The following is a 144179-nucleotide window of genomic DNA, read 5'->3' on the forward strand; positions in this document are numbered from 1 at the left end:
AGCACATCAGTGTTTGGAGCAATTACGCTACTGTGAATGCATTCAAACCGAAGCACGCAGCATATTCCCTCTGACAAACAGAGATTTGATTTCTAAAACGCTCTTTTGTCTTTTGTCGGGGGAAAGAGGGAGTCTTCGCTAGAGAAGGTGGGCTGGAAGGCAAATCTAGGTGATGTGTACTCTCTCAGAGTGCCCCTGGCTCTATCTCGAGCAAGTAAGGTCTGAAAAGATCCCCCGCTCTGCTCAAGCATAGGAAATTAAGCCAAGCTAAAGATTCTCTCTTAAAGTGTATTCCCAGCCTTCTCTCTGTCTCTCTCTCTCTCTTTTCTCATCTCTTTCTCATCTCACTTCTCTCTTTTGTCTTTTTCATGGCAGAAGAAATTACAGATCATGCCATTAGAGAAATTCCCAGCAGCACCTTCTGTTAAGACCTGAAGGTCCTGGTGGAGTCCCACACCGTGTGATCCCCCAGGTTTGTTCAAAGGGAAAACTCCACCAGGCCTCCGGGGGATGTTTAACTGATCGCAAGGACGAATATTTAGAGAAACTTCTGGGGGGAATTCAACAAGTTCGGCAACAGCAGAGTTTAACTGTCAGGTACCATAATGTCTCAGAGTTCTTTCATAAAAACGAACAAAAGGTTTAGATTTTTTTTATTTCCTCCAACAACACAGCGTTACCACAGGGGAAACTTGCTGCATCTCACAACACCAAGCAGTGCACTTCATTTGAATTTAAAACACTGTAGCTAAGTGATTTAAATGGGAAGTTTATCAAAAATTATAGCTGCGTTGGAAATGTGATTCCCTGTTTTTCCTCTCAGTAGCAAACAGAGAGAGGGAAGGCAGGCTGAGGGTGTTTTTAAGGAGAGATGATGAATTATTAAAGATTGTCAGACATGGACGTAATGAACCATTAGTGAGTTTTTAAAATATTGGAAATAAGATTACAGAAAACAAGCTGGTTGTCATTGGTAATAATTCAAGCTGTTTAGGTGTTTTCTAGTCTGTAAATATACTGCGCAAAAAAATTGGATTTCACTGCACCTTGATGAACTAAATATTGAAGTGTTGGGTTTTTTTCCAATTTTATATATTGTGTAATTTGTTGAAAACAAAATTATGTGACAATAGTCTGTACAGGAGACAAGCAGGATCTTCAGTCGACCATTTTCGCATTGTAAAGTTTTCAGGAACTGAACAGCTGTAGAAAATACACTGCTCAAAAAAATGAAAGAATGAATTACATATTGGACATAATTGAATGAGAGATTCAATGAAAGGTAGTGTGCATGGCCCCAACATGCCTGTATGCATTCCTGACAACATCTGGGCATGCTCCTGATGAGATGGCCTAGATCAGGGCATCAGTGAGCTCCTGATACAGTCTGTGGTACTACTTGGTGGCTTTGGATGCTCTGATACATTGTGTTCCAGAGGTTCTTAGTTGGATACAGGTCTGGGAATGTGAGCGTCATTCAATGGCATCATTACCTTCATCATTCCAGACACTGCCTACACACTCTGGCCACATGAGGCTGGGCACTGTCATGCACCAGAAGGACCCTGGGGCCCACTGCACCAGCATAAGGTCCGACAATGGTACCTAGGATACCACTGTCTGGCATGTGGAGGTCTGTGCAACCCTCCAAGGATAATCCTCCACAGACCATTACTGACCCACCACCACACTGGTCATGCTGGATGATGTTGCAGACAGCATAACGTTCCCCATGGTATCTACAGATACTTTCACTTTCACTGTCACATGTGCTCAGTGTGAACCAGCTCTCAACTGTGAAGAGAACTAGGTGCCAATGTTGGACCTGCCAATTTTTGTGTTCTCTGACAAATGCCAATCGAGCTGCATGGTGCTGGGCTGTGACAGTTTGGTCAGAAACATGCACACCAGTACCCTATTGGACATCATTTTGTAGGTCTTTTGCAGTGTGCCTCCTGTTCTTCCTTGCACAAAAAGAGCAGATACCTGTCTTGCCACTGGGTTGTTGCCCTTCTACGGCCCTGTCCAGCCCCCTTTGTGTAAAGGCATGTCTCCTGGTATCTCCTACAGGCTCTTGAAACTGCTGGGAGACACACAAACCTCCTTATAATGGCAGGTATGGATGTGCCACACTGGGAGAACTGGTCTTTGCTACACGTAGTGACAAGGACCCTAACAAAACACAAAACTAGAGACAAATCAGTCAGGAAGGATAAGGAGAGAGCAATTGTTTGTGGCCACCAGATGCAAAACCATTCCCTTTTTGTGGGTTGTCTTGCTGTTGCCTCTCCAGTCCACCTGTTGTCACATTCATTTGCACCAAAGCAGGTGAAACTGATTCACATTCATTTATGCTTCCTAACTGGACAGATTGATATCCCCGAGGTTTAACTTACTTGGTGTTATACCAGGATGATTACATGTTTCCTTTTTTTTGAGAAGTGTAGTTAAAAAAAAGTAATAATTATAATTCTAAAAAGGGTAGGCAGAAATACACTGATCAGAAATGTCTGACCTTCATCTGTGTCTTTGGTTTACCTTAATGTTCTACAGTGAAGATATATGCATTAGTTGACATTAAGGATAAAGCTTAGTTGACATTGAAACAAATATTTAAACATTTTTTTTTATCTGGGTGGTGCAAAGTTATACTGGAGGGCCCTCTAATGTTCAGTCCAGGGATTTGTAGCATCGTGATGGTTGATATTTATTGTATATGCCAATTTGTTATTCATGATCTCCATTAACAATTCATTTTAAACCAGATTAGCTTTCTTCATGGATACAAATCATAAATACCTATAAAGTATCTATCAAGAAAAGCTTCAGTTGTAAAGCTCAGAGTATCCTTGAGCTTTGGGTAGAGTATATTGAGCTTGTGTCGGTTCCATATTTCAGTGAGTTTACATTTTGAATAATTCATCAACAAAATGTGAAAGTTTAAGAAGCCGTGATGTACCAACTACAGGTTATTTTGTAAAAGTAGTCGAGTCTGTGGGGTGCCCTTATGCTGTGTAATCATGGGGTGTTGTTCTGCCCTTTTCTCCCGTGGTCTCGCCTGACCTTCTGAGTGCTAGCCATGTGGATTAAAGCAGTCCATTTTGAGGCTCTTGCTGGAATCCAAACTCCATTATAGATTTTACCTCAGGAGGGGGTGCTATGAGGCCCAGGAGAGACTCTTTGCAATTTTACCTGTGGAAAAAGTTAAAAGGATGAGCTGGTCCTCCCGAGGGGTGGCATAAAGTGAACAAAGGTATCATATGTGTATGTGTTTGTACACCACGACTGGCCTGAGTGAAAATTGAGCTTTAAAAAAGCTCTGAAACCCTGAGCAACAGGGCCAACACCTCAGGGAGAAAACAGAGTTCGCAGAGTGTTGAGAACCAGATGAAGATTCCCATACTGAAGAAGGGACTGAGTGAACATGTAAAAGGACAAAAGGACAAAGAAGAAGAACTAGAGGAAAAAAGACAAAAAGACAAGGCCTCTGAAGGATAAAACTAACAGTTATTAATGGAAAAAAGTCTTCTCAGTCATCTTTTAGACCCTGTGTACTAACAAGCCAGAGACACAGACAGATCCAATCATGACACGTGTCACTTTGTGGTGACAGGCTCCTTTAATAAGTGACGAGGCCTCGATGCCTGTGGGAGCAGGAGGAGCAAGCGAGTCCTCACTCTAGGCAATAGCGGGGCCAAAGCGCCTGTCAAAGTCGAGCAACGGATGCCCTTTTTAACAACAACTTGTCCCAATTACAGCCACTCAGTGCCCAATTGGTGCCCGGCTGTCTCACAAGCTGCCAAGATATAATGACCGCATGAGGATCACGTGGCAATTAGCAGACCTTGTTGAGCTGCTTTTCATCACTGAATGTTTTCAAAATATGTCTTAATTTGAAGATGGTTGGGGATTTTCATGCAGGATTGTGTCTGTGTGTGTGTATAAATCTGAGATTCAGAGAGAGAGAGAGAGAGAGAGAGAGAGAGAGAGAGAGAGAGAGAGAGAGAGAGATGCCCTAAAGATATAATTAAAGCATAATTACTGCTCATCATCTGTGCAAGTGCTTACAAAGTGCCAACGCTGAATCTCAGCTCCTCTCCTCTGGGCAACACACACTAGTTAACAGATCTAATGAAAATGCAGGCCATCTCCACTTAATGCCCTACTAACACAGTATCCATTTTCAGAAAAACACAAATGACACAAAATCTACGTATACGATCGGATCCATTTTTGTCTTTCAGTGAATATCAGGACAATTGTTAAAATAAAAATCATATGCTACTTTTAGCTACATAATCTTTAATATGTTCTTGCCACAAATTAGCTTCTCTATTTTCCTGAACGAGACACATATTATCTATCCTTGCCTACCAAACAACAGAAGCTGAAGACTGCACCATTTCATCACCTCAGGCTTGAGTTTTAAAGTTTGTTTACTGCTGCAGCCTTTGTGATTACTGTCTCGTTGAATTCATGAGACACAAACTTGTCTTGCTACACACAGATGTGCTGCTATTGTAAGCTTCTGACAAGCATGTGTATTTGACACGGAGCTCCTGTCTCATTAGAGGAAACAGAAAGAACCACAAAGATGGCAGATATCTCAGACAGGACACTGGATAGTACAAGGCAGAAGCGGGTAAGGGGGCATCATGATGCAAAGAAAATAATGATGTGTTCTCTGTGGAGGAGGTGACTTGACTCCTCAGTATGATGACATTGCCATAACAGGCCTCTGCAAGCGACTCAGAAGCCCTTTAGACCATGAGATATGTCGGATTCAGACACCATAGGTGTGTCTATTTTTTAAAGGCTTATCCTTAGTAGCAGCAGTCTAAAAGCAATCCTACATCTAAGAGGTATCTAAAATTGAGATAGTCTGCAAGGAACATGTTGCGTTAGCTGATTATAAAAATTACAGTCCGTTAGGCATGTCTGAAGATCCCTCAGTCTTTGTTTAACATGGGCACAGAGTATCATGAATGTGAATCAGAAGGGTGCTTTATTGTGCTCATCTTAACAAACCGGTTATTGTACACGTGTGGATTGAATATTAAGTGGCTGACCTAAATATTACTAGATAAATAAAACATGTCTTTGTTCAAAGTAAGGTAGTCAGATTGTTGTAATAAACATAAAGCAATTAGAACAAACCTGCTTCCATTTATAAATGACGGACAGCTCTGTATGTCCTGGGCAGGTATTTGATTCATCGGTATGAAAATCATTAGTGTCACATGAATAAATTATCAGTCTACATTTAGGTTAGGTATCAAGCCTTTTAATTTATTATATTCATATCTATTTTATTTATAACTTATATACATGCAAATGAACAGATCTGGCTTGTGCAGTTTCATACCGATTACCTACTTTGCAAAGATACATATAAAAGAGTAATGAGTGAATGGATGAGTTGGGGAGATGAGGTAGGGTGAAGGGGGGGGCAATTTGTGTACTTTCAATACAACAGTGGACATACAACAGCTCACTGACACAAAACATTTTTAAAGGCATATTCAAAAGTTCCTCAGAAATGGCACAGCACTACAGGGACTAGAAACTAGCAAGAAAGGGTTTGAAAAAGCATGGCATAAGAATTTCAATGCATGCATTGCCCCACACACAATCCACACAAACATACATAATACTCAACAAAAACATTACTTAACAGTTACCATCTCTTTCCCAATATTATACACATTAACACCTGTAATTAATGTTTAACTGATTGATTAACACTTACTTTGAGAGGTACCATATCCAACTGAACTATTTTTGCTAATCTGACACCTTTACAGATCCTAATGTTGGATGCAGTCACATGGATTGAGTGAACACGTGTATATCAAGCATCGGAGTATGTTCGTTTTTAGTCCTCATTTTCGATCTCGGGTTCAGACAAATCTGAGCTTGTGTCGTCTTTGGCATCCACTACGAAAGGGTCTTCTCCCTGAAAATGACATAAATCAACACATTATACTATCACCACCTTATGTAGAACATGTCTTTTTATGAGCTCATGAGCATCAGTCACCTTGATGTATTTCTCATAGCGGATTTTAACAGTGTCATTATTTATTATGGCTTTAGCTGTCAGCACGCTCTCCCGTTTCAGCTGCTCTTTGTACATCTTCAGAGAACACAAAAAAAAGCCATATTTTTATTTCAACTGATTGAAAATGGATGGTTGGCACCAAATGGTATTAAACATTTGCAGCACACTCTATAGCGGATGTACCACTTTGGTTTTTAGGTGTAGAGGGGAACGGCGATGCTGCTGGACAGAAGCAAAGACAGCAGGAATGTAAATGTTGCAGGCCATACAGTGCACCACTTCCACCTTCCGCATGTAGTCATCCTCAGTCACCCCTGTACAACAAGAATAAGATTTGGAAGAGACTCCATCAGAGCACCATTCACAATAAGTCAGTCTCTCCAGGACTGTGTAGTTTTTTTAGATTGAAACTGTCAAAAATGTTCGATTTTGCTGTAATTTGTGATGCTACTTTGGTAGCTGTACTAATGATCAACACATGAATTAAAGAGGGCTTTGGCTAAACGTGTGTGTCACATGACGCATCTTGGGCCAAATCTGTGTTAAATCTGCCATAATATTGCAAAAAATGCAAGTCCTTCCAAATATAGCAGAGTTTTATTGATTTTGTTAGTTTCTGCAATTACAAAATCCTAAAAGGACCGAGAAGTAAGGTATAAAACAATGGGGATGCATCATTATAAAAATAAATAAACCACATGGTATGACATGACCATTATTGCCCAATGAGGTATTCTTCAATAAAAGCACATAATGAAGTGTTTATTTGCTATTTTGCTTTTCTTTATGCACTTAAACAGTTTAGATTTCCATTTAATGTTACGGAAATTTGTCCGTTATCCCTCGTGTTATAAAAGTTATAAACAGTGGTTCCCTCACCAGTCTATTGTCTAGTCTTGTCAAGAACGTAACAACCCCAAAATATAAATAAAAAAAAGTGTAAAGGGCAAAAACCCTTGTACTGAGGTTGACTGTTAAAGCATTGATGTGCCCTCCATTATGGATAAATAAACAAAAAAAACATTTTTTTGGTAAAAAGCATTACCATAATCAACATTTGGTATAATAAATTTTTAAATTAAATCAATCAATGTATTTGCCTTAGATATTCTAATGCATTAGAAGAAGTGCATTAATATAAACCTCCTGGCATTAATTTGTGAATTCAACTGCTCTGTTATAATTACTAGACCAGAGAAAGTGAATTAGGGAGCATCAGTCTAGAATATTATTAAGCTTATTAAAGCACAAACACCAAAATCTTATAAGGGCATTTTAAGTCCATCCATGGAATTCTTATTCCAAATCTGTTTCTTGTTTCATATTCTTAATAAATACAAGAAATTGGTCTTTTTTTGGAGGAAGGTGATGGAGGGATTTAAAGAAACTTTTTTAATTTCAAAGAAATAAAAATTAAAGGAACCCTACCTTCCATCACTTTCTGGTTCACTTTCTGTTCTGAAAGGCTGCGCAGCTTGCACAAAGCAGACACTGTCTTACGAAACTTGTGTACCATGCAGTCCTTTGGCAAAAACAACAAGAAGATCAAACGATTACATACAAATGATTACCTAAAAATAAATTACAAACACATACTGTGCAAAGGTTTTCAGCATGTCACAAAATGCTGTAAATTAAGAATGCTTTCAAATATATATATTTTAATTGTCTATTATTTATCAATTTACAAACTGCAAAGTAAGCGAACAGACGGAAATACTAAATAAAATCAAAATTTGGTGTGTCGAACTCAGAACAAGCATCAGTTTTTACACTTGCACACTTTGGTCTTACAATATCCCTGACTTTGTGCAAGTGTACAGAGTAATTATACCAAGCAGGTGCTAATGGTCATCAATTTCATATGTAGGTTGCAACACAGTCATTAAGTGAAACAGAAACAGCTGTGTAGAAGGCTTTAACTGGGTGAGGAACAGCCAAACACTGCTACTAAGGTGAGGTTGTGGAAGACAGTTTCATGTCACAGGTCATACACCATGACAAGACTGAGCACAGCAACAGGACACAAGGTAGTTATACTGCATATGCAAGGTCTCTTCTGGGCAAAGATTTCAAAGCATACTTTTAATGTTATTAGATGTACTGTTGGGCAATGTTGAGGACCACAGACGCAGTGGTCAGCAAAGGAAACTTAATGCAGCAAATCAAACGCACATCATGCTTACTTCCCTTCGACATTGGCGGATGTCCAGCAGTGCCATCAGCAAAGAACTGGCAGAGACCAGTGGGACCCGGGTGCACCCCATCTACTGCCTGGAGAAGTCTGGCCAGAAGTGGCTTTCATGGAAGAATTGCAGTCAAAAAGCCATACCTCCAATGTGGAAACAAGGCTAAGTGCCTCAAATATGCATGAAAACATAGGAACTGGGGTGCAGAAAAATGGCAGCAGGTACTCTGGACTGAGGAGACAAAAGTTAAAATATTTGGCTGTAGCAGGAGACGGTTTGTTCACTAAAGGGCTAGAGAACGATACAATGATGTGTCTGCAGGCAACAGTAAAGCCTGGTGGTGGTTCCTTGCAAGTTTAGAACTGCATTTCTGCAAATGGAGTTGGAGATTTGGTCAGGATTAATGGTGTCCTCAGTGCTGAGAAATACAGGCAGATACTTATCCATCATGCAACACCATCAGGGAGGCATCTGACATATAGCCAATGCCATTAAGAACTAAAGTAGAGAAGAACAAGGAGTCGTGAAAGTGATGGTTTGGATCCCATAGAGCCCTGATTTCAACATCAAGTCTGTCTGGGATTACATGAAGAGACAGGAAGACTTGAAGCATTCTACATCCACAAAAGATCTGTAGATAGTTCTCCAAGATGTTTTTTAACAACCAACCTGCCAAGATCCTTCAAAAACTGTGTCTAAGTGTACCTAGAAGAATTGCAGGCGGTCACACCAAATATTGATTTCATTTTCATTTCTCTTCTGTTCTATTTACTTTCCACTTTGTTAATTGATAAACTAATAACCTATTTGTTTAAAGCATTCTTACTTTACAGCATTTTTATATATATAAATAAAGGACTCTTACATGGAGAAAGCTAATGACCCGGTCATCAAACTTGGCCTGTCTTCGAATGTAGTCCAGTGTTTCGTGGTGATATGTGCTTCCAAAGTGCTTCTCAATGTCTTTGTCTTCAAACGTGCGAAATTTACAAAAGGCACATGTGAAAGCTAATCTAAAGAGAAACAAATCGTTTTTGAACAGTGAACAATGAAGTGAGATTGAGGTGATGTTAAAGCAGTAGAGTACAACAGTACAACAAAAACTAAACCCCCAAAACATAAACTAAACCTTTGGGGCTGGAGCATTTAGTGTGTTACTCAATTATAGCACAAACTTTGCTGGGTACTCAGGAGGTACTCAATAAGCTAAGATCAAATCCATGACCAAGTCTCAGTTTTTATTACCTGTGCTTGTCTCCATATTTTTCACAGTTCTTCTCTCGTCTACGTCTTCTCTTCTCTCTGACTCGAACACGCTTCTCCTCCACTGATGACAGAACACACAGTGAGGGGATAAACACTGAACTGAAACAATTTCCAAAATAAAATGTAGAGATTAAAGAGGAATACCTAAGTAGAACACCCTGATTTGCACAGGAGTTAGTGCTAACTTCATCTTACAATCATTTAATATGAATCACTTTAGCACTTCTGGATTAAGTAGTCCAATGAAATTGACCACAACCCCAGAGAACATGGAACATTACATACCAGCTTCTGTTCCTTTCACATCCTTTCCATCAGAGGAAATATGACTGTCCTTTAAAATGTATAAATAAAGTAAACAAAAATACATGTAACAAGAATAAGAAATAATAAAGGAATGTCATTATACATACCTTTGAAAAATTCAGTCCTTAGAATGGGAAAAATGAGGAAATAAATATTAATACAACACATTTGAGTCTAAAAATATCTAAAACAAGTGTCCATTTTATCAGGCAATCATGTGGCAGCAGCACAATACAGTTAGAGGACAAAAGCTCCAGTTTACATTCACCACAAGTATTAGAGTGAAGAAAGTGTGATCACTGTGGGTTGGCTTGAGTATTTCAGAAACTGTTGATCTCCTTGTATTTTCACACACAAGGCTCTAGAGTTTATACAGAATGGTGTAAGAAAAAGAAAAAAAACCATTGAACAAATAGCAGTTCTGTAGGAGGAAAAGCCTTGTTGGTTAAATTAAAGAGGTCAGTGAAAATGGTCAGTTTTGTTTGAGCTACCAGAAATGAAACAGTAACTAACAATCACTCAACACATCTGTGGTGAGCAGAAAAGCATCTGATCATACACAAAACATTGAACCTTCAGGTGGATCAAAGACTACATCAGGTTTCACTCCATGGCTGTCATCATGACTTACACAAACTGGACAGCAGAAGAAAAAATAAAAATGACCAGTTTTCAATTGACCTAGCCTCAGATTCCTGTTCTTGGCTGACAGAAGTGAAACCTGATGTGGTCTTTAATTGTAGCCCATTAAATTTAAGCCTAATAGATAACCTTTTGGTTTATACTTTCTTTAAATGACTCTTTGAATGAATGGGCACTTCAAGTATCCAGGAACTTGAATCCAGTACAACAGCAAACACGCAGACTCACCTGCCCTGATGCTCAATTCAACCCGCTGCTTCTTGGCAAACTTGCTCGGAGGAACTGGAGCCATCAGCATCCGCTTTGTACCGCGAGATGCTGGTGTAGCCATGTTAGAATAAAAGCTCTGGATGTTACTGGCACCTGTCGACCTGAAAATCTGATGAGATGTACAAAACCCTACATTTTATCTACACTTATTATCCATTCTATCAGACTGTGCAGGTATACAATTACGGAGTTCTTCCTATATCTTTGACGCCTCATTGATTCTACATTTTTCAACCTGTGAGCAAGAAATGTATGAAAAGCCACTACCTTAACGGATATATTCCTGTGCATGATTAGTCGAATGGATCTTTTTTATTAGATCACATGACAAATCTATGGTATAAAGGCATCCAGTGGCCAAAAAGGAAAAGAACGATGACCTGGAAAAACCTTGGGCAAAAGGAGACTAAAATGTGGCTAGCTTCATACTTACTCCTATACTTGATTAGATTCTTCTACTGGCTAAAACAACACTGAATCACACGTGTGGTTGATTTTGTCATCTGTTCCTGCAGCTTTACATTCTCTCTCTTCACAGCATCATACTCACCCCTCTGCTTTTCGCTCTACACATTGCAGCAGTATCTCCTCCTCTCCCACGCGAGCCAATGGGTCTAGGCTTCGTGCATGGTGTGTCAAATAAAGTGGATGAGCTTGAGATGTCACTGAAGGAGGTGTACTGACTGCTATCACTGTCTGAAAATGGGGACCTGGACCTCCTAGAGGAACCTAGATAAGGCAAACGGCAGTCTAACAGCATATCATCCATCAGACCAGTGGTCTGTGTGCCATCACAGGAACTTCCGTCATGTCCAGCATTTGGGGCTCCAAGACCAAAGAATTCATAGGAACCGTAGCTGAGGGAAGTGTGTGAAAAACAGAATGAAAAACAATATTGGCCATATTACTGCAAACCTGCAAAATAAATAATGAACTAAATAATAATCAGGATTTGACAATATGACCATCTCACCTTATCTCAGAAGAGCTGGATGGGAACAATCTGAACTGTTGCCAACCATCACACTCCTCTAATGGAAAGAGAAGACAAAGATCTTTATGATGTTCATTGATATACATATAAAGCAACCTTGCATGTGAGAAAGGCAATATATATATATATTTTTAAAAGTCAATACAAATCAATATGCATCATCCCAATTTCACAACTAATTTGCATTGTTAAAAAAAGTTGTATAAAATGTATTGCCATGGTAATATTTGCTCATAATTTTCTCTCACATAAGACCATATGCAAATGTATTATTATTATTATTATTGTTATTATTATTATTATTATTATTATTATTATTATTATTATTACTACTACTACTACTACTAATAATAATAATAATAATAATAAACGTAGAAATGTCAGTGGCTCAAACAAGAAAAATACATATAAGACCGTAATAATACCAGACACTGGATCAGTACACAATAAAGATAAGTAACTAAAATGGCAACAGTAAACTTTCTGCATGTGTGAGAAAGAAAGCGAGTGAGATAAATAAATGACAGATGGCCTTGCCTGCATCTTTGCAAGGTGTTGACAATATTGATGATGCTCCATCTGCATATCTTAAAAAACGTAAATTAAACATTTGGCTTTCACAATATAACATTTCCACAACTGTAAGATGTTTTTATTAACAAAACACAGGGGCAAAGAACCTACTTTTGAAAAAGACCATAGGACTCTTCAAATGATCTTGGAGCAATTTCAGAGATCTTTCCTCTTGAATTGCCAGACATCATTACCCTTTACCTTGGATCAAGTATCTACTGATCTAAAGAAAACAGGAATGTATTATTATTTGACTCTGTCTAGCTTCTGAACATTCACATCAAACATCTAGGCCAAGATCTTACCAGCAGGGCTTAACATGAGTTAAGGACGCTGCTTAGCTAGCCAAACAGTAAAAAATCAATCAAAAAGTCCAATAAAGCAGAGGCATTTAACTCATCAGAGGGTTAGCTCAGAGCTACATAAACAGCAATATTCAACACAATCACAACAGCTAACTGTTTCTTTCACTTGAATCCCACAATGCACTGCTGGCTTCTCCCCAAACCAACACACCTGTCTTAAATCATCAGCTGATGACTCCAATCAGAGCAGTTAGCATAGAGACACAGTGTGCTGGAAAACTATTCATACCAGTAAACCAACATAGAAGCTTTATTTCATTCAATCCACTGGCATCTAGGCCAATAAAGTGTTCTTCAGCGTGTCCTTTAGAGGAAATCCTTAAAGGTGCTATGTAGAATCCAACACCTGATTAAACTTTCAGAAAGAATTTAAAGAAATAGCACCTTTGCCTTGACCTTTTAAAATGTAAAGAACTCTTAACCATTTTTTTATTATATAAACCTGCACCAATGTGTCAGTATCTCAAAATTTAGCACCAGTATACTCACTTTAAAGGCCTGTCCTGAAAACTAACATTAGTAGTGTTTACTACAACGGATCTAAACGTTAGAACACAGTTTATGTATTTTCAGACATTACACAAGGTTATTGTCGAAAGGATACATAATGCTTGTTAATTTTAACCTGTAATAAAAGACACGTCGCTTACTTTTACTATATTTTGAGTCAGGCCGCAGCGCCGCAAATATGCAGACTGTATAAGATAATTGGAGCTGTTTGTCATGACACAATTTGTCCGCAAGAGGGCGCGCCAACCCCAAAATCAAGCCAGGTTAATCACTTTATGCACATGAAAACAGGTGTGCTGTTTATTCCTGCAGTGACATATTTCTCATCTTAACATAAATGTTCCCTTCTTATTAAACGGGTGATGATTTTATTTAATATATACTTTTTGTCAAAATAATGGAAAATTAAGTTTCTTCCCCTTTTACACGCTTTTGAAGGCTACCCAAAAGCAAGTTTTCTACAAGTTAGAGAATCTCTGCTTCAGGGGGAGACTTCAGTATAGTGCTGACTGAAAAATCTAAAATTGTGAAAATAGAGAGACGCTTCTGTCTAAAATGAAGTGACGCAAATGCTTTAAAAGCATCTTTAAAATTTTATACAGATTTTATACATTTGTCACATGTCTAGGTATAATCTGAAGATGAGAAGGATGTTTCTGGATTTGGCTTAACATCTGTATGTCTAGCATATATGTGAGTGTTTTTAAACCACTTGTTTGTTTGTTTGTTTGTTCAATTTAGAACATCCACAACTACTTAGATATGCCATTGTTCCCCTGATGAATAAAAGACAAACCGTCAACCGTGTTTTGGATAATTGTGATGGAAATATGGTGTCATGTTATGTCTATTGGATACCATTAAAGACTAATGGAACGCCTTTAGCAACTTGATCACATGTTGGTATCGACACCAACAGGAAACATTAAGACATTATTAAGTATCCAGATTCCATTAAATTTCTACAATGGTTTCTTTGGTTTGATGATAATGATTTAATGATTTACACTGACCAGGCATAACATTATGACCACCTGCCTGTCCCCTTTTTGCTGTCAAAACAGCCCTGACCCTGATCATGCACTGTGTATTCCAACACCTTTCTATCAGAACCAGCATTAACTTCTTCAGCAATTTGAGCAACAGTAGCTTGTCTGTTGGATTGGATCACATGGGCCAGCCTTGACCCTGTCTCCCTGTTCCTTCCTTGGACCACTTTTGCTAGATACTGACCACTGATCCAGTCGTCTAGCCATCACGATTTGGCCATTGTCAAACTCACTCAAATCCTTTTACTTGCCCATTTTTCCTGGTTCTAACACATCAACTTTGAGGACAAAATGTTCACTTGCTGCCTAATATATCAGACCCACTAACAGGTGCCATGATGAGGAGATCATCAGTGTTATTTACTTCACCTCTCAGTGCTCATAATGTTATGATCTGTGAATATAATGGACTGTGGCACAAAACACACTACGAAAACATTTTGGAAATCATTTAGAAATAGATTCAACGGTTAACAGCTGCTGTTAGAATCGTCATTTATAGTTGAAATCTAATTAGAGTTTCTTTCCATTTTTTTCCAGCAAGATTAATAAGTAATTATCATTCTATTTATTCTTAGTGTGGGTGGATTTTTTTCTCAGTAGGAATGATTTGCTTTGAGTACACTATAGAGTCAGAGAAGCATTATGATGGTGGGCTGAGCATCACCAAATTTGTCTTTCTTTTAAATGAATCAAAATAATAAAATATTACTAGTGGTTACACTCTTGACAAAACAATTACGATTACAAAACAATGGGAGGTGGTAGCTTAGTGGTTAAGGTGTTGGACTACTGATTGAAAGTCTGAACTAAACTCAAGTCCACCAAGCTGCCACTGCTGGGCCCTTAACCCTCAATTGCTCAGTGGAATAAAATGAGATGATATGTAAGATGCTCTGGATAGGGCATCTGCCAAATGCCAGAAATGTAAATGAAATCTGGTAGCAGTGATGCTTCACAGTTCCAGGGTTCCTTGTTAAATTCTGCGCTCATGTTCATGTTACTGTCTGTGCAGTTTCAGTGCTCACTATGTCCATGTGGATTCTCTCTGGCGTCTCCGGCTTCCTCCCACCTCCCAAAAACATGCTGGTAGCTGGATTTCAAATGTGTGTATTTGCTGTGTGCTTTGGATGAATGTCAGTAACTATTTCAGAGAGATGGTTGCCTTTTCAAACCCATATTACTTTGTAGAAAATTTTAGAATTGTAGAAGATTTATCATAACATAGTACTGGCCTATCTCTAGTAAAAATATGCAAAAATGTAGGTAAGGAAGTATGTAAATAAAGAGCTTAGGAAGTTTGGTTATGATATCATGGAGTAACATATCAAAATGATAAAACATCACAGGATGTCTGTACCTCACGAAACTGTGTGCAGTTAGTACACTGAGGAATTGCTGTGTGCCAGTGACATCAAGTCATCAAGACAATAAACCCCAAAACCTAATTTGCAATCCCTACTCACTGTCTCGGCAGACCACGCAAAATGAATTTCCTTTCCTGGTTCTTTCAGCAATCCCATTCTGCTGGAGGAAGTACCAGTAATATGAGTGCTGTAGGCAGACTCTTGTCCAGTGTGCTACGGATGTAAGACATGCCAGAATCCGTAGAATGACTGTACATAATCAACACAGACCAAACTCTTTGTGCAGACTGCTTACAAATTACTCAATAAAATATTAAATAAGACTTTTATTATGAAATGACCTCTTACATAATTAGATGCTGTGTGACCCAGGAAATGTATGGTAACTGGAACTGTGTGGATATGAGAAAAATGAGTTTATATGTAGCTTAGGTGTATTTTGGGCTCAACTATGTCAATGCAATGCTAAAAGTGATACAACAATCAGCTAATAAGCTCACTATCCACTGAAAAATTGGGTAGAGAAAAGCTAACAAATTGTTCACAGGCTTTAGTCAGTGACTGCATACCTACGTGTGCCTTTATGGAAAGGTTAACTGACACCCTGTAAAGTTATGTTTATTATCCAGTAAAACTCACTAGTAAAAGATGACATTAATCTGGCATGACTGGAAAAACATGCACCAAATTAGCATTTTCTGAAAACAGTGAGGAACAAACCACAAAAGGACGTGCTGTTATAGGAAAATAATCAGCTTCAGGGTTGTAACAGTGATATCGAGTGTCCTGATTGTGCTTTATTCCTCTTATACCACAATCATGTATTTATTGAAGAATAAACAGCTACAGAATAAATATAGCTACACATAATGATGAACGTCTGCGTTATCGCTTATGTCGGTGCAGCTATACACCAGACTTTCCTCTTTGTCTTTCTTGGTTTAAAAGACAAAGAAAAGGGAACATGTCATGTTACCAAGCAACTGGAAAGCGTGAAGTCTTCTGTCCTGAAGCTTTTCTGAGCATTTAGATTCAGATCTGAGAATGTGGTAGAGCATAAATTCAATATTACATTCAAAGATCGTAATTGTAATGAGCATTCACAGAATATTAGGGAATATAAATAACCCAGTTGTGACCTGCACAATATCCGTATACTAATTTTAACATGTGCAAAATGTTGATTTCACACAAATGACTTCCTGTTGTGTTCGATTCATCCAGTCACCTTCGGATGCTTAAGATTTGACACTAACTTGCAGCTGTATTGCACTCATAATTTTATGAATATGTGATATTATATGTTGAACATTGTCATGTATATTTGTCAAGTTCATGGGTAATTTCAACATTTAGTTCCTCAAAAGCCTGCGGTATGCAGCTGAAGTTGCATATAGTGCAGCCTAGTAACTGAAAACCGCACGTGAACTGTTTATGAAGCAAAAATTTATAAAGTACAAGCATTTGAATTCCCACTTAGAGAAACCAGTACAATGATTAGCAGTAGGTTTTAACATAAATTCTGGACTTATACATGTCTTCTGGCTAACATGTACAAGTAGAATAGTAGAAGAATAAATATAATTACATTAATTTGTATGCTGAAGTATAATGAGCAGCAAGGACCATGCATTGGTGCACTAATGGTTCCTTATAATATGTTGTCATACATAAAGCTCAGTTTTTTTTGTTTTTTCATTTTCCTGATTTTTTCCAAAAATGAATAAATACAGTCAGTACTCGCACCACAATGTGGATTGTGCTGTGTGGAAAGCTGTTAGTTAGAATTAAAAAAAAAACATGGCAGCATAAACAATAAACAATTGAAAAAATTGCAGACAGAGCGCTTTGCAACATAATTTGAAACATAAAATTATTGGCTTTGTATCAGGGAAACAAAAATATTGCAAACAGATTCGATCATTGTTCAAATTATTTCCAGTCAAATCACTAAATTTTGTTAGTACATCAGATATGTTCTACTGGTCTTCTTATTTAGTTTGTAGACAACAGAATCACTCTAATATGCTTAATTCCAATGGTTTAAAGCATTTAATTTAGGTGCAACACGTCCTGAGCCACCAGCTGACAAACTTAGTACAAGAAGAAAATATGCCCTCTTTGTATAATCCCATTCCGGTTTTTGGTCAAACGAGGACCAGCAGAGGGAGATGTAGAGACTGTCGTCCACTAAACTCCTAGATTCCATTAGCATACGTCACATTACTTTCCTGATTAATGCTGTCTTTGACCTCTAACGGCAGAGAGTCGAACAGGTGATCCTCCACAATCAGACCACTTCGGCGCAAGAGTCTGCACTGTCCAAGCTGAGCTGGAAGGCGGTCAAGACAGTTTCCCTTTAACTCTAGTTGTATCAGCTGCACCAGCTGGCCAATTTTCTCTGGCAGTGAAGAGATACAATTTTGGCCCAAACACAATGTACGTAGCTTTGTGCATTTGAACAGGTGCTTGGGCACCACTTCCACCTTGTTTCCTGTGATGGCAAAGTGCTGGAGGTTCTGCAGGAATCCTACTTCTATTGGAATCACCACAATGGAGTTGTAACTTAAGTCCAAATATCTTAGCTTAGGTAAACTAAACAAAGGTGCAGGCAAAGACTCTAGTTTGTTGTGAGAGAGATAAAGGGACTCAAGGTTCTTTACTTGCCCAATGGACAGTGGAATGGTGATGATTTTGTTGTGCCAAAGTTTGAGGCAGGTCAGCCTTTTTAGATGTTGGAAGCTGATAACCTCCTCAATAGTGCGAATATTGTTGGATTTTAAGTCTAGCTCCTGCAGATTTGTCAAACTAAAAATGGCATGTGGTATCCTTTCTAGTTCACAATTATGCAACTCAAGATCAGCAAGATTCATCATCTTTTTCAAACTATTCAATACCAAGAGCTTAGTACCATCATTGTGTACCACAAGTTTGACCAGATGTGGGGCTAAATCTGTTATGTTTGTTGGGACCTTAGTAAGGTTGCTCTTTAGGTGTAGCACTTTCAGATGCCTCAGGTCCCTGAGGGATTCCAAGCCAATCATCTTGTTATTTTCAGAGTTCAGGTTTCCTACCAAGTAGAGCTCCCTTAAGTTCTTCAACAAGTAAACCCACTGGGGTATCTCTGCAACATCTGTAAACTTGACATGAAGGCACCGTAGGTGATCACGAAGAAAACTGAATGCAGTCTGCTCAACTTTGGAAGGGCAGTGATATAAATGCAGTTCTTGAAGGTTGATCATCTGGGAAATCTTTGCTGTTATCCGTGCTTCGGGGATTAGCTCAAGCTTCAATATTTCCAGGTCAGTGAGGTCAAACACTGCATCGGGAACACCCGAGAGCATAAACAAATGGAGCTCCAACTTGTCTTGAGCGTTCCGTGTCACATGCTGCCGTAACTTCTCGAATGTCCACTCGTGATTCAAGCTGATTTCCCGTAGTTTGTTTTCACTGACCTCTGAGAGAAAGACACCAAAGCGTTTAGAGTATAACTGGTCATACTGGTCTACCATGTGCAAGAGGAATGCAAAGTCATTCTTTACATCTGGTATATCACTAAAGCTGCTCTCCTCTCTCACCTTCTCAAAAGAGTACTCCTTCAGAGGCCGCCTGAATAACCAAAAAAGCGTATGAATGCATACCAAGCCATAAACGCAAATGATGGCAATGTAGCTAATGAGCAGCTTTTTCAACATGAATGCCATATTATGAGTACAACGGAATTCGGTGTAGCCAGTTAAATGTTTAACATCTGGTTTACAATCATGCTCAAAATCAATGCATGTAACAAATGTTGCTGTGTAACACAAGATCAAAATGAACTTGACTGTCTTAATTATAGTCTGAGCAACATAGAGTTTGTAGATCAAGTCACTGTCCTCAACATGCACACGAAACTTCCTCACTTTTTCAAACAGGGCCTTGGCTTGCTCACCATCTTTTTTGTCCAATATGGTCATGCTTGGAACCTCAATAACAGGCTTTTCAGTAGAAAATTTAACACTGGTTTTTCCCAGCATTGGTGTGGATGGGCTTGGACTCCCCTCCTCACTGCTGGTGGATAAATGCTTTGGTAATGAGAGTCCTCCGGTCATCCTTTGCTTATTCTCCTCTGAGTCTTCGCATGCTGTCTCAGACAATGCTTTAGTGGTCCAAGGGGACTCGAAACATTTCCCCAAAATTGACACAAAATGCTCAATTTTTGAACTTGTCTTTGGATACTTAAACCAAAAGTTGCTGCTGACCATGAGGACAATTGTGTGAATGAGAGCAAGATAGGGAAAGTATTTTGAATACCAAGGGAGGGCAATATGGTAGCACATCTGGTTGACAAAGACATACTGCTGAAAGTCCATGTTAGTTTTCACTCCTGTTGGCTGAGGCTGCATAATAGCTGGCTGAGTGATATGCAGTTTGTGGACAACTGTGTCCGGCTGGTCTTTGCCTGTTAAAGGTGCAGCTGCTAATGTCACTCTGTTTCCTCCTGTCTCGAGGCCAGAAACTGTTTCTGGTGGCTTCTGTGTGGTGACGGACTCTTTCCATGAATTTGGAACAGGCAAGCAAACCACCTGGTCTTTGGTTAACTGCATCGTCCCAGCAAATATTGCCACCATGAGCATTACGATGCCCAAATAATCCATGAACACATCCCACCATGGTTTCAGAATGCGATAGGTTGGCTGGATGTCGTTCAGAGAGGCAACTTCCGTTAGGGTGAACATTCCTATGGGAAAGAACAGAACACCACTGATGAGCATTGCAGTGACTGTTGTCTCATAACTAACCATTCTATATACCCATAATTAAGCTAAATATAGTTTTAGGCACACTCTTCAGTGCTAAATTAAATCTAGGTTTACATAAAGTGTGTCCTGTTTGCTTATGATGTAGCTCATGCTTAAACACTGACCAAAATGCATAAGCCTGATCTATATGTACATTGTCCTGAAGTATCCGACACGATGCAGATGATGATTAAAAAAAAAAAGTGGTACTATTAATATCTTAGTTATGCCATTTCTCATAAATCCAATTTGCTTTAATTTACTACTTTCTGTCAGTTAAAATGACTAATGATGATATGATTTGTTACTAATGAAGATCTGTTTTTCATTAAAAATGCCTCCCTCTGATATCTACTGACATTTGCATAGTTTTGGGCTGATTTTACAATAGTTTTAGGTAAGGCTAAATAATTAACTCAACTGCTATGAACTGTCTGAACATAGCAACCAATTTCCAAGACTATTGGTCTATTCCACACCTAACGGTAAGAAATGCATTAAGATAAATGCATTTATAAAGTAGTCAGCATGGTGTTAAGGCTTAGCCCAGTATCAGTTTCCATAAGAGAGCTCTTCACTTTGCAAAAGCTTAACCAACTACATAACACTTCTTGACTATATCTTCCAGCTGAAACTTAAAAAAACAAAAAAAACAAAAAAAAAAACAGATATTGTTTGCTGTAGTGGTAGACTGGCCAAAAACAATGTTTTCATGTATTATCAAATTCTGAGACATGGTTTGATGCCCGAGACTCAGCTTTTCCTCCTCCAGGCATGAGAACAAATTTAGAAAACAATAAACAATTTCAAATTGGCAAACAATTATCACAAGAACATAGTAGATTAGTAAGGTCATTTGTTATAGAAGTGAAAGAAATCCTTAACTTCTGAAAGTTAGTCTGAATGGACAGAGTAGAAATGCTCAATATTTAAATAACTTATCTAGGTTCATTAGCCTCTTTTGTATCGTAAATCTAGGATCTTGCGTGCAGACTGATCTAAAGTTTTGTTGTCTTTGTTTATGAATACTTGTATTAACAGCAGGATCTGTGATGAACTCAAAAAGGAACGCAAACAGCAAAATAATTCTCGCACTATTCAAAATAGTACTGCAATCATAAACATCTTTTAACGTCATGACATCCAATATTCCACCCAGACCCAAATTTGTACCTAGTCACAGTTCTGCTTGGAACGTACAGTAAAGGTCCTCCCCCACTTTAGTCTTTCAGTTAATTCTAAGAAAAGGATACCTTTCAATTTTTAACTAAAATTTCCTTTTAACTGAAGATCTGGTGATCTAGTTTCTTTCTAGTTAATGTTTGAATGGAAGTGGAATGGTATCTGTTTGCAAGTTTAATATGTTTTGATATCCTGTTTCAGACACATGTAAACTTTTTTATTAAAAAACAAACAAACACTCAGGTCTCTAATTCCACCTATTATTCCATTTTATTAATGGTAATGCCAAATCATCCTAATTATAAGTCAACTCAATATGGACTGTCACATATTTATTGCATGCTTGGACACCACAGGTAACCAGTAGTTCCTTTTTTTAGTTGATTCTGCGGTTGATTCCGAGGTGATGACTTGTACAATTATTTCCTGGGCTACAACTCACCCAGTACAAATAGCATAAAGAATAGCTGTGTGAAACACTACGCAGTTGAGGTCCTGCATATTTTCCACTCTCAGATCTGCTAAAGTGCATGTCAAGACCTGCGTCACCTACAGCAGCACATTCTTTTCCCTCACTGCACTAACTATTCAGGACATTACTTTGTTCTTTGCTTTTCCTTTGTAAAGTCTTGTCTTCTTTTGTACAGTGCAGTAAAATGGCCTTGATGTCTAGACAGTTGGACACAGGGCAGTTAAAGATGTGAATAGGATTTGCATGTTTGAATGATATACTCAAATAAGCCTGGCCAACCTTTATAAACCAGAAGGGAATGCGACATGTGCATGCAGAATGGTGTAATCTAGTGGGTGGTAGAACCCGAGTAAACAGTCTTACAAGTGTTCATTAACTAATGCATAATTAAATGAAATTATATTGATTACTGCACAGAAAGACAAAAAAACAACAAACAGAATCACCCTCATCTAACTATCCTCACTGGTTGATGTATGATTTGTTTACAGAATGAGAGGAACATGAAGTCTCTTCATTGAGACAATCTGACATTCATGCTTAAAGAAATAGTGTATTTTTGGGGAAAAAAATCCCCTGTTCTCTGATCAAAGAAAAAAAATAACAGACTCCATGTGAAAATGACTTAATGTCTATGTCTTTAAACACTCGTCATCTCAGTTAGCAGACTACTGTTAAAAGGCAAAACTTCTGAAGTTTCTGTAATAAAATAAGATGTCCACAATTAAAAAAAAACTTGAAAGAAATTAAGCTTACAACAGCCAGACAGACAGTACGTAATAGTGACACATACTTTCTGTTGCATTGTGACAATGGAGATTTTAGAGACCCAACTTAATTATCTCACTCTTTACACATCAGACTGGCTCATTATCAGTCTCATCTGCTGGTGCTAGACTCATTTTAGGCTTAAAAATGCACAAAAAATCCAAGAAGACTTGTTAGAAATACATGTTACAGACAGAACACAGTTTAAATATTTTGCCATGCACTATTGCACTAAAAAACCTTAATGTTAAAAAATAAGGCTTACAAAATGTAACATAATAGGGACACATTGCAAAGTACTATCAAATTATGATCAGATAACTGCTTAAAATTCACTATAGTACTGTAATGTTATTCTATTATATGCTGTTATACTGATATCTAGTGCAGATACGATGATGTGTCCCAACCAAAATGATCAGGATGAGTGGATATGCTTGGGGCTGTAGATAAAGTAGCATATTTGTCACTGATTAAATCTCTCAAATGCGTATGGATTATTAAACCTAAAAAAATTGGTCTGTATTGACACCATTCAATATGTACTTTTATTTAAAGTAACTTAGAACTAAGGCAAACAATATATTAAACAGTCCAACAGGGGCTTTCTTGAAATAATGAAATCTGAACCTTCTGGGCAAACCCTCAGCTAGCACTTCCCAGGGCACTGCAACTAGCCAAGAATGTAGAAAAAATACATTCACACAGGATAGATGACTATTCTGCAGATCCTTGCTGATATTTTAAATGAAGGTTCAGTTCTCAAAATTCAGAAATAAAGATGCATGGAAGAAACAAATAATCCATTAATGTTAATGGGCTGTGGACTTGGTTTTTATCATGTAAGATGGGCTGGTATAATGTAAAACACACAACTGTTTTCATTCAAGGAGTACATTTTTAGAACACTGCCATCTAAATAAGTGTCCTCAGATGACCAGACTTTCCAAGATCAGAAACAGACCATTTTTAATGTGCATGCAAGATAAGATCTCATGACATGTTATTTCTCGCTCAGACTTGCTAGCTTCTAATAAAAATTCCTAGTTTGTACAGGAGCACTTTTGCTCTCAAAACTAGTTCCTGGCCTTGAAGTACTGTGATTTACTCTATGAACCTTCACATCACTGAGTAAAATAACCACTGAGCCAATTTATTATTAATAACCATATTAATCACTGTCTTTATATCTGGTTTGAAGGCCACGTGATGTAGTGTGTATTATTATTGTCAATGGTTATTTTTCATACTCTACCATAGTGCAAACTCTTGAACAAATCACGCTTCAATTATGAGCAAAAAGCATTTCAGATGCTGCCGATCAGAGACAACTCACAAAGATGGACACAATTTTGTCACTTAAACACTTAAAATACATGCGGCCCCATCTATAACCATGTCACATGCTACACTCTTCTCAATCAGATGCATAAATCATCAGAGTATGACATCCCTATCATGCAGCATGGCTTGATCATGCTGTCAGGATATATGCTGCTGAAAAATTAATCTAAATGGAGCAGCTGGGAAATATTATTCACTGGAGATGTAAAAATATCTACACAAAACATCCGAGTGTGCATGGATACAGTTTTTCAATACGATAAATTTCAAGGCACAATGTAATATTATAAAATTATTTAATAATCAGTGACACAGCTCTTTCTGCCATTTTCCGGCTTTTACTGAGCTCTCAAACAGTAAACGAATCTATCTGATCACCTCTAGAAAGAATACATGAATACAGAATCTCTACATCTATAGATGTTGCAACTAATAATCAGTAAATTAAACTAATCTTACCAGTTCAGGTGTGTAGCGCTTACAGAGAGAATTGAAGATCATCACTGGAAAGAAAATCTCATCATCTGTGGCAGTGTTATGTAATAGCTTTAACCGCTTCATGGTGTTGGGCACTCTAATGTTGTAACTGCATGCGAGCGTGCAAACGTGGAGCCTTGTTTAACCCCTCGGTTTTCTTTCTCTTAACTAGGTCACTGGTTGTACCAGATGTACTGATTTGAGGAGTCTTTCATAGCCATTTAAAGTGACACAAGCGGTAACCAACCACAGCTGTTCGTGTACTTACAAGCCGATTAAATCGTTGTGGGGAACACCTTCAGTAGAGCACTGAGGAGCTCAAGCAGAGGAACATGATGTGGTCGGGGAGTTTTTTTTAGATCAATCTAGCAGTGTCTACAGGTCAATGTGTTGTTTGTTAACATAATGACTGGGATGGCAAAAAAAAAAAACTGAAAGTGTGCATGTTGATTCTACTTCCTTTTTAAAAACAAATCCTATTGGATAATTACATCAGGCCATTACAACATGTGAATAAATCCATTCATTCAAGTGGACTGCATACGTGTCATTAAAATGACAGTGTCTAAATCATAATGTAACACTTAATTTCTTGTTATTTCTATCTGGATACTGTATCACAGAGTAACAGGGTCCATGTGAAAACTTTTAAGTGCTGTTGCATGCTCCTGGGAAAACCCTGACTTTTATTTATTTGTTTGTTTGTTTGTTTGTTTGTTTGTTTAGCATTGCTTGTCTTGCATGATGACTAACGGAAATTCCGATTTGAATAGTTCAGTGAAATGAACCACAAGCAGCTAAAACCAAGGCAGTACAGCCTGCCTTGGGGTCTCTACTTCTATGAGAACAAGTGCTTAAAGCCATGCAGGTGTTCATCTCAGGTTTCATACCTACCTTATAGACCTTCTGAATTCTGAGTAATTTCACAGTAACAAAAATGAATAAATTCCATAAATAATAATAATAATAATAATAATAATAATAAAAGGATAAATATACAAAACAGCATACTCACTGCATCCTAAAGCGTATTCTTCTTATGTCCCACCATCCACTATCTCATTTCCATCTTGGCGTAGTGACAATACTGCGCAACGCAAAGCACAGCGCTGTCCTTTACTGTCCTCATTATAAGGGTGGGGGGGAATGACTGGAAAATAGAAGGACGTTTTCTTCCCTATTAAAGAAAATGACAATAGACACCATTTACATGTTGCACACGAGCACCTTGCCCTGTCCTCTGTCTTCTCCTACATGCAGTAGTCGGTACTAACCAGTCTGCACCAGTTTGCTGCCGCCTCCGCTTCTCCTTCCTCCAACCTCGCGTTGACTAAACGTAAAAAAAAAGGAAACACGCACCTCAGTCCAATGTAGCCATTTTTATCAAGCTACAAATCGTCCCCGAACACGAACATGTCGAGAAAGGAACGCGCACTCTGTTACATTAACAATACATAAATAAAACAATTTATGGTTACAATCAGGAAGTCCATCAGGGGAGGCGCTTAAGTTTACTAAAATCCGGGATGAAGCGCAAACGGCACCGTATTGGACATCGAGTGTGCTACGTAGGCTTCGGAATCTATTATTCCATGGACGATGGAGTGCGCTAATGTAGGGAGTAAGGAGTTATGTGGGATTCAGCCCCGGCACTCATAAACGAGTGAAGAGCAAATATTTCATGATTTAAGTCAAGATTTCTATTTACGACTAGTTACTATCAAAAAAAAATAAATTTGTTTAGGATATTTTTAAACATTCATTGTGACTCGTAACTCCCAATGTGAGGTAAGCCTGATGCAATATTATTCATTAATCATTAAGTAAACGCGTTTTGGTGACCTAGTTAACTGTTCGGATTTATTTCATTTATTCCGATAACAAAATCGGATTTGTTGCTTGTTGAGTAGAAAGCCCGACTTTAAGTACACACCGATCATATTCAAATATCTTTCGCCTACGGACACAATTACACACGCATACTGATAAAAGTGGTGTTGCATTAATACTCACGAGCGAGCGAAGGGCAGTACAGCACGCGCTCGGAAGGCGTTGCTAAGAGGTACCCTGTCCATTACAGGTGGCTTTCAGGCGGTTTTTTTACCAGGACTGTGAATGCAAGCGCCTTTGTTGAGCATCGTCTCCAACACCGACACCTCTGATCCGAAAAGAAAATAAAAAAGCAAAGACTACTAGGGAATTAAGTAGTTGATTTGTTTTCAAAACCTGTGTTAAGCTTGAAATCAATAACACTGAGATTGCCATCAATGGCCTTTAATCAGAATGGAAAATAAAAGATTATAAATTACTTCTTATAATTACCTTTTTAATCATGATAACAGAAACTATTTATTTATGGGTCAAACCAACCATTTATGTATTCACAAAGCACTAATTTCAGTAAGGAAAGCAGACAAAAAGAAGAAAGTAGTCAGGAAATAAACATGAAAAAAGTTTTTTTTTTTCTTTTTTATTTCTATCTTTTTTTTAAAGAAAGAATAGTTATTTTATGACAAGATTATGTAAATGAAGATGTGTTTGAGTAATCAGCAATTCATAACTGGAAAACAATGGAGATTAGTGATTGGTCATTGGTGATTGGTTATCAAGACCAGTGGCCATCAGTGATTGGTTGTTGGGAAACAATTATGATCAGTGATTTAACATTGGGAACATAGGCCTCAAGAAGTGCAGCTCAATCAGGATTTACACAGTTACACTTTAACATAAGGCTCTGTTTTGAAATAAAGCTGCTAAAGGCATGAACTCAAGTGACGAAGTTGGCTACATAGTGCAACACAGTAGTTGAACACAGTACTACAGAATAAAAATTATACATTTATTTATAATTAGAGTTTATATTAATGTAAATGTTGGGAAGGTGTACTTAACCCAGAGTTCAGCATATGACATAATGTCAACAATGTTGTTCATACCAGCAATGGTAAAGGAAAACCCACTTCACTACTTTAAATGAGTTTCTAGTAATATTTAGTTTAGATCAATCAACAGAGGTGCACGAGGAGGTTAAATCTATAATATTTACCACACAGTTCTCTGTTTTGAGAAAGTAAATATGTCATAATCTCATGAGCCGTCATTTTAACCAGACAGCTTGTTGTTAACAAAACATGTGCTTTCACTGATGCATCCATGTTTCTCCCCACTATGTAGTTTGAACGCACCAAAATCAAAAAATGATCCAATTCTGAGATCAGACATCTTAATTCCAAGTTAAGATGAATGCAACATTACGCTACCCTTTTTTGCTGGGCTTTCTGGGTGAGAGGGACATCATTACTCTCTCCCCATCAGTCATCAGGACACTAACCAATCGTGAGTGTCTTTAAGCTCATTGGCGTGGAAGAAGGCAGTTAGATATTTCATGTGCTCTGTGATGCAGCATGACAGACAGTTTGTAAAGACAGTGAACATGTATGGCTTTTGTCAGACGCCCTTTTCCAGGGTGACTTACAGAAGTACCAAGTTGGCTGTCCAAGTCTTGAAGGAAGCACTTGCTTTCCCTTACCCTTCCTGGGGTGGTGGTGGTTGTTCTGATAAGGGAGAGTTAGTGAATGGGTGGTAATTAGCTGATGAGCAAATTGGAGATAAATTGCAGAGAAAATCCAAAACAAATAGGGGAATGTTGGTTACTGAAAATAAATTGTGACATTTTATGAAATATGTGCTGTTGAAAATATTTGTAATAATTTTATATAAGATTATAAAACCTTACTTTTCAGTATTTTGGTTTTTGATGTATGTTATCTAACATAATTATGCCGTGCCGTAATGATTTTGACCAAGCACGGTATTGATCACTGAAGGCTTTTTGTCCAGCCAGGTACTTCAAATTATTGCTCTGCATGGCTTGAGCTGATACTACAAAATAATTAGCTGTAAACAAAACTGTATCCATGTATACATACATCATGATATCACAATACTATATGCTAACTGTAAAAACAGGTTACTGAAATTAATGTGACCATTTAATACTTTAGCAGGCTAAGCCTTCCACAATGAGAACGCACCCCCATTAACTGTGTGTCTTAGCAACATTAGCTATTAGACTAAATAAATATCACTTTGTATGATGTGTGTATGTGTGTAATAACCTTTTGTTTATTATACCTACATACAATATTCAATAAGGGTAGAATTCTAGCTAAAACTGACTATCTGGGACAGTGTCATATGATCTCTATATAAATACACCTGTTCCAGAACATACCTAAACAAACATTATCATAGAGACCAAGGAGCTATCAAAACAAGTCCAGGAGGATGTTCTGGAATTTCAATGCATGTTCTCCCCCTGTGCTTGTGGGTTTCCTCCCACCTTCCAAAACCATGCCACCTAAATGCAAATAGTAGGCGTTGTCTATGCTAAATTGATTCTGGGTGTGAATGAGATTATGTACGTGTGTGTGCACTGCAATGAACATCCCATCCAAAGTGTTCATGGTGACCTCCGATATGTTCCATGGATGGGCTATGGATTCACCAGAGTGGAGCAACACAAAATCAAATGATTTCAAAGAACCACATGGGTCGGAAGAATGGCATACTCTTTCTTCCCTGTCAGTCACAACACATATTCTGTGAGGCCATGAACTGTATGTGGAAGAGCTTGGAATGTTCCTCTGCCAGTTTCAAATGGTGTTACATGAAAATGTGATAGAGGGACAGCACTGGCCATACCTGACCTTCACATTGTCTATAATTTCTTATGTAGCCTAAGCGTGTAGCCAGATGGTTTTGAGTTTGTTTAATCCCATTTGGGTTTAAAAAGCAATGTTCTTAGGCCACGTAAAGGCAAAGATCCACCTGCAGGTTCTGTAAATGTGCACCTCAACCCTTAACATCTGCCCTTTCCCCTGCTAAACCACCAAAGAACAATATGAGGCATGGATTATTTTGTATACTGAAACACGATAGGCCCTTATATTTAATGATGCAATAGTACTGCCCTGTCACATATTTAATAATAATTCTTATAAGTGGCTTTGGATGAAAATGTGTGCAAAACAAAGACATCTTAAATGTGATCCTGAAACAAGTGTTTTCAGTGGATATATCTTGGGCAGAACTGGTCAGCCTTTGTACAGTTTGAGTGAGCAAATGCCCAGGAACACACAAAGAATGAAGGACAAAGAACAAGGATCTTAAACTCATTGTCTAAGGGTTTGAGCAGAACACATACTGATGTGAATCACACATTCCAGCTCTAAATCTGCTGTGCTGGCAAACTCTAAGCACACAGAGAGACATCTCGGCTTATACTGTTAAAATAGGCAGGTTTAAGCCAGTTCTAACCAGACGAAATACAAATGATCTAGCAGTGGTTTGAACCTGTTGGGGAAATAGGATCTTTGTGTATGTTTGTGTGTGTGTGTGTGTGTTTTCAAAGGCAACACAAAGGATATTTGCCAATAACTACAAGGAGTATCTGTTTAAGTACACAACATGCATTCAGTGAATGTTTAACTTCAAGTGATCTGTGATATGTACTTTTCATTGACTCACACTCATTCTTATGTATTGTACCTTATGAACAATGCTGTGTGCTGTATGAGAGCTTGGATTTTCCTATGGCTCAATTGAATACAGATACATTATTCAACATGAATGACTTCTACCAGTAATATATGTACATCCACTGTTGTTTTAGTTAATAAATATGGCCGTGATAACCAAGTCTTTAAAAAGCAGTTCATACATGATAAGTGTAGATAAAGCTAGACATTTCCTCAGTGATAAGCGTTCCTCATGTTGAAACACTGATAACTTGAAGCCATAGGCAAACAAACGTAGAACAACTTCAGTATAATAAACATGTCATGCGGTTAACAGTGCATGAATACAACTGATACGCTTGTCCCTGTGTTTAAAATGAAATAAAAACTAAAGTGCAGTATAACTGTTCCCCTGCATGTTTTTACAATCACAAGAGCCCAGGACTGAAGTGTTTAACTTTAAGACAAACACGTCCCACATCAGACTGAATGAAATCCTCATGCTCACTGGCCATGCTTAAAGAAAACGGCAGTGTTTAAGCTCTAAGTGCTGAATCATTGACTAGTACACCAGCTGAAGTCCATTGCTTCAGCTACGCTCAGCCAGAGGCAATCGTATTCTGCATGCAAAGACATGAAATCTCTAGCAGATTGAGGAATGAGGCTGTATTCTTTCATTATTAAAGCCCACTTTCCAAAAAAGGTATGCAGACACAGGAGGTATGCATTGGCAGCATGATAAGCACACTGCACCAGCCTGTAATAATTTGGCATCACACTGACAGGAACTATACAAGCACATTTTATTGCCCAAGGCACAAAAACATTTAAAAAAGCAAACTCCTGTAACAGTGGCAGTCCTTACAACCCAGTTATGTCCCTTATAGGAACAGATTATATCACTACCTTCAGTTTCCCACATAACTGGTTGCATGGTACAGGGAAAAGCTATAAAAAGTGTGTTATCAGGAAATTTCCCAAATTATTGCCACATAGTGCACCTCATTTTAACAAAATAACGGCATTTTATTTTTATTTTAAACCCCTAAGATGTGAGATAAGGGATCTGAAAACATTTCTTAATACAAAGTCTTTTCAGATTCTGTGGTCTTTGCTTGTGGATTCTTCTCTACACTTTTTTTTTTTTTAACTTTTTAACTTGCTTGAACTTGAATCAAATTCTGTGTGTAGCCTTTCATAAGCTCCTTACAATACTTTCATATAATAATTTTCCATATTGCTATTTTTTTTTAAAGCAAGCCTCCATTGAAGAAGTCACAGCAAAGTTCACCTGTTATCTTCCAGTATTGTGACAACTGCGCTTGAATTTAATTTAACTGCGCTTTTGAGCTGTGGAGAGGTGAAGACAAGGTGTTGAGAGGTGAGGAAAGTGCTTTTCTCACATACACACAATGTAACACCATGTGTTTTTTTCAATGGAGTCAGAAAAGCGCAAAATCAAAGTCTGCTTACAAAAGTTTGCTTTGAGAATTACAGAAAATGTATCCTCTCCACAATGAAAATTTAGAATAGTATTATAGTGATTGGGGCCAGTTTCATTTTAACCTGATTAACGCATTGCAGCAGTAAAAAGACTGAGCATTTGTCATTTGGTTTTGAAATGTTGCCCTCTCTAGGAGTAAAATGCTACTGCAAGCTTCTTGAATATTTTGTAACGCTGTAATGTTCTGATCTGTGTGTGGATTTATCTGAAAGCTGTGAAAATAACACAGAAAGGGAATGCGGGGCTTTATCCCACTCTGCATTCTGCACACTACATAGGATGCCTAAATATTTATATATACACACTATTGGTGTACCTACATACTGGTCAGTATGGTAGTATGTGGTTTGGGATGCAGCTCAGGAGAGAAGATATAATTATATCTAGCACTATTATCAAGGCCGTTCAAGTGTTACAGAAGTGTTGAAGTGCATAAAACTTAATAATGTGACAGATGCTGGATGAGCACGGTAGCTAAAACACACAAGCTGAAAGAGGAAGGCTTCTCTCTTATGATCTGTCAGCATAACATTTGTGGAGGGCTAGGAAACAAAAACAGTTTAAATGAAAAGGCTTCTGTATTATCATTTCAGGCACGATGATAAAGGCCATATCTGATCTAGTATATGACCTGTTCATGTGAAATTTCCTGGTAAACCTGATAGCTCTGACTGATTTACTTGGAGATCCTAATGCATGAGAATCAGAATAACTTACAGTAGCTCAATAACGCCATGATTTAAGCATATTTTCCTCCATGGCCCAATAAGGATTTTCCTTTTGTAACCAACAATACTATGCACTGTACCTTTAAGAACTGTGTAGGAAAATGATAGCATTTGGGAAAAGCCAGGAAACCAGTGCCTAATTCATGTACACACTGCTGAATTTTTTATTGCAATATACTGCCATCTTAGTGCCTTTTACTGTGTTATGCTGCCATCTTGATGTCTAATCACATTAAATGCAGTCAATCACAAACTCTCATTAAGTACACAACATTAAGATGCTTAATCAAACCAACAGTCTCCCTATTATTTATATATGAACCAAACATTACTGAATGCATTACATCGAGTGTTTAATAAAAACAAAAACACAAATCGAATTACTTAAGCTAGTGATTTATACATGACAAACAAAATGCACCATCATTCTTTCCTGGCCAACACACAAACACAGAGAAAATGCTGACCTGTCAAACCACAACACTGTCCATTACCATCATTCATGCTTAGCTGCAGCTCTACAGAAATCTGAAATATTCCTCCAAGCACATAAATAGCTCCAGCATCTGATACTGCCAGTCTTCTTCTTCTAAAAGCATGACAACACATTAAAAATCATGTGACATTGCAAACACATCTGCTCACAGCCTTAGCATACTGATTGAGTGTCACGACAGATGAGGTCGAGAAACACTTCAAACATGAAATGGGTTAAGGGGAGTGGCATCTGCTTTACTGATACTGAGCTGTGTCTAACTAATGGACGCAATCACTTGTCATTTAGTACTGATAGACGATACAGTCAATATTGACTCAGAATGTTTGAATGATTTTTATGTAAATCAATGAAACCAGTAAATTAAATATTTAGATTTTGGAACTGACATAAACAGGGTCAAGGTCACATCAAGGACAAATGTTCTGGGATGCCCCTCTTATTAGCACATTTTTTGTATATGTACCGTAGTATGTGCATTTTACCTGGAAAGGTGCATGTATTGTAGCTTTAAAGCTTTTAATCATTATCTCTAAGGCATTTTTCTGTGTACCTTTTTTCCCAAAAGGTTTTTCCACATGATAAAAATACAAAAACATAAAATATACCAATGTGGTGGCCAGAAAACTTTTTAGTGCACTTTTACAGATACGGCTAACTATAAAAATAAATAAATAAAAAGGTACTAGAGGTGCTAATGAGAATTTTTTTTTTTAAAATTTCCACCTTCACATGCTCTTTCCACAACTTCTGACTAATCCCCCCCCAGCCTCCCGTTGGCACTCTTTACCAAACCCCTGCAGTTATTTGTGTTGCCATCTGCCTGTAATCCTAACCAACACAGCCACATAAACATGTTGCTCAGTAGGACACAAACATCCTGTCCCACAAGATACAAATTTGTCTACATGCCCCACAGTGTGTGTGTGTGTGTTATTGTTGGTTCCCACAGAATCCCAGTTCTGAAGTGCACCTCAACTTTATACTGAACATTTTCTCCGATAATTCATCACACTTCACCAAAACAATCTCTAGAAAGTTCGAGCTTTCATATTCATATGTCTTGGACTGAGTTCTGTTAGATTAAAAGGTGGCCGGTATGAAAAAATCCACTAAAGTCTCTTGTGATGTAATGACAAAACTCTCTTAAGTCCATGAGTGTGAATTTGTATGGTTTTACCAGAAAAACCTGAACAGTTTGCTTTTGGCAAAGCTAGCAACAAATGTGATCCTTTTATTGAAATTATCTTCTAATAACAACCGCAGCACTGTCAGAAGAGAAATATTTCACATTCTTGCATTTTGCAATATTTAAGCAGTCACAACAAGCAGCATGAAAGAACACTATTTTGCCCTCAAATATCATTGCATCTAATGTTTGGACTCCATCTGTAATTATTTAACATGCAATATATGTATAAATAAATAAATAAATAACTGCCTAGCTCTCGATGGTGTGTATGGTGGTGGCTTAAACAGCATTAAATGTGGCGTTCATATAGAACATTATAAAACAGATCTAACTGTTGCTTTAGCTACAAGATCCTTCCTTATCTTCAGTTATTTTTATTGCCATCTGTAGCATAGGCAGTATACAGAAATCAGGAAAAACATTAATTCACAAATATAGCAGCAAAAAGACAAATAAAAATACATGCTCAGAATATTCTTCTGCATATTTATTTTTTTTTGTGTGTGTGTGTTAGCCAAATCTTTTTGGCACAAAAAAAAAAGTTTTAAAACTACAGCAAGCACTTGAGTATAAAATCTTACAGTATAACAGTGCAAAGGCAACTAATGGCAATTAAAAGAGTCCAAGTTTAATGCCCCCTTTTAAATAGGCACACTTTTTCATCCAAAACATACCAATAAAAATTACTGTACATGACATCTATCTAAACAAAAGCTTTACATCTACTGTTAACTAAAACAAACAGCACTAAAAATTATTTGGCTATAGCTGAATAACCGGTACGTGAGCTGCAGGAGAGGTAGCGATAGATTTAAAAAAATAAGAATAATAAAAAAAAAAGTAAAAACTTATGAGTGAGTAGAAAAAGTGAAGTATCACTGTAGAAAAAGATTGTACAACACAAAATAGAAAAACTGGAAAGCTAGCCATCAGTCGAGCTATGAAACGCTCATTAGCAATACTATACGAAATATGTTAATAAAGAAATAGCTTACAGCACAACGTAGCACTCTTTTAGTGTATGTAAAGGAGGTATATTTTGACAGGATTCCTTTCAGCTTTTCAAGGACATAAGTAAAATTCAAAACAGTGATGCAAAAAGAAAAGGACTAGCCAGATTACCTGAGAACACTTAAGTATTTGTGGTGCCACCACTTCCTCTTTCCTTCAGTGCCTAAGCCTTCAAAACACTCCAATGACCCAACAAGTAAGCTACGTAATTCAATGAAGAACATCTATATATATATATATTCGAGTATATTTTGATACAGTTTCTGCACTTGATACACATATGTATTATAAACATGCTAAAATTTGTTGAATAAGATGATGGGATGTTAACATTTCTGTAGCAGATGTAGAAAAAAAATTTTTTTTTACCACACAACATCCGTCAGTGAATGAGACCGCTAATTTTGTCTTCTTTTTTCCAAAAAACCCCCAAAAAAACAGGCTAGAGTGACCACTACATGGAAATATTCAGCTCCTCCGTGTTATTTATTTATTGGCTCACCAGAAAGACCAAAGTACCACCCACTTGGCTACTACTGGCTCACAAGAAAGCTCGTCAATTTTCAGGTCATTGTTCTAACAGATAGTCAGCATAAAGTGAAATGTGAAATTCCCTGCTACCAAAAAAACAATGCATTTCATGTCCTTTCACCTTGATTGAAAAAGCTGAAAATCATAGTTTCCTTGTAACAAATGGAAAAATACCATACATGCTACACATAAACTGACAGTAGAACCTGTGTAGTAGCCTGGTACTCAGGTCTGCTTGAGCTCACTAAAATCGTTTAAATGTAAAAGACTAGGACAAGGATTTAGCCGTAACATGATAGCCTCCAAACAAAAGAGCTGTGACATTGGACCCAACTATGGCATAAAACCACTGCACAACATAAGTCCTTCTCCAACTGATAGCAATCATAGACTCTGCAGACATTTAGTGTTTACAAAGGCAAAATACTGCAGTTTGGCAGGCTAGCATGGTTCACTTCATGTTTTGTAAAACCTTCATATAGATAATGAAATCCTTACCATTATTAATATTTTAATACATGCAATGCAACAACTGTCTTCGAATACACGTTAACACTGAGGCTAATTTCTATTCTTTGATACGGCAGAGAATTCTACATAAGGTGCTTAAATAAATGAATGATTGAATGTAACATTGTCTTAAATCCTTAAAACAACTACATCAGCTCTGAGGTACAATACAATACTAAATTCTACTCCAAAGAGATTTCCTTTTATTAATAAGATCCTGTGTTTTTTCAAATATCTAAGCATTTAAAAGCAGGTACTCACCCGTAAACATCAAAATATTGAATGTGGGAGTGGGATACAAGTTCAGTTAAAAAGAATTGGTAATGCTGCCCTTTTTTAAACATTAGAGAAGTTTTTACCAAAGCTAAAAAACATCACTCAGCTTTCATATAATCCCTGACTTCTGAAGGCAGAGTGTCAAACAGGGTGGATTCTACCACAAGGCCACTGCGCTTCAAGGCTTGACAGTTGCCAAGCTCAGCGGGCAAAGCTTCAAACTGATTGCCCTTTAACTCCAAAACAGTCAGTGAAGTCAGGTAGGAAATCTTTGGTGAGAGCACAGAAAGCTTGTTCCTCCCAAGCTTGAGGGTCTTTAGCTTCTTGCAGAAGAAGAGTTCATCTGGGAGGTTCTCGATTTTGTTGCATGTGACAGAGAAGTACTGAAGGCTCTGGAGAACACCTACTTCTGGAGGAATGAAGCTGATGTCATTGTTAGAAAGGTCAAGATGGCGTAGCTTGTTGCACAGAAACAGGTGTGATGGCAAAATCTCTATCTTGTTGTGGCTAAAATATAGGCGTTCCAGACTGCCGAGCTTCTTGATATGCTCAGGGATGTGAGTGATCGCATTGTGCCACAGCTTTAGGCACGTGAGTTTCCGGAGGTGCTGGAAGCTGATGATCTCTTCGACAGAGCGCAGACTGTTCTCTTTAAGGTCCAGCATCTGCAGGTGGGTCAGACTGAAGATGGCGTGTGGAATGCGTTCAAGGTCACAATGAATCAGCTCAAGCTCTATAAGATACGTCATCTTTTTCAGGTTGTTCAGCATGACCAGCTTGGTGCCATCATTGTGCACGTACAGGTGCTGTAAGTGGCTGGACACGTCCACAACTGACTGGGGGATCTTCGTAAGGTTGCTTTTGAGAGTCAAGGTCTTAAGGGATTTGAGGTCACGTAAAGAGTCCAGGGTTATGTTCTTTGAAGCATCTGGACTCAGAGATCCGACCAGATGGAGTTCCTCCAACTTACGAAGACTGTAGAGCCAAAGAGGAAGCTCACGGATGTCATCAAACTTCACACGCAGAACCTTAAGGTTTTCCTTCAGGTAAGAGAGGGCGCCTGTGTGGATTTTGAGAGTGCATTGGTGCAGAGAAAGCTCCTGAAGATCTTCCAGCTGAGAAACGGCTGGAGGGATTGTGACATTATTAATAATCTCTAACTTCAAGGACTGCAGTTCAGTGACCTCAAAGACAGTATCCGGAAGCCCTGAGAGCATAAAGAGCTGAAGCTCCAGTCGGTCGCTAGCATTGGTCTGTAGCTTTTGGCGAAGTTTTTCTACGGTCCACTCATGGTTCAGATTCAGTTGTTTGAGCTTGTTTTCACTCACTTCAGACAGAAACACTGCAAACCTCTTGGAATATAGTGGATCGTATTGGTCAATCATGTGCAACATAAAAGCAAAGTCGTTTTTAACATCCGGTATGTCGTCAATTCCAGTCTCCTGCCGCACATATTCGAAAGAGTATTCTTTCAGAGAACGGTAGAAAAGCCAGTATAATGTATAAAGGCATGTTAAGCCATAGACAATTACAAAACACAAATAGCAGTAGCAGAGCTTGGAGTAGAGATGGGCCATGGTGTGATTGCACAAAAAATTTTTGTAGCCGGTCATATTCTCTACGTCTGCATCACAACGAACTGTAATTTTAACATTTGACACCAGAACACTGCTGTAGACAACGATAAGAACAAACTTGATCACTTTAATAACAGTCTGTCGAACATACATGAGATACAGCAAATCCCCTTCCTCCACGTGAAGTCGGAACTTTTTTACCTTCTCAAACAGTGCTTTAGCTTGCTCTCCTTCCTTCTTGTCTAGTGCACTCGCTGCAGGTTTGTCCACTACAATCTTATCCGGAATAGATCTCAGTGACTGGGTCTTCTCCAGATTACTCTCCACAGTGGAGGCATTAAGATTTGATCTACTTGCACTGTTCTTTTTGTGGTCTTTCTCCTCCGGACCCTCTCCCGACACCTCAGACAGAGCCCTGGTAGTCCATGGAGAATCAAAACATTTGCCCAATATGGAGATGAAGTGCTCGATTTTTGAACTCGAGCCAGGGAACTTGAACCAGAAATTACTGCACACCATGAATACAAGGGTATGTATGAGCACCAGGTAAGGAAAATACTTAGCATACCAATGCAGAGCTTTTTCATAGCACAGTTGGTTTACAAAGCTGTACTGTTGCAGATCCAAGTTGGTTTTGAGTCCCTTCATCTCATAGGATACGGGCACTGGGGCAACAGGTGGAAGAGAGGAATTGGTCGGATCCCTTGTGAGCTCTGTCTGGTTCAGTGAAGGCACCGTTAGGTTTGGGGCAGGAACCCTTTGAGGAAGGCATATGATTTTGTCCTGCATTACCTGAAATAGTAATAGAGAGAGTAATATCAATATTAAAACCTTAGAAGGCAGTGTAATTAAGTTTCACTGTGATTTATGGATTTTCTAATGTTTTTCAACCACTTAAGTCTGTGTGTGGTTGTTCTTCTGGGAAGATAAGAAAAATAAGGAAAATTCATTAAATCAAAAGGAGCTGTTTTCATCCCAAACCCATAAATACAATTGTGCAAAAATGAGATCACAATCAAATAAAAAAAATTGTTTAGGTAAGGAAACAGCGTGGGGTGTTTATGTTCTATTTTAGTGTACTGACATCAGGGTGATTCAAACAGGAAATGAGTGGTTACTCTCATGTCTCTAGGAGACTCCAGAGGGAGACATGCTCACTTAAAAGACACAAACATGCTCAAAGACTTTTAGTACAAACATTCTCAAAAAGAGCAGCTCATTCATGGCTACTGCTTTGATTATGAATCCAAATCACTTATGGAATTTTGATATAGAGTCATCACTATGTTATTCATGTCATAAAACTGAAGGGTCTTTTTCTGTTCTCTGTGAAAAGCCTTATGTCTGGTAGGTTAATTACCATCTGCTTTGAGTGAGAGGCCCTGTCTGGAGTTTGTTCCAAAATAAAGGGCACCACCAAACTGTAGAATAGAGAATAGCCACCCAGAACAGCTTGAGTGCTCAATAAACCCCTGGGGCAAAGATCAACGGCATTGTATCCACAGCTTGTTTTAGTTCACAGTGCGTAAGAGCATCAGCCCTAAAAGAACTCATAAAACCTGCATGATGCGCCCCTGGCCCACTCAATCATCCTTCAAGCACACAGGCTTTTAGCAGGATAGTGTGTTTCTTTCTTCTATTCATAACAGGGAGGCGATTCTATAATGTCATGAAAAAATAATTAGGCAGTGATACCAAAGATTTTGAAACTCATGCAAATATGTTTCCAGAAGATGAGAATAGGGTGGATATTCCCACCCAAATCCATGTAATCACAGCTCCTTAACTGATTATCAGAATTTTCTGCAGGAATTGAGATAAAGAAGCAGGCAGGACACGTGACTGGCTGGAGGAGGAGAAAAGAGGGAGACTGCAGGAGAAACTCGATTTTTACAAGCAGGGCAGGGCTTAGGAGGGAGCAAGGAAAGGAGGAGCTGATCTGTGTGTGCCTACTGGAATTGCTTCTCCTTCCTGTAAGCAAAGCAACACTCTACTATTTAAGCACACGTCAGGCAACAGTGGCTCGTCTGTGCACAGATGGAGCTGAAGTGATCGGACTGTGGTGTGGAGGCGTTTATTTTCCACTACTCGCACAAGAGGAACGCTGTATTGCTCCGTCCATAGTCACGTTGCCTGTTTATTCTCAATCTGCAAAGAATGTCTTAATTGCCCTTCATTCCAGCCACTCATGCAATGAATCCCAAACAGAGCAAGTCCTCTGCAAGGAAAGCAGTGGGAGCCACATTCAAATGAAATCCAAATAGTTAGAAGAGACATGTAAGATGAAAGGTCTGGCACTAACCTGCAGCGTGCAGCCAAACACACCGATCATAAGCATGACCACGGAGAGATATTCGGCAAAGACATCCCACCATGGCTTTAGGACTCGGAACGCTGGCTGCTGTTCCGAGAACTGACGGAATTCCGTGACCGGAATCATTTTCCTGCAGGGAGACAGTAAGGAAACATGATCTCAAATTAATGAGCCTGAACTGTATCAAGGCTTGTTGTTCATTTCTGCAGGCTGCTGTCTTGACAAGAGCAAATGCTAGGCAAGGATCATTCAGTCTTGTCTAAGGCATGTTTCAGCATAAATACAACAGGAAGGAAGATTAGAATACCAGCCTCTCATGAACAACCGCCCTTAAACTGCCCTGATAGCACTGGAAATGCATTTTACTAAAACTGATGTTGTGCATCATCATGTAATCCAGTCTTCCATACTGCATACATTTCACTTTCTTGTCCAGCAATGTTCTGTGACAAACATCAGACTCAAAACAACATGTTCTTTACCAATAATCAAAGTTAACTCAGAAAGATTACTGATTATTTACCAAGAGACCAAGTATTGAGTCGATGAGCTATGCTTCCAGTTTCTAATAGTTTGGCCTTAAATAGTAGCAGAGATGCCAATATTACCAACAAGAAAATCCTAGGATTCAGAAGGGGGGAAAAAACAAACAAATTCTTACCACAAAAACCCTAGTGTGTGTTGATGAATGAGACATATCTTTTTTTTTTCAGAAGTACACTGGGCAAAAGTAAGAAAACAGCTAGAGCACTAGAATATTTACCAATAAGCAGCAGCTGTTGGCTCACAAGGCAGTTCTTCGTGAACTCATGAAAAATACAGCACTAAATAACAATGATAATGGCTACTAGAAATAAATGCTCACCTGCTATGCCTTGTGTCCTTTCCCTTTCAGTGAACTGCCGGGAAAAAAAAAAAAAAACCCAAACATTTTCATATGTCTCCTGTATCACCATTGCATGGCCTTAAAACTGTAAATACTCCAAATACACATGATGACATGTTTGTGGTAACAGTAAGCTGTATGGGCAATAAGACAATACATATTTTAGCTTTGTGATAAACTACATGACAATTTTATCAGCATAATGTTTTGTGGTCTCATGACCTTGCTCTCACTTCACATAAGACATTTTCTCAGGCTACAAAGTAAAACTACCGCTTTAGCTGAAACGGTCATGAGGTTGTGGTCATTTCTTATCCAAAATACAATAACTGTTTCTCGCATTTCCTCTTTTTTAAGCTACACTGTGTCTCTCAATAAACTTGGAAAGACCTTGCTCTCATGTCTCTGAGTCTCATCCCAGCTGGTACAGGAGTAGCAGCAGCAGAGTGAACACAGACGACGACTTCATCAAAAACAAACCCAAAGAAATCTATCAATGTCTACAATACGGATTCCATGGAGTGGAGAAGCCTACCACCCAGACTGTTGCATGTCCAGAGCGAAGCATGGGGTGGATCAGTGATGGTTTGGCATTCTCTAGGACCACTATCTACCGGCACATCACTACCAACGACTACCAAACCAATCTGGAGGACCATGTGCACCAATATCAGGATGACAATGCACCAATACACACAGCAAGACTTGTGAAGAGTGGTCTGATGAACATGAAAGTGAAATTTAATATTTCCCATGACCTGCGCAGTCACCAGATCTGAATAATATTGAGTCACTTTGGGGTGTTTTGGAGAAGTGAGTCAGGAAACGTTTTGCTCCACCAACTTGTAGTGAAAGTGTAAGAGTGGCTCATAATCGATCTGGCCACTGTGCAGGACATGTATCTCTCATTCCCAAGACCAACTGATGCTGTATTAGGTGCAAAAGGAGGCCCTACACATTACTAATAAATTATTGTGGTCTTAAATGGTTTAGTTTCATTGTCCAACCCCTGTTGCTGATCATGATGTTATTTACCAGTTGTTTCATTTTCTTCCAGTTCCATATGAAATAGATTTCTTCTATAGGAAATGCTGAATAAAAAATATATATATACAAAAATAAACTACTTTGTATAAGTTCCAACTTGTATACATGTGTCAGTAAAACTAAGTTCCATGACCACATTTACCACGCATATACCTTCAAATAATCCTTCTAGCCAAATAATCTTTTCGCAGGCCCGTCAAGCTTTTGTCAAAGGTTTCCTCTGTCTAACCCACATGCCATGGGGAGCTAGCAAGGCCATATAAAAATCACAAGTAGCTGACATATGCTTGACATACTGATGCAATTCCACATCTGGCTGCAATTTAGTCATGTCTGACTGAACCTAATGCAAATGCTCTTTAATCTAAGTTCAGCTATATTTCCTGTCATAACAACACATATCCTTGATGAATTGATAAATTATTGATGCCTGTGGTATCCTGTTCTCTGCTCTTGGTACTTGTGAAAAGCTTTCTGTGGTCGAATCTTACAAGCAATCAGTAAGGAGACAATAACAGAAATTGAGAAATATCTCGTGGATCATTATAGACATTTGAGAAGAATGCCACTATAGCACATAGAAAGCCACAATGGCTTCTAATTTAGCCCGCACTATTGCATCTTATCATCTTTCGACAGAAGTGACTAAATAGGGCTGTGTCCACATTGCAGATTAACGATCCATTCCTTCCAAAGTCTTTATAAAGTACAAGTAAACCACGTCCTATTTAAAGAAAAGAAAAAAAGTCATGCCAACTGTGAACAACATGAGAATCATGAACCTTTAATGTGATTGGGAGATACAAATACAGCGGCTAGACTTCTAAAAAGAAGAGTCTGTTAATATATGCAAATGTGAATATAGGCAAATGTATTCTGCTGAAGAATACTCAAGTTTCCAAAGGTTCGGCTTTTTTCAAAGTACTAAAATAAATAAATAAATTTTGCTAAATAAATTAATAAGAATTCAACCAAAGATGTGTCCTAATTATATTCCACAATTGTTTGGGTCATTAAAATGACTGCATGGTTTATTACAAGGACAGAGTTACTGTACTGTTGATTCTCATTAAATGTTTCTATAATGCTGTAGGTGCTAAATGTTATTTTTTAAAGCTTTTTTTTTTAAATAGTGGCCATATAATGATGGTCACATAATACAGGGTTAGTCTGTACAATTTTTTGGCACGTTTTTTATTTATTTATATATATATATTTATATATATATATATATATATATATATATATATATATATATATATATATATATATATATATATATATATATATATATAAAGTGCCAAAAATTGTATATATATTGAAATATGTGTGTGTCACATTTCAATATATATACATATACATATATAACAGAATCCTTTGGTTATGAGTCAATCTTACATAGCATAAGGCGACATGCTCAAAACCAACAAAGTTCTGGCTGTTAAAAATGTGACCTCTGCTACGACACTCACCTTAAACCTACAAGAGAAGCACAGTATAGGACAACACAAAACTCAATAGATCACTACAAATACAGTAATGACAAGACTAAAATATAAACAAAAGCATCCAAATGGACCGAAATATGCTTATTAACTGAAGCTCACTTTGAAGAATATGTTTCTGTGGCCTTGTTTTCTGTGCAGAAGCACAAGTTATCAAAATCTATTACATATTTTGGGAAATATTTTATTCTGATCATCTCATACAGTGTACCACATAATAGACTTAGACTTGGCCTCAATAGTTTGTCGACTGATGTTTTAAAAAAAAAGGCTTTATTTGATTTTCATCTATTCAATATCTTGTAGAATAAATGGCTCAACCTGCCACACCCAGATGTACTGCTTATTGTTACCATTCTTTGAACCAAGAAAACACAAACACACAAAATCGCTTCCTTATGACAATAAACAAACCACAATTAGACATCTACACTAAATATCTTTTTAAAAAATATATTAAAATCTAAGCTCATGAATCTGACAGAGCTTATCACTGCTGCAAACCTTGGATTTTCTCTGAAATCTGTTTACTGCACTTCGGAATAAACATGTCTCCAGTAATAAACACACAACAGGCTCTGTGAAATGCTGCTCAATCACATAGGCCAGGGTTCTCTCTCTCTCTCTCTCTCTCACACACACACACCTCCCTTATTTAGCTTGGACAGCCAACACACAATAACAACCGTATGTTATAATGTGAAAGGCTAGCAAAGTGTCTGCAAAAAGATCAACCCATTAATTATTCTCGCCTGATTACTAAGAGAGCAGTGTATCTTGGTTAAAAACAGTAACAAATTTAGACACTGTATATTCCTCTTTTAAACATGTTTCAAGGGTGTTCACAAAAACGAAGTGGATGTTTTAGCACACCAGCTGTGTTAAATCTAGTAAATTTGTACTCTCTAAATATGCATGGCACCATGTCTGAAACTCAAGAGGTGGTGTGTTGGTGTAGCCAACAGCATTAATAACAGTGATACACACATGGGGTTTAAACTATGACTACTGTTATCTTAACAGGCCACAATTATGGCAAAGAGTAGTGATGAAGTTCCACCGTTGCCTAAAAATCAGACATGGCTTCATGAAAGAACAAAGTGCTGGCTTCATGAAAGAAAAAAACAAAACAAAACACAACTACACTGGACACTGATAGACAGCACAGGAAGCAGAGCAAATAAGGGTGGTGTGTGAGCTTTTTATGCATTGTTTTAATACCCAAATACTTCAACTGCAACATATCAAATCAAGTTGGATTCCCTAAGGGACTTACATTATACTTAGATCGCCTTAGGAAAGCAAATCTCCGGGATTATTTTGATAATCTTCGTGGGCTGCTCGCTGTTCCTTGAGATTACACCAAGCTCGAGCATCAGGGACCTGGAAAGCTTTATACTTCTTTATTCTCCTGTCGGTCCCTTTCCTGGCAGGAAATGAGACTGTTCTCACACATGGGTGGTGAAAAAAAAAAAAAAAACAACAGAAAGAAAGAAGACAATGTGTCTCTGAATCACCTCCTGGATATAGTTCTCTGTTGTAGATAGATCATTTAAACAATAGTTAAAAAGGAGACTTAAAACGGCCTTGACATTCTCTTGGGCATCTATTGTGTATAAACCACAATGTGAACATTTAAGAGCTGAGAAGGCTACATGTGATACTTTGCACACAGTCTCTGAGCAGAGATTTCTAACATGTTTACATTATAAGAGGATCTAGGTTTTCAATAGCAGTTCTGGCCTCTAGTGATACATCTTCGACTAAAACTGGTTTCTGATGTGTGTGTGTGTGTGTGTGTGTGTCCTTTTAAATTTATATACGCACACTACCACGTATTTCCCAGCACTATTACGATCAAACCAGCATGCTGACGGGATGGCTCGGTGGCAGAAAATGTTATTCATCAAAACATAATCAAACACGCCGCATGCCACTAAACGGGAGCACGTTTTCTAGATGAATGGGTTGCTCTTGGCGCGCGCGATAGGCAACAAAACAAAGTTCAAACATTTATTTACGGCCAAACGCAAATTTCTGTATCTGCTCCGGTATGTTTTTTTAAAAAGCGGTTCACAATAGCGGTTTAAGTACCAAACGGTAAGGAAAAGGAAAACTGAGACGAGCACTTACCCCGAAAATAGAACAGCACGAGCGGGTTTTTAGGGGATAAATGAAGGAGGGAGGTAGCGTGTCCTTGGGACTGCGGTGTGGTGTTGTGGTGTAGTGGATTCTCTCTCTCTCTCTCTCTCTCTCTCTTCCTGCCTTCGAGTTGCAGTGCCAGGCAGCCACCACTGGAGGGCGTCAAGTCGTCAAAGTCAATGTTATCTTTGTTGACTTTCTGCCCTTTTGTCTAATGACGTCACAATGTTATTCACCATTACCTGTAGCGCGTTATTTTGCAGACTTTGGTATTTTTTTTTTTTTTTGTAGCAGAATGGAAAATATACCATATGCTCCTGAAGTCCCATAGTGGACTGCTAATTACTAGTGAGTGTACACTCATCCATTCATTCATAAATTACATTGAATGACATCTACCAATTCGGCACAGTTAGTGCACCCACCAGCATGTTTCTGGGAGGGCAAAAGAAAGGAGAGGAAGCCCTAAATAACAACATTTTTAAGTCAATTTCCTGTTAGATTATGTGGAGTGGTAGCACGGTGGCTTGCATGTTCACCTCACACTTCCAGCGTCCTGGGCTTGAGTCTTGCTCCTGCTCACTGTGTGGAGTTTGCATGTTCTTCCTATGCTTGGTGGGTTTCCTCCAAAGACATGCTTCTTGGCTGATTGGAGTCTCTAAATTGCCTGTAGTGTGTGTGTGTGTGCCCTGTGATGGTTTGGCACTCTGTCCAGGGTGTATCCTGCCTTGATGCCCGATGACTCCTGAGTATAGATCGGATAAGCGGTACAGACAATGAAATGAAATTAAGTGTCCTCGTGAATAATTGTTGCCGTAAACACAACGGTAAGTGCATAAGAACCTGCTATTTGCCATGCAGCCAGAACTATTTTCAGAGAGAAATTTTACTGAACACCTTCCGACCAATCATATTTGAGAATTCAAAAGCAATATAAGAATAAATGTAGAATACTAAAAAAAAATGTCACTGATGCTGATCGCCTTCCAAATGAAATGTTGAGCAGTGGACTCAGTTTTCACTAAATCTGTCTCATCCACTATAGGATAGAAAGGGATGGCTCATAGCATATAACAGACAAACGCATATAGCTACCAAAAATGAGCGCACTATACTTTCTATACTGATTATACTTTCAAGTGTTATATAACTTTTATATTTCATATATCAAGTGTTATACCATAGTTTGCTATATAAAACCATACATGCGATGTGCACCATAGCATTTAGACACAGAGATACCAGATAAAGATTCTGATTGTCGGAAAAATAAAGAAATTTACTGGCCCATTCCAACCTATCTTGTCTATCCATCAAATGACTAAATCCAATATAAACAATATAATCTGTTTAGTTTTAGATAGAATGAATGTGCAAACAAAAGTGAAACAAGTTACCATGGTGTAGAAAGTCAAATTTATTGTGCATTCACATGTAAGTCAGTCTATTGTCTCCGGATTTGGTGTCAGATTATTGGGTTACAGCTATGTGAATTACCTGCACCATCAGTCTGTATGATCACACAGTCCTTTCTGTCTACTGAAAGCACTCTTTCATGTCCCTCTGGTCTCTTCAGGATCCTCTCATCCACTAAATGTCCATTTGGTTTGATGTTGTGGCATTCCTCTAGTTCAGCAGATACAGTCTCCAGCTGCTTCCCCCTCAGGTCCATCAAAGTATGGACTTGCTCTCAGCTGTACTCAGGCTGTTATGGTCCAGAATCATTTTGGTGTAGTGGCTTGCATTTGGAACGGTATAGGAACAAAAGATCAAGCTTTCCTAAATGATGTACCCATATATATATATATATATATATATATATATATATATATATATATATATATATATATATATATATATATATATATATCATTCAACACGTATAAATTACTGCTGAGATAAGAAAAGCTCTTAGTGTGGACAATCATGGGTATAATCAGGTTTTATTAGCACCAAGAGATTATTTTAGTCTGTACGACAAAAGCCAAAAGCAGGCTACAATAACTAAATGGTTTATTATGAGTGTCTTAACCAAATACTAGAATAGTCTGGTACTATATATTCTTTCATCCCAAAAGACATAAAATCTTTTTCAAAGTCCCACCCACCTACTAAGGACTGGACCTTATTTGAATAAAATGTTTGCTACTCATCTTAAATCTTATAAGTACAATACAATAAATTGTGGCCCCCCCAAGAATTGCCACATGCCACATATAATGTAACTAATTATGTATATCATCTAACAAATTCAAACATTTTCACTTTAATGCCTCACTTACAGAGTTGTTGGAGAAATGTAAGACCTGCAGGCACTTTAGGGCTCATATTTCATTAGGGATCGCAGACAGATGAATCACATTGACTCACATGCATTGTGAAGATAATCTGAGTTCAGACAGAGGTGAAGCTGCTCCAGGGTTCCTAAAACCCTGTGTGAATAGGGATTTATTTGATGTTTCATGTAAGCTTTAATAATAGAAAAAAAAAAAGCTTTGGAAGGTGATGGTTTCTTCAATTGTTTTGAGCCTGTTCCCTTTAAGGTCTATTTCCTGCAGGCTTGTCATGATCAAAATTTAACTTATTCTTATCTATATGGTATCAAAAGTTCATCACTGAACACTAATATATCTTGTAGATTGCAGTTGAGAAGCTGCAAGTAGGTCAAACGAGGGTCCTTACTTTCTACTGAGTTTAGTTACTTCTGTGTACACAAAAATCTTTCTGAAGGGACTGATGTGAACTTTGTAGTCATTGTTTGGGTATGTGGAGGATCTGTATTTAATAAACAAAAACCCTCAGAAACCTGTGTTTAGGCTTGGACATGTAATTGATAAAAGCCTGAATTTCCCATACAAGTGCAGCTCATTTAACTTCCTCAAGATGAAGCTTTACTGTGGGACATTGTGGAGGTCTGTGAATTTTAATTGATATTACAAAGCTGGGTTATTTTTCTTGGCACCAACTGTAGCATTAAAACACCCAGCTCTCTTATCTTAAAACATCTGGAACATCACTAAGTATAATGAAGTGGAGCTCCATCTGCTTCTGAGCATTCTCTCACGACTTTAGACGCTATTATTCCAGAAGAAAATGGTTAATTAGGTCCAACTGCAATAAATTGTCAAGTGATTTTTGATCATCACAAGGAGTAAAAACAAACAAGCAAAAAAGATCACAAGTCCTGTCATGCAAACATGCAAATCTACATTGCATTCAAAAGTGAATAACTTTCATGTGGACACCTAATAAGACTACTATTAACAATATTTCATATAAATGTGATTGATTACGTCTGTTTCTTCTGAACGCATCTTTAGTGTTTTTGACCTCCTCAGATATTGCTTGCTTCCTGTCTTTATTTTCCAGAATAGTACAGCGTCAATAAATATTGCTGCAGGTCAAGCTTGTAGTCATGATGCTTCTGTTTACAAATATACTACATGGGTGGCACATGATCTTGAGTCACATCTCCATCTGTCCAGGCCTGGAAATAATTAACATTGAAGAGATAATGGCAAATGACATCCCACCATATATGAAGAACAGAAAACCATCTGCAAATCATCTTCTGAAAGCACTGCAACGGCGTGAACAAGAAAAAACACAATGTCCAATTGATGGAAACCAACAGGAAACTTTTACAATCCAAATAGCTTTAAAAAAATAAAACTGTAGGCTGCCAAATGCATTCAGCAAATGCTCATCTCAACAGAGAGCAATTTTCACAATTCAGTGCTGACTGGAAGCCAATTAAAAATTAAGTACCACAGAGAAAATGAAAATCTGAGGCATTAGGAATTCCTTTTAATTTTGATAAATAGACCCTAAAGGCCAGCAGAACTGGGATAATCCATTAGATCTCACCCTTCAGGATTTATGTGTATTTAATCCATAAATAAATCAGCAGTGAAATGAATCCTGCATTAAATAGAAGTAGGCAATTCAACTGCGGGGGTACACATTATGAATTCGGGAAGAGGAGTAAATGATAAAGTAAATAAATGCAAAGTTTTGCACACTGAAAATGTAAATTAACTCAAATGTAAGAGATAACGGTGCTGTTGGCACCTAAAAACAAAAGAGCAAGCACTTTCTTTTCCATTCAGCATTTTTCAGCAAGCACAATGGTGTTAATGGTGATATTAGCATGAAAGCCAAGGCTGTGAAAGTACACTGGCATCTGAACGTCTGAGAGTACTAGTGAAAATGCTTCTATCTTAAATTCCTTTCTAATTTAATAAAATTTTCATTTCAATTATGTGGAGCTGAGTAGACTGCACATAGCTGAACAAATTTATTTAAATTAAAAAACTAAAACCCTGCTGTATTGTTAAATCCCTCTACCCATCACTATCAGCTTGTAGATAAATGGCATTGTGGGTAACGGCGGAAACTGTTAACCAAAGTAAAAAATGAATATCAGTTTAATTATAATGTCGTTCAGGATGGATTTTTAGTTAATAATAACAGACAAAATCAAGCTCTTGGTGTACATTCTGGCTGTGAAGAAAGGAACACAATTGAATTTTAATATCATAAAACAAATAAGAACCTTTAGAGGATTTTGTATCTTCCTGGAGGTATTTTATGGCAGGTTTCCTTTTCACCACTGTGCCTACCTGAAAGTGGGCTGCTGTGAATGAGACATCTGTTTCCGTGTTTGTGTGTGTGTGTTTGTAAAAGTGTAATTACTCACAAGGGAAAGGGGGAAGTTCTGCACAGCAATTTAATGTTCTTTCTGCCTAATGTCTAATTCAGCATGTCAGCCAATTGTCAGGCTCAACAAGAATTAAAACAAATGTATAAAACAAAATAGAGTACTGTTTGTAATTTTCAGGGGGACTTCAATAATTTAGCCAAAAATTGTGATCTCTGAAGTAATACAAATAGTTGTTAACAGTTGAAATGTCAAGAATATTCCCCAACTTGGCTAGCTACCTACACTATATCGGCAAAGGGTAAACATGCACATGAATGTAATATGGAGTTGGCTGACCCTTTGCAGCTATAACAGCTTTAACTCTTCTGGGAGGGCTTTCCACAAGGTTTAGGAGTGTGTTTATGGGGATTTTTGACCATTCCTCTAGAAGCGCATATGTGAGGTCAGGCATTGTTGTTGGATGAGAAAGCCTGGCTTATTGGGTTGAGGTCACGACTCAAACTCGCTCATCCATGTCTTTATGGACCTTGCTTTGTGCACTGGTGAGCAGTCATGTTGGAGCAGGAACATTTCCAAACTGTTAACACAAAGTTGGGAGCATGAAATTGTCCAAAATGTCTTGGTAAGCTGAAGCATTAAGAGTTTCTTTCACTGGAACTAAGGGGTCAAGCCCAAACCCTGAAAAACAACACCTGAATTCCATGATTTGGACGGATGTCCCAAAACTTTTGGCAATATAGTGTAGCTTCCCCACTAGTTCCTGTAGGTATTTTTTCAGGAAAAGTTGACATTTATTTAAACTTTTAACTATATGAAATCAGCATATTTAAGCAGTGCTGTTGTCAGCATGTAAGTAACTATTATGACCTGATATTAATTAATATCACTGATTTACTAGCCTATTTATCACACAGTAGTATAAAGTTATTCAAGAGTCTGTACCTACATAGGTATATTATACATTTCTTTTGATTTCAATAGAAATATCTATTATGAAGCATAGATAAAGTGACATAAATTGATATGTATAAATTTACCAATACACCGATAGCCATAGCTTTAACACTGAATAAGTGAGTTTAATAACTTTGATTATCTCTAGGCAATGTTCTACTGGGACATCTTGGCTCCTGGCATGGCATGGATGTTAACTGGACACATACCACTTAGATCATGATGTGGTTGCAAACCAAGTACACCCCTTCTCACCCCTGTTTACAGATAGCCAGATCAAATTTTGAAAGATTGAGGTCTGAATGTCAATATAAAAATGAAGACGTAAATTAAAACAAAACTAAAACAAATTTTGTTGTTTTAATTTAAACTCGGAGAGACTTTCTCAGGCTTCTGAACGTCGTGTCTGAGGTTACTCTTCATAAAACTTCCAGTGTCTGCTTTTTATTCTACTGTGGAAAAGCATTTCACTGCTTTGGCCTTTGCAAGTTGGAATGCAGGGTTTGGATTTTGGCAAGCCTTTTTATGAGATCAGTTAATTATGTCTAAGCCTCAGTGAAGAATGGAAGTTTTTCTCCCAGCATTATGACACAGGGAATGTTTCTGGCTTTTAACAAAAATATTAGGAAAGAAATTACCCTTATTTATTAATTTCTACGTTTTTCTTTTGTTATGATTAATATGCCAACAAATGTGATAAGTAAGGTCACAGAAGTCTAGACCTGGGCAAGGCAGAAATTTCATGAACAGACTTGAGGCATAGGTAGTCTAGGACAGTGCCGTGTTTAAAGTCATTTCAGAGCTCTTCAGTACGACTCGTTCTACTGTCATTATTTGGCTACGATTTCACAGCTTTATTTTATGCAGTTTTAGGAATTAGTATGGTTTCAACACCTGATCTCATTCAGCAAATCAACAAATCATTAAGGAGTGGCGTCCACATACACCGATCAGGCATAACATTATGAGCAGGGAGAGGTGAAGTGAATAAGACTGATGATCTCCTCATCATGGCACCTGTTAGTGGGTGGGATATATTTGGCAGCAAGTGAACATTTTGTCCTCAAAGTTGATGTGTTAGAAGCAGGAAAAATGGGCAAGAGTAAGGATTTGAGCGAGTTTGACAAGGGCCAAATTGTGTTGGCTAGACGAGTGGATCAGAGCATCTCCAAATCTGCAGCTCTTGTGGGGTGTTCCTGGTCTGCAGTGGTCAGTATCTGTCAAAAGGAAGGAACAGTGGTGAACCAGTGACAGGGTTATGGGCAGCCAAGGCTCACTGATGCATGTGGGGAGCAAAAGCTGGTCCGTGTGATCCGATCCAACAGACGAGCTACTGTTGCTCAAATTGCCAAAGAAGTTAATGCTGGTTCTAACAGAAAGGTGTCAGAATACACAGTGCATGACAGGTCAGAGCTGTTTCTGCAGCAAAAAGGGGACCAACACAATATTAAGCAGGTGGTCATAATGTTATGCCTGATTGGTGTACTTTAGGGAAGTAGGGTAATAAATATGGTGGGCTAATTTATTATTATTTTGTAAAGCTCATGCTGGGTTCATAGCACAAGTCTGACACATGCAAGTGAATGAATGTACATGATGATGGGGAAAAAGTCTTTAAAATGTCTTGAGGTTAGGGGGCCTTAAAGCCAAACCCATCACCTCCTTATGTCCGGACCTGAGTTTAAATTTAGTCATTTTTCAGGTTGTAAACTTAAACTAAGTGCACAAATCTGCACTATGTGATTATAGTCAGTTTTGCCTACAGTTGCGTAATTGAGGAATTTCCTGGATAAACCGGAAACTGGAGATGATCAGTCCATGAAATTTGGATTCTGACCTCCTGCATAACGCGCATGGATTAATCCGTGTAAGGATATTTTTGCATACATATTTGATTATTTAAGGCTGGAATAATATATAAGGAACATTATAAGGCTGATTTTTTTCTTTTTGGCAGTTCATTTGTAGTCTATTTTCCGTCTGAGCCTAGAATAGAAAGCACACTGTCTCGTCCGAAAATGTAGGTCACGTGCACTTTAACTACTTATGAATGTACTCAATGAAGATTTAATTTAGTTACTAAATTAATTAATGTTTTTTTAACTACTACTCTGGTCAACATATCTGCTGTAGAGACTGCTACCACAGTAGTAGCACATTATTTCACTGCTTTCAATAAGTAAATAAAATATGCACAGAGTATATTCATTACTCAGTGGAGATTAGCAACATGCTAGCTTATCTTACGTACAGGTTTTTTTCTTCAAGTTACTGCATGTTAAAGTTATTTTTTAAAACAACATGTGGGTGCAGTGTATAATCTTGTAGTCTAGGACATTTACTCAACAACTGATTACAATGTTGACAGAGTAGTAGTAGTAAAAAATTGTTACTTTAATAACTTCATTGAGTAAATTCATCACCCAGTGAAGATTCGCAACATGGTATCTTAGCTGGAGAGCAGGTGACGTGTAGTTCTCCACGTTATAATAATATGGGTGCAGTGTATAATCCTGTAGTCTACGACAGAGACGTTGCTTCAAAAAAAAAAACACACAAGCCTGAAAGAAAATGTATTTCCGGCATCAAACTGACGTCATCGTTGTCGATCAACGTCATCGTTGATCACGACTTAATTTTCTCGTGATCTCGAGATAACAAAAGTTGTTTTCTCGTGATCACGACATTAGACAGACAGACATTCGGAAGCGCTAGTTTAGGGACCGTCGACAAATTTCTGTACGACTGAAATGTGGTACTTGTTACTTCACTGACTACGTTCCCCAGTTATTCTAATTTCTTCTTAAATATACATATGGCATGCGGCATTGCAAACAGCATTTGTTTATTTATAAATAAAATTGAATTGAATTAATTGATAGTATTAATTATGTATCATGTGAATTAATTTGCTATTATTCATTTATTTTTTAATTAAAAAAAAAAACTATTCCTTCAATAGCTTCTATGTCACGTGACCCAAATCTAGTACTAAAATAATCTACTTGGACACCTCCACAAGGTACACCTCTTCTTATCCCAAAAAAATGTCTTCCTTGATTTTTATTCATTTGTTTGTTTTCTCCATTTGTTTAACTCCTTTCTTATATAAATAAACAAGTCATTTTTTATCACGGATATACACCGTTTTTGATTGTTACTACACAATAGTCTTCTTAAACACACAAGCAGCATTTCCATATATTTTTTTCTGGCTGTTTGTAGCTGCAAAGTACCACACTGGACCTGTTGAGATCATTTGAGATATATACATATGTACTTATATTACACACACACACACGCACATATACATATATACAGATGTGGCATTTAAGAATGCGCAGTCGTGTTTCATGTACATTGAAATCGAGCAACATAACGTGGCGCTGCGGAGAGCGAATGGCGTATGATATCAAAGTACCACAAAAGCTATTTAAAAGCATTATCCATTATTTTAGTACTAGTTTGGGGTCACGGGGTCACATGACGTAAAAGCTATTAAAGAAAGTGTTTTTTTTAAATTAAAATTAAAATAAAAGAAGAGATTCTTTGGGATACAAAGAGGTGTACCTTGTGGAGGTGTCCAGTTAGATCATTTTGGTACTAGATTTGGGTCACAGGGTCACATGACTTAGAAGCTATTAAAGAAATAGTGTTTTTTAAAAATAAAAAATTAAAATAAAAATAAAAGAAAAGATTCTTTGGGATACAAAGAGGTGTACCTTGTGGAGGTGTCCAAGTAGATTATTTTAGTACTAGTTTGGGGTCACATGTTCACATGACCTAGAAGCTGTTGAAGAAATTGTGTTTTTTTAAATAAAAATTAAAATTAAAATAAAACAGATTTTTTTGGGATACAAAGAGATGTACCCTGTGGAGGTGTTCAAGTAGATCATTTTGGTACTAGATTTGGGTCACAGAGTCACATGACCTAGAAGCTATTGAAGAAAGTTTTTTTTTATTAAAAAATAAATTAATGACAGCAAATTAATTCACATGATACATAATTAATACTATCAATTAATTCAGTTTTTATTTATAAATATACAAATGCTGTTTGCAATGCCGCATGCCATATGTATATTTAAGAAGAAATTAGAATAACTGGGGAACGTAGTCAGTGAAGTAACAAGTACCACATTTCAGTCGTACAGAAATTTGTCGACGGTCCCTAAACTAGCGCTTCCGAATGTCTGTCTGTCTAATGTCCGAATATCAAACTAACTTCACCGCGGTTCTGATTATGTCGTGATCACGAGAAAACAAAAGCAAAAAAATATATAGCTGCAAGCAGCAATGACGGGCCCTCGCACTATGGGCCATCACTACACGGTGCCATCACCGCCCAGGCGCACCAGACGCAGTGAGCACAGTGGGTACATGCATTAAAAGGGGAAATACCAAAAGGACAAGAGTGACAATTTGGGTGTACTGAAAGTGATCGCAGCAAAGTCCACTGATGGCAAAACGAAAACTGACTTTCCTTCTAAACTATATAAGGAAAAAGGGACAGTTTGGGTGTAATGAAATAGATCATAGCAATGTCCAGTGATGTCCAAAGGGACAATGACTCTCCCTCTAAACTATATTACTATATCAGTTTATATATATACATATATATATATATATATAGAGAGAGAGAGAGAGAGAGAGAGAGAGAGAGAGAGAGTCACCCAGAAAAATGTATACACATTTATACAATGTATACACATTTCAGGATTTAAGAAAATTTTTTATACAAAAATTTGTATAAATTTTGTATTACTAAATTTATTGCTATACGTTATAGATTGATTTATATGATGATATTATGATAATATTATTAATATTATACTCAAATTATTTACATCATACTATTTTTCTTTTCCTGAAGTGTATATACATTTTTTGGTTGACTCTGTATATATGAATTGTGAAAATGAAGCAATATTGTAAAAAATTAAAATAACGGGATACGAGCCTCTAGTGGACATAGTCTAGTACTGCAGGAGTCAGGTGAAAATGGACTAGTCAATGAACTGATAAATGTAAAAATTTGTTGTGAGCCGTTTGAGCGTCACAAAATCATGAAACTAAGCAGAATCACTCACAACCTGTTGTTCGTTCTATTTAAAATTTTTTGAAACATTAGGGCTTTCCACTTTTAAGATATAAGAACATTGATATTTTTCTATTATGTCCTCACAATAGCAACATCATTCAAAATATCACAAATTCCTTCACAGTTTCACGTCAGCCATGTCCTGACATTATTCTGACTGATTTTCAACCAAATCAGGTGAAAGTAAGGGAAAACATTAGAGGTTTCTAAAAGTGACACACTTCCTGCTGCCAGTTGGTGGCGCTATGACTGACACTGACAGTAGTCATGTCGGTGTGATCAGCTTTCTTCTCTTAACATAAATTTGAGGTTTGATGTACATCACACAATATACACCGAAGATATTAGCCACTTCCTGTTTCCTTTTATTTGCCATAAGTTTAAGGGCTCCTCACGGCTGAACCGTTTGAGATATCAAAAATCCCTTATCAACTTTAGATCCTCAATGTCTTCAGATCATATTGGACCCTGTTTGGTCAAAATCATACAAACTGACTTCCTGTTAAGCAGATCCCATGACAAGTGGATGAACGTCATTTAGCTCAATGAGAACTAAATGTATACCGGCTCTCATGCATATACGTCCAAGTGAATATGAGCTGTGCAGCTATATTTCTGACAAAGTTCCAGGGGGCGCCGTGACAGCCGTGTGCCACGCCCGGTGACCAGCCACACTGGACTTTCTCATAAACATGTACACTCTCTATGTGAAATATTTTGGAACATTAGGGCTTTCCACTCGTAAGATATGAGAAGATTCATTTTCTTCTATTGTGTTCTCATGTAAATCGTCGCCATAGTAACACGATTCAAGGTATCAAATATTCCTTCACCGTTTCACATCAGCCATGTCTTGACATTATCCTGAATGATTTTTAACCAAATCAGGTGAAAGTAAGGGAGAAAAGTTTAGAGATTTCAAAAAGTGACACACTTCCTGCTGCCAGTTGGTGGCACTATGACCGAGACTCACAGTTGTCATATCAGTGTGATCAGCTTTCAATGCTTAACATAATCCTAAGGTTTCATGTAGATCACTTAATGTACACAGAAGTTATTAGCGACTTCCTGTTTCATTTTATTCACCATAAGTTTAAGGGCTTCTCACGGCTGAACCATTTGAGAAATCAAAAATCCCTCATCAATTTTGCATTATCAATGTCTTGAGATCATTTTAGCCTGGGTTTGGTGGCGGTTGTATCAATGTCTTGAGATCATTTTAGCCTGGGTTTGGTGGCGGTTGTATCAATGTCTTGAGATCATTTTAGCCTGGGTTTGGTGGCGGTTGTATCAATGTCTTGAGATCATTTTAGCCTGGGTTTGGTGGCGGTTGTATCAATGTCTTGAGATCATTTTAGCCTGGGTTTGGTGGCGGTTGTATCAATGTCTTGAGATCATTTTAGCCTGGGTTTGGTGGCGGTTGTATCAGTGTCTTGAGATCATTTTAGCCTGGGTTTGGTGGCGGTTGTATCAATGTCTTGAGATCATTTTAGCCTGGGTTTGGTGGCGGTTGTATCAATTCCCTAGGAGGAGTATTTCAAATTCCATTGGGTGCGTTTTGCAAACAACTCAAAATAACTCACTTCCTGTGGATTAGACTTAATGACATGCAGTGTGAAAGTTGTTCAGGTCAATGAGATCTAAGTGTGTACCAAGTTGTACATGGATACGTGCAAGTGTGTATCAGCTATGCAGCAAGATGTTCCAGGGGGCGCTGTAACGGGTGTGTGCCACGCCAAGGGCCGAGCCACGGTGATGTCCTAATGGCCGCAGATTCCAACCTGTCTGCTGATTTTCAAGAGTTTTTGAGCATGTTAAGGGGTCCAGAATGCCCCGAAAGGTTGAGTAAATAAATAAATAAATAAATGAATGAATGAATGAATGAATGAATGAATGAATGAATAAAAAATTCTAACGAAAACAATAGGGCTTCCGCACCTACGGTGAAGGCCTCTGGCCTTGCGCCTTCGGTGCTCGGGCCCTAATAATATCATATGGCCTGTCTGGGCTTCCGTAGGAAACATTTCCATGAAATTTGGATTCTGACCTCCTGCATAACGCGCATGGATTAATCCGTGTAAGGATATTTTTGCATACATATTTGATTATTTAAGGCTGGAATAATATATAAGGAACATTATAAGGCTGATTTTTTTTCTTTTTGGCAGTTCATTTGTAGTCTATTTTCCGCCTGAGCCTAGAATAGAAAGCACACTGTCTCGTCCGAAAATGTAGGTCACGTGCACTTTAACTACTTATGAATGTACTCAATGAAGATTTAATTTAGTTACTAAATTAATTAATGTTTTTTTAACTACTACTCTGGTCAACATATCTGCTGTAGAGACTGCTACCACAGTAGTAGCACATTATTTCACTGCTTTCAATAAGTAAATAAAATATGCACAGAGTATATTCATTACTCAGTGGAGATTAGCAACATGCTAGCTTATGTTACGTACAGGTTTTTTTCTTCAAGTTACTGCATGTTAAAGTTATTTTTAAAAACAACATGTGGGTGCAGTGTATAATCTTGTAGTCTAGGACATTTACTCAACAACTGATTACAATGTTGACAGAGTAGTAGTAGTAAAAAAATTGTTACTTTAATAACTTCATTGAGTAAATTCATCACCCAGTGAAGATTCGCAACATGGTATCTTAGCTGGAGAGCAGGTGACGTGTAGTTCTCCACGTTATAATAATATGGGTGCAGTGTATAATCCTGTAGTCTACGACAGAGACGTTGCTTAAAAAAAAAAAAAACACACAAGCCTGAAAGAAAATGTATTTCCGGCATCAAACTGACGTCATCGTTCTGCTGTTTAGACCTAATGCTAAACAAAATACCTTCATGTACGATATTTAATCCATCCAATTTATATATATAATATATATTTGTGAATGGATCGCATAGCACAAATTTTATTGTATTAAACCGACTAGGGTTTTTTTTCAAACGGGTAAAAATCTGCATGACGTCACGTGGAATCTTGTGCTTGCGAAACGTAAGATAGAGTTTTCATCAAGAAGGTGCCGGGTGAGTGGACTGCAGTAAGTCAATGCAGAATTGATAAGCCGCTGAGTTCTTTCTGTTCAATAAGCTTGTGAGTTGTTTGAGTTTGTTGTTGTTATTCAGGAGTGCTGTCCGATACATTAATAAAGTCCGATACTTTAATAAAGTCAATACTGCATGTGCGAGTTGCTCGAGTAGCAATAGGAAGTGCTGTGAAAGTGGAACTGCTCAGTAACCATGCATCTTTCTGCACTAATTTATTGGATACAGAATTATTAATTACAGATGATGAAAGTCTAGCCAATTTCCTACAAAACAAAAGCATAGGAATATTTACTCCTGTTGTTGTACAATACTGGATGCAGTACAGGTTTCTTGAGCACACTAGATACACTATATTGCCAAAAGTTTTGGGACACCCCTTCAAATCATTGAATTCAGGGATTGGGCCTGGCCCCTTAGTTCCAGTGAAAGGAACTCTTAATGCTTCAGCATACCTAGACATTTTGGACAACATGACTGCACACCAGAGCACAAAGCAAGGTCCATAAAGACATGGATGATGGAGGAACTTGACTGGCCTGCACCTGAGTCCTGACCTCAACCCGATATAACACCTTTGGGATGAATTAGAGCGGAGACTGTGAGCCATTTCAAAACCGGGATATCTGCCTTTACATGCACATGAATGTGATATGGAGTTGGCCTACCCTTTGCAGCTATAATAGCTTCAGCTCTTCTGGGGAGGCTTTCCACAAGGTTTTGCTATGTGCTTCTGGGAATTTTTGACCATTCGTCTACAAGCATTTGTGAGGTCAGACACTGATGTTGGACGAGAAGGTCTGGCTCGCAGTCTCCGCTCTAATTCATCCCAAAGGTGTTCTATCAGGTTGATGTCAGGAGTCAAATTCCTCCACACCAATGTCTTTATGGACCTTGCTTTGTGCACTGGTGTGCAGTCATGTTGGAACAGGAAGAGGCCATCCCCAAACTGCTCCCTCAAAGTTGGGAGCATGAAATTGTCCAAAATGTTTTCGTATGCTGAAGCATTAACTTTCACTCGAACTAAGGGGCCAAGTCCAACCCCTGAAACACAACACCTGAATTCAGTGATTTGGAGGGGTGTCCCAAAACTTTCGCCAATATAGTGTAATAACCCCTATATTTTCAGACATTCATTAATTTATTTTCAGTAATTGTTTTATTTTGATCTGGATTGGAACTAGAGCTTAATCAGGGAGCACTGAGTGTGAGGTGGAAATATACACTGCTTCGGTATATCTCAACTCTGGATCAAATTACACACTCATTCACTCTAAAGGCTATTTTGGCATAGCCAGTCCACCTAAAAGCAAGAGTGAGTCAGCAGTGCTACCGGCTGTACCAATGTGCCACCCATAATTTCAGACAAGGCACTATATACAGATACATGCTACACTTGTGCACTATATACAGATACAAGTTGCACATTTAGACATACACAGTGTTAGTGAATGGCACAGAGAACCTGTGTATCAGATTATTTAAGCCCTCCAAATCCCCTAAATATGAGTTATTGGAAGTGATAAACAGTGAGCATTAACAGTAAGCCTGTAGATTACATCTTTCTCTGTTCCAGTATCGTTACTTAACTAATTTGCAGATAACATTCCAGAATGGCTGAAATGACAATTTTTGAAAGCAGTTGTTTTTTGGTTTTGTTTTGTTTTCTGAACCCTGAGGATTAAACAAAATGAAACGGTGTGAAACAATGTTTGTACTTATATTTAACTTATAGATATGTACTGATTTCTGCTACTGTTTTTTCAGACATGTATATCAGGTCCATACAACGTAGCCTCAGATGTGTTTATTGTGCACTAGAAGCCAATCCAGCAAGGAAGTTCTCCTCCACACAAGTAAGCATAGTCTCATTTCATTTAGTATTATTTAGTATTTCTTGAAAATTCTGATGAATTTATGTTTTCTTTCAGTACAGTATGGCGTCTATTAAACACAAGAATGCAAAAAGGATAGAAGGACTAGACAAAAACGTATGGTGAGATTAACGGACACATTTGAACACATTAAGTATACAATGTACAGTGGGTTAGGAAAATACTCAGACCTCTACGGTGATAGAATAGAGTGAATTCATGCTGAAAGCATGAGAAAACCTTTGTCACATTAGTCGATTCTGACTAGGCTCTCAGTCCCTGCAGCTCAGAAACACCTGGATAGAATGATGCTGCCACCATCGTGCTTCACTGCAGGGGAAATGTTAGCCAGTTGATGAGCAGTACCTGGGATCGCCAGACATAGTGCTTTGAGTTCAGACCAGAGAGTTAAAATTTTCTCTGCTCAGACCAATGAAACTTTTTTTCTTAAGTGCCAGTCAGTATCTGCCCTATGTCTTTTACTTAGGAGTGGCTTGCATCTAGCAACTCCCACCACAAAGTCCTGGTTGATGGGATGTTTCTGAGATGCTTGTTTTTCTCACCACTCTGCAGTCGATTTCTGTTAGAGTGGTGGCCATTGGGTTTTTGGTCAACACTCTGCCTGGTTAATCAGCTGGGCTCCTGTGCTCCTGGGCCTGTGCTCCTGGGACTATTCAAAGCTTTAGAAACAGTTTTATAATTTTACCAAGATCTGTGTCTCAAGTTCATAATTTGATTGCTGGCTGCTTTGTCATTGTGGATTATTGTATGCATTTTAATTGCTAAAAATGCCATTTAATCTATGAAACTGAAGGGGTGTGAATACTTTCTGAATCCACTGTATATGTTATGTTTCCTGAATTAGCGTGATCACTGCTGTTTCACGGCTTCTATTCCTGTGGCATTACAGGGTTACCTTCACATCTGTAGCAGCAGATCCCTCCATTGTAAATCTTGGTCAAGGTTACCCAGACATCCCCCCGCCATCTTACGTGAAAGATGGTCTTGCACAGGCTGCAATGGTGGACCAACTTAACCAGTACACACGAGGCTTTGTATGACTCTCTTGATCAGTCTTTTCCAGCTCATGTCATGTCATGTTATTTCAGGATATTCATACACTTCGAATTCTCGTAATTGTTTTACAAGATTAACTGAGCACAGAAATCTATACTTTAGAATAACGGTGATTATATTTATATTTCTGGTAATTTTCCAGCAAGACAAACTAGCTGCAGCTCTGCTTAGGCCCAGTTTTTGTTGAAGTATTAGTATATATGACCTAATGTACATTTGGAGGTTCCACTAGATGGCACACCAGAGCCGAAACCGCTGACTTTCCAGGTCAACCTGTAAAATGTTTAGCGAGCTTCTATATTTGGCTCAGCCTTGAGATTTTAAACCCATTGATGAGGTTTTGAACACGTGGACCACTGTCATTGTGAATGTTGTCATGAGTTCTATTTCAAATAGAAACTATGATATTTAAAATCTTTTATTAATCTAGAAGATTGTTACATATTACGTGAAGGCTGCATTCAAGCACTAAATGTGATGGTGAGCTCTAAGCATTAAAACTCGTAAGCTGTCTAGAATAGTATATATGAAACGCAGTATGCATTTGAAACAGTTTGTTTAGTCTTTTTCAAATGTGCTGAATAGAGCAGGGAGATATGATCGTATAAATATCAGTATTGTGATAAATATCACATTATGCTTTTCTAAGATATTGTGCATATTGTGTTTCATTTTTATTTTATTTTTAAAAAAAAAATTCTGGTCACAAACTGACTGGACGCAGCTGGTAAATTGTATTTTTACAAATTGTAAAATGTAAAATTTTTTTCATAGTTCAGCTATTTTTTTGTAAATAAACATGTTATTTCTGTAAACAATAAATAAGTTATCAGCATTTAAAAATGCAAAACTATTGCATTTTTGTAAGCGACTATATTTCACATGTGTCTCGTTGAAACATCTTTGAGAATCGTGATTAACTTTGGTCATATTGCTGCCCCGTGATGCCGATTGAACACAGACAGGTGTAAAATGCTTGGGGGTTGTACCATGAAATCTGTTATACAATACAGTTACATCATATATAAACCTGGCCTTATTCTCAAACCAGAGAGCAGTGAACATTGCTCATTGTGGTCACCCTTGTCTGTCAGAAAATACATCAAACACTGAAAGCAGGAAATAGAATTTTTAAGATCGTCCCATACACTGATACTAATGACTCAGTATTAAATAATTTGTTTTGGATCATGATCTGGGAAAATAACACCACTAAAGAAAAGCCATGGTGTGTATGTATGCTTTCTGAACAGGATGAATAATGAGATTTTTTAACAGGGTCACCCAACTCTGGTGAAAGCCCTGTCTCAGGTGTACAGTAAGGTGTACAAGCGTCAGATCGACCCTTTCAAAGAGATCCTGGTAACAGTGGGAGGATATGGTTCTTTATTCAGCATTTTTCAGGGCCTTGTGGAAGAGGGAGATGAGGTAAAACAGCTCAACACTTTTGCCATTCATTAAAAGCTCAACCGCGCCCTCTTGTGGTGTAACTGTGCTCTCTCTTCTCAACCCGGTCCAGGTTATTATAATTGAACCGTTCTTTGACTGCTATGTTCCTATGGTTAAGATGGCAAGAGCCAAACCGGTTTTAATACCACTGCGCCTTGTGAGTTTCCTTCTTAAGACGTTTTGCAAGACATTTGCATTGTAAAAACTACAAAACAATTAAAATGATTTGATCCTTCTAGAAATCTGGGAAGAAGGCAGACGTCAGCAGTGCAGACTGGGTTCTGGATCAGGATGAACTTGCCAGTAAATTTAATTCCAAAACAAAAGCCATCGTTATTAACACTCCGAACAACCCCATTGGGAAGGTGAGGCTAATTCCTCATTGTGAAGTTCATTTTAAACACTAACACGTTGTTCATGTTGTTGCTCCTGGCTGTTTTGTGTTGATGAACAGGTGTTCAGCAGGAGTGAGCTGCAGGCTATTGCAGATCTCTGCATGAAGCACGACACACTGTGCTTCAGCGATGAGGTGTACGAGTGGCTCGTATACAAGGGGCACAATCATGTGAAGATGGGTATGGCAGTGTTTCTGTAAAGCTTTCCGTCCATCCATCTTCTGTACCGTTTTTCCTACACAGGGTCATGGGGAAACTGGCAGGGGACAGCGGGCATGACAGATCCAGCTAAATCAGGAGACCGTTAAATTGTAATAATACACTTTATATCTGACATGATGTGATAGTATTGTCAAGCCAGTTCAAATCTAAGGAAGGACAGCCCACATCTCATTCACTAGGATGGAATAATGCTGAGTTTCATTCACTGAAGGAATAAAATGTTATAGAAAAATAAACACTGTGATGTTGCCACAACAGCAATGATAATGTTCCTAATACAGCGTGCTGTGAATTCCTCATATATAGATTAGATACCGAAACACTTAGACAAGCCTTTTGGATAAAACTATATGCAGACTGAATGAGTAAATGTGATGTAAATTAGGAGTTGTAAACATTATGCCATGTTTCTTATTCATGTTTCTCTGTGTATAGCGACACTTCCTGGCATGTGGGACAGAACCATTACTATTGGCAGTGCAGGAAAAACATTCAGTGTGACAGGTTGGAAGGTAATTGGCAAAGGCTTTCTTAATTATCCCTTCTTTTAAGATTGTATTTTATGCAAAGTAAATAATACAAAAAAGCCAGATCTTTTACCCTCCTTGTTTTTTTTGTTTGTTTGTTTTCTGTTTCCAGCTAGGTTGGTCAATAGGGCCCGAGCACTTGGTCAAACACCTCCAAACTGTCATGCAGAACACACTGTACACCTGTCCAACACCACTACAGGCACGTATTACACAGCATACACAGTGCAATATTTTCCCTTACAGTAAAGGGATATCTATATTTGTAATATGCCCCATGGTTTAGGGTTTTGTAGTAAGTGCACTACTGCAGCAGTACTAGGAATGTTTTGGCTTGGATGTTTTAAACCTCTGAGATATGCTGGCAGAAATGAGCATGAACACAGAGGACCTGATCAGACAAACAATAGTGAGATATAGAAGTGGATAATAAAGTTTCAACTTTAAACAGTGATGTGTGGTTACATCTGAGTAAGGTGACCAGGCCTGAAAAAAGTAGTTCCTAACTGTCTGACTTATGAGAAACTCTTTATGCTAGTTGTATAATTTATTATTATTATTATATATTTTTCATCTGACCAAACATGCTGGTGACCAAAAGGTTACCTTTAGCTCAAGTTTACTGTATTACTTTAAAAAAAAAATTTCGGGAAAATGTTCATGTTCTTATTCATCATGAAACCATTATTGCAAATAATCGAGCCATTAGGATCATACACTAAAAAGAAAGCACTACACATTTCACACTCAATCTCTCTCTCTCTCTCTCTCTCTGTCTCTCTCTGAAACCAGTATGTCTTTGGTGTTGAAAGTGCTACAGTTTTCCCATGGTAAAAGGTGACAGGGATTTAAACTAATATTTGCATCCCAAGGAAACAGGACACGGCTAAATCAACAACTTTCTGAGGACTGAGAGCAAAAGACACTAATTCTTGTGAATACAGCACCAGTATTGTAGCTTCAACTTGGCAAAAAATGCAGAACTGAACTAAAGTGACAGGCAAAAAATAAACTACACCTACATCAGTGCTCTTTAGAGGCGGTGCAAAAAAAATCTGGTACAGGAATGTTTTATAATTTATTTCCAAAGTAGACAAAATGTAATAAGGTGTGACTTCTTGTCTGGAAAATACAGCACACTTCCTCAGTAATTGAGCAACACATTGAGCTTTACAGAACACGACCGGACTGAACTGTTCTTCCTTCTGTTGGCCAATAGGAGGCAGTTGCGCATGGACTCCTGCTTGACTGTGAGCGAATGGGACAGCCTGACTGCTATTTTACCTCCCTAGCTGAAGAGTTAGAGGGAAAGAGAGACCGCATGGCGGCCATTTTGAAGCAGGCCAGGATGTGTCCTGTAGTTCCTGAAGGAGGCTACTTCATGCTCGCCGATGTCACAGCCCTCAGTGAGCAAAAATTGTGTTCTAAAGATGAATCGAATATGAGAAGCAGCTTTTTAAAAATTTAGTACATGATAAACTTTCTTAAATCGTGTTGTACTTCACTTCCTGTGTAGATCAGGATCTTTCGGGTGTGGAAGGTGACGAGCCGTATGACTACAAGTTTGTCAAGTGGATGATAAAGGAGAAGGTCCGAACAGCAGGGCTTTGTTTTTAGCAGAACTCTTCACACTTAAAGTACATTATGCTGATTCAGGTTTATTCTTAAACGTATTCTCTTTTAGAAAATGGCGGCCATACCTGTAACAGCATTCTGCGGGGATGAGTCCCAAAAGCAGTTTGAGAAATACATCCGCCTGTGTTTCATTAAGGTAGGCAACAAATACACTTGCCATAAATGTCTAACATTTCACTCTTACCCTAAATATCATGATGTTTAGTGTCAGAAGTTTACTTCTTTAGTTTTACACCGGAAAGTAGTAGTAAAAGTAAAACCGTTGTGCAAACTGACTCTAAATCACCTCAAAGATTATTACAGTTGACCTGTGCTGTTAAAGCAGCTCAATCAAAACCTTCTGACCTATAATAATCATTTTCTAGCAGTAGTTTAAAGCGATACCCTGATGAACAATACATAATGTAATTGGTTTATGTGTCTGAAAATGGTTTCTAATGAGGGGGTGGTTTTTTTTTTTTCTTCTCATTTACAGCAAGACAGCACCCTGGACGCTGCTGAGGGCATTCTGAAGAACTGGAACAAAGCCTGATCCTGGATGTTCAACAACACTGCATTAACCTTAATCACTACATGCTGTAGAGTAGATCTACATTTCTTATGATGTACAGAGGGTGTCAGGATTTAGACCCAGGGCTGGGTACAGCAGTGTTTATAAGCAATGACGGAGAAGCAGCACTTCCACTGAAGTCAATGATATCATGATATGATATCAAGATATCATGTATAATACAGATTCACTAGTAGTGCAAATGCAGCACATTTGAAAAGATGTAATGTAATGTTATCTTACTGGTCTTAATGGTTATAGACAGACCATACAATATATGATAGATAAGTAATAAGTAATATGATTTATATAGGCTTCTTGGCATTGGCTGCTTACCTCGCTTATTGGTTAAGTCCGCCCCTGCTAATGGGTAATGGTCCAGTGTTTTACCTCTTAACAAGTGTTCAGATTCCTCAATTTTCTTTTGTCATGTCTTTTCTGTCCTAGTTCTTTGTTGTTGTATGTTTCTGTAGCACCAGGTCCTGGAGAAACGTTGTTTCATTTCACCATGTACTGCATCAGCTACATGTGGTTGAAATGACAATAAAGCTTCTTGAAGGTTTGTCTCATTTGACACACCCTTCATAAGTTTATCTACAGCTAGTCATACATCACACCACAGGTCACTAATATACAATGGAAAGCTAAACACTGCTCATGAGCCATTACTGTCTCTTGTCACTCAAAATGGAACTGGGAAAAAAAAAAAACTGGGCATCTGTGAGCTCATGCATGTGGAGGAGGACAGTTAGCACTTTGATCAGTGTGTCCAACACTGCTGCTGCCCAGCGATGGATCATGAGAAGCAGTTTGAAAAGAAGCAGTTGACTGGAGGAAGCACATGTTAGCAGTCATCCTCCCTGGTTGGTAGCTGTTGTGATAGAGAAGAGCTTGCCAGTGTGTGGGAACTGGCAATTAACCAAACTGGGAGAAAAGTGGGAGTTTAAAATAGATTTGAATCTGAGACACAGAGAATTCAAGACTACATGATTAGGACGAGGTTGATGGAAGGAAGTCCTGGTGTTGTACAGGTATCAGTGTCACTGTTGTGTTTAAATACAGCTGGATTGTTGGTTCTGTTTACCTACCTGCTGCAAAGCTGCCGCCCGTTATTCCTTCCTTGTGTGATGTCAGGGTGTGCAAAAAAAATATGCATAGCAATACAACTGTTATTGTGCTTTCAGTTGTCCGGGTAATGATGCAAACATAACCTAAGCGGAAAGAAATGACATTTACAGAAAAATGCAGCATCAAAACCACTGCCAATTAAGCCGATGTGTCCACCAAAAACAAGGACTATGCCGCGGTCTCCGTCTGTTTATTTTGTGCATGCATTCCTCTACAGCCCTTACCCATGAGGAAGAGACAGAGACCAGAGCCACTGTGGGTACAGAGTGTATTTGAAAAAGGTTTGGTGATACACAGAGTGAAATCATTGGCATGAGTCCATAAGAGCTCCTTCTGACATTGGGGACGAGTTTGCTGCGTGTTAGCAGTCCGTGAACTGGACACTCGGATCCAGGGGTTTCATCCATGAAGAATGCTGGACAATGCTCAAATGTCCACTTCTTGATTTTCAAAAGATGATTATTGCTTGGCACACAGAACCACAAACTGTGTGAAAACATCTCTGATCGTATGTCAGGAAAGATCTGGAAGAGTCACTCTATGATCATTTTAAAAACAGACTATTAAAAAATACAGGCTACTTTGGCATATCCATTTGCCAAAAATATACACTTTTGTGTTCTTTTTGATGAATATACATTTTTACATTCCATTTGTCAGGTTTATGATTGCTCTGTTATTTGAGCTGCCCTCTCCTTAATGATACCCATAAAATTCATATATTTAAAAAACAAAAAAAACACGCACATATGCATACCATACAGCAGATCCAAGATGCTAATTTCCTAAAAATATAATATAAAACTATAAGTTACACTTTTTTTCAGTTATGATATGAATACATGACTAAGTGGAAATTAAATCTGAAAACCACCAAAGATGAAAAAATTGGACTCCTTTTATCTTAAGTCCGGAGTAAAGTAGATCTGTTGGGTGGTCTTGGCCAAGGACTCCACAGATTGCATAAAGAGTCGGTTTGGCTTGGAGGTTTTCAGTACCTGATGCTGATTTTCTGGAAGCCCCTCTATCTGTGATGAGTTTAAGGCACATTGGGGAGGAAGACACTAAATAAATATGCGAATCAAAAGATAAGTGTTGTAAAGTGGGGATTGTCTATGAGCTTTAAAAAAACAAGTCGTTGTAGTGTTTCACTTGGTTAGACTGTGTGTTTCGCAGAAGAAGAAGAAATGAGCACATTATTAGCTTGGAACAGAAGTTCTGTAGTGTTTTCTCTGAACAGCCAGCAAAAGAGGACTTCAGTTAAAAGGAGAACTTGTGGAGACTACTCATGAGAAATCCCAGTGCTCTTGACAAGACAAAAAAAAAAAAAGAAGAAGAAAAGCCAAGTTGAACTACTGTTACTTTTTCAACTGATTGATAGACTTGGTAAAATATTTTCTGTTAAAGGGGAAAAAACAGTGCCAGCTGGCACAGCTAAGAGCGGAGAGGGGAAAGGGGTCCTTTACACGGACGTCCTCTGGCTCTGACAGTGAGCCTCGTTTGTCCGTTTGGTTCACAGTATTGAGTGTGTGTGGCCTGTTGATGGTCAGCTGGAAGAGCTAACACCAGTCAGCGATGTAGTCGAAGTCTGTGAAGAGCTCCTGTTCTGAGGCGTTCAGGATTCTGGGCTCACGTGGTGGGGTTAGGATCGGAGCCTCTGAAGTGAACTCATCGTCAAAGTTACTAACATCCTCCCTTCCTTTAATGGTGGGGACGAACGGAGGCCGGATCTTCTTAGCCAACAGAGCGGCCCAGTCCATGTTCTGATGAGGAGAGGAAAGAAAAGGAGAAGTTAAAGAGAAAATAAACAGAGAAGGGAACTGGTGTGGTGTGGGGGGGCTCAAGCAAAGAGGAGATGATTGAAAGAAGACAGAAGAGGAGGACATAAACAGGAAAAAGAAGGGAAAAAAAAGCACATGAGAACAAAGAGCAGAACTAGACTGATGGAGTGAGATGGAAGCCAGAGCTTAGACACAATAAAGGGAACACCAGAGAATAATAAAAGATGAGGAGGAGATCAATAGCACAGATATACAGTGCAGACACATAAATGGAAACATTAGAGATTCAGAGAGACATATAAATGTGCAATATATTACAACCATTAGCAAGAATTTGGGCTTTCATCTTCAGAGGAAAAAAGAAAAGAAACATACAAGTGCTTTGCCAAGTTTTCTCTCAGGAAAACTGAAATTTAGGTTATTAAGCCATCAGATTAAATTAAGTTGTTCAAATTTTGTACAAAATGGCACATAAATGAGCTTTTAACTGCTCCATGAAACTGTCACCAACCATCAAAGTGAACAGTGATTTATATGCAACTGAAGTATCAGCTAGTTCTCTACACCAAATTACACTAAGACACATCCAGTTTTCAGTCACACCCTAAAGCAGGGGTGGTGATGGTGAATTCAGCAGACTGCACTCGATGATAATGGAAGACGGAAAATAATGAAATGTCAATGACACAAAGTGTTTGTTACAGCAGCTTCTGCAAATAAAGCACACTTTTTTTGTAACCTCAAGATTTTCCAACCTCACCTGCAGGTAGCGGAGTATTTAATAAAACCTAGCCATAGAGCTCACACATGGAGGACAAATTAGGCTGAAGATTCTGAATCCCACTTTCAAAGACACTAAAATCATTCATTCATTCAGTGTACTGGTTAACCTACACAGGGAGGTCTATCCAGGGATCTTGGTGCACAAGACAGGGGACACCCTGGACAAGGTACCAACCCATGGGAGGGTGCAATCACATACTCAGATTCATGCTACAAGACAATTTAGAGATGCCAATTAGGCCATCGGGCATCGGTGGGAATCGAACTAGTAACCCTGGAGATTGTGTGCACAATAAAAACTGCTCCCATTTGAAACCAATTTTACTGTGTGCACAATTGTGAGTTTTATTGTTATTGCTTATACTACATCAGCATACACTGTACTGTGCATGATACTGATCAAGTATCTAAACATTAATAACCTAAAAATAATTTTCAGGTCCTGTAACTGGTTGTTTTTAGTATCTATGATATATTTCAATAAAAATTGTGCACAGTTAGTAGATAACAGACTGTTTTCATTCTTAAGTTCGCATGTGTTCGCTGAGCGTACTCTGAAAAATGGATGCTTCTTCACTTCTTCAGCATCTCGCTCTCCTGCACCAAGGCGACGCTCGGGATTTCTCCTCAGCAGCTGCGGACAGATGAACAGGACGGTTATCCAGACACAAAAAAAAAAAAAAAAAAAAAAAACTAAATCCACACAACAATTTCAAAATGCACAGTTTGTTTTTTTTTTTTTTTTTAAAAGAACTCTATTTTGTGCTGCGGTTATATGAGGACGTACTCGTCTCATTATGGAGATAGCCTCTGTGGAGAGGAATCGTGGGTAACGGACTTCATCGTTGACGATACTGTCAAACACCTCCTCTTCATCATCACCTGGAAATGGAGACTAAAGACAAAGAAGAGAACAAAACCAAGTATAAGGTCATTTGTCATGAAAATGAATATACATTTATTCACATAATACAAAGACTTACAACGTTTAGTCTATTATTTACTATTATATCAAGGCTGTGAAAATGCTTATTTCTGATTGGCTAGAATGAGTGGGTCATTTCTTCCATAACCTTTAATGCAGAGCTGGTTAGAAACGTTATTTGAGTACTAAAGCAATGCTCCATATATTATATATCTTCTCTAGACTGTAACGATAACAGTCAATAGTGCAGAAGGGAATGAAGTTGTTTATGGGGGCAATACATGAATTGTTTTTATATATATTTTAAAACTAAAAGCAATAGGAACAGAGAGACACATCACTGTCATGGATGTAACTGTGACACGATGGAACAATAGCCTATTGATAGTTAAATGATGTTGGCAAGTTTGATGTTTTCATAGTCAAAGTCACCTTTATTGTCATTCCTTCTCATCAGAGATGTGTTAAGAGGGCGATTAAACACAGGAGTTTCTCCAGGACACTGTGCTGAATTTATTATATTCATTTACGGATAAACAACACAGCCTTCACTTTTAAATGCTGATAAAGTATGACGCATCTCAAAAATACACGTTAGAATGAATGACTTCTAGTGCATAGTGTTGGCTGTTCACCTCATTCCCCTTACAGCGTCTGAGTTGTCCTCTAAGCATGTTTTTGTATAGCTGCCATGATGTGATAAGTACATTGCCAATTATTAATAAAGGTATCTGACTTCTCCATTAAGCCTCTTAAAAAGCTCTGGTAAATGCTTCCTGATAAATATTTCAGTGAAATCCTCACCTCTCCGACCAACATCTCAAAGATGAGCACACCCAAACCCCACCAGTCCACAGCCCGTGTGTATGATGTCTCTGTCAGGACCTCGGGAGCCAGGAACTCAGGAGTGCCACAGAATGTACTTGTGCGATCTCTAAAGCCCATTCCTAAACACGGTAAGAGGAAAACACACCAGAAAATTACCATCATAGACAAGTAGTCCACACTTTTAAACAGCACTGTGATATAACCCACACTTGTACAACAGTTAGCCCCAGTTGCTTAAAATATGAACGCTCATCAGATAAAGATAAAAAAGGGATGCCAATTTTCCAGGAAGCACCTTTAATGGTAATGTACAAATCAATGTGAGCTGGCTAGCCAGCTAGCTGTCATGCTACAAAGTGAGTGAGGTTTTTTCAGAATCTATTTCTGCAATAAACAGAACGTTCAGCCAGATTATGTCTGAAATGCCACTTTATATGAATTTCATTTTTATTTAACTGTTATAACAGCAATAATTGCACTTGCTATTGTGTGGTTATACTAAATATCGGTGTGGCTGTGATTTGCTACCGTGCTCGACCCTGTGGCTTCATGCCGACTCACGAATCACAGCCGTGCGCATGATGTTCAGTATAACTATACTCTTGCTTGTGTGATATTGCTTACATGAATCACCAAGCATCTTAAATTCATCCGTAATCTGATTACTATATGTTCCATGTTAAGAAGCAGAAACAGTCAGAGCTCTATGGGCTAAAGGAGGCATTATAGTTAGTAATGCTTTATTTGACAAGATACACCGATCAGGCATAACATTATGACCACCTGACTAATATCGGGTTGGTCCCCCTTTTGCTGCCAAAACAGCCCTAACCCGTCGTGCACTTTGTATTCCGACACCTTTGTATCAGAACCAGCATTAACTTCTTCAGGAATTTGAGCAACAGTAGTTTGTCTGTTAGATCGGATCACATGGGTCAGCTTTCTCTCACCACATGCATCAATGAACCTTGGCCACACATGACCCCATCACCGGTTTACCACTGTTCCTTCCTTGATAGATACTGACCACTGCAGACCGGGCACACCCCACAAGAGCTGCAGTTTTGCAGATGCTCTGATCCAGTCGTCTAGACATCACAATTTGTCCCTTGTCAAACTCGCTCAAATCCTTACGCTTGCCCACTTTTCCTGCTTCTAACACATCAACTTTCAGGACAAAATGTTCACTTGCTGCCTAATATATCCCACCCACTAACAGGTACCATGATGAGGAGATAATCAGTCTTATTCACTGTTATGCCTGATCGATGTATATATAATGCTTGTATGAAAGTCATGAATACTTTTTAAAGTATTCCAGGTGCCGATATAAACCAGAGGTCACAGAGCAGCACACTTACCTTCTTTACAGAGCCCAAAGTCAGCAATCTTTACATATCCTTCAGTATCCAGCAACAAGTTATCCAGCTTTAAGTCCCTGAAGGATTAAAAATCATAACAAGGTGAATCTCAGAGTTCAGAGGAAAAGTGCTCAGTTTGCGTTTGAGTGAGTGAACATTACCTGTATACGATTTTATGCTCATGCAGAAACTGTAGTCCCAAGACCACACAGGCAGCATAGAAACTACAGTAGGAAAAACAAAAGAGAAAAAGCAGCATATTAGTAGATAACATTTCTTTCTATTATGAGTAATGAGCTGATACACTGGCCAGTCTTTGGATGCAGCACCACCAGAAACTCCGACCAAACGCTAACTTATGGAAAATCACTTATCTGAGAAAATGAATCCATTAGACATTTTTGTATTTGGAAAAAAAAAAAAATTCAGCTAAAAAATAGATAATGCAGTTTTAACTCAACTCTTTTTGAATCATTCATTACATGCCAGGATAAGACTTGTTTTGTGTGTAATGTTTTGCTTCTCAGTTTTGCATTGGAGGGAACACAGCTAGAAAAAAGAACATGAAAATCTCTCCCACCCAAAACCCAAAATACATTGCAAAAATACGAAGAGATGTGAATTTGAAAGTGTAATTACAGATGGCTGACAAATTAAAGGAAAAAACATTAACTGCTGTGGTCTATGAGACATTGTATTGGTACATTTTCTGTCCACTTGCCCTCTAGGAGGAACTGATCACATCAAATCAATACAAAGTTCTCTGACTGATGCACCTTTAATATTTCGAGTGCACGGGTATGGAAATTATATGGCCGTCACAGTTACCAGATCCCAGCAGGACTGATTTTGGACCAGAATGTTAGGCAGCACTCTCTACCACCACAATCAAAACCAGTTATTGGAATATCTTTTAAAAGAATCCAGTTTCCATCCATCCATCCATCAGTGAAGTTCCAGAGACTTCCGTTCTGGTGAATTCCAGGAAAAAAGATGGAAACTGTGATCTGAATAATATTTGCAAGTCTTTGTGAAATGCAGTTTGAGGCATATAATCAATATGTCAGTAATGTGTATTAAAATGATTTTGGGTGAGACAGATTTCAACTATTTGTTAGATTTTTACATTTCTTTAGATTTCTGGCAGACGCTCTTATCCAGAGTGACATACAAAAGTGCTTTAAGTCTCTATCATTGACATGAACACTGGTTCAATTAGCTTGCAAAACATAAGAAGTAAACTACATTTAAAAAAAAAAAGAGAAAACTGGGAAAATAAAATATTCTTGTGTCTTGAGACAATTTCTTCCTCCAAAACATTCCTGTACATTTCCGGGACTAAAAATGGATGGTTTTAGATTCGGTACTTTCTTTCATTCAGTAGTGAATGTGGTCACTCACACTGCACGTGGCTCTGAGAACACGTCGGCATGGATGTGCATCATCAGGTCCCCTCCTGCTGCATACTCCATTACAAAACACACATGCTCCTTGGTTTGGAAGCAAGCGAAGAGATTGACCAGGAACGGGTGCCGGACGCTGTTCACTGTCTCGAAGATCCTCTTCTCACACATCAGACTGTGGAACAAAATGCAGCATCTCATTGTCATGGTGGAAAACTGGCACACATGAAGCATTTAATCAGACTTTCCAAAATGCAAGAACTACATAAGCAACTCTCAGAGTCCCCAATCACCGTAACTGCTGGACTCAGCCAAAGGTGGCACTTTGTTTTAAAACCCATTAATGAAAATATGCTGGATTTAGATTAGTTTGCTGGTGAGGAAAGAGAACTGAATCATCCCACCTTGGCTAAGTAGTGTTTTTTATCCTAGATGCTACTTATTGGTATTAAAGAATAAGCCCACACTCTGAAACACAAAGTCGCTCTTTTATATTGAAATATTTGTGATGTGCTTATTGATTCTGATGCAAATTGTTTGGTTGATGCCATGTGTTTACTGGGATCTGAGCTGCTTTGAGTTCACATGGGGACAACACTAGGAAATAATTTCGCTCACTCATCTCACACATAAGCGATAATGGTCAGCTTTTGCAGTAAGCTCCTAAAAGTTAAAAAGTTAAAAGTTCTCTCTCACTTATTCAGTGTTGTAATAATGAGAAATCCAATGTAGTAGTTGCAAACTAATGCAACTATATGATGCAGAGATTTGACTTGGCTTGATGTTAGTTTCTTAGAGCTTTCTAGGGAAGTAAGAAAGATGGACAGAATAAAGTGCTGCTGCATCACTCTCTTTAGGTAGAGATGAATTCCCACTTGCGTACTAGCATCGGGACGCTGCATGGTATTGTGGGTAATGCAGGAAACCATTAGCCAAAGTGAAGAGTGTACAAATTGCTGCTAAAATGAATTATAAACATTGATTTGAAAGTCGGCAAGATGGATTTTTTTTCTTAACTGGGTTTTATGCAAAACCATTTTCTCTTACCTGTCCACTTCATCACGGGCAACAATATCCCCTTTCTTCAGAGCTTTGATGGCAAACATTTCCCCAGTGATCCTGTATTCTGCCAGTAAGACCTGTTGAATAATTAAAAAGACCTGGTTCAGACAATGAACTCAAACACACACACACAAAACTAACATAAATAATTCTTCCGACTACTGTTCAGACAGAATACACTCAGTAAGGTAATGTACTATCCATTAAACGGCTTTTACTTTTCCAAAGTGTCCACGGCCCAGAACAGCCACACAAGAAAAGTCTTTGAGACTGAACTGGAAGTCTGTCTCTTCTCTGAAAAAGACAAGATAAATATGATTAGACACTGGAGATATCAAATCTCAAATCAATTCAACTCTTGATAAAATTAGGCTGGAATCTGTTGATATAGCTGTGGATATAAGTGTATATTGCACCTTGGTTCAGTATTCTGTTGCTCTCTAAAATCCAGATCAGGCTGCTGAATTTCATTTTCCACCTGATTATCATACTCCGGCTTGGACACCGTACTGTTTCGGCTGTCATCCAGGAAATCAAATGTGGCTAATGCGTCCTGAGGGTAAAAACAAAAAACTTACACATCCCATCACAACCTTCAATAAAAACAATACCACTACATAACGGAAAAGTGTTATCCATTAAAACAAGCACGAGGGGCTTAAAATGTAATTGAATCAATTTCCTGTTGTGCTTGATTGCATGTATTATGGCTACTTTTACAACACTTATTTCAAACACTTCATTACCTGTACCTCCTTCCCATCAGGAAGTTTGTCTTGTGTTGGTGTTTCTTCTTCCTCTTCTTCGAGCTCAGCAGCAGGGGTAGGGTGGCGTTTTGGAGGAGGAGTGGCGCCTTTGTCGAAGTCTAATTTGGTCACGGTCGGATCACTGAGAGAAAAGGTCAGAACACAACACTGCTGACAATGTGCCAATTTCCGTTTTAGTCCTGGCCCCTGGCCATGTTTGGGCCTGGAGTGTTTCTAGCCAAACCAGACGCCTCACTGAAGGACATCTCATTAGAGCATTCAAGTACAGATAAAAAGAGGGACTTAAATCACATGGACATCTAAACAGAATGGGGTTACTATATTTTACCTACAGCAATTGAGAAGCCTTCAGCCTGTTTAGCCTCTTTCTTTATTTGAGTATAATTAATATGATTCAGTCAAAAAATGAGGTTTGTTTTTATGTGAGCACATCTAAAACTTTGTATTTGGCCATGGACCAAAAAAAAGGCAAAGAAGGTGTCTGAGAGCCTATAGTGCTGATTCACAGATGATAAAGGATCACATCATCATCATCATCATCATAACAATAACAACAACAAATCTTATTTTTAAACTCACTTTACACCACAAATAAGGGCGCACTTCAACTTGTTAATAGTCAATATGGCCATGTTTATTTTGACACACTGTACTATGCAGCAGCAATTTATATAAACCCATCACTTGTGATGTAGGACGGAAACAATCCACAAAACATTACTGCCAACCAAACAAGGGCAAAGTGGTTTGTTTGAACAGGTCATGTGATTTTGGTGAGCAGCCATCTGAGCTTGGTCTGCGCTTGTGTGATTGGATGAGAAATGAAGATGGAGTGATTAACCATAGTGGTTAGAGTTCTGTGTCAGTGTCCAGAAGGCTGAGAGTTCAAATCCCAGGACTGCCAGAAAAACCACAGTTCAGCCCCTTAATCTAGTCTCACAACCCTCGACTGCATGCCTGCGTTGCAACCCATTTCACTTTGCATTTTCACAGACATTTTTCTAGGATAAAACATAACATAGCATGACTATATCTGGAAGTCTAAACAAAATGTAACAAATTATAGAGTTTACTGGGACAGCTGCCCTGTAAACATATAGCTAATTTAAAATACCTTTTAAAGAAACAAAAACAATGTGTATATGTCTGTGAGATATTTTTATATATATTTTTAGCAAATTTCAAAAAGCTGAACTGCGCACAAACAAGCAGCTATGCCAGTGGTCAGGACCTGATAACACCTGAGAAAGTGGGTACAACACCAGTGAGAACCTCTTATATGAACACAGGGTTATATGTTGTGTATGTGTGTGTACCTGGAAAGAGACGGTGAGTCCGGATGGCCGAGTATTCCCGTTTCAGGGCTCAGCGCTGATCCGAGCTCAGCCACCTGAGGACTGAAGGAATTGTTGACAGTTGGGATTGCTCGTCTCATCAAACGCCCCCATGTGGCAATGTTAATGTTCATCTGAGGTGCACGCAGGAATGTTTTACCTGCAAAGAGAAACCCAGAAACACATTAAACTAGAAAACAATATAGATTACATTAGTTATGAAGAAAGGTCAGTGAGAGCTCAGCATTTAGGGTTCTGTACTACTCCCTGCATTGGTGTGATACTTTATCTCACTGCTATAAATAGATACCACTTTTGAAGGAACATGAGCCTACCTTGCTGTTTTGAGAAGATTTTCTTTTGTCTTTGTAGTTTTGGTCGCCGCTCGATGACTGGATTGAAAAATGTAACCTGGGTGGAAAACGAAAAAATTAATAAATACAAACTGAACATGTTTTTCAATGTCTGTCATGCTTTATTAAGTCGAGAGGAGGAGAGTGAGTGTGTGTGTGTAAAGAAAAATGACTGCACCTCAGCAAACAGAGTTCCTTGAGGCTCCAGGTAGAGACACATGCCATGACGCTGGTTATCCAGGAAGTCCTCCAGCCTCAGAAACTTGACGGCACACAGAGAGCGCCAGTCTCTCCAGTACACAGAGATCTCCAGCTCACGAGACTGGGGGAAAATAATAAATTAAAATACAAAAACACTAGCAAATATTTCTATTTGGGTTTGAAAAACAGTTACTGCCATAGTGGCATTTAGCAGACAGAGCTTTGGATCTTTAATGCTTCCTGGAGCAGTTTCCTATACACCGTTTACACACCAATGTAGATTTGGAGAAGAAGAAGAAGGGGAGGGAAAACTAACTAACTAAATAAATAATAAAGATCACTTAAATATATGGTAAGGACTTATACTAAGAAAAGACCTTTGTTGATTTAAAGTGCATGTTTTTGTACAGTACAATGACACAAAATGATGAAAAGCCCCAAACCAGAACCGTGAGCATTACTTTGAGAGGCAAGTAAAAAAAAAAAAATCACTCAAATAAACTCATCGAACTCAGGGGTTCAGGAGTCAATCAACTCACAAATGCTGTAATCCCATGTAGGATGAATGAGTTGACTAACATGACTAACACATAAGCATTGGGGGAACAATCACACAACAGAGCTCAGAAGAGATGAACCAAGTCAAAACTGTACACTGTATAGCCAAAAGTATGTGAACAGCTGACCATCACCCCATATGTACCTGTGAAACATGCAGTTGGTCCCAACTTCCAATATTCTGGGAGGGCTTTTTGCTAACCTGGCTGTGGGAAGTCTGTGACCTACTGAACCAGCGTTGATGTATTCATTGATAGAGGCTTCAAAGCACTTTTGTACGTCGCTCTGGATAAGGGCGTCTGCCAAATGCCATAAATGTAACTGGGGATTTGTAGTCATTCAGTCATAAGAACATTAGTGAAGTCAGGTACTGATATCAAGTAAGAAGGCCTCAAGACAGTTAATGTTCCAGTTTATCCCAAAAGTGTTCAGAAGGGTTGAGGTCATGGCATGGGTCATGAGAGTTCTACATCAACCATGGGCCTTGTTTTGTGCAGATGGACACTGTAGTGCTGGAACAGGGTCAGGCTCTTTAGTTCCAGTATAAGGTAACTGTAATGCTACAGCATAAAGACATTCCAAACAACTGCATGCTTACAACTTTGTGGCAGCGGTCTAGGGAAGAACCACATATGGGTGTGATATTCAGGTGTCCTCCTACTTTTGGGAATACAGTATATTTCTGAAGTGGCAAGGGGTGTGGCTGCAGTGTGTATATGAGAACATGGGCATTCTAATGTGTGTTTGAGGATTATGGGTGAAAAGAAAACTGGAGTAATATTGCATCAACCAGAGTGCCTCCAGAGGGTGTCTGACTCACACTGATCAGATCTCAGTTTGTAATGTATAAAAAAAAAAATCAGGCTAGTATTAGGCTGAAACACGATATGGTGGCATCAAGAGAGAAACAAAGCAATAAAGCAAAATCCTTTGAATTCCTGATGCAATTCTGTTAGAACTTTTCTTTTAGGATTGAACAAAAGATATCTTAAGCTGGATATTTCGGGTATTATTTTATCATGTGTGTGAGTTTGCAGGAGTTTATTCATTCATACGATTCATAGAATAAAAAAATTCCAACTTGTGTCAAGTATTAATGCTCTTAAAAATTTATGATCATTAGTTCGAGCACTGTATAAACTCAGCAAAAGAATCTTTCAGGCTTCCCAGAATTTTCGAAAACAGAAGTAGTTTATGTAGAGCGACATGGTAAGGTGATGTAATGGTGCAGTGAGTAACGTTGGTGTCGTACAGCTCTAGGGTCTTGGTTCGGGTTACTGTTTGTGTGGCGTTTCCCATGCCTACATGGATTTCCACACAAACATTGATAGAAGAATCGAAATTACCCCTAGGTGTGAAAGAGTACACGATCGCACATGTGAATGGGTGTGTGTCTGTCATCCACCCACGGTGTATTCCTTCCATGTGTCTGGTGTTTTCAGGATAGGAGCCTGTATAAAGCACTTACTTGAGGTAAAAGAATAAATGGCTAAATTTAGATGCTCATTTTGTGAACCCTGAACCCAACCAATGATGGACATCAGCTGCTATCGCAACTGCTGCAAACGCAACAGCTGCTTGTCATTTGTAACAGATAGCTGTGAACGACCAGCCTGTCTTTAGCAGGGAAAAAAAAAGGAATACAGGCTGCACAGTAAAACTGCTGGTCAGTTCGACACCTGCCATGTTGTCAGCTGGCCAACTTCCCACATTCTACTTAGCAGGCTTATTTGAATGCTGCATGCAAGAAATCTGATCACAATGCACATAGAACACAACTGTTGATAAGGTATAAATACCGGGTGATTAGATCAGCTAATTTGACATCCAAATAAAATCCGGATACAGCATCGTATGTTAAGGTGTACTGCACATGGAGTATTTGATTACCCGATCAAGCTCCAGTGTGAATTTCTGGTCCCAAGACTGGTTGCTGACTGGTCTCCAGCTTGTCTGCCCCACGACTGTATTGTCCAGTTTGAGAACAGCGCTGATCTCATCTGAAGATACACACACAAATACTGGATCTTTTATTACTGGATATATACCCATACAAAACGCTTTAATAGGTTAGCAAATTAATTTAAATAGATTTTGTGTCCAATAAAACAGTAACTTCAAAACTGCTCTACTACTATATATAAATCAGGTAGAACAGTCTGAGTTATACTATTAAGATAGATAACTAGCTAAGTTGGCAATTCCATCAAGTGCTGAAGCTTTATATGGAATATTCAGGCACTTGGGGCTTTCTGCCTTTCCTGTGAGCAGAATTTAGTCACTGAGTGCCAAGATGTACAATGTTTTCCAAATGTACTGGGGTTAGAAACCCTTTCCATATCTCCATCAGTCATTTCATTCCGAAAAGAAAAACTGCTGAGGGCACTCAACTGGACAGCTCGTCCGCTTTGGAGAGGTTTCTACTGCTGCCCGATTTGTTCTTGTTTGTTCGGCTCATGAAGGAGGAGCGTGTTTCACTCGGGCTCCAGCCAGGCAGGGACACAGACGCTGCTTTAGACCGACCTGGAACATTCTCCAGCAGATCCTGACAGCCCATGAGCCTCACCTCCAACGTCCCTGTACAAAGCACACATACAAAATGCTTAGTTAAGTGTATTCTGTTCAATTAACAGCAATGCATTATTTAATATAAACTGTTGATTATAATCAAGTGTCACGTATAAAATAAAGTGTAAGGATCTCATTTTCTTTCAGCGGTTTTTAGTGTGCTGCAAGTGGGTCAGGAATGATTCATAAATCAGCCAGACAGATATCTATTATCTTTATTTCGGCAGTATGCATATGTTCTATTCCAGCACAAAAATAGCTGCAATAGTTACTGCTCAGTGTTGACACCGATGGCTACCGAGACATTCTGCTCCAAATGTAAGATTTCCAAATGCATCATTTATTATGGAATATATGATGGAACATATTGTCTGCCAAGTCACATTATGATGGATCTACTGGAGAAAATCAAAAAAATTATTCAGCTCCCCAAACCAAAACCACTGGCCAAACTTCACTTTTGTTTCAGTTTTCTCTGCTGAAATATCTGTAGCTCTGATGTCATTTCTGTATTGAGTTCAGAACCGTACAGTTTACTCTAGTGCCTGGGAGACAAAACAGTACTGTTGGTAGACCAATATAAATCATTTTTGTGACTGGGACAGCATGAATGTTTTCGAATTCCTTATCATGGTATACTTTTACCCTTTAGTGTACAGCTGGAGCATGGATCTGATTGTTAATGGTCAAGAGTGTGTGTGTGTTTACCTGTGAGAGCTGCTGGTTTAGCCACAGTGCTATACTGGTTGTGGGAGGAGATGATGCTCTGGCGTGGGCTCTGAGGAGTCGCCGCCATGAAGAGCTCGTCTGAGATCAGGCTGGCCTTTGGGTGGTTCTGTGGCAGCTCGCTCAGCCTCTGCTCCAGAGAATACCGCAGCAGGTCCAGCTTCTGACTCGACTCGTTAAAGCGTGCTTGGGCCTGAAGTGATAATTAGATCAGTTCTCTCACTGGCTGTGCATCAAATGTGCACATTATACATGTGCTTAGAGACTGGTGAATTCATCTTTTCATTCTTTAATACACTGTCAAGAACACCTGTGAAATTCATCATTCTTTACTAAAACAAGTCCAGAAGTGTATTATCACCTAGTCTGTGAACAGAATATCCAGACTCGTACAGCGAATAATCATTTTTGATACGCTATAAAGCAACAGGAAAAAGTTTTAAAGTATTTCTAATGATACATTTAAGCAGGACTGTGTAATAAAGTCCTCTGAACCTGCTGGAAGGTCACAGAGACAAGGCTTCAATGTATTACTGAAGAGTTAGACTATCAACAGTATCAACACAAGCCAAAGACTCTTTAATGTCTGACTCACATTCCACACAGTGTTGTTAGAGAATCAGTGAGAATTCACACTGCAATATGAACAACACTGTCTATTCAATTATGCCAAAACTAAAGGACAGAGAAGCCCTGAATTTTTCTCAGCCATGATTAATTCAATATCCAAAGTGTGCTTTAAGAAGCTCAGTAGAAGCAAACTCTGGTCTAAATAAAATACAAAACATGGTTGTGTGGTGAACTGAACACACCTCTGAATGAGCTTTTTTCTCAGTGACTTTCCCTGAGCCGAGCAGTTTCATGACGTTTTTGGCTCCCTCGGCCACGGCAGACTCGATCCGGAAGTGATGTCGCAGCTCCTCCAGCCGCAGATCCAGAGGACTGACTATAGACTTGTTTGTAGTCACTGAAAGATGAAAGGTCACCAAGATAACCTTCAGCACACAGCCTTCTAATAAAAGCATTAGAGAACACTAACATTTCAATGAAAGAAATGGTGAGGTACAGGCACTGTGTTGTACACGGCTTTCTGATTTAGAGGTTGTAATCGGGAATATCACAGATTTATTATTATTATTATTTTTTGGTTTGGGGTAACATATTTTTGAAAATCAGACTGATTATACCTCACGTCTTTACCTTGACATCATTTTAATTCCATCTCTGAGATTTGAAGGATCCACCTCCTGTGAGGTGTTGTCTCCCATGTGGACAACACAAATGCATTTGTAGCCATCCCATGAGGACAACTCTTCCATATGTGTAGCCATCCCATGAGGACAACACTACCGTATTTGTAGCCATCCCATGAGGACAACACTACCGTATTTGTAGCCATCCCATGAGGACAACACTACCGTATTTGTAGCCATCCCATGAGGACAACACTACCGTATTTGTAGCCATCCCATGAGGACAACACTACCGTATTTGTAGCCATCCCATGAGGACAACACTACCGTATTTGTAGCCATCCCATGAGGACAACACTACCGTATTTGTAGCCATCCCATGAGGACAACACTACCGTATTTGTAGCCATCCCATGAGGACAACACTACCGTATTTGTAGCCATCCCACGAGGACAACACTACCATATTTGTAGCTCATGAGGACAACACTACCATATTTGTAGCCCATGAGGACAACACTACCGTATTTGTAGCCATCCCATGAGGACAACACTACCATATTTGTAGCTGTGCAAAGACCATTTTCATATCGTATCTAGCAAGAATAAATTGCATGCTAATATTTATTAGGGTTAAGAGTTTCGTTAACCTTCACCTTCATTATTCTCGTAATTCGTCTCATTGGTTTGACTCGCTTTGAGGATCTGCATGCGGATGAACTCAATTTTGGTCTTGCTGTCCTGGAGCATTTGCTGGGCCATGGCAAGCAGCTTACGATCCTGTAAAGCAAAGGAAAAGAAAACATCAAGAAGCGTTCCTTTAATCTAGTTGTGCTTACAGTGATCCTTGAAATACTGTTTTTAAAAAATCATGCTTGTACACCAGCCTCATCCTGGTACACCAGGCACACTATCAGTTTATTACTGAAGCCACATATCGTCATGTCTTGCTCCTCATCATACAGAGTTCAACAATCATAATGATGTTTACATCTTACACTACTCTTAGTTACACATACAATAATGTTTTGTGAAAACTTTTCAGCTGGTTATGAGTCATTAGCATGCCAAATGTTTTCAAAATATTAACATACTTGTAGTGAAACAGCTGCCAATACTTTATTTTCATATCAAAATCACTGCCTAACAGTTTATCATGCTTTAGATATTATCCTCATGTTTAGATTCACTTAAGCTTCCTTACACCATAGCAGTGTTAGTGTGTTTTATATAAGAAACTGCTCAGTGGCTTCTCAGCTTAAATGAACAAATGCTAATCATACAGCAGATGAATCGTATTAAAGAGACAGATGAAACCTGTCCTAAAAATAAGAAACTAAAATACACAAGGGCCACTAACTTTTCCAGGAGCAATAGCAACGATAATATTCCTAAACACAAGCTTACATACAGGGGCCACTTTGTCAAAATATTCCAAGTGCCATTCATTAGAGGGACACACACACACCTCATTCACATCACTCAGGAAAGGGAATATAAAGCACTCAGTACATGACAGAAAGCCCTGGTTGTCCTTTATGCCAAGCGGATAACGACGCGAGTTTTAAAATCTGACATTGCTATATTGCACACACGACTTTAATCGCTTGTTAACTGTTGATTTTGGAGACAGCAGTGTGCACACTACATGAGTGATCACAGACGAGGCTCACACGTTATATGGTCCCTCCACCTTTCAGCTGGAAGCTTGCATGATCCCCAAATCCCACTTTTAAGACCTTTAAGAGACTGGGGTGGCTGTTTCTGTAGATGTTTGAGACACAACCAGCGATTGTTCGACAAAGAAACTTTCCTTTTTTATATATATGTAATCAAATGATGCTCTTAACAATCTTTTGGGATGATGTGCCGAAATCTTTTCTTAAAGAAGCAATATTATTGTGCTGACATTTTGCCCTTGTTTTCCCAAACAAAGAGATGGATGATTCAAGATGGTGGTCACAGATCCCCAAAATTATGCTGTATTCGATTTTGGAAGTGGGAACTCAGAACAGTGTCAGCCGTTATAAAGCTATAAACTGGGGGAAAAACCATGAATTAGTAACAAACTAGCTCACAGCAGTGATACGAATATATATAAAAAACACTCTACCACTCAAAAGTTTGCAATCACTTGCACATTTCAGCTTGATTTCAGCTACAGAGGAAGACTCCATCAGCCAATCCATCTTGTGGCATGGGGGTGAAGTGAAATCTCATCAGATTATCTTGAAATATTGACAACTAGAATGCCCAGGCTGTAGTTGCTGCAAAAGGTGTTTATGAAGGCAAAGTCTGAAGAAAACATTCATCATTTCCATCAAAATCATTATTTCTAACTCTGACATGTCCGCATGTCCTGTTCTTTTGCTATATTTTCTATTCAGACTAATTTGGTGTGTTTCCTTGGAAAACACTAACATTTTTGAGTGATCCCAAACTTTTGAGCAGTACACACACACAGCTCTGACCATTGCCCAATCCATTGCCATTGCCCAATCTCCAGATTTGAACCCTATTGAAAACCTCTGGAATGTCATCAAGAGGAAGATGGATGGTCACAAACCATCAAGCAAAGCTGAGCTGTTTGCTTTTCTGCAAAAAGAGTGGTATAAAGTTCCCCAACAGCAATGTGAAAAACTGGTGGAGATCACGGAGCAAAAACACATGCAAATCGGGGTTATTCCACCAAATACTGATTTCTTACTGTTATTTAGCCAAAGCATTAACACAGTTTGTTTATAAATTATTTGCATTTTGTTTTATTTGAGTTATTAAAGCTCTGCAAATACTGCATCGAGCTCGGGCCAGGCAGTGAGCACAGGGCCCAAAAGAGGATGTTGGGCCCTCAGGCCACCCTCATGAAGTCTGTTTCTGATTGTTTGGTAAGAGAGATTCACACCAGTGCCCTGCTGGAGGTCATTTTGTAGGGCTCTGGCAGTGCTCACCCTGTTCCTCCTTGCACAAAGGAGAAGATACTGGGTCCCGCTGATGGTTTAAGGACCTTCCCTGTCCAGTTTTCCTAGAGTAGCTGCCTGTCTCCTGGAATCTCCTCCATGCTCTTGAGACTGTGCTGGGAGACACAGCAAACCTTCTGGCAATGGCACGTATTGATGTGCCATCCTGGAGGAGTTGGACTGCCTGTTCAACCTCTATAGGGTCCAGGTATCACCTCACACTACCAGTAGTGACACTGACCCTAGCCAAATGCAAAACTAGTGAAAAACAGTCTGAAAAGATGAGTAGGGGGAAAAAATGCCAGTGGCTTGTAGAACCATTTTGGGGGTCGTCCCATTGTTGCCCATCTAGTGCACCTGTTGTTCATTTCATTAACACCAAAGCAGCTGAAACTGATTAACAACCCCCTGCTACTTAACTGACCAGATCTATATCCCAGGAGTTTAACTCACGTGATGCAACTTACGTGATGACGTGATGCAAAAAGTATATATATATATATATATATATATATATATATATATATATATATATATATATACACACACACATTGATTGCACTATATATTAGCACAATCAACGTGTGTGTGTATATGTGTGTGTGTATATATATATATATATATATATATATATATATATATATATATATATATATATATATATATATATAGGTTACTATTATATATATATACACACTAGTACTGTTTTAGATATTCTTTTCACTGTCTGAACTCTGGATTTAGGAGACCACCCTGAGATTCCGAGTAGGCATGCTGTGTTTCTTCCAAGTCCGAATGCAGAAATTCAAAAGTTACACTTTCTGAGATTTAGTTGAATACAGTATTGGTGCGCAACAGGGAAACCGAGCAGCATGCATTCAGAAATAAACTGACTATTGCTTTCACACTCATTTACTGTGAAGGAGCTGTGAATGCTGGGAAACTGACACAAACTTCCGTCTCATAATGATAACAACTGATACACTTGATTCACTTGTACTTTCAGTTTAAAAAAAAAAAAAATGTAGCAACTGTTAAAAATGAAAGGACTTTCATTTTCAGCTTTGCTGCTGGTAAATATGTGCACCTTGAATCCCAGGACCACCAAGCTACCACTGGGCCCTTGAGCAAGGCCCTTATCCCTCAGATGCTCAGAAGTATAAATGAGATAAATGTAAGTCACTCTGGATAAGAGCATCTGCCAAAAGTCATAAAAGTAAAGCATAAATCATGTATAATCACTTGCACTCTAAGCCACTCAGTGGACACTTACCTTGTACTAACACTTGTTAGACAATTTATCAAATACACAAACACTGTAAATGTTAAATACAAAAAAAACTGTAACTGTACCTTTTTAAATATATAAGACCATCATGGCCAACTTTTCTATGTATTGCCATATTCATCTGCTTCTAGAAATCTGTTGTTACTTGCTGCACTTTTTTTTTTTTTACATTTTACAAATTAGGTATGATCGATAGCAGAATTGCATAATGAAAATATCCTGAATTATTATTTAAACCTTTTAGTTAATGAGAGCAGAAGCACTGAGATAACAATTAAGACAATTTACTGACTGGTTCAGAACATGGATCGATTACCTCTTGGTAATCATAGAAATAAGCTATGAGGAAACACAAAGTGTACTAAGCTTTATAACTCCACTTCCACTACAGAGCTCATTTGGCCCATGAGCTACTTTTGTCAGCTTCCAATTATGTTATGGATTTAAAAAGTAATTCGACCTCACGTTACTGGCTCAAGTGGCTTTTCTTTTCATTTCATTACATAAATCCTGCCTTAGACTTCAAAGAGACAGTCATGAAGGAAGATGGATTTGTACCAATTCAGCTGAACTATTTTGGAACGAAATCTTCAGCCTGTTTGTTCTAAAACGGCAGCGACATGCCACTTCACATCATCCAGGAGCTTTCAAATCCTCCACTTCATCGCCAAGTCTCATGCACTTCATCTCCCCGACACTCAGAGAGTACAGAGCAGTACAGGAGCACGCTACCTTGTAGGAACCGTTGGAGTACATCTGTATCATGTTCTCAGCACCCTGCTTCACTTTAAGCTCGATGTCGTTCTGCTTCTTGAGCGCGGCCAGGCGACTGCTGTTGGTGCTGCATGGAGTGTCTGGAGTCAACGGGCAGTCTGAAACTTAAAAAACAAAGAAACAAAAAAAAAAAAAAAACACAACACTGTTAAAATAGATGGCAAACATGTCTCTTAATTTACAGTTAATGCTTCATGTAGTAAAAAATATATATCCTTGGCTGTGGGGAAATAAACTACACTACACACTAAGGCTGTTTTTCATCAACCATAATACTATGTGAAGCAGCAGCAAGGCATTTTCGGTCACAGAGTTGTTCAATTTTTTAGAAAAGAGCCAAGAGACAACTGTTTAATTTACCTTCTGACCAATCCGGTTGCATGTTTTTTGGGGGAAAAGTGAGAGAAACAAAAAAAGAAGGGGAAAAAAAAGCATCAGATAAAATGATTTCAATATTCCATCAAATAAAAACGTTCCCAACTTTATTTTATCTTTATTATGACTATGTATTAATTATAACTTTATTAGAACCAATAATTATAATCTAGACAGCAAACCTAGATAGTCAGTCAGCGGATAATAGCTAACACTGATAAGACAGCTGTGTTAGTTACCCCATGGGTGTCACGCGAGATACTTCTTTTTTCATATCACATATGGTGCTTACTGAAAGCACAAAGTAAAATGAAAGCAGCCTGAAGCAAGACATTATGACAGGGACACGCTATACGAGTTGTAAAGGTTGTTTAGTATTAAACAGGGCTGCCACAATTATTCTTAACATTTAGGCTAATAATTTGTGATATTTGTTAAGTGACTATTTGACAATGTTGAATAATGGCACAAAAAGCTTGAAATTGTTGTGTTGAGAAGGTGGTTTTATTTTAAATGTCTATACATCACTAAAGAGCTGCTATGAAAAGGCTTTCATACACAGAGGTTTTTTAGTCATTCAAATTGAAATGGTTCTTTAGTGTAAATGTACATTTGGTTTCATGTGGTTTTCACCCTGGACATGTTGTGCTGTGGTCTGTGTCCGAGTGTGATTGGTCCTGGCACCTCTGCAGCATTCGTCTTGATTCAGACTCAAACCCCAGTGCATCTTGCTTCATCACAAATGCACACTGAGAACACAGCAACTCACCACATACACCAATCAGTCATAACATTATGACCACCTGCCTAATATTGTGTTGCTGCCAAAACAGCCCTGACCCGTCATGCAACTGTGTATTCTGACACCTTTCCATCAGAACTAGCATTAACTTCTTCAGCAATTTGAGCAACGGTAGCTCATCTGTTGGATCGGATCACACGGGCCAGCCTTCACTCCGCCCATGACCCTGTCACCGGTTCACCACTGTTCCTTCCTTGGGCCACTTTTAATAGATACTGACCACTGCAAACTGGAAACACCCCACAAGAGCTACAGTTTTGGAGATGCTCTGATCCAGTCGTCTAGCCAATCACCATTTTTTTGCCCATTTTTCCTGCTTCTAATACATCAACTTTCAGGAGAAAATGCTTGCTGCCTAATATATCCCACCCACTATCAGGTGCCATGATGAGGATATAATCAGTGTCAGTGCTCACCTGTCAGTGCTCATAATGTTATGCCTCATCGGTATATATAATAATGTGGTGGTGTTTTTTATGCTGCTATGCACAGCAGTAAAGTATTCCTAGTCACTTATGGTGCACGTTTGTTGTGGACACTAATAATGTCATTGGTTAAAACACAGCACAGATCCAGTGCAACCGAACTCACAACTTCTCCATACATATACATACACACACACACACACATTTTATTTATTTATTTATATATATATATATATATATATATATATATATATATATATATATATATATAGATATATAGATATATAGATATATACACACACATATATACACACACACACACACACTATATATAGTCTCGGGTTTGGTCAAACATTCATAGGACATGACATCAAAGGATTTCTGCAGGCTTTATACACCGTTTATTCTGTACATTAGGCAGACAGCCATGTTTGTGCTATGATGATTATTACTCTGCTTGGCCCCCCAGTTCAGGCCTAAGGGCTGGGTTTCCAGACAGAGCTTAAGCTCAGCATTAGACTAGAGAGCATTTATAAATGAACAACCCCCATCACGGTGTAATTTAGTCTAAGACGTGGATTAAGCTGCGTCTGGAAGACTGACTGAAATGACACTATAAAGCTCAGGACAGTATATAAAAACAACACGGAAGACATCAAGCAATGTGACAAGTGCGTGACTATCAAGGCAAAAAAAAAAAAAAAAAAAAAAAGAAGACTAAATTAAAGAGTTTATTTTCAATTCTGAGTTATAAAAGTGCCACATGATCTGTAAGCTGAACTGGTCATGTTTAGACGGTGTGTGTTCACATTAAACTATATAAAACATTAGGATTACAGTGCTCTTGTGTTCACTTCAAAAGAATAATATAAACAAGAGCCTTCTATACTTTTCTAACCATCAACACACACAAGATGTTCCTTATTTATTCATCATATTACCTTCTTTAAACTAAACTAAACTCTTTGCTGAATTTAAAATAAACAAACCAAAAAAAAACCTGGATTCTATGAACTTTATTTTTAACTTCAGCCCAGTGTCTGTCCTCTGCTCTAAAAAGTGCCTCTGGTAAACAAGAATTATTTATTATACTCAAGATTTCTCATTAAATTATGACTTAGGAACCAAAATGACCAGCTAATTAATAATAAAAATAATATTTAACCCTGACCATGACCTTAACATCTCTAATATTAAATACAATTTTATGTGAGCACAAAAAACCCTGGATTCCCTGCTCTGTCTTTGTGGTGTGACATCTGTTAGCTTTTTTTGCCTTGCTAATTTAATATCTGAATACTAATAACGACAATCTCAGCACTGAAAATTGGACTTCGGTGCAACACAGTAGAGAAATATGTAAGTTTAGCTGATTAATCAAATTCCCACATTAATGCTCATGTGCAAAAAAACAAAAAAAACCCACCCATTTATCTGTGAGAAAGTGTCGATGTGTTTAGATGCATGTGCAAGCTTGAAAAACTTGGCAGAGAGAACACGTTATCATAAACATGCCAACCAAAATGCTTTCAACAATTTGCTGTCATTAATGAGTTTGTACTGTTGATTTGTGAATTCTGACCAAGACAGACTGCTACACTGAAGTGCTGAAGTGACGACACTGTGAAGACAGAGGGGACTTGTGTAGGCAGACAGGTGATGGAGTGATCCTGGGTAAAAAGTGTGCGCATGAAACACAGAGAGAGAGAGAGAGAGAGAGAGAGAGAGAGAGAGAGCGAGCACACCTTCAGCAGTGCACCACTCAATAAATACAATAAATAACACACACAGTCAGAACACCACAGGGGAGAAAACAAACTGAAAGAGGGGGCAAAGGAAAACACGAGGAGGAGCTTTTCCAGACAACACTTCGACCTTTCTGGACAGTACAGACTGGAAAGCATTAGTTTAATGTTTAAGACCGCATGTAACCTGCTGGGAGCACTGTGTCACCGGTGGCATGTGCTTGACGGTCGAACTCGCTGACATGCTGTAAATTAGGGGCCAAGAACATAGATTAGATCATTTTTACACTCCTACTCCTTGGCTTTTCCTACACCATCAACCAAAGTACCCACCCACACATACATACACACACACGTAACAGAACTGCTCAGAAATCCTGAGTGATGAGATCATGCTCTCGTGTCAGGACAAGCACGCACAAACGCACGTTCAGAGGTAACAGGAAGGTTTCTCCTTTTCACAGGCCTACCTGTGATATACAGCAAGACAAAATATGGAATATTAAACAAACTAATGACCTTCTCAATTCGGTATATTGGGTGATATTGATATCAACACTTATTGCACATGGTCTCACAAGCCTAATCAGTCATTGTCCTTCAATGACACAGACCATCATTAACTGACTATAGCACCGCCCATGGCTCTGAGGAAGGGTAAAGAATAGGGCATGGCCAGACATACAGTATTGTACATACAGTATTATAGCACAGGATGTAGACAGGATGTAGTCAATCTGTTAACAAGAACACGAACACTTTGCAAAACCAAAGTCGGAACCATCAATAAACCCAACAAGTTCTTAAGCTAAGCACATTAAAAAACTGAAATGAAATGAAATGAAATGAAATGAATGAGAAACTGCATGTACATGTGTGTTGATCAGCGGTGGAAAATCCCTGTATAGAGAAATAGCCCAGATCAATGACCCACTATTTCACTGTCTTAATTCAAGCTCCTGTTTTTGTTTTGCTGAGGAAACGTTCACTGCTTTATCTGGTTTACAAGCATGGACAAAGAAAGACATTTTGGTGCCTTGCTCTGATAACGTATTACAAGATACAACACAATGTATTTATGCCAAACATTTAAATCCTCCAAATAGACAGATATTGGAATCTATGAGTGAGTCCTGATACTATCATCAGTCCCTAATACAGGCTCTGGTTCAGTACCATGCACATCTACTCGTACTCTGCAGAAATACTCAGACATTAAAATCTGATACCATGTGACACCAAGACAATTTTCAAACTAAGCATGTTTGCTGCTGTCTGAATCCAAGTGTAAATGTTCCCCCACAGCCCTGGTCACGTTTCTCCGTCACTGAACAACTTACTTGATTCTAACCCCAATGCATTTGCTTTCTACATGACTACACCATTGTTGTTTTTTTGCTCCACATCTGAATCAGGCAGCTCACCTCTTCTCAACGTGTTGTGGAAATAAATGATGTTGTCATCGACTAAAACACATACAAGGGTTACTTTACATCTTGAACAAGTGTGGACACGAGTACGAGTTGTGTTCACATTTATCGGATTCGCGGCACAGATCCAGTGCAACCTGGACTCACACCACCTCCTACAGCTAATCTCAGATTTGGTACTGTGATGTGCTTTCCTAGTCCACATTCACCAGTCTTACATGCAAAGCCATGATCAGAATGTTTCAGACTAAACTGCCAGTGTGAAAAATCAGTGTATGTTGCTGTACTAACAAACAAACAGCCAAAAATGGAAACACAAAGCAGACTGTGTAGTTTAAATATATCAGAAGGATCTACAGTATCTTCATGGAGTTAAACCATTACCGATAATTTTAGTGACATATGAACAGTGACCCAGACTTCTTCACACTGCAACCAGAAGTGTAATGATGCAAAGGCAGAAAAACTAAGAGGCATAATTATGTAAAAAATCATCATCAACATCTCAAACACTTTAAATTTCCTTCATATAATCTTTATATTTGTATAGAGAATAAAAAGAAAGAAAGAAAAAAGAAAGCAAGCTGATTATAGACAAACTGTGTTTGGTGTATGAAACTGCAGCCAGAAGCAAATCACAACATTCAGTAGTACAGGAGATCACAGGCTACTTTCTGAACTAGCCTTTTATTAGTCAACAGCGTTTCTGACGTTAAATGAATGACAGATGAGTATGAAGAAACAGAAACCAACCGAGACAAGGCGTTGAGCATGCGTCATGCATGCATGCATTACAACTTGTTCTCTTGGTAAATATTATGCTAGTAACAACACTACTACAGCTGAGAAACAAAGAGAGCTTTCAGGAACTGGTCAAACAAAAAACCAGTACAGCAAACAGGAAACTGCAAAAACTAGAGAGATCGTTCTTGCTTCTAAATGAGGGCATTCCGGTTAGAATGCTGGAACATAATTAGTATACCAGCATGAACTTACCACTAATACTGACTTTAACCACCAAAATAAATTCTCATGTTAAAAATCAACCTAGCTGCAACCGAATATCACTGCTACCCTACTATACAGTAAACAAAAAGCAGTACACCAAAGGAGTAGTATGTCCTGATTATTAGTATTCTTTAAAACATATCTGCTGCTTCCACTGTGATTCTGCAGTATGGAAACAGTGCACAATGTGCTATCCCATAATGCAATGGGACTGCCACTGAAGAGCTGAGTGTAAGTGCTATAGGTATTAAAATTTGATCCTTGTGGCTGAATTGTGTTTTCTTAAAAACCCCTGAGTAAACTATTAACATGTAAAAAGTTTAAACAAGGACGCACAGTGTTTTTTTTGGGGGTTGTGCTTTTGCAGTCATAATAACATTGTAGGTCACATGACCATGCCAACATGATGGATGTAGTATGTCTGGATTGTATTCATGCTACAAACATATACTGATAGGTACATACTGTATCAGTGACTGAGCAGAGGGTACTGAATAAAATGCAGTAAACGCATTAGGTAACACAGTCAAACACAGTAGGTTCCGAGTCGAATGCAGTAGGTGCTGAATCAAATGCAGTGGACAATGAATCAAATGCAGTAGGTACAGAGATGAATGGAGGATGCACAGAATCAAATGCAGGATGTATGGAGTCGAATGCAGGACAGAGTCGAATGCATGGCATACAGAGTCGAATGCATGGCATACAGAGTCGAATGCAGGATGTACGGAGTCTAATGCAGGACGTACGAATGCAGGACATACGGAGTCTAATGCAGGACGTACGGAGTCTAATGCAGGACGTACGGAGTCTAATGCAGGACATACGGAGTCTAATGCAGGACATACTAATGCAGGACATTCTGAGTCGAATGCAGGACATACTAATGCAGGACATACGGTCTCTAATGCAGGACATGTGTAGTCTAATGCAGGATGTACAGAGTCTAATGCAGAACATACGGAGTCTAATGCAGGATGTACAGAGTCTAATGCAGAACATACAGAGTCTAATGCAGGAAGTACAGAGTCCAATGCAGGACATACGAAGTCTAATGCGGGATGTACAGAGCCTAATGCAGGACATACGAAGTCTAATGCGGGATGTACAGAGCCTAATGCAGGACATACGAAGTCTAATATGGGATATACAGAGTCGAACGTAGGACATATGGAGGCAAATGCAGGAAGTACGGAGTCAAATGCAGGATGTATGGAGTGGAACGCAGGATGTACGGAGTCGACTACAGTAGATACTAAATCAAATGCAGTAAGTACTGTCGCGATGTGATTTCGAATACAAGCCACGTTACTTTGGGGTACGAAAAACTTCAGCTAGATGTCCCAAAGACTGTGAACATTATATACCAAGTAACACAGTCAAACGAATCAAATGAAAAATGAATCTCTGTATTAGCTGCAGGCGTTGTGTAAAAAGCAAGTATGGAAATGATGCTATTGAAGAAAGCTGTGTCCACAGGCTAAAATCTCAAAGCTGGTTTCTTTCTCTTTGAGCTGCTCATCTACGTTGTACAGAGTTACTGCCAGAAGAATATTTAAGAATCCTGAAGCAAACAGGTCTGGATGCAGTGCATATTCAACTAATATCATGATTCCTTGGTAAACTTGATAGTTGATATGGATTATGAAATATGGATTACTAATTCTGGTCTAATTTGGTCATTTTTTTTAAAGTTGGGCTGGTGTGGTGTTTAAGTAATGTGCAGGCAATTTTAGTAATGAATGCTTAGTCATGAATATTTGCAGTTTATCTTTGCAGTGGGTGATTACATCTGTCCATTTATCAGTTCATACTTCAGTGCTAATATTTCCAACGTTGTAAGAGTTTCTATGATTTTTGTAAACTATTTTGTTACCCTTTATACTCACTCAGACAGGAAGGTACCAAACTGGATTTTGCTCATCACTGGGGTGATTATACATCAGATTTTTAAAAGCTACATCAGTGAAAGTACAATCATGCATCTTGAATACTCTAATTTAACTGTATAAAGATACATACATACATACATACATACATACATACATACATACATACATACATACATACATACATACATACATACATACATACATACATACATACATACATACATACATACATACATACATACATACATACATACATACATACCAGAGGATGTACTTGTAATGGGAACCAGCCCATCAACACAAAAGTATAGACTGATGCCTTCACTATTGAGAGTGTACATTAAGTACTTTTTATCCAAGATGAGGTTCACCTAACAAGAACTTTATTTCCATCAATCTGGCACATGGATCTTCTTTGTTACCTCTGGATTTGTAGGATAAATACACAGATTTTCAGAAAAACCTGGTTAGAGCAGATTTGTTTAGGCCTACTGAGAAAATCTTTAGGCAATATTTTCCTCAGTCACACTGGAAGCAAAAATGATAAAAAAAAAATAAAATAAAAAATTTATAGTAATTTTGTTCATGTTTTTAATCACACTCAGTTACATTTTTCATCTGTTCATTCCCACAAACATTTCTAACTAACCTAATCTGGTTCCTCTCAAGATTTCTTCCTCATGTTGTCTCACGAAGGCTTTTTTTTTTTCTTGACGCTACTGCCTCTGGCTTGCTCATTAAGGATTTAAATCTAATCCGGATTTCTATAAAGCTGCTTTGTGACAATGTCCATTGTTAAAAGAGAGGATATATACACAGAGGTCATGACCCTGGCTGTGAATCCCACAGGTCTCCTCCTGCTCAACTTCATTAAACGAAGCAGAGGAGGAAGGATTCCTAACAAAGCGTGAGAGATTGTGCAATCACTGGCTTGTTATGCAGTGCTAGAGATCTTTCCCACCATTCTACTCAAACATACATACACGCAAACATACATACATACACACACACACACACACACACACACACACACACACACACAGCGAGTGAGCGAGCAAGCGAGAGAGAGAGAGAGAGAGAGAGAGAAAGACAGGCAGGGGTACAGATATAGTGTGACAGAGAGTGAATGAGTGAGTGAGTTAAAAAAAAAACAGTAAGTGAGGGTGGGAGGGAGGGATGAAAAAAGGAGTGAGTGAGTGAGTGAGAGTGAGCATGTTAAAAAGAATGAGTGAGTGAGAAAAGAGAGACAGACAGACAGAGAGAGACAGGCAGACAGACAGTCAGGGGTACAAATACAGTGTGACAGAGAGTGAGTGAGCATGTAAAAAAGAATGAGTGAGTGAGAAAAGAGAGACAGACAGAGAGAGACAGGCAGACAGACAGTCAGGGGTACAAATACAGTGTGACAGAGAGTGAGTGAGTGAGTGAGTGAGTGAGTGAGCAAGTAAAGTGTGCGCGAGAGAGAGAGAGAGAGAGAGAGATATCGCGATGAAGATCCAGAACGTGAGAGATCAGTCTGTCACGATTATCACAAAATTATAACTGCAATTATTTGAGCTAATCGAGAATCAAGGGTTCTGCAGTCGTATTTTTCAGTGTAAGCAGTCAGTCAGTCATTACGTATCAGCAATCAGATAGTTCTTCTGATTCTTACCACAGTCACTGATTTGATCAAACCCCCACACCCCTATTACCTTAAGTCCTTTGAATCATTAACTCTATTTTTCTACATTTTGCCATGTAACTAATACGTTTATGTATAAGACTTTAATGCACTGTTTATTGTCTGTGCAATTGTTTAAGCATTTGTCTCATCTTCCCTTTACATTATGTTACAAACGACAAAGTAGACAAAATTTTATTCATATAAGGTGTATGTACGCTATTTCTATCAAAAGAGAATATAATATTTTATATCCCATACTGTGACTCTGGGCAAAGTTCAAGGATTTATCAGTAAAGTTAAAAATCTTTCTTTAGAGTCAGGGATTGCCCGATATCTACATATGTATATAAATCCTAATCGATTAGATATCATCCAAAACATATCAGATATTAGATTCTGCAACAAATGGGGAAAAAAAATCGAGTGTCCTGCAAAGAACCCTGACGTCAACCCCACCGCACACTGACTGTGCCCCAGCCTACATCAGTGTCTGTTCTCACTAATGCTCTTGAGGCTGAATGACCTGGAATGGGATGTTTAACAGGTACATGCAACGTGGTGGTCATGTTTCCATATTCTTTCGCCATATTGTGTATTTGATGGTTTTTAATGCTTAAAGACAAAGAGTAATTATAACTAGAAGGTTATCAGAGAAATCAGGTTGAGGAGTTCCCTTTTTATACAGCACTGTTATCACTTTACAACACAGAGCTATAGATCTGGACTTTGAACAATGATCTTGTGTTTTACCATTCCTTGTTGGTTGTTTTTTTTTTGGTACATGGCTTATTATATTCATTTTAATCTATGTCCCTTTGCACCAAAAGTAAAAGTTTACCTCGGAGCTCGTCAAGGTCTTTGACCACGATATGAGCGTTGAGTTCCTGCAGTTCCTGGTGCAGCTCCTCCACCTTCTTATTACTCTTCTTTAGCATGTTGTCTACATAAGCCAGGCTCTTCTTGTCTGTGGTAGCTTTGCGCAGGTTCTCGGCTCCTTCCTTGATCTTGAGCTCTTTGCGGAGCTCACGCTTGATCTGGTCCTTGATTTCGTCCAGCTTCTGCTGCACCATGGTGTCGGACAGGTCCATGCTGAGACCCATCATGCTTAGACGATTCGAAACCATGTGGCCTCGAGCATCCTGACAGAGAGGGGGTGGAGGGTGGTGGATAGAAACAGAAAGAGACAATGCGGTTAATCAGGCCTGTTTGGTATTTAAATAGTATGCCGCATGAGATTATGTTACACTTTAAGTACACACAAGTGACAAATTAAAGGAAAAGCTGTGGCCATCAGAAAAAATCCTTTTGCTGACACAAATTGATCACTACAAATCAATACAGTTCTTCTCACTGATCCCCTTTATCCTAACCCATATGTATGGGATTTTGGATAATGTCATCTTAGTGTGAAGATTCCTAAATTAGGAATGTGCTGTGCCTTTAAAATAATACATTGTCCAAATACCAACAAGGTGCCATGAGTCTTTCATTTTCTGCATAATGCTTTTCTGCAAATCTGTTCCTTTTTTAAAAGCACAGAGACCTCATTATAAGACACACACAAATAATCTGGTGTAATGTCTATACTCCGTGTCAGCATTCCATAACCGGAACAAATACATTAATACACTGAAAGTGTCAGAATACGAGAACTGAGATGCAAATGTGCTGAAAGCAAACTCTTGTCTGGAACAGAGAATGTTCTCGGATGAAAGACATGCCACACTGGTTGCGAAGTGCGAATACACCCTGGATAGGACATCACAGGGCACCAAACACACATACACACACACCATGGGATGTAGCCAATTCACCTACTGGCATGTTTAAAGGGGAAGGGGGGGGGGGGGGAGAGGGGCAGGAGGGGTAAAACCCACACAGACAGGAGAACATGCAAAACTCCACGCACACAGTAAGCCAAGCTGCGGATCAAACCATGAGCTGTGAGGTGGCATCACTACCTGCTGTGCCACCATGCTGCCACAGATTTTATCACTGGACAAAATGTGGCCTCCTGCTGCGTGGAACATACGTGATGGGATTTAAGTGTCCACAATAACAGTAGTGTGAGTTGAATTTCACATCATTAATACTGTCAAAAAACAAACACACAGCTATTACAGGGTGAATGCATAACAGTAACATATCAAACTGACGTTGTACTGCTTGCTAACACACTGGTTACAGAAAGGACTTGATATTAAACAAAATGGTTCCAGGTGATAAGACTGAAGATTAAAAACAACCTTCAAAAAATATTTTCAATGCAGATAAACAGTGTAGCCAAGTGCGGCTGAGCAGTTCACTCCCAGGACACACTCCCCGGGACACTTCCAGAAACTGTTACATTTCAGTAATATAATAATTTTGGTCAAAATTACATTATCATAATGAATGTAGTCATTCTTGCTTAACCCAGAGATGTAGTCAAAGCAGCCTAGAAATGTTTCGCATTCTTAAATCGAGCTATAATGTAGCTAACCACCTTCATGCAAACTCCACAGCAACCTCAAACACTCATCTTACACCATGCCACATCACTCAATAATCTTAGTCAGATGTCTTGTGTGGTTTGACACATTATTTATACAATAGAAACAGCAGTAGCACCTTGAACCTGAATCATTTGCTGCTTTATATACAGACAACGCTTAGTAGTTAGCACATTTGCCTTATACCTCAAGGGTTGGGGGTTCGATTATTGTCTCCGCCCTGCGTGCATGTTCACCCAGTGCTTCGGGTGGTACTCTGGTTTCCTCCCTCTTGTAAGCTCTCTAGCTTGTAGTGTGTGAATAGGTATGTGTGTGCGAGTATGTGTGCGCGTGTGAGGGGGATTGTGCCTGTTGATGTGTTAGATATACCGCACCATGGCACACATGCCGACTCATGGAAGCAGAGTTTCATCCAGAGCCCAAGTTACTGTCTGTGTGGAGTTCTCCGATTTTGTCCCACCTCCTAAAATCAAGCAGGCAAACAGACCAACTACTCTAAACTGTCCTGTCACAGTCCACAGCTTCACATTGTATTTGGGATCAGTTCTAGATGCACTGTGACCTTGACCAGAATGAAGTAGTTACTGACTGAATAAACTTATAAACTATTATCCCTAACCACCAAAACTTCTTTTTCTGCTAGACTAGTTATTTCTGTGATGAGAAAGTTATGTAGGCTAAAACTTCTTTTGCTCATTGTTTGAGCAAAACCAACATTTACTTTACTTTTTTCAGCCCTGGGGATTAGTAAGAAATTTCAATGACAGAATGTCAGAATAGTTACTTGGTAAATCATATGAATTGCCTACTGTCTATTTTGTGTCTTCAACTTGGAGCACATCAACATGGTAATTTGGAGAGAAACATGGGATTTATACGCTGAAGGAGCTTGTAATTGCTGTAGACGGATTTGTACGGCATTGTAAGGCATGCTATTTAAATGTTAGCGTACAAGGAAGATTACAGTAACCGCACTGAAGAATAGACCACAGCATTGTGGGAAATCGAAAAACCAAGTCAAGACAAGAGTTGTGCCTTCCTTAACGTTCATTCTCATTATCATTTTTTAGTTAAGACAGTTACACACCTTGAACTAACTATACTGTAACAGGCTTGGTAGTGATTTATAGACACTCGTGTTATCAGCAAAGAAGGCTACACATACACACCCACACAGCTGCAAATCAGCTATACATTGTTACACAAAGGTCCTGGAGCAAGCTATACAATTGAAACCATGGCAAGGCTGTGATTCAAAATTCCTCCATTTGTTTTTTAAATCTGTAAGATTAGAGATACTTAAAGGTCAAAATGCAGTCAATGTGAAAGTGCATAAGCAATGTGGGAGATAAATCAGGTCATAAAATCAGCTGTACATGTCGAGTCATTGAGGGCACCAAATATTCTCTTTTAAACTGCAAAAACTTTATGGAAGTCCAGGATGAAGCCTTCATATGTCGAAGCCGCGTAGATGAACATGAAAGATGACAGTGAAATGTGTGTATACATGAAATAATATAAAAGTATTAAAAAAGAGTGACTATATGTGGGTGTGTATGTATATATGTGTGATATATGTGATATATATATATATATATATATATATATATATATATATATATATATATATATATACATACACACACACACACACATATACACACACGCACACACTTAACTACCTCATCATCCCTTATAATATAGATTATCTGCCTGTTTTAAACCGAGTCAATTAGGATTTTCTCGTTTATTTGGGCTAGCTGATGAATTACAAATTTGTCCACCCCTGCGGAGACATTTTAGAAGTTTTATTTCCCATATTTATTTATTGCAATCAGTGCTGGTACCAGGCTGTGACCAGTGCACACTGAGCAATCCTCAACAAGCTACTCTCAAGCTATTCTCAGGACTTGGCTGCTTTGCTGAGATACTGTTGAGTTTCTGTAGCTTAGACATGGGCGTGGTGTATCACAGTAACTACTGGCTCTTGTGCAAATCAGTCAAGTTATTCAAGTCGCTCCCTCGCTTCCTGTTTCTGAAAGCAACATACAAAGTTGCCAAATCATGACTCAAGGCACTTCATGTGCTTGTCTTTACCAAGATTTCAGCCCTTCCTTCGGCAGACGAGGACCCCACCATTTTCAAACATTCATCTGTCACGCAAGCTTATCGGACGAGAAGCAGAGACACTGAAATGTGACATTTCCACTACAGGTTTGGCTCTAATCTCTGAAACTGGCCCATGCAAATCAGTGTCTACACTGTCTAATAGTGTCCTGATAAGCCTGGAGGATAAGCTTGTGTTTATCCGGTTGATTCTTAAAATAAAGTAACCGTCTGCGAGATGCACACTTCCATGAAGTCTTTTAATCTGAAAAGCTGGTTCTCCTGGCAGGTGAAAGCCATTATTAAGAAGCCACAAAGGAGCTACTTTCTGTCTTTCTACACACACTTCAAATGGACTATTTGCATGTAAACACTTTATTTTCATTCAAGGGATTGCTCGGCCCTGCCTCATCTCTTAAACGGTGTGTCAGGGTTAAGAAAAAAATATTACATTTAAATAATGTTTCTCAACAAAACCTGATTTCAGCATATATATTAAAACTTGATTTAAACAAGCTTCTTAAATACTTGATTGAACGGTGTACATTAAGCAAGATCAATTCACATAGTATTAAGGTAAACCAATTACACTGCGAAATCTCATGAGCACGTTGGCACTGATAGTTACTATAACTATAGTACTAAATTTAGGCACTTAAAGCATTCATGGTAGAACAGTTCAGTGGTAATGTGGCTGCTGCAAAACACCAGCGTCACAGATTCGACTCTAAGCTCAGATGCTCGCTCAGTGTTCGACTTACACACCATCACATGTTAGCTGTGTGAAAAGTTATTGTGCTAATGTTGCTCAATTCAACCACATGGGAGAAAAAGTACTTAACAGCTTGTTAAGTAAATTCAACAAGCTCTTTTCCCCTCCCCAGTGTGTCCACAGTGCGTTTGTCAAGGTTATATGGTTTGTGTTGCACATACTAGAGCTTAATCTTGTGCAAATACATAAAACCCTGTGCGAGAGTGTGTATTCATCTATATCCACACATGATTTTTTTAAATCCTAGTGCTAAAAGCATCTGTAGTCAGTAAATGTGTGAACTATTCTCACTAGCACATGTATTTCATATTAAGCTCCACTCTCCCCAGTGCATTACTACAGACTCTCTCAGCTCTGCACACTATTTTCATTCATGCTACAAGACACCACACTTGCCTGCTCAAAAACAAACCCATCTAGACCTTTTTGATCTTGTTGGAGAACAAACAGTAGTTTCTATTCATAATCTGACTATAAATAAATGACCGGGGTGCCATCTGTGACCAGCCTTTGAGCTGCAGCCATGAACTATGACCCTGAACTGGCCCTCCACATGATACAAGTCACAGTAGCAAATGTGTGAGGAAAAGGGGGAGGAAAAAAAAGAAAATGTGAGATTTGGTTCTAAATCACTGCACTTGGCTGACTGTAATATCCATTATGTTACACTTCATCAGTGCTTGTAAAAGGTCCTTGTTCTGAGCATGTGCATTAGCAATAAAAATATGCTCTGTAGTGCTGCTGTTGCAGTCTGTAGAGTGGATATAAAACTGCACAGCCTTGTTCAAACTGTAGGTTTTTGATATAAAACATAAAAACACGACAAATAATGTTCGTTCCAACCTTACTGTGATAGCAACCAGCAAAAATCACATGAAAAACAAATTGAATTGCTTTAGGGGGAAAAAAGATAAAGAAAGAGATAGCCTGGCTACGTAAGTGTGCACACACCTTACCTAATACTCGTTTCAGATCTATCAGATTGTGAGATCTCCTGTGCAACAGTCCTCTTCACACACTTTCAGAAAAAATTGATCTAAGCTCTGCTGAACCGTTCTAAAACAATGATCATCATCTTCTGAAGCCAGCCCTTTTTTCTTTCACTTGGATTTGGGCTTTGGGTCGTTATTATGCTGGAACGTTCAAGTTTTTCTTCATTTTCAAATGTCTGACAAAGGCCTGCAGGTTCTGTGCCAAAAACAGAGTGGTATTTGGAGCTGGTTATGATTCTCTCATTGAATAGAGCCTCAGTCCCAGTTGAAGAGAAGCAACCACCACCATGCGTCACCAAGAGTAAGGTGTTTTCTGAGTAAATAAAAAAATGTCGTTTTTGCACCATATGTTTTAGAATTATGCCCAAAAAGTTCCATCTTAGTCTTATTAGACCAGCACACATTTTGGCACATGGTTTCGGGTGACTATGTATGGTTTTGGCAAAATATCAAATGTGCTTGAATGCCACATGCAGAGACGCATTAGTACATAGGTCTCTTGTTAGACTTCCTAACTTTTCATCTTGTGGTAGAGGAATGTCCTGTTCATGGTGAGGTCAATTTGGTGCCCCATTTTCTCTACTTCTTCATTATGGCCTTCACAGTGTTTCAATGTACAGCTAATGTTTTGGAAATTCTATTGTGTCCCTCACCTCATCTTTATTTGACAGTACAAGTCCAAACATGCTTTGTAAACTGTTTGTGCCCCATGGGCTTCAGCAGTGAGACAAAACCAAGATGATGTCAAGAAAATCCCACAGAAACAAGTGATCTTTATCTGGAGTTAATGAGAAACACTCAAATGAAGACTAATATGCATGAAATGTGAAATGTGAGGAGTTGTAATGTGATAGTTTTCAGCATGATCATACACACTTACATACTTATCCAGATTACTGTAAATTTCAAAATGTTTCTATTCTTTTGACATGATTCATTGTTGACTTATATTGTATAACTTGCATCGCTCTAATTTTTGTCAAACATTTTGTCAAGAAAAGAACGGACAGAGAGAGGGGGGGGGTTGACAGAGTCTGACAAAGACAGAATGCAATGGATGTGACACTTTTAATGAAAGTGGAATCTTTGAATTTGCATGTTACAGTTAAACATTGGCCATCTCTTACGAATTTTCACCTTAAGAATTGAAATTTTGCAAGAAATTTGCATCGGCATATGAAGCATTTTCGGCATAGGAACGAACCGAACCTCAGCTAAGTTGCGCGTAGAAGCCGTTCAAATTGTTGGACTGTTGAATTGTTGTTTGCATCAGTGGAAAGCCAACCAAAGTAAATTTGCAATTTACATTTTATTTTTCAGTCAGAGAAAGATGTTTCGAAAGAGTCAACCCACGATACCAATGTTGCCTTTGGCAAGCGTTCAATTTTTCGCCCATTTTTTTGTTGACAGATTGGTGGTGTGGGTGGTCTGCTCCATTTTTATCCCAAGCTTGGTGACACGACTTCCTGTGAGGACCCTTGACATGGAATGCTTGGCTTGGGTCAGTTCTTTGTAAGCAGCCATACAGTTTCCATACGCTTCGTATTGCAATATGAACTTTCGCCTTAAGAACTCGCCTCCGAAACAAATTAAATTTGTATGCCGAGGTTCCATCGTATTTATTTTGAGCATAGAAAAATCATTCTGAATATTCCTCATTTACTGCAAAAATACACACAAATCCACACACTGAGTTGGTGACAGCCACATTGTGTAGCTAATTTCCACACACTGATAGCAGGTGCTCTATAAAACTCACTGGCACATAGATGTTTACTCTCGACACTGCTTCATGCTAGCAAAAGTGTACAACAGTGCAAAGGTCATCAAGGTCATTTTGTTGCACCAGTTTTCTCTCTGAAACAGTTTTTATATTATAGCGCCAGTCTAGTGGACTAGAGGTTTTGCTACAAGATAAAGGACAAGAGGAAATTATGGTGGAAGTGGGTCAGACACCACCTATTTTCTTTTTACAGAGCCAGAGTGAGAGAGAGACTAGACGTACAAGAACAAAGTTTAAAGGCAGCAGATTTATAGTGTGGCTACTTGTTCTCCCTCATGCAGTAAGAAAACATGAATGAGCCAGTTACCATCTTTCCACTGACATGGTGCTGGCGTGAGGTTGGGGGAACAGTAAAACTTTTTCTTTTTAGGAACTCGTCTGGTGCCTCGATACCATTATATAATCAGACTGCTAAACTTTCCGAATGAGTGGGATAAAAATAACCTCTAACTTTTTCCTTGGAGAACTTCTTTTATCACCCAAAGTCAAGTCCTTCAGAAACTATAGCACACACCTAGCTAATCATTATGGCACAGATAAGAGTAGTGTATTTTTTTTCTGCGAGTATGGAGCTGCTCAGAGGAAGGTACATTTGTACAGCCATAAATTGTAAACTCTTTGCTGTGTGTATGTGTGTGTATTTACTGTGAAGGATAAACAAAGCAGTTGGAGATTAGACACCAGAACTGGAAAAGGGTTGAATGTGGATTAGGATCTCTAAAATTACACACACACACACTCTCCCTCTCTCTCCCCCTCTCACACACACACACTCTCCCTCTCACACACACACACACTCTCTCCCTCTCACACACACACACTCACCATCTCTCTCTCTCTCTCTCTCTCTCTCTCACACACACACGAATGAATGAACTGGAGGTGTGAAAGATGCTGATGTAACCAGAGAGCTTATGTAGACTTGCTATAATGCTATAAATTCATGACACATGTCAATATTAAATTTTAATAGCACAATTAGAGCTGGGCAATACTGCAATAAAAAGCCCCATCTACAGCAAATAGTGCAAACAATAGTTCTTCCAAACAAAGTTTTTTTTTTTGTCTTTGCACTATATTTTATATTTTCCAAAGTCCATTCTAATAATTATGAAACCGTTTACACAATTTGTTTAGAATTGTACCAAATTATATAAACTGACCACGGAAAACCTGATACTATAAATAAAAAAACTCAAATAATTCTGTCTTAGCTACAAAAAAAAAAAAAACATCTCTTACAGAAATACAGATGAGCTAACACTGTGAAATGCATATGGGACCTTGAAATGGGTGGAGTTGCGAAAAACTTGTGAGTTTAGTCTAAGTGTAAACCTCTAGCCACAACGATACAGATACTTGCACTGATAATGAAACAATGTGTCCATGATAACAAGGCTGTCCAGTCCTGGGTGCACGAGTTATCAGAGAATAATGGTGAGTTTACACACATTCACACGGTCTCCAGCATGCAAGAAGATTCCTGCAGCAATGTCAGTGACGGTGCTCTTATACCTGTATTAAAATTTAGATAGAAGGAAATACAGTGAAACTTCCTCTAGAGCTCTTATACCAGAACTAGAGAACTATAGAGCTGTGCTCAGCTGCTTTTATACATTACAGCAGATTAAACATTAGTAAAACAACTATTACTGTACTGAGTCACAAGTCCTAGTGCACTGCTCACTATAGCATTACTGTTTGTGCACAGGAAGTTTATTCATCTGCTCATATGTCCACCATCATGGGGAAACATGAATATTATATATATATACACAGAAAGATTTACATTCAGTGTGAAGTCCTTATGACCTTCATAACAGCTTATAACAACCTCTAATTACAACTTAGCACCACTTGAGCATGCACAAACACAAATCACCTGCTGGAGAAACAAATTATATAAATAATATAAATATAATATTAAACAATACATTTCCTTGTCCTGCATAGGTCTCAGTCTCAACCCTAAGGACAATACACTTCCTGTCCTAAGGCTCAAATCTGTCTTTCCCCTCTCCCTCTCTTTCTCAAACAAACTTCAGATAAACCTCACACCTGTCCCTAACTGTGTCTGCAGCGGTGTCTTTCAGAGCCACACAGTTTTTAAAAAAAAAAAAAAAATTATATATTTTCAATTGTGGTGCATTTTGACGCTGTTAAAGACTGGATATTGCTTGAGTTTAACTATGTGTATGCAAGATGGCTGCCAGTGAACATGTTCCGGTAGTTGCATTATATCAGGGTAATGAACACACACGATATTGTTTTCGTGGGCACTTCAAAATACAGTGAAAACTTCTAGATCCGAAATTAGATTTTTAAAACGGACGTTAGCTTATTTTCCACCAACCAGTTAAAATGACACTGGGGGTATGACACGTAAAAAAAAAGGTGCAATCTGATGTAAACTATCCCCACATGGAGGAGAAGCATGGTGGAAAGAGGAATGATGAAGAATTTATTTATCACCCTCCTAAAATAGGCAAGGCCAGAGGTTTGGAAATATTTTGGGTTCCAAAATAATTGTTGGATGAAGACAATTTCCCTTTGTGTAAGAGGTGGATGGAAAGTAGGATCGAAACACGGGAACACTCCAAACATCTTCAGGCCAATCAGCCAGTGCAGAAAACGACACTGTACTTCTCACTTTTCCATGTTTCTGAATACCACACAGAAACAACTAGCTGAATGATGATCAAGATGTCAAAATAACATGAACGGTTCTTTCCATTTGCACACGTAGCTTGCTTCCTCGTAGTTGAAGAGATAGCTAGAACTCCACTAGCTCTGGATAAGTTTGCATCTCACATTTTAACAAGAGACATGGAGTAATATTTTTCTTCCCTATTTTACAGTAGCCATGGATCTTGGGATGCGCGTTCATCTCCAGCTGAAGGCAACATTCTCTCAGTGGTCAAAGAGGCATTCCTACGTCGAGCTGCATTTGGATTCTCATCTGATCGGGGGCAAAGGAATCAATCAGGCCAAAGCACATGATAGTCATTCACACAGCAGCAAAACCAGGATTTCACAAACTGCTGAAGACTACAGTTCCACTTTACAAAGCTCCCTCACAAAAGGTCTTTTTAAAGACAGAAATACTAAATAATACCAAAATGTAAAACAGTGTAAAAGTGGAAGTTGTTACACATATAGCTCACGGACAATGGGAGGCAGCAACCACTGACTAATGGGCCAGCAGTTGAGGAAGTGGTCATCTATACATCAGCTTCACCATCCCCTACATCACAGATAGAAAGCTTTAGTCAAACTGCCTGGAAACACAATTGTTTCCAGAAGACCACATTGCAGACAATATCTGGGAATTTTTTCTGCATGTGTCGGGCATCAACAAAGAGCATCTTGTCAACTTATTATGCTTCCAACAGGAAAAAGCATTCGAGAGTGACATCACCTTCCCCAGCCTGTGGGTTGGGTGTTTTGGCCACAACTTGAATTTGGCAATTTTTGAATTTGGCAATTTACCTTCTCAAACCTGGTTTTCTAATATGATTCAGTACCATAGTATACCTAGCTTGCAACACATGTCCTGTGGATGTTTGAAATGTTACTGATCCAAGTGGTACAACACCAACGTGAATAGCGGGAGCAGTGTGGCAACATTACACCGTGTCCAACTTGCGTTTCAAACCTCATACTTGCATCCTGTTTTAAACAGCTCGAGTATTAACACTAACCGGTTTTGCTATTATGATTGGTCTCTGTGCATGAAAATCGCTAAACATTAGAGTACGGTGTGAAAACAGGACAGACGGGGATGTTGGGTGTCAGGTTTGCTGTCTAGTAGATGCTGTTTTTAATTCTCCAAATACACATAAATTACACAATATAGTACGTGAACGATGCTGCTCTCATTGTGTCAGATATAACCCGGCCTTTTGGACTGCGATCTCTCTTTCTTGTCATTCGGGTTCACATATACATTCCTACAGGACCAAGATGAACAAAACACATGAGCGGCAAATAAAACTAAATCAAGTAAACCTACAGCATCAAAGTATAAAACTATAATGAAGTGGTAAGAGATGAAGTCTGAACATGACACAGAGTGTCTGCGGTCTGGTATTAGCCTGTATAAGTTAAGAATTTGCAGTCTTTATACCACCAAAAAGACTAAATCTGATGGCAATCAACAAACAAAATCAAAAAGCATTTAACCCTGCATTTAACCCTGATTAATCCCCAGTTTATTATAGTTTATTTATCTTAAAGCTTCTTATTCAACAGCCAACACAAATAATACCATTTGTTTAGTAATCACTTGAAACTATTAAGAAAACTATTACCAATTTTGTTATGATAGTAAGGAATGTAAGTCACATTAATGAGTCCTGAAACTTGAATGCTACCAATGAGACAGTGAACATTACTAAAAATATTGGACTATACTGAACTATACTTGAATACAATTACACAATATATTATATTTACCATGGGCGGGACTAAGTACTACAACATTTAGGGATGCAGTAGTTTCTTCCTGAAACGCCTGATCAATCTGGTCCACTGATTTTTGCTGCATTTAATGTATTTTTGTATGGTACGGCGCTGCAGATGATATTCAGGAGATCTAAAAGTCTGTAAAATGGAATTATTCATCACAAACCACTTTTCCTTAAACAAAAAACTATTTTATAAAACTATGTAAAAGTTCAACTAATCCACTAATATGAAAAATGTACGATGATGTCTACTTATAAACCCAAACCTTCCACAGACTGTAGCTGCATCCCAAATCACATCTTTGCCAATTTGTAGTATAAATCATGTTCACACTACAAGAACTTCCAGCACCCAGATGATGCACTTATTCAACTGAGGGGGAAGAAAACAAAAATGTTAAGTTGGCTTATATGTAATGGAAGAGCGGCGGGGCTAAGACAAACTGTCTTTAGCCTAGTTTGTTCAATTTAATCCAATTTTATTTGTACAGCGCTTTCAAATTATGGACATTGCCTCAAAGCAGCTTTACAGAATATCAGAAATATAGTACAAAATCTTAAAGATTATTAATAGACAAAAAAATCATGAGCTTGCCATTGACTGGGAAATTGCTTATACATTCCAAATGTAGTGTTCCATTTGAGACGACTGTTCTGCACTTCATGCACTGGATAGTAGAGAACATAATGCAAGTGCATAGAGCATAGTGTGTCGTTTGGGACCCAGCCTGTGTTCCACCCTTACAATTTTTTTACCGCGAGTAAAACAAAATCAACACGCTGCATAAAACAACCAGTGTAGTCTATGCAAACATAACCAAGCCTGACACAACAGCATACCTTATATGAGTGAGCACCTGAAGAGGAAATGTTGCCTGTGAGAGCTCTGTAACAGTGTTAGCAATTGTAAACAAGTTTGTTACTATTGTTGAGTTATGCTTCCTCTTCTGCTCCGGTTCAATAGCTAGCATTGCTCACAGGCTGAACTTGAGGGCAAATTTTTATGAGTGGAGAAAACCTGGTGGTGTGACAAGGGGTGACAATACTGAGACCAAGTTTAGCATATGCAGTGGTACAAACAGGATTTTCAGTTATTGACACACACTGGGGAAGCACACAAAACTCCCATTCTATAATACAATCAGCACTGAATTAAAATCTCAGGTGGACAGGTGATCATTTTATTAGCATAATTTACCTCGTATTACCTTCTATGATACAAGCCATGGTGAATTCTTTATTCATATAGTCTGCTGTAAACAATTTGGTGTGTTATAATGTGCTTAATATGCTGATTATTACCAAAGGAGTGGTGTCTCCCAGAAAAGCCTGCCATATGGTTTTTTACCCTGTTTCCTTTCACTAAATCTTGAGCTTTTCATATCCTAAATGAATATCTGAGGCATTTTTTGCCAGAAGAAATAGTTGAAAACCATTCCTCCAGAATTTCTCGGAAATCTTTTGTGATTCCCGGCCAAAAAGACTTGATTTTGATGCAGCATTTCTCAAAATATGTGGAGGAACTTGGGTTTTTGTGCTTTTTTTGTGCAAACCTACATAAATTGGTGAAACTGCAAGCACAAGAATCTTCTTTTAAACTGCTGACAGTAAAGACATATATAAAATTACTTTCTACGATACAGTGCTGTACTCACGTCCGACACACGTGACTCAAAGAGGGCTTTTGATGTGATGTCGCATGACACGTTTTGGCCCAAATCTGTTTGCTTGATTTCGTGTTAATTTTTGCAACTGCAATATCACGAAAACTTGGAGTGACTGGAAAAACTAACTAACTAAATAAACCGCAGCCCTAGTTAAGAATGAAAGAACTAATTAACAGAAACAGACAAATACCTACAGCAAGGTGTATTATGGTATAATTTATCGCTCAACATTTAATAAGACTTCATAAATGACACGATACAATCTTAAACTGATACAAGGTTAGAAAGCGAATAGCAGCTTGACTTATTTAAGCACAATGCATGCTTAGAGTTTGAGAGTTGAGAGCAATCATCATTATTTATTGACAAATTAATTTAATCTACACTAATAGTACATATATTTACACATGGTCATTTTCAAGTTCCTATCAAATCAGTAAAAGCCTGATTAAACAGAACCAGCAGGATCTGTTTCAGCTCTGACTGTATAACATTACAGTGGGATGCAAAAGTCTAAGGCTATAAGTGAAAACGTTTTCATTACAATTATCCTTTCAGTAAAAACCTGAGTGAAATGTAGAATCCCAGAAATATTTGCATGAACGACAAGCACTTGAGCTGGCAAAGACTCCACAAGCGATGATCTGTAATAAGATCAAAACCTGCGGCGCGTCATCTGAACCTGTGCTTCAATGCAAGCATTAACACTCACGGAAAATCTGCCCTATTGTACAAAGAAGTTAACATGGTCAATAATGAATAATTTGACTTGCCATACCAGTACTATTAAAGTGTATGTAATATCAAACTAAACAGAGCCAATGAGTTGCCCAATAGCCTACAACCTGAATCAGTGCCACTGTATCACATGTATTCATACCGGCATGGGAAACAATGTACTGTACTTTAAAGAAACACCAGTGACTCATACAGCAAAGCTTTACTTGTATTCTATCATTGTTCGGTAGCTTAGATGGGAACTGGCAGCATGATGTGCTACAGGATATGCTGCTAATAATAGATCTGGACATGAGCTCCCCCACCTCACCACTAACGTAACTACTCACTTAAGTCACAAACTAGCAAAATTCTGACAAACACAGACCACGTCTCACGTTACACAGACTCTTAAATCCCAGTAGGTCTCCTGGGCTGATTTTAGGAGGTTGTTATTTTAATATGGTGTTCCCCCTGGCTATCCTAATATTAATGATAAACCTAGTGATATACGTGGAAATCTCAGTCAGATTGTGAGTAATATGCAGGTGAATTCTTAGGCTTTAGTCAGGCCAAAAACACTGCATTTCACTTCCTGAACACCTGTCTGTCATCTCATAATTGTTTAATCCCGCTTCTAACTTTTTCAGTTGAATGCCTGTTTTCTGAAATTTATGCTGCAGTGGATCATTATCCTAAAGCACTACAAAACGAAGTACTGTGTTTTACAGCATGCTTGAGATACAGTGAAGTCAAAGCTGTTAAGCCTATTCATTTGGCAGATGTTATTAATTGTTATGGGTTGGAAATCAATCCAAAATAATTTGTAGAGGTGTGATCGAGGTAAAAAAAAAAAAAAAAGCCGCGTGTGTGTGTGTGTGTGTGTGTGTGTGTGTGTGTGTTATGTATCCAGGGCTTTGGAGCATTAACATTACCTCAGCCATAAAGAATCAGCCAGTACAGCTCATGGGTGGGACAGTGTGGAGCTCTGCTGTCAAAAACCCCCCAGATAACTAACATTTTCCTAACGTTATTTATTCTATCTCCCAAAAATATACTATTCAATTTAAGGAAAACCCGTACAGAAAAATAAAATCAGTGTTTTGTGTTAGGCTGTGTCCGTTTCTCATCCCACATTTAGGCTGCCCCCCCCCCTTCTTAAACACAATTTCTTTGTAGTTTCTGAATGAAGCCTTATTAATAAAAAAAAAAAATACACAGCTCAGGTATATTTATTTATTTTAATTCTTGACGAATAAACCGTGGACAGGACAAAAAAAAAAGTAAATTCTCTCTTTAGCCCGAATCAACAGTTGGATTCATTGGTTAAATCCCAAGTGGCTCCCTACTAGACAACTAGCGTGCTCTATAGGCTGTAGAGCGCCGTTCAGTCATACACTATGTAGAAGCCTTATGTAGGGAACATTGTTCCATTTGGGATTCGGCAGTTATTTCCTATAGGCCTGAAGCTCCGGTGGGAAAACTCTAATGTATCTGAAATCGATACAAAAATAACCCTTATCAAAGCTTCGGCGCAGAGCAAAGGCTTCAAAAATGTACTCACGCGCTGTTGATAAGTAACTCATTGGTTTGGGCGACAGAAATTTTAAGTTTTCTTACCTGCACGGAATCGGCCGCCATTTTGCCCCCTCAACTTTGAATCAAAAACTCGGGACAGCAAACAGGAGGCAGAATGTCCCAAGAAGTCGTCAAAATCCACCACGTCTGCCCCCGAGATCCTTTATTTTCCGCGTTAGAGAATTGAATAAGCTCTCCGTTGTGTGGCTTTTCCGCCGCTCTGTCCCAGCTTCCCAATTTCCATGTCGGCCGCTTATTAAACTTCGTGCGCCAGAATTCTTCCAGTATAACGAAAATGTGTCCTGTTCAAAAAGAACTCTGCAATCAGCCCGAAAGGAAATGTCATTAAAAGTTCGAGTAAAATTGGATTTTGGGAAATGTAGGCTGATATATTTTTTTGGAACGCTCTCCCTCTGCGCGAGCCCAAATCGGCCACTTTCGGTCATGTGATCAGAAACTCCATGTAGAGGAGGAGGCACGAGCTGAGAGGGCTAATCCGTGGACTTGTGTTCTAAACCAAAGCGTTTAGCGCGTGTGGAGAATCCCTGGCGCCATTATTTTCTAAACCGTCAGTGTCTGTATAGCATTCACGTTAAGCACTGCAGCAGCGCGCACCTGACCCGGCTCTAAATTTCCCACAGCAGTTAAAGTGTATCTAATGAAACACAAAGTTATCATTTTATTCACATTTATACAAGGGTCCGATCATTTGAATAATTGAACAGTATTCCAGGAGTGCTTATATTTAGTAGTGGGACATTTCATTATGTCTCACTGCACTTCTCCATGTAAAATTCCGCTTGTAGCAGCAGTCCCACATTGGCGACTACAACTTAGTGTTGGTGGCATCACCAGTGAACATGGCAAACTATACAGTTTCCTTCCATATAATGTCTGACTTCAAATATTAAAGTTTGTCATATGAAGATAAAAAGGAAAACGGAAGCCACTTTCGTCTTTGCACTTTTTGCGGGAATGTGCAAATCACTGTCAGCTAGCTAGGCCGGAGGGCTTGTCCGTGGAGCAAAACGAATTATTCCAGAATATTGTGTCTGAAATATCGGTTATTCAGCAGTCATTGCTGATAAAATTGCTGTATAAAAGTATTGCACTGCTTGTGTGATATTGCTTAAATGTGTGAGGCTTTGAAAACCCTTCACAGATTTCACTCAAATTCCAATGAAAGACTTTTAATTTACCTATACATTATAACCAAACCTCTTTTCGGAAATTTCTTATTGGAATTTATTTAGGCAAATTCTAAAGAAATAAGTCCACACTATAGATTATGCTAACAGCCAACAAGATCATGAAGTGAATCAGGCAGGCAAAAAAATACCTCGGCGCTAAACAGGATTTCAAGTGCGTAGTATTTCACCTCAGTTCATGTATGTGAACGTTTACCCTGCTGATTAATTTTGAACCTTAAAAATGTGAGCTAATTTAAGAACTTGAACAGACTTTAATCTCTTCTTTTTAATAATTCTTACTGCGAATGATTAAGTAGCTGTCACACCATATGTTTGCTTTGGTATTTCCTTAATGTCATTCCCATGTTGCTCACGAGTGTGAAATACCTCCAAACTCCAAAATTGCTCCTTGGTGTGAATTTGCCCTGTCATAGAATGGTGTGCAGTCCAGTGTATATTCCCACCACATATCCAGAATTCCCAGGATAGGCTCTAGATCCAACATGTGCCTGAGCAGGATAAAGCAAAGATGAATGAGTGAATGAACCACTATATTTCCTTTAAAATCAGATCATACTTGGCCACAACTTTCATAATCTTCAGAACGTCCATGTACATGCATTTCTGTGTGGTTTCCAGTGGGAACACTGAAACACAATGATCTTTTTTGTTTATTTTATTTTTAGAGTTTAATGTAAAGCAGGGAGGAAATGAACCTTATGCGTATACTGAGAGACTGTGGGAAAGGATCTGTGCCTTGATATATTCATGTCATTTCAAATGGCTTCTTTCTGGTAAAGTAGGTGATTCATTGGCACAGTCTTTGTTGAAAAATCCTAGATGGTCTCACAAAGCTAGGTCTAGCTTACACTACAACACAAATCCAAACATGCCCTGAAGTTACATCCCAAATGTGACACTACTGCATTACAGCCAAATCATAGCTCAGCTATGCTAATCTCTGGTAACATAACCCTAAGTATGGCAGGTATGTGGTTTCAGCCGCTACTTTCTTTATTTCTGCATCATGCATTCTTACTTCACATGGATATAAAGTGCCTTAGTCATGATATAAAACAACTCTGATCTTATAACAACTTCATTACTCAGCAGTACTGATAGTAAAGCAATGATAGTCTTATAAAAACGACTCTTTAGTTGAATGAATTTTAATTTGTTTACTTTATTACCAAAAATGACATAAACTTATAAAGTCAATATGATAAAATAATTCAACACAGCAGGTACAGTACAACACAAAGTATGAAGTTCTGTGATGAACGTCTGTGGCCTGAGTCTCTGTAGACCACCATGTCAACCATTCTGTGCCCTCTCTCACTCAACAGCACTTCCTCCTTATATGATAACATCTGTCAATGAATCATTCTGACCACTGTACACTATTACACACCAAGCGAGCTGGAACTTAAGTGACTTTGGACCTAATATATTTTCCCATCTAATCGTAATATATAATACCACATTAGTGCGCAAAAGTAAATAGTAATATATTCTTCATGTTTAGCCAACATAACAGACCAAAGAAACAATCTGTGATTAAAGTAATGTGTCTAGGTGTTAACCAAAACAATAGGCCTTAATGTGGGTGGAAACAACATGAACTTCATTTGCAGCAAGAAACACAAATGCAGGGTGCGCATATGTGTGTGTGTTAAGTTTATTTGCATATTCTGTATCAGCACTGTCAGCTGCAGCTGTACAGTACATATCAGGTAGCACTGCTCTCCATAGCTGAAATGAAAAATGGAAGCAAAATTGTGAAAATCCAGCACTACTATAAATAAAACAGGCTTTATCCTGTAACAGATTTAATATGGTTTTGACTTTCACCTAGTAACATAACCTAATTCAGGCTGTTGAAGCTACAGAGAGTAAGAGGACAGGTTTCCTCTCATATCTTAAACTTACAGTAGTGTGCAAAAAAGAATTCTACCAAGAATGACTTTTGCTAGCTAGCATTCACGTTTAACAATGAACATTGTCTCAAAGCAACTTTACACAAGTATAGAGACATAGAAGGAAATTCTAAAGTTAAGTCACTATTTATCCTTACTATTTATCCCTAATGAGCAAGCCTGAGGTGATGGTGGCAAGGAAAATCTCCCTGAGGTGTTGTAAGGAAGAAACCTTGAGAGGAAGCAGGCTCAGTAAAGAACCCATTCTCATTTAGGTGACGCGTGACATTAAATAAGGAAAAATGTTAATCATGTCTTTTCTTCAACAGTTTATAGTCATGAAGAAGAAAAGCAACCAAGAGCTCTTGAGGAACTAACAGGTCACTGTAGTTTCTGCGTTCATTACTGACTTAGCACTAAATACTTCTTCCTGAAACTCGACACTTATTGATTTGACTGATTATTATGATTATTTTTGGCAATTCTTTAGGGAACCTAAAAAATGTCTATTTAAATATTTGGCCCAGTATCCTTGTTGTAACATCATAAATAGCATTTCATTCAATTCATTCAAACTGTGACACATTTACACTTACTTACAAAGCTAATTGTTTTCTCATAACATTGTGTCATGCATTGTTATCCCCACTGATTTCAGGCTGTAAAAATATTTCCGTATAGTGGACTCTAATGAACAAAAACTTTTTGCATTTTTTTGTTGTTGATTTTTATATATGGTTTTACTGCTCCAGACATTGATTTTACTTTTGAAACCACTCTTGCCACTGTTGTGTCTTCTGCTCATGAGCTCTTAAGGAAACTAAAGGCCAGAAACTTCCTGTGGTAACAATTGGGCTTCCTGTGTTAGACCGTGTGGCGCTCTATCAGACATGATAATCTTTTGTGGCTTTCATCTAATAGGTTATAAAAATGCACACAGCAGTATTGTCTGCGTATTATTCAGAGATTTGAAATGGCAGTGGTCTCCCTGTGTTAACGGTAAATAGAAATCAGAACAAAGTGGGCTTGCTCTTGAAATGTTACCCAGGGAAGGTGTGAACACAATAATTATTAGGCTCCAGGTCAGCACCAAAACAACCATCTGGTGAGAAAGGCTTTCTCATTTGGCTTTCGCACTGGTCTGTGAACTTGAGTAGCACAGTGCAGAAGCTCAGTTATTTCTGTGAGTGTGAACGTAACTTGTACTCAGATCTGCACTTGTTCAGGAAGTAAAGTAACCTGCACAGCTTTTTGCATATAATAGCACAAAAATTATAATAGAGAAAAATTATGGTGAGTCATGTTCACCATGTACGTTTGTGATGACCGCAATTGCACCAGGGTTTTAATAGAATCAAGTGAGTCTGAATCCAAACCAACACTGAGGGGCAGTAGAAACAATCACACTCCTATTCAGACAGCAGAAAACGTGCCAAGTGTGAAAACCAGTTTAATCCACAACCAAGTGGCTCTTAGTGTGCATGCTGATTGAAGTTGCATCCAATCACGAGTTTGTTTTGAGCCCTGGCCTTTCCTACACAGCCCTCAGCTAGGTTTTTTTCCGGTCTGCTTAAATTTGCTCAATGTGAAACTAAATCAAGCCAAGCAGGGAAAGAACTGCACACTTCACTTCCATTGATTTCAAGGGTTAAAAAAGGGTTAAAAAAACATACTGAAAATTGGCCTAATTCCATTTGGTTTTAATTTGGAACACCAGTATAATAAAGTGGATCAGTGTACTCGCAATCCTGATGTGTTCAGATTTCACAACCCAAACAATGTTGTTTAAAACAATGTTCTTGGAAATAGTAAAATGTATTTTATCAAAACATAATCACATTGGCTTGCTGTTTACACAATCACACTGGGTTACTAAATAGGTGGCTAACTAGGTGGTCTGCTAAGTGGCTATGTGGCTAGTTAGGCAATTTGCTGTCTGGCTAGCAGATAAATGCAATAAAGTTTTGTTGTTTTTTTACACAAATATCATGTTGATTCTCAGACCTAACTTACATTTATATATATATATATATATATATATATATATGTATATATATATATATATATATATATATATATATATATATATATATATATATATATATTATTGAAAAAAAGTCGCTTTAGATCACAGTGACTTCTGGGTAACTTCTGCTTCTGAGGTCTGCAGTTATATTGATTCAGTCTCTAGCCTTCTAATGGTCTATCGAACAAACTTCACTTGAGCAAAGAAAGCAATTTAACAGCTCTTAAGAGGGCGAGATCTATACCATGGGAAAGGTGTGAGAAACATCAGCAACAGCATGTTGCTGACCACCTAGAGCTGGACTGCGTCCTTACTAGTTTATCTTGTGTTTCCTAGCCTGAACGCTCTAGCAAGCTGATTTAATTATTAATCAAATAATATTTCATAATAAAATGTTCATGTGTACAATACAAACAATGGCTTTTTATCTTTAAAAGTCTAAGCGTTGAAGTCAAGTGTGCTGGGAAGATGAGTGTACCTATTGCACCTGTGTCACACTGAGAGCAGGTTTGTATTGGGAGTTACGCTGCTGACATCAGTGTGTGCATGATACAACATGCAGTGTACAGACGAAACCGCCAGCTACCTGTTCCACCTGAGTGGTGAGAAAACACCCGACCTGTGTGTCACCACTCTCTCTCTCTCTCTCTCTCTCTCTCTCTCTCTCTCTCACTCTCTCTCTCTCTCTCTCTCTCTCACTCTCTCCCTGTCTGTTATACACACACAAAATACAAGTACACTTTTTGCAGTGTCTGCAGTATCAGTTCTTCTAGCTAGCTGAATTACTATGAATCTTATTAGCTGACAAAGGATTAACTTGTTGCTGAATGCTACCACACTTATGGTTTATAACCTCACAAAGTTCTCTCATGTGAACCTTCCACTGGCTTCCTGTTCACATAAAATGCTTGTCTTTGAAGCACCAGAGGACTCCACACTATAACGCACATACATTTTCTGATTTAAACACACACCTACACACTGACTCACATCTTAACTGTTTGCTTATAATGCAATATCTTACTGCCTCGCTTCTCAGTGACGCAATGAACTATCAAATCTTCAGTCAGAGCAATCCTGTTCATCATTTATAGCATGGACAATGCTTTAGCTTTGCTTTTTAATTTACTCATCATTTAGGTTTGAGGTATGACCCAAACAGACAGCCTATTTATACATAGGATTGCTGTGGATGGTAGCACTTTTTGATCATATAGTACACAGTTACAGAAGGGAAATCTATCTGGTGTCACCCAAATGAGGATGGGGTCGCATTTGAATCCGGTTCCTCCCAAGGTTTCTTCCTCATATCATCTCAGGAGATTTTCCTCACTACTGCTCCTCCTTAAGGATGTTCATTAATGTATAATTTCTGTCCTGAATTTATATATTTCTGGGAAGCTGCTTTGTGATAATATCCATTGTTAAAATTGCTGTACAAATAAAATTGAACTGAATTGAAATGAGTTGTAGGAACATCTAGATCTCACTTGGACTTATATGACCTGACTTTTTACGCTTTTCTTTCAGGTAATGAATTCCTGCATGTGCGCTAAGTTCTTTGTATCTTCTTCAAACAGAAATGAATGATTTCATGACAATAACATTTTAGGATTTATACAGTGGAAACATTTTCTCCTCACCTTTGCCCAATTTGGGTAAATACAATCAACCATAGCCAAATTTGTGGTTTCCAATATCTGCTTTTATTCTTCATTATACTTAAGTAATAGTTGTCCTTATTAATGTCAAGTGTATGTATGGTCTTGCTAATTTTCCCTGTCTTATTATTGTCATTTTATATTCTATCTTCTTATATGCAATGAAAACTAATAGAAAATAACGTTTACTTTTTAAGAGTTCCAAGAGCAAAATTGTGCCACAATACACACCAGATACACCTACAACATAAACCTTAAATATAGAAACAGAGACTAATTAGACATGTTTGATAAGCACAAGTTAGGGCTAATTAACTGTTATGGCAACATGAAACGAATAGGAAGCACCGACCACATAAGAAAAACAGCTATAGTAATAATGCACAATATTACTACTAATAATAGAGTAATAAAAGTAAATGAGCAATGATCATGACACACCGAAATGATTATAGTTATGAGTTCTGACCGCAGAGAGGGAAGTGAAGTACAGCAATATATTTAACCATAATGGCTTGCTATTCCCAAACTGTATATTGACTGCACTCCAGTGGCTCAATGTTGATATTACAGTCCACAGATCTTGGTCTTGGTCTTGGCTTTTTCACTTGGTATATTCCACTTTATTCTTAACATTAGCCATGGATTTATCTCATTTCTGTCTATATTCTCTGGACAAATGTGAAGAAAAGATTCTCCAAGAAAGCAAAAGGTATTACATATGCTGTTACAAAAACACAAAAGAGGAAAATAATAACAAAACTATTAAACAGGCAAAAAAAAGGAAAATAGCTAACGAATAAGCAAATCATGATCCAATTCAACAATATGCAAATTTTAAATATTACGTACTTCAAGGAACAGGGAGTAAATGTTTCTATTTAGACCTTTCAATAAGTCATTGTGATAGCGTGGGTTGAAGAACAGGCGGTCAGGATTAACAAAGGCAAATTCACAGTTCAAGGCCAGAACACAGGCACATTTGGAGAAACTATGCAAACATAACACAAAGACTGGACCATCTGAAAGGAGAGATAGCATAGTTTCGTGATACAATTGTAACAATTGCAGGACTTCTTAAAGACATGGAAAACAAAAGGAGAAATGATCGAGTCAATGAGTGGGGTACAAAAGACATGCGTGGGAGAACATGGGAAACATGGGTGGGAGAAACTAAAGTGAGAACGATTATCCGGGGCCATGACCAGGAGAGAGCCAGTGGCAAAACTGGTTCACAGACTGGTTCTCAGGCAGTTTATTCAGGTTTATTGGTGACTTTGAAAAGTAGCTATGCAGGAATGAAATGAATTATTAATGAAGTGGTGTTTGTGGTATTATCCTTTTACTTTGTGATATTATACTTTACCAGATTTGCAGTACTGCACCAATATTACAATACTTAATCCCCATTTTGTTTGTTTTGATTTGTTTACTCTTTCTGTAACTTGCCTACCTGATTTCATTATGCATTAATGATTAAAAAAAACTATTTACAGACCCATATGTGGACTTTTCTGAACTCTTGCCTCAAAGTTGGAAGCTGTTGCATAACATTGGAAGCTGTTGCCCAAAGTAAGCTCCATGAAAATATGCTGTGCCAAGTTTGGAGAGTAAGAACTCAACAGAGCCCTGAACTCAACCCCACTTAACACCTTTGAGATGAACAGAAATGCTGACTTCATCCCAGACCTCCTCATCCAACATCCGTTTCTGTCCTCACTTACGCTCATGTGTCTGAACGAAGCACGAATCCCCACAACCACGCTCCATAATCCCAGAGAGTTTTTATTACAACAGCAAATGGTTTATAAACAAATCAATGTCATGCGTTACCTGAACTACATTTCCCATCAGCCCCAGCACAGCATACATTGACAACTGTTCACTCCTCTATTTCATTTCACCCTGATTATCACCAATATATAATCCAGTTTTGCAGCATCTCATTCACTCTCACGTGTTCATGTGTTGCCATGTGTACCATAGTCTAGGTCAGAGTCTGCAGGTTCATTCCTTGTATCTAACCTTGTAGCTTACAGTTTTAGTTGTTATTTTGCACTTCATACAATATAAGTCGGCACTTACATCCACTGCATTTACATAATACTCCACAAACATTTATCCACATAATGTACTGTATATACAGTACTGGCAGATAGATACTTTATTCATCCCAAAGGGAAATTTACCAAAAATACATGTAAAGAAATGATACCTTAAAATATCATGAAATTAAACTTATTCTCAAAAGTGGTCTATTCATATATTTTATAATATTGTTTAACAACAACAACAACAACAATAATAAAAATAAATAAATAAATTAATTAATTAAAAAAAATGTTTTCTGTACATTAAAAAAATGCAAAGCTAAAAATTGCTCTTTTATAATGCCTAAAGCTTCAGGATAATGAGCAATGCCCAATAAGTTTATGTTTAACACTCCTTTTATTTAAAGTATTTATTAAGGCAATAATTCACATCTGATCAGTTGTGAGGCAGAAGGCTGTTAGTTCTGCACAGGTGGGTATGTTGCAAAGCCTTGTCTTACTTCACAGATTCCTGACTGCAGACAAAAAAGACAGATAAAATGATTGTATCCTGTCCTTTGGCCCCCACCATAGATCACCTAGAAACACACTAAATTGGAGATCATTACAGAAATGAGATTCAAATAAAAAATGTTTTGTTATACACAATCATACACAGTATGACGTAGTGATGAGCTTTTTATGACTGTCCTTGTTATATAAAAATAGTATAAAATTGTTATAAATAGAGTCAAAGATTAATATTAAATTAACATATTTTTCAACATTTTATTAACATAAAAATAAGATATACAACGGTTTCAATGAAACTGAAACACTGGCCAATTTAGTGTTGGAGGTTTCATGGCTGGATTTGACCAGCCTGGTTGCCAATCTTCACTGATTGCACATTCCACCAGTAAGAGCAGAGTGTGAAGGTTTAATTAGCAGAGTAATAGCACAGTTTTGCTTAAAATATTGCAATGCACACAACATTATGGGTGACATATCAGAGTTCAAAAGAGGACAAATTGTTGGTGCACGTCTCGCTGGAGCATCTGTGACTAAGACAGCAAGTCTTTGTGATGTATCAAGAGCCACGATACCCAGGGTAATGTCAGCATACCACCAAGAAGGACGAACCACATCCAACAGGAGTAACTGTGGACGCAAGAGGAAGCTGTCTGAAAGGGATGTCCGGGTGCTAACCCGGATTGTATCCAAAAAACATAAAACCACAGCTGCCCAACTCACTGCAGAATTAAATGTGCACCTCAACTCTCCTGTTTCCACCAAAACTGTCCGTCGGGAGTTCCACAGGGTCTTTTGGGTGAAATTTATGGAAAATCTAAAAATTTCATGCTACAGTGATATTATATATGATATATGATTTCCTCATCTCAAACAATTTATTGAAACAAAAGCCAACAACAGTGGTGGGAATACCACAACAAAAAATGTCAATGTCTCAATAATTTGTCATGTGCCCTTGACCATAAATTACAGCTTGACAACGACGTCTCATGCTGTTCACAAGTTGACTTATTGTCTGCTGAGGCATGGCATTCCACTCTTCTTGAAGGGCGGCCCTCAGGTCATTGAGGTTCTGGGATGCAGGGTTACGAGCCTCTACACGGCGACTCAGCTGATCCCATAGGTTTTCTATGGGATTCAGGTCTGGAGAAAGTGCAGGCCACTCCATTTGAGGTACCCCAGCCTCCAGCAGCCATTCCCTAATGATGCGGCCTTGATGAGCTGGAGCATTGTCATCCATGAAGATGAAATTAGGCCTGTGTTGTTCATGCAGGGGCACAATGACTGGATTAATGATGTTATTCAGGTAGTATTGGCTTGTCACTGTACCATTCACAAGATGTAGGGAAGTTCTGTATTGAGTAGACACACCTGCCCAGACTGTAACACCACCACAACAGTGGCTGATGCATAGCGCTCTCCTTGACGTCTCCAACATCGTTGGCGGCCATCATTTCTGCTGAACGTGAATTGACTTTCATCAGAGAACAGCACCGAGGCCCACTGGTCCCTCGTCCAGCGTAAATGCTCCTTGGCCCATGCAAGACGATGACGCCTGTGCCTAGTGGTGTGGTCATCATGGTGCTTGATGGGTTTTGCAGATGCACTTGACAATACTGTTCTTACAAGAACTACACCAGAACACCTGACCTTCGTGTCTTAAAATAACAACTGACTGTTTTTTGTTGTCATTACATATGGATTACTTAAGTCCATGTGTGTTATATCATAGTTTTGAAATCTCCAGTATTGTTCTAGAATGTAGAAAATAAATCCCTAAACAAAAAACATTGAATTAAAAGGTGTGTCCAAACTTTTGACTGGTAGTGTACGTATATAGGAAATATACAGGAGTATATTGAAGTAAAGTGACAATAAGGAGAAATATAGAAGTCTTGCTATTATTTAGAAAATTAATACACTTAAAATACATTTAAAAAAACAACAAAATGTAGTATGTAGCCTGCAGATATTTGCCATTAAATGAAGTTCAGTCTCTCCACCAGAAAGGGGAGACAAAAACCAATGCAATGCAATACAAATGCAAGAGACTGTTGAAAATTAATACGCCGTTCAAGGCCCTTAGAGATGGTTAGAAGGGCAGGTGTTCAAAGTTAATAAAGGCCACAAATGTCAAGGTTTAAACGCACCAACTGCAGCATAACTTGTTGACACAAACCAGCTTACATTCAGTCCGGATACAAATGTTAATCTCTATACAGCAGTAAAATAAGCATACACATAAACATACAATAAATACAAATGCTGTTCAGTTGCATATCTTCTGCACTGTAGATCAATGCTGTAGACCAATGGCAGGTCAAATGATCTACTTATCAGAGATTTCTTTTTATAAGAAATTAAATGTATATTGACTTTCTGTCTTTCGCAAATGAAAAAGGCTTAAAAACAGGGGGCAAAAGGGCAGGTGCTGGGGGACTCGCAGATATTTGACCCTGTTACTGCTGCATGTTTGCCATTGACCTTTGCAGAGTATTGTGTGTTTATACACATTCAGAATCCTGATGTCTGTGTCTTTGGCATGTTTTAATGAACAGTACACTGCTTTAAAATGATGAGTTGTGTCAGAGCCTGGTCTACAGAGTGCTGATGTTCATGTTAATCAGAACAAACCAAGTGAAAACAATTACATTTACACAGGTCCTCTCTCACCTCTTAGGTTGATGGATAAGGGAAAAGCTAGACCCGGGTCACCAGTCCCAGCCTTGTGTGTTCATGTAATTCATCAGTTCAGAAGGCTTACAGTTTCAGCAATCAGCACTAAATATATTAATTAGGGGAAATCTGAGGGTAGGTGGTGACAGAAGCTCTCATTTGGCTCTTCATGTTTTACTGTATTTAATAGTCATAATGACCCATTCAGTCTGTGTATTTGAACTGTACTGAAAACCCGGGGTCTGAATTGAAAAAGTAAGTCCACTCTCCCAAACCAAAGTATATAAAGGACAATGAAATCTCTATACAAAGTGTCTCCAACTTTAATTGACATTACAGAAATAAGCCTCACTGCTGTTATTCTCTGTAGGGTTCAGATATTTCTGCAGAAACTGTATTCCAAACAACGTTGCATGTTCTTGCCTAAGCTTGCATCCTGCCAATCTTTTCACTTATTAACTAATGCAATGTAACAGATCTTAGCCAGGCTGTTTTGTTACCAAAATGGTACAAGTCACACAGATTACTTTATTATTACCTTGGGATATACTTTCTTGCTTACATGATCATCTGTGACTGTGTTACATATTTCACTGTTATCGACATGGTTGTTGTCTACATGTTCGAGCCCACTTACCCACAGTTCTATTCATTTTATGTTACGACAGATGACCAGTGCCAACACTTGTAAAGTGTCCCAACAAAAAGTTTGTTCCTGTTATCACTTACATTTTATCAGCTATCAACAGTTGTTTCCTCATTATCCTCTCTCTCTCTCTCTCCCTCTCTCTCTCTGAGTCAGAAAAAAAGCATGATTGTTATGTTACTAAGAAACTTCAAATTGTGAAGACTTCCTGATGTTGGAAAAGGAACAGCATTCCCTGTTATAAAGGACCTACATTGAAGACTCATTCCAAAAACTGCTAAAAGTCTCCTTGCCGAAAACCTTTCAACAAGTACACACATTTTGCTTCTGTATCTGTGGAGCTTCTGCCATCCCTGTGTAGGTTTTTACTGTAGAAAAGAGGATTTGTTAGAACAAGTAGATTCATTATGCTATAGAAAATGATCAACAACACCTTCTGACCAATCAAATTCAAGAATTCAACAGTGCTGTGCATAAAGGTCAGTAACATTTAAATCATTTAAATGTTCCCACCATCTTGATCACTGGATTTGGACATAATTTAGTACTCAAGCCCAACTGTTATAAAAAGTTATAAGTCATGTGCACCATCACCCGTGTCTGTGTTTCCGAAGCAGATGGCAATCATCATGTTTATAAAGCAGCCTATGGATCACAGTGTGAACTGGGATGCGGAGACATTCATGAGTTCGAGTTCATACAGACGTCACCTGAGCCATGTTACATACACAAGGCCAAGTTAAACTAGCAAACGGTGCTGAATATTTACGGGCAAAGGCAATGTTGTTACAATTCACTGAACAGGAGGCCAACCGCTGTAGGAAACCCTGCTCTACAAGGATTTTCCCAGCAAAACCTTTTTCATGTAATTAAACACAAATTAAACACACACACGTATTTTGTTAGCTCTATTAGGATGACATTAGTTTTACAAGAGACACTAGTGTAATTCAATCCTTTATAGGTGGCTTTAATTTCTCTGTGGAACAGCAATGTCAGTATTTTTTTTTCTCTCTTCCCACCCTGGAAAATTCTAGTCTAAAATACCTTTTTTCCCCCCAAACTCAAGGGTGGTCTGTTCATTTTAGTCCCATCCAGATAGCCATCTCTGTAATATTATAAGCAGATGTTACCTCTTGTGTTGGAAAACCTTTAGACCGCAGCTCCTTGTGGCAATATGCTGCAGCTATATGCTGTATTGGAGCACAGATCTAAAGAACTAAAGATCTTTGCAATCACTGGAAATCACTCTTTCATGGCAACCTGATAAAAAGAAAGAATAAAAAAAAAGCTGTATTATTATAATGACAACTACAGGCATAAAGACTCACTTTCTGCTCATATATACCACAAAATCATGTTCTGTAAATCTCTGTTTGACTCAAGCCTCCGGAAAAGGACGCCCACTCATCCCATGTTAAGCTGTCTGGATCCAAGAAAAAAAAAAAAAAAAATCACAGATTACAGGAGACATGCAGAGATATGGAGATATTTTATTAGACAGCGCTCTACATACAGTATGTTCATTAACTTTTAATTAACATTCTATACCTACTAAATTTTGCACATTTCGGTTTATTTATGTATGTTCTAGGATAAAGGGCAAAGTTGATCGTTCACTGCTGAGTGAGAAAAAAAGCCACAAGGCTACTGTTGCTATCATATTAGGAATATAATATTATCAGTTTTCGCTACTAATGTTCCTGTTCAAACAATGAAAATATAAATGCCATACCAAAACATCTTTATGATGTTTCTTATTTTACCTGTGATATGTTTTTTAAACATTGTTGATAATGGAGTGTCATATGTGCCAAAAATTCATAGCCTTACTTAATTTAATTTATTGTCATAAATAAATTAGATGCCGTAATAATAATAAAATTAATAATAATAATAATAATAATAATAATGATAATGATAATACATTTGTAATAATATTTAATATGATAATAATAATAATAATAATAATTATATTTATTTGAATTATATTTTTTCCCATTAATTATAATGTTAAACTGGTGGATATAACTAGTTAAACATTACTATTTAGCCACATTATATCCATATCTCCAGTGTAGAAATAAAGTAGCGATCTACAGTCACCAAACATGTCTTGCTTGACAGAATTTGGCATAAGTGAACTTGAGTAAATTTAGGTTTAAAAAAAACATGTCAGAGTAATTAGAGAATCCAGTTTTAAGCACTTTTTAATTTAATTCCTGGTTTTGTGAAGGATATCTTTTAAGGTCTAGAGCACCAAAGACATTTGCATTTGATGTATTCACATAATATATAGTTATACTATACATAATTAAGCAATACTTCCCTCTAAATGTATTTTTCATCCTTTATAGAACTGAGAATTCTAGCCTTGTTCACACATTTCCTATAGAGGGTGCAGTTGCCCAGTAAATCACCTAGCTCTAATTCGTCATTTAGTTTTAGAAAAATTGATGGCAAATAAATAAATAAATAAATAAATAAATAAATAAAATCATATCATTAAACTCATGTGCATTTCATTATAAATTTTGAGACAATTTCCAACAGCCTTCCACATACCCCTGATTCTTCACTGATATAAGTCACAGTATTTTGCAATAGTTTCCTGCTTATGGAGAGTTAGAGAGTGTAGAAGTATCTGTGAGAATCTGAGGGGTTTACTCTTCCGCCCCCAAAAACATGGCCACTCTCACACCAGCCATATGGCACACACAGTCTGCCCGGGCCTCCAACGGCAGCTCGGCATGCCTAACATCTTGCTGGACACATAATTAATTTGCCCCGGCGTCTGCCATTTATTTCCCAACCTACATTTCCTTAATTGGACGGAGGAGGTTAAAATCAGATGATGTCTCTGGATAAAGTGAGGCATTCGCTAATTTGTGTTGCACTGGCTCGAGGGGTAAAAGAAGCCATGGCTGGTCTTAAGGCCGCTTGAGGGAGGCTGTTGTCATTGAATAAGGGAAAGTGTCATTCGTACATGTGCGCTTTGTGTTAACACAGATCTCAATGCTCGCAGATGTTCATAGCCTTGATTAATGCACTAATGAGTGCAGGGATTACGGGGCTAATGACATGGAAGGCATTAATGCCTCAGTGGACAGATCGGAGGTCGTATTTGATGATGGACACCACAGGGAGACAAGAGGACAGGCCACAGGCAGGGCGTCCAGAGTATTCTCACCTCGTAGGCTGGACAACCTCTGGGTGACCTTTATACGGACCTTCAGTATATTAATGAGGAGCATAGCTTAAGTGTAGAGCAAATGTCCTGTATGTAATAGATGTATTACATTATCAAAGGCTCTAGAGATGCTCTTATCCCTCAGCTACTCAGTTCTGTGCCTGGATTGGATTTGGTCAACCTTGTGAATCACTTTGAGGGACAAAATACGTGTCAGATCAAGGTTTTTCAATCTTTTGAACTCAGGGAGTCCTTTACCCTTAAAATAAATATCGTACACCACCTCAGAACACATTTACTGTGTTTCATGAACCCACTGGGTTGGATAGCACATAAGATAAAACAGAAAAACCAAATTAATAGAGCAGTTATCCATTAATATTAAAAGAAATAGATGTAATAATGAAAAGCACTCAAAGCTAATCAGAGCACTCTTTATCATCTCTATATATGAGATGATCTTGTTTGAAGTTAAGCTTTTCATATTTTACCCCAAACCAATGCATACACCAGACTGTACATTAAATACACCAGTAACCCAACCTAATTAAATGGAGCCTAATTAAATGTACATTTTTCAGTTTCATCGCTATAGAATACTAATCATTTAACTAATAATTTAAGAAGCAAGAAGCAATCGTCCATAAATAATTGATTATATTACAAAGCAAAAGCATTATGGAAAAGTCAGTGTGCTCTTCTTGAGTGAAATCTACATTTCTTTCCTGTCCTTCTTTTCTAATTATGAAGCTAAGGAGCGATGTTTTATTTCACCGGTGTTAAAAAGAGAAGGATGAGTGACACTATAATATATTGATGACTATCTCTCAGGTGTTTAGAGGTTCATTTCCTGCTGAACCTGTTTGTTTTATCTGGAGTTTGCTGTAATTGTCGCATTGCTGTATCTTTATTAATATCTTGTGTAACCGGTGTCGAGGATTCAGCAGTTGAGATATTATTATCTGTTTTGTCACATCAAACAGACAGACTGGTTTCAGTTCAAAAGGGATGTGAGAGAGTGAGGGAGAGAGAAATAGTGAGAGTATAATTTTTTTAAATCTGATGTCTGCTTTCTCTCTCTCTCTCTCTCTCTCTCTTCTCTCTCTCACTGTGACTCATTGTACTGAATCGCACTTGGGCGAACGGCAGCTGAGAACTCACACATTGAGCCCGTTCTCATCGCCCATCTGTTGTTTTTTTCATTTGTTGTCTTTCTGATTATGGAGATGCAGGGGGCGGGAGGCGCCTCGTACCACATGCATAATTCTGCCTCATTTCTGCTGCAATTATGACTAATGATGATTTCAGCTCTTAATCATAGAAACGGAATAAATATAAAACGACGAGTGATTAAAAAGACATAACTTTTTCATTGCAAAAGCGATTAGTGGAAGATCAGAAGGAGCCAAAACCTAATGAGGAGAAGGGCACTAGTGGCCATCTCGCAAACAGAGCGGGTCTGGAACACTGTGGTGTGTTGGACACTCACACACTCCAGCAGGCACGCTCTTGCTTCCGGCCCCTTATGGCTTGACTGGCCTTAGAAAGATCCATGGAGCAGAAATGTGCTCTGTGCTCATCCTCCCACATCTAGCTGTTTTTTTTTTTTTTTCAGATTATAAACCTAATCAGTATAATTGACTACTAAACACAAACTTAATTAGGAGTGTAACAGAGTAGATAAATCTGCGTGATGCTTACTTTTCAGACAAAAATTGTGGAAGCTTATTAGATAAATTATCATATGAATGTGATCTGCTCATGTGAGAACATTAAGCGAGCAAACTATTGGAAGAAGAGAGAGAGAGAGAGAGAGAGAGAGAGAGAAACGTGCTGTCATTAAGCTTATTATATTAAAACTGCAAAGCATTATACTATATTAAAGACTACAAGGCAACTTGGAGTGAGCCTAAAAGGTTTTCTTTAACTTACAGGTTGGAAATTCACTGTAGCTACTCACAAACATGTTCATTCATCTCTTCCCCTTCTAACACCTGTAATGTTTCCATTAAGTCCGCCGAGGCAGGAACGAGTACTGTCATATGCAGTCTTAATTATAATTTTTTACACACTGCATGATAATGGAAAAAATTAAATACAGCTCCTAAAATACGAGAAACTACCATTCATCATGTAGCAGACCTTGATGAGGACTAAATGACGATAAATGCAGACAATTAGCTCAACACTGTTAGTCTAAGAGCTAATTCAGTGTTCTATGAAAAAGTTGCATCAGCATTGGGGAAAGGGAGAAAGATAAGTGAAATTTAAAGAGTTAGAAGAAATGTAATATCACCACCGCCTTTATCCAAACAGACCTGCAGAAGTAAAGAGACTGAATTTCTTGATGGTCGCCCACAGAATTTCGGGTAATTATTTAATTCGGTTTCTTCGGTCATGAAACAGCTTTACAGAAGTCTGGGTCTGAATCCCTTGGCAAGCAGAGTAAGTAAAAACATCTTGAAAACATCAGAAAGAAACATGCCAGGACCTAAGTTTTAAAAATGGGAATATGTTAGACATGCTTAGTAGAATTATAGCAATTACAGTAAAGTTTGTTAGACTTTGTCTGATTTCACAGCATTGTCCCCTATGCCATCTTTAACTAACTAACTAACTTAAGATCATATTAATCTCCTATTCATTTATGTCTTTATATCATTATGGCTCATATACTGTACCTGAGGAAAAGTGGCACCTGGAAGTGTGGAAATACATATTCAGTGTATCACACGGTGTAATTTAGATTGATTTACTACAACTTCACCCAGACATTCACACAGATCTGGATGAAACTTCACCTGTACATGTCGGTTAGGTTTCCTTAGCCTGCGAACAGTACATGGTCACACACGAGCAGACCGAAGGGTACTTATACATCACTATAGCTGTGATATAAGGCTCCATGTTGCACATAATACTGCACATTGTTGGTCTTATTATTATTATTATTATTATTATTATTCTCGGCTGCTACATTTAATATTGCACTTATTTACATAATTACACTACTTTTAGGCTACACTTTGCTTAAAGTAAATTTGTATCTGTGTATTATCTGCTCATTTCAAGTAATTCAGTTGCATCCCTTTTTTTTTTTTTTTTTTGTTAGGTGTGGTATTTGTGTCTCCTAACCCAATGGTTCTGAGGGAAATCGGAGGAAATCACAACCTACTATTAAGTTATTATGTTACTGAGGTCTTATAGTTATTAGCCTGTTTGACTGGTCATCTTAATTCAATGGGTTTAATCCAAAACGCAGTAACTCCAAACAAGCAGGCCTCTAAGTAATGCCAGATATGTTCTGTGGGTGGAAAGTTCAGGAATAGAAAGCTCTGTGCTTGCAATAAATATTCAAAACATTATACACATTTAAATAACGAGGCTACTATTTGAATAGATTATAGGAAATGTTAGATATAGCTATAGGTTGTATTTGAGGAGGGTTTGGAAATTTGGAGTTGGAGTTGAACTGGGATTCAGATGAAGAGGTCCCTGGATGAAAAAGAGAGAGAGAGACCCCCCTGGCCTTCACTGTCATTTCACAGGCTCTGTATGAAGGAGGTAAACTGGTGCAACGTGGAAACGAGGCTCCAGCGCTGGACGCAGTACTGTCCGGAATAAGAAGAGTTAACGGCAGTGTGACGGCAGGAAGTCGGCGGAGTTGCTCCGGGCGCCCGTCCGGTGCCGACCGCGCACGCGCACTGACTAACATAGACACGCGCGCGCTCGCCCGAACGCCACAGCGGTCCCCGACGTTGTTAATCACGCGCTTCCCGCCTCGCGCCTCCGCCGCTCCCCTCACGCGCTGATTTGCAAGAGCAGATTAATCAGAGCGCGAGGCTCTTGATGAAATTTTGCTGTTATTGTGCCCAATTTTAGCAACATCTTTTATTATCTTCATTATTCATTTATGTGGAAAAGGGAGGGCGTGTGTGTGTGTGTGTGTGTGTTTATGTTTTTATATCGGGGCAGAACCAAATGTCCCTACAAGGATAGGAATGTCTGACAGTTGTGACCTTGTGGGGTCTTGCTAAAAGATATTAAGAAATGTTTAAAAAACTAAAAGAACCAAAAATGTTTTCTGTTGATTACTGACACAAAGGTTAGGGTTGGCTAAGCATTAATTAGCTGCATTAATAATTATTTCAGGGGAAGGTCCTCAAAGGGATAGTAAGACAATCATGTGTGTATGTTTGTGTGTGTGTTTGTATGTGTGTTTGAGGTGGGGGTGGTCCTGACAGGCGTGCAATGTCAATTATGCAAATCACATCCCAACTTTTGCAGATTACTTCATTTGCCCCACCATTGTTTGTGAGAAATTTATTAATTAAATATTGTCAGCTTTACGTTTCAGGCTGAGGGTTTGAGGCTTGGATTTCATTTCGGTTTCTCGTGCAGCTGCTCTTATGTGGCTGGCCTGTGCCAAACTGCACGGCCAAATAAACCCTGAACCCTTCAAGCGGCGAGCGACGCACGCTCAATGTAATGAGCAGAAATTGAATTCAAGTTTGCTCGGAATTGACTTCAATTAAGGGCTGCCTTAATGATAAATTAATCTTTTCTTCTTTTGTAGGCATTTGTTTTTCAAAGGCCTTCTTTGGCAGCTGCACACAGAAGGGACCCAATAAAGAATCCCAACCGGAGCGAGATCCGTGAGATGATAGCAAAATTAAAGCTTTTGTAGTTAACACGCTCGGATAAAATTGGATGTAGGCTAAGCACACATTCTAATTTCCATTTATTGTACCACGTTTTCTCGCACATGGATAAACTGGCAGTTTAAATATTGTCAGGCGTGGCAGATAGTGTTAATCCGTTTTAACGAACTCCTAATTAAACATACATTTCGGGGCTTAAAAGTGTGTGAAATCCGAAGGCTTGGGGAGAAATTGGATTGGGGGGTTGCTTCATAACACTTTTTTTAGACTGCAGAAATGTGTCATTGACTCTTTTGATTAGCTCACCATGTCCTAAGCATGGAGCACATTATTCCCTGATTGGCACTGAGAGACCCTGGGGAGGGAAGTGAGTGAACGAGTATAGTGCACAGGCTTGGTGGCATTTTGGGGGTGGAATGTGGAGCCTTTTTTTGTGCTTTGTGCATTCGGTGCCCTTTGTGGCCGCTGTAGGGGGCAGACGGGCGAGCAGTGTGACTCCTCATGCCAGGAGACAGGGAACCTGGCAAAGTTGGCCTGTAATCCATCATTAATAGAGTTTTATCGTTCTATTGATGTTTTGGATTTTCGTGGGTCTGTTTCTTCTTTGATAGATTTTCAGCATTCATAGGGCAAAGCATACCCGGTGTATTTGTCAGTATGTGACTCATTTGTCAGTATGTGAGGCAAGCCACTCAATACACATGCTTCTAATGTTATTCTTGAGCAATTGTATAACAAAGTTTATGAAATAGCTCTTATCACTGGGCTCATGTGCTGATGTGAGCATTTTCCATATGTTTTGCTAGTACGAAGATATTTTCAAAATGCTGTACTTTGTTTAAAAAACAAACAAACAAAAAAACAAAATAATTAATTTAAAAAAAAATCTGTAAATGTAAATGTGTAGATGAGGCCTAAGGCTAATTAGCATGTTAGCTTTGGTGACTAGCAAGCTAGATGCTAGCCACACATGCTAGTGAGCTAAGTTGTGTATGACATTAGATAAATTGGCTAATTTTAATTATAGAGGATGAATACACACACACACACACACACACACATGTATCAACAGAAATATGGAAATTCATCTGCTTTTGTAAAGCTGAATCACAGAATTATGAATTGCCTCAGAATGAAAAAGAGAAAGCATTATTAATATCGGCCAAAAACATCATGTCTACATTCAGTACGCAGCTGTTAATAATAGATGCCGACAATTTATTAATAGATGCTGAAAATTAGCATTAATGTTCTGTTAAATAAAGTACATGCTGTTTTGATTACTTACTTATTATTTTTTTCTGAAAGGTTTCATGTTTATTTAATTGGTTTTTAGATAATAAGTGATGAGTGTGTGGATCTGTGTGCATACGGTGATAGACTGGTATCTCATCCAGGGTGTATTCCTGCCCAGAATTACCAGGACTGGCTCTAGATCCACATCTTTAGTTACTAAAATGAGAAATAAATGAGAAGCAACCGGGCACTTGCAGAGTCTCCAGTAAGCCCCAGGACACGTAAACCATGTCTTAATGAGTCTGTGTGTCATTAGAGTAATTATAATGACTTAATGTCAAGAGACTGTCAACTATCTGGGTGTTCAAAAAGGTCTGGTATTATATTGGACAAGCGTAAGCAGGAAATTAGTCATTTGTGTAAAACTCCCAAACACATCTTGTAGCTGTACACTCAGTGGAGGAGAATGAGCCACAGTTATTTCCTCATGTAGGCAAGCTGGGGAAGTGATTATTTATTTGAACATGGTATATCATACCCCTGTAATTATGTGACACGCTGAGGTGGGGCTGCTCTATTTGTGTTATCGCCGAGTGCTCAGACTAATGAATTCCATGAATCACAGGTTAAATATATATGTATATTTGAGCCATTTGAAATCCACTCAGAATTACAGGGTTTCAGACTACACTGGTCAGTAGTCGTGAGTGGTCCTGGAAAAAAGGGTGTTTTTGAAATGTTTGTTATATAACAGATGATTCGTGATAGTAATGGAGTGTATCCTGAGAGAACACATGGTTTAGTCTTACTGGTCCCACAGGTTTAGTATCTCTCTCTCAGTTTATACACACACACACACACTTACAAAAAAAACTCAGTTCTACAGCAGCTGAGAGTGCTCTCAAAATTGATGACTCCTCTCCTCTCCAAGCAGTTGTGTATTCAGGAGTAGTTTTAATTAGTGCTGAATTATTGAGGCTTACCATTGGAATGGTGTGTGTGTGTGTGTGTTCGGCAGGGAAGATGGTTGATTGAGACTGATTGGGGCGACCTGGATCCTCATTTTTTATTATACCCTTCTTCTTCTTCTTCTTCTTCTTCTTCTTCTTCTTCTTCTTCTTCTTCTTCTTCTTCCTTTCTTTCTTACCTACTTATTATAATAGTAAATGAATCTTAAATTGCATACTAGGACTTATAAGTACTTGCTACGTTTTCAAATAAATTGTACTATGTATTTTTGAGATGGTATGTAAATAAAAGTATTAATTAACTCAGCATTTTAAATTAATCTATTTTTTTCAGTAACAGTTTTACACGTTATTAAAATAGCAATCAATAATGTTACTATTATTTTGGCTGATTCTTCCAACTTCCCACATGGATACACTTACTCTCCACCTAACATCTGTCTTTGATAACAATCATTTGAAAACAATCTCTCTATCTATCAATCTATATGTCTGTCTTTGATAACAATCATTTGAAAACAAATGAGTTGTATTTATTGATTTGTAAGTAAAACATTTGAAGGACTCATGGTGCATGACTAAACTGGTTGGTGTAAACCAGAACCTATGCAGGGTCACAGGGAGGCTGGAGCATATCTCGGGGTACTTGGTGCACAAGGCAGAGCGACACACTGGATGGGTTGTCAGTCCATTGCAGGGTTCAATCCCATACACACTCCCACACCCATTCAGACATTTTAGAGATGCCAGTCAGTCTGACACACATGCCATTGAACTGGCGGAGGAAACTGGAGTATATGGAGGAAACCCCTGAAGCACAGGGAGAACAAGACTGATTTGAGCTCCAGGGGTTACAGGTATGTGTTCATAAAAATCATCTAGAATAGTTCATGTGAGCTGAAGCACAGCTAATGACTCATGTTTGATTACCGGTTCTACATCAGCTCTGAATTTCAGGACTAATTTCCAGTGGGCAGGAAAGGTCAGCCATGTCCACCTGTAAAATAACAGTGACATGATGACATTCAAATGACAGGATGAAAAGAACCATGAGTGGAAAATGTTCAGGTTCCTTTTAATCATTAAACCATTAGCCATTAGTGCAAATGGGGATTGGAAACTGAGCCATTAGGATCATGCACTGAAGAGTGAGAGCACTACACATTTACAAATGCACAATATCTCTCTCTCTCTCTCTCTCTCTCTCTCTGTCATACTCTTTGTTTTAGCACCGTTTAGCACTGTTTTTTTCCTACTCCAGCAGTCCCTCTTTCTACATCAATATTTCTCTTTCAGTATTCTGATTTCTCTCTGCATCCTTCCTCCTATTAATTTTCATTTTTTCTCTTGTTTGTAACCTATTTGTGTTTCTACTGTATCCTATATTAATAGTTCAGAGATCCTAGACCTGTAATGCTTCTTCTATCTTCTATTTATACATTAGTCTTAACCAACAACAAATAATTGTATTTAATCAGGAGTTGGTCTGCAGTCTCTCTCTCTCTCTCTCTCTCTCTCTCTCGGTCCAAATGAGGTTGTGTGGAGAGAGGAGCTGTGCATTAATGAGCTTATGCAGGCCTGTATTATGTTTAATTAGCTGGTTTATATAATGAGGTGCTCGTTGCTAATGGAGGTGACTTGCTGTGAGCAGTACATCTGCAGGAATAACCCACACAATCAGCCCCGCTTGGACCCATGCGTTGGGAAACAAGAGCTGCATGCTTCAAAAATGAATAACGCCTTCGTGTCATCTTCAGAAAGTCCATTAATTAACTCTGGTGGTCGAGGTCTTTTTCTTAATTTCGTGTACCATTAGCATGATAAACACAATAGGAGTAAGTACAACATGATCGCATTAATAGACCCTATTTATTTGACCTTATTTAAAGCTGCAGTAATTGGGGAGAGAAACATAAATATAGCTGTATGGCTCCTTTGTGAGGAATTCCCATAAGAGCACAAGCCGTCGCAGATGTTTGTTAAAAACTGTGCGGCCTCATGCTTTTGGCTGCGGTTAATTTGCACAGCAGAAAGGTGTTGTAATTTCACACCACAGTGGCCAGCGAAGTCCTACTTCTTTCCTCTGCCTGCTTTTACATTCATTACAAAATGGACCTTCATTCAATCCACTGCTACATTCACACAAGAAAGAGCTAAATGATTCAGAGCAAGGTGTTTGGACACGAGAGTAAATTTGATGTGGTCACATGGGAGTTTGAGGAGAAGGTTTTTCTGAAATATTTGCTGCTTAACATTTGTGAACTTCTCTGAACTTGTTTGAGAAAAAGCTCCTTCATTAAAACAATACAGGAATTTAATTCTTGACAGTGAATCTATTGTGACCTTCTAAAGACCTGGCCTGGAGGTGAGACATGATTAGTGTTATAGTGGAGGACAGGTGCATCATTATCTCATTCTGCCTCCTCCACGACTGTGTTCCTGCTCCGAATTCGACCGGCACTCGTTTTCCTCTCCGGATCCAGAACAGATTTAGTCATCAGTATTCCAGCTAGCTTGTCCTGCCCTCCGGTTTTCTCCTCGTTTATTAAAGCTCCCGTTCCTGCCCCACGGTAATGTACTGCTCCATGCCTACTGTAAATGAACTGGAGGAAGAGTTCCTCACACTCTGTTTTTTTTCTCTTACCGATGAAGCGAGGGGAATAAATTAGGCAAGCTCAGGACAAGGCAGAACTTGTATTTACGGAATACTTTATGATTCCCAATTTTGCCCGGCCCCTGTTCCCTCATTGCCATTCAGGGTTTATTAGGAGACACAGCGTGCCTGTGTACTGTACAGGGCTGGTCAGTGACATGCTGAGAGTTATGGCTAAGGTTGAGCTCTAATTGGGAAGAGTATTAGGAGGCTTAGGGATGCTCTGGCTTGCATTATGGCTGAATAGACCACTCTAAAAATATGTAGTACGGTAGACTTTAGAGCTTGGAATAAATTAAATTGCACTCTAATTTATTCAAAACTTCACTCGAGTAATGATACATTAAAAGTGGGCTTTTATCCTATTAGTTTCAAAATATAGGGCTCATGATACCTCCAGTTTAGAGAATCAGACACGCCGGATATTCTAGCCAGCTCAAAGTTTGTCAGGAAAAAAAAGCACTTTTTGTCCCTGTGTTCCAGGAAAGTCAGTGTGGAAGAATGAATAATAGATAAAGCTTCTTCCCGAGCTGTTATCAGCTTGTGTTGGCCTGAGACTCCTGAATCTGTCCCCTGTTTCCTGTGACACAAAGCTTTTTTGACCAGAATCAACTGTCTGTGGCATGGCGGGGTGCTGTCTCATTAGGGCCGGCTCGAGTTACTCATGAGGCACGCTGGTCATCCACTGGCGCCATAAGCATATGGCTAATGACTGGAGATCAATTGTCCGGTAACCTGAATGCAGTTTGTTTTGGCATTTGGTCCAGCAATGCTCACGCTGGACGACACTCTGTGGCAGAACTATGCAGGCTCACTAGGGAGCTCGGGTCAGAAAGTATTAGAATGCAACCTGTACAAGAAATTATGAACTTCAGTGCTTCAGCGTCTTACTTTTATTTCCTCAGGAAGTGAGATCTCTGTTCTCTGTTAGATTCATTGAAAAAAGTGAAACCTCTCACACCTAAAATCAGATTTTAATAAAGATTATTAGAATCAGCAGCTAAATATTTATGATGTTTTCAATTTTCTACAATTCCATATAGATATAACTATACATTTAATGTGATCATACAGTATGTTTTTGCCATGTGATCATGTGAGTAATATGTAATAAGTACTTTGTAATAACTACTGTGTAATAAGTAATAAATATTATCTAATATGTAATAGGTACTACAATTTTATAGCTTGAAATTAAAAAAGACATCATGTCATCACAAACAAAAAATATAGAATGACACAATGAAAAAAATCTGAAATAAAAGCACATGCCTTAGTAAAAAATGTAAACCTATAAATAAATATTTTCATGTGTAAAACTAAAAACATGGACTACATACAAGAAATTGACTGCATGTGAAAAATCAAACAGAAGTCTACGTAGAAGCATTGAAGACTCTGGTAAGCAAAAGTGAAACTCTTGTGGAGGCTAAAAAAGTTAAAAACAGTCTTTTATTCAGTCATCATTTGGTCACATAATATGGAAAAACCAGGACTAGATGTTGCAATGACTTTTGGCCAAGAATAGTTATTTCAGTACATCCCTACCACACACTGTAAATATTTACTTTAGTACTAAAGTAACAGATTTACTGATGTGGTTAAGTACTCAGTATTACTTACTGTAAACTATTAAACTGTGCAAAAAAAATAAACAACCCAAAATGGTGTGGTCCTTTTAGAATCATTCTTTCCTTGGCACAATTTTGTTATTCAAGTCATGTTAGATATTATTGCAAGTGCAGGACAATAAACATATTATCTGGAACCTTTTACCTATTAAAATAAGACAACTAGCAAATATCTATATTTTGAAAAAGCATTTTTTTTTTTTTTTTTTTTTAGATTTGACTTTGCAGTAAAGAGGAAATTCTTAAAAATATATATTTTGGCCAAATATTTCTATACATAACTCTACACAATGAATAACTCTAAAAATACAGTTACTTGCAATTCTCCCATTTTTCTATTTTGTTTAATGTCTTATGATGTCATAAGTACTGTAAGTACTGTAAGTACATATAGTGTGGATATGTATGAATATATATGTGTGTGTGTGTGTGGTGTTGAATTATAATGTGCAAATTGAGTTTTTGATTTTTTATACTGTCTATATGGTATTTGTTGTTGTTTTATGTTGTGTTGAGGTCCTTGTTTATACTGTATTGTGAAGCCAAAGACAAATTTGCACTTTGTGGACAACTATCTAACTAACTGACTAACTGACTAAATAAAGAAAGAAATAAAAGTGATCTAAAGACTTGAAATGCTATTTTGAACAACTGTAAGCCATTTGGAATGTAAAGTTGCTTTCATGACTTTCCCCTGATGTTCTCCAGACTGTTCCTGGATCCTCTCCTGTGCATATGAAGTGGACGCTCGTCTACGCTGTCAGCCAGAAACTTTGCTCCATTCCGAAACCCACTAAAGGAGCCAAAAATGTACTCATATGATTTTATGAACTCCGCAAAATCCAAATCCGGCAGTCAAATGAAATGGAAGTGGACGTTGGATGTGTGGATGCAGGCCACTCTTCCAATGAAAAGCTAAAATTCCACACAAAGCGGGTGAGCAGAAGTGGCTTATATAATGGGGTTGGTAATTTCTGGCAGCCATGTTGTTTTTTCGGGGCCTGCAGTGAAATGAAGGACTGCCTTTACAGGACGGTTTGGCGCATATTTACACAACGCTTCACTGTCATTAAACTTAATGGCCTGTTTAAATTCGGCTTCAGCCTGTCTTGTGTGTGGAGTTCGCTCAACACTGAAAGAATGGTTGGGTATGAGACAGAAGACGTGGCATGTACATGTGGGTATATAGCACTGGTCTGTGTTCAAGTATTCTCATAATGTCTTATCCTGTCTGCTGTGCTGTTTAGGTTCAGTTGAGGTCAAGTAGAGTAAATTGACTGTAAAAGCAGCTGTCTTAACACTTGTCATAGCAAGACTTTTCCATTGTCCATTTAGCGGCAACATATATACAGAAAGCTAGTGATTAAAGTCATGGCTGAGTTTCGAAAAAGGATTATAAAAATTTTCCCCTGTAGCAATGTTTCTCCACAGTTAAAAAAACATGTTCATTAATTAGCAGCAAAATTTTGCAAACTTTGGCTGGTTATGATCACTTCAAAAGGCGGATCTAATCTCTTTGGAAGATCAAGTACAGTTCTGAAACCTGATATTTGCCCATTTATTTTGGACTCCAAGTTATATTAAAGTGGGATTCAGTTTGCCAAATACTGCCCTTTCCCCCCCCGATGTCTCACAGGCTTTACTCTGCTTCCCATTAGTGTGTGTCTCTATGTATGTGTCTCTGTGTGTGTGTGTGTCTCTGTGTGTGTGTCTCTCTGTGTGTGTGTGTGTGTGTGTTTGTGTGTGTGTGTGTGCGTGTATGAGGCTTTTGGCCTGCAGCTTTGGGGCTTCCCCAGTGACCATGTCGGCTACAAGCATTTACAGTGCATAAGTACACGTCCAAAGAACTTGTCTCAGTTTCTTTGAAATTCTGTGCACACTGCAGCTCTGACA

General features: G+C 38.4%; 5 protein-coding genes across 22 annotated transcripts; 1 reads left to right on the forward strand and 4 right to left on the reverse strand.

Moving 5' to 3' along the window:
• Positions 1-4646: 4646 nt before the first annotated feature.
• Positions 4647-12587, reverse strand: znf326 (zinc finger protein 326). Its single transcript, XM_058402628.1, has 13 exons — positions 12413-12587; positions 12266-12315; positions 11708-11765; positions 11285-11591; positions 10693-10843; positions 9930-9946; positions 9802-9850; positions 9496-9577; positions 9116-9263; positions 7490-7583; positions 6245-6375; positions 6041-6136; positions 4647-5956 (listed from the first exon to the last, which is right to left on the reverse strand). Exons 1-13 carry the CDS (start codon positions 12490-12492, stop codon positions 5876-5878), a joined length of 1344 nt encoding a protein of 447 aa, XP_058258611.1. The 5' UTR covers positions 12493-12587; the 3' UTR covers positions 4647-5875.
• Positions 12588-17021: 4434 nt separating this feature from the next.
• On the reverse strand, positions 17022-26731 carry lrrc8db (leucine rich repeat containing 8 VRAC subunit Db). Of its 5 annotated transcripts, XM_058402610.1 has the most exons (4): positions 26633-26731; positions 25894-25949; positions 25635-25796; positions 17022-20315 (listed from the first exon to the last, which is right to left on the reverse strand). In XM_058402610.1, exon 4 carries the CDS (start codon positions 20311-20313, stop codon positions 17791-17793), a length of 2523 nt encoding a protein of 840 aa, XP_058258593.1. In that variant the 5' UTR covers positions 20314-20315; positions 25635-25796; positions 25894-25949; positions 26633-26731; the 3' UTR covers positions 17022-17790. The 5 variants fall into 5 exon arrangements, with proteins under 5 accessions (XP_058258593.1, XP_058258594.1, XP_058258592.1 ...); XM_058402611.1 differs by lacking the exons at positions 25894-25949; positions 26633-26731 and adding an exon at positions 25979-26122; XM_058402609.1 differs by lacking the exon at positions 26633-26731 and having other exon boundaries at positions 25894-26122.
• On the forward strand, positions 26262-67931 carry LOC131361492 (kynurenine--oxoglutarate transaminase 3). Of its 10 annotated transcripts, XM_058402622.1 has the most exons (15): positions 26262-26407; positions 31395-31519; positions 61401-61489; positions 61565-61629; positions 62418-62562; positions 63863-64012; positions 64104-64190; positions 64273-64398; positions 64488-64608; positions 65086-65162; positions 65290-65379; positions 66397-66583; positions 66694-66767; positions 66862-66948; positions 67288-67931. In XM_058402622.1, the coding sequence occupies exons 3-15, from the start codon at positions 61403-61405 to the stop codon at positions 67342-67344; spliced, it is 1353 nt and encodes a 450-aa protein (XP_058258605.1). In that variant the 5' UTR covers positions 26262-26407; positions 31395-31519; positions 61401-61402; the 3' UTR covers positions 67345-67931. The 10 variants fall into 10 exon arrangements, with proteins under 10 accessions (XP_058258605.1, XP_058258608.1, XP_058258607.1 ...); XM_058402625.1 differs by lacking the exon at positions 31395-31519 and having other exon boundaries at positions 26264-26407; XM_058402624.1 differs by lacking the exons at positions 26262-26407; positions 31395-31519 and adding an exon at positions 53247-53341.
• lrrc8c (leucine rich repeat containing 8 VRAC subunit C) lies at positions 33630-45976 on the reverse strand. 4 transcript variants are annotated; one of them, XM_058402616.1, is made up of 5 exons: positions 45849-45970; positions 44992-45157; positions 41143-41176; positions 40266-40407; positions 33630-38755 (listed from the first exon to the last, which is right to left on the reverse strand). In XM_058402616.1, exons 4-5 carry the CDS (start codon positions 40401-40403, stop codon positions 36485-36487), a joined length of 2409 nt encoding a protein of 802 aa, XP_058258599.1. In that variant the 5' UTR covers positions 40404-40407; positions 41143-41176; positions 44992-45157; positions 45849-45970; the 3' UTR covers positions 33630-36484. The 4 variants fall into 4 exon arrangements, with proteins under 4 accessions (XP_058258599.1, XP_058258598.1, XP_058258597.1 ...); XM_058402615.1 differs by lacking the exon at positions 41143-41176 and having other exon boundaries at positions 44992-45141; positions 45849-45976; XM_058402614.1 differs by lacking the exon at positions 41143-41176.
• Positions 67932-68741: 810 nt separating the features above from the next.
• On the reverse strand, positions 68742-115737 carry pkn2b (protein kinase N2b). Of its 2 annotated transcripts, none has more exons than XM_058402608.1 (22): positions 115311-115737; positions 99534-99834; positions 89311-89456; positions 84990-85113; positions 83953-84107; positions 83123-83333; positions 82238-82423; positions 81737-81846; positions 79266-79409; positions 79070-79145; positions 78717-78894; positions 77386-77521; positions 77050-77186; positions 76852-76927; positions 76619-76710; positions 75570-75746; positions 74330-74392; positions 74169-74245; positions 72784-72926; positions 71842-71949; positions 71608-71688; positions 68742-70253 (listed from the first exon to the last, which is right to left on the reverse strand). In XM_058402608.1, exons 1-22 carry the CDS (start codon positions 115329-115331, stop codon positions 70050-70052), a joined length of 2946 nt encoding a protein of 981 aa, XP_058258591.1. In that variant the 5' UTR covers positions 115332-115737; the 3' UTR covers positions 68742-70049. The 2 variants fall into 2 exon arrangements, with proteins under 2 accessions (XP_058258591.1, XP_058258590.1); XM_058402607.1 differs by having other exon boundaries at positions 77380-77521.
• Positions 115738-144179: the final 28442 nt, after the last annotated feature.

The sequence above is a fragment of the Hemibagrus wyckioides genome, linkage group LG11 (genome assembly GCF_019097595.1).
Source record: "Hemibagrus wyckioides isolate EC202008001 linkage group LG11, SWU_Hwy_1.0, whole genome shotgun sequence".
Classification (NCBI taxonomy): Eukaryota; Metazoa; Chordata; class Actinopteri; order Siluriformes; family Bagridae; genus Hemibagrus; species Hemibagrus wyckioides.

Bases quoted from the DNA above. Each gene is read 5' to 3' on its own strand.
- LOC131361492 (XM_058402618.1), top strand. From the start codon at position 58,339: ATGGCCGCAGATTCCAACCTGTCTGCTGATTTTCAAGAGTTTTTGAGC. The intron at 65,380-66,396 runs GCACGTATTACA...GTTGGCCAATAG, and splicing joins CCTGTCCAACACCACTACAG to GAGGCAGTTGCGCATGGACT. The intron at 66,768-66,861 runs GTCCGAACAGCA...ATTCTCTTTTAG, and splicing joins AGTGGATGATAAAGGAGAAG to AAAATGGCGGCCATACCTGT.
- pkn2b (XM_058402607.1), bottom strand. From the start codon at position 115,331: ATGGCGGCCGATTCCGTGCAG. The intron at 85,114-89,310 runs GTAGCGTGCTCC...TTTGCTTTACAG, and splicing joins ACTCCAACGGTTCCTACAAG to GATCGTAAGCTGCTTGCCAT. The intron at 84,108-84,989 runs GTGAAGGTTAAC...TTCATCTTTCAG, and splicing joins GAATTACGAGAATAATGAAG to TGACTACAAACAAGTCTATA.
- lrrc8c (XM_058402615.1), bottom strand. The intron at 38,756-40,265 runs GTTAGTGCCAGA...TTACTATTTCAG, and splicing joins TGTTTGGCTGCACGCTGCAG to GTAATGCAGGACAAAATCAT.
- znf326 (XM_058402628.1), bottom strand. From the start codon at position 12,492: ATGATGTCTGGCAATTCAAGAGGAAAGATCTCTGAAATTGCTCCAAGA. The intron at 9,578-9,801 runs GTATGTAATGTT...TTCTGTCATCAG, and splicing joins TGTGAAAGGAACAGAAGCTG to TGGAGGAGAAGCGTGTTCGA. The intron at 9,264-9,495 runs GTAATAAAAACT...GTTTCTCTTTAG, and splicing joins AAATATGGAGACAAGCACAG to ATTAGCTTTCACATGTGCCT.
- lrrc8db (XM_058402610.1), bottom strand. From the start codon at position 20,313: ATGTTCACCCTAACGGAAGTTGCCTCTCTGAACGACATCCAGCCAACC.